General features: G+C 39.8%; 10 protein-coding genes, 2 long non-coding RNA genes and 2 pseudogenes across 14 annotated transcripts in view; 10 read left to right on the forward strand and 4 right to left on the reverse strand.

Annotated features, from left to right (window-relative positions):
* Positions 1 to 9,593: 9,593 nt before the first annotated feature.
* On the reverse strand, positions 9,594 to 11,087 carry LOC145484683 (uncharacterized). Its single transcript, XR_014049057.1, has 3 exons — positions 11,080 to 11,087; positions 10,912 to 10,952; positions 9,594 to 10,335 (listed from the first exon to the last, which is right to left on the reverse strand). It is a non-coding gene; the product is annotated as an uncharacterized LOC145484683 (long non-coding RNA).
* On the reverse strand, positions 11,027 to 18,190 carry LOC145484684 (replication factor C subunit 1-like; annotated as a pseudogene). Its single transcript, XR_014049058.1, has 11 exons — positions 18,161 to 18,190; positions 17,627 to 17,702; positions 16,469 to 16,559; positions 16,036 to 16,147; positions 15,211 to 15,414; positions 14,435 to 14,617; positions 13,948 to 14,190; positions 13,509 to 13,654; positions 12,783 to 12,998; positions 12,340 to 12,425; positions 11,027 to 11,542 (listed from the first exon to the last, which is right to left on the reverse strand). The product of XR_014049058.1 is annotated as a replication factor C subunit 1-like (transcript).
* A 14,745-nt stretch (positions 18,191 to 32,935) lies between these two features.
* Positions 32,936 to 34,486, reverse strand: LOC145484301 (uncharacterized). Its single transcript, XR_014048999.1, has 2 exons — positions 33,861 to 34,486; positions 32,936 to 33,439 (listed from the first exon to the last, which is right to left on the reverse strand). It is a non-coding gene; the product is annotated as an uncharacterized LOC145484301 (long non-coding RNA).
* A 2,722-nt stretch (positions 34,487 to 37,208) lies between these two features.
* LOC145484305 (glycogen phosphorylase, muscle form-like) lies at positions 37,209 to 54,450 on the forward strand. Its single transcript, XM_081462946.1, has 21 exons — positions 37,209 to 37,594; positions 39,508 to 39,609; positions 40,148 to 40,333; positions 40,899 to 41,148; positions 41,529 to 41,611; positions 41,714 to 41,857; positions 42,147 to 42,239; positions 44,089 to 44,235; positions 44,412 to 44,575; positions 45,118 to 45,232; positions 45,743 to 45,844; positions 45,979 to 46,126; positions 46,263 to 46,321; positions 47,437 to 47,497; positions 48,284 to 48,364; positions 49,218 to 49,246; positions 50,014 to 50,064; positions 50,472 to 50,599; positions 51,001 to 51,135; positions 51,739 to 51,805; positions 52,377 to 54,450. Exons 1-21 carry the CDS (start codon positions 37,349 to 37,351, stop codon positions 52,524 to 52,526), a joined length of 2,541 nt encoding a protein of 846 aa, XP_081319072.1. The 5' UTR covers positions 37,209 to 37,348; the 3' UTR covers positions 52,527 to 54,450.
* A 1,989-nt stretch (positions 54,451 to 56,439) lies between these two features.
* LOC145484317 (putative skeletal organic matrix protein 5) lies at positions 56,440 to 60,258 on the forward strand. Its single transcript, XM_081462954.1, has 4 exons — positions 56,440 to 58,072; positions 58,154 to 58,196; positions 59,164 to 59,290; positions 59,448 to 60,258. The coding sequence occupies exons 1-4, from the start codon at positions 57,847 to 57,849 to the stop codon at positions 59,964 to 59,966; spliced, it is 915 nt and encodes a 304-aa protein (XP_081319080.1). The 5' UTR covers positions 56,440 to 57,846; the 3' UTR covers positions 59,967 to 60,258.
* Positions 60,259 to 60,388: 130 nt separating this feature from the next.
* Positions 60,389 to 62,573, reverse strand: LOC145484222 (inositol-pentakisphosphate 2-kinase-like). Its single transcript, XM_081462858.1, has one exon. It carries the CDS (start codon positions 62,486 to 62,488, stop codon positions 60,779 to 60,781), a length of 1,710 nt encoding a protein of 569 aa, XP_081318984.1. The 5' UTR covers positions 62,489 to 62,573; the 3' UTR covers positions 60,389 to 60,778.
* LOC145484206 (CCAAT/enhancer-binding protein zeta-like) lies at positions 62,561 to 91,483 on the forward strand. The gene is made up of 34 exons (XM_081462843.1): positions 62,561 to 62,688; positions 62,801 to 62,890; positions 63,094 to 63,161; positions 63,853 to 64,102; positions 67,862 to 67,970; positions 68,365 to 68,465; positions 68,839 to 68,926; positions 69,289 to 69,356; positions 69,913 to 70,044; positions 70,881 to 70,926; positions 71,100 to 71,143; positions 71,839 to 71,923; positions 72,690 to 72,774; positions 74,342 to 74,438; positions 74,704 to 74,788; positions 75,472 to 75,551; positions 76,192 to 76,226; positions 76,324 to 76,402; positions 77,390 to 77,452; positions 78,236 to 78,316; positions 78,726 to 78,773; positions 83,524 to 83,820; positions 84,511 to 84,563; positions 85,003 to 85,049; positions 85,157 to 85,216; positions 85,572 to 85,638; positions 86,429 to 86,520; positions 86,616 to 86,661; positions 86,850 to 87,004; positions 87,531 to 87,581; positions 87,713 to 87,771; positions 88,830 to 88,921; positions 89,027 to 89,063; positions 89,526 to 91,483. Exons 1-34 carry the CDS (start codon positions 62,593 to 62,595, stop codon positions 89,763 to 89,765), a joined length of 3,126 nt encoding a protein of 1,041 aa, XP_081318969.1. The 5' UTR covers positions 62,561 to 62,592; the 3' UTR covers positions 89,766 to 91,483.
* Positions 79,205 to 83,533, forward strand: LOC145484211 (extracellular calcium-sensing receptor-like). Its single transcript, XM_081462847.1, has one exon. It carries the CDS (start codon positions 79,590 to 79,592, stop codon positions 82,242 to 82,244), a length of 2,655 nt encoding a protein of 884 aa, XP_081318973.1. The 5' UTR covers positions 79,205 to 79,589; the 3' UTR covers positions 82,245 to 83,533.
* Positions 91,484 to 94,386: 2,903 nt separating the features above from the next.
* On the forward strand, positions 94,387 to 97,894 carry LOC145484210 (extracellular calcium-sensing receptor-like). The gene has a single exon (XM_081462846.1). The coding sequence runs from the start codon at positions 95,153 to 95,155 to the stop codon at positions 97,805 to 97,807; it is 2,655 nt and encodes an 884-aa protein (XP_081318972.1). The 5' UTR covers positions 94,387 to 95,152; the 3' UTR covers positions 97,808 to 97,894.
* Positions 97,895 to 103,383: 5,489 nt separating this feature from the next.
* Positions 103,384 to 107,208, forward strand: LOC145484297 (uncharacterized). 2 transcript variants are annotated; one of them, XM_081462940.1, is made up of 6 exons: positions 103,384 to 104,685; positions 105,195 to 105,245; positions 105,378 to 105,436; positions 105,877 to 105,968; positions 106,088 to 106,124; positions 106,588 to 107,208. In XM_081462940.1, the coding sequence occupies exons 2-6, from the start codon at positions 105,212 to 105,214 to the stop codon at positions 106,759 to 106,761; spliced, it is 396 nt and encodes a 131-aa protein (XP_081319066.1). In that variant the 5' UTR covers positions 103,384 to 104,685; positions 105,195 to 105,211; the 3' UTR covers positions 106,762 to 107,208. The 2 variants fall into 2 exon arrangements, with proteins under 2 accessions (XP_081319066.1, XP_081319067.1); XM_081462941.1 differs by lacking the exon at positions 103,384 to 104,685 and having other exon boundaries at positions 104,886 to 105,245.
* A 5,314-nt stretch (positions 107,209 to 112,522) lies between these two features.
* LOC145484212 (extracellular calcium-sensing receptor-like) lies at positions 112,523 to 116,968 on the forward strand (annotated as a pseudogene).
* A 3,764-nt stretch (positions 116,969 to 120,732) lies between these two features.
* The window catches only part of LOC145485450 (uncharacterized), a 21,092-nt gene continuing 44 nt past the window's right edge, over positions 120,733 to 141,780 (forward strand). The window contains exons 1-7 of the mRNA XM_081464117.1: positions 120,733 to 120,782; positions 121,224 to 121,315; positions 121,411 to 121,456; positions 121,675 to 121,829; positions 122,351 to 122,401; positions 122,534 to 122,592; positions 141,599 to 141,780. The exon at positions 141,599 to 141,780 is cut by the window's right edge and continues 44 nt beyond it. Coding sequence (XP_081320243.1) covers positions 120,733 to 120,782; positions 121,224 to 121,315; positions 121,411 to 121,456; positions 121,675 to 121,829; positions 122,351 to 122,401; positions 122,534 to 122,592; positions 141,599 to 141,664 — 519 coding nt within the window. The 3' untranslated portion in view covers positions 141,665 to 141,780. The remainder of the gene's footprint in view (positions 120,783 to 121,223; positions 121,316 to 121,410; positions 121,457 to 121,674; positions 121,830 to 122,350; positions 122,402 to 122,533; positions 122,593 to 141,598) is intronic.
* Positions 122,774 to 123,981, forward strand: LOC145484360 (uncharacterized). Its single transcript, XM_081462981.1, has 4 exons — positions 122,774 to 122,917; positions 123,033 to 123,124; positions 123,240 to 123,276; positions 123,736 to 123,981. Exons 1-4 carry the CDS (start codon positions 122,774 to 122,776, stop codon positions 123,907 to 123,909), a joined length of 447 nt encoding a protein of 148 aa, XP_081319107.1. The 3' UTR covers positions 123,910 to 123,981.
* On the forward strand, positions 132,535 to 136,013 carry LOC145484209 (extracellular calcium-sensing receptor-like). The gene has a single exon (XM_081462845.1). The coding sequence runs from the start codon at positions 132,861 to 132,863 to the stop codon at positions 135,513 to 135,515; it is 2,655 nt and encodes an 884-aa protein (XP_081318971.1). The 5' UTR covers positions 132,535 to 132,860; the 3' UTR covers positions 135,516 to 136,013.

The raw sequence follows: 141,780 nt of genomic DNA on the forward strand, positions 1-141,780 counted from the left end.
AAGAAGGAGGAGGAGGGTGACAGTGACAGTAACAGTAACAATAGTAATAGTAATAGCAATAGCAATAGCAATAGCAATAGCAATAGCAATAGCAATAGCAATAGCAATAGCAATAGCAATAGCAATAGCAATAGCAATAGTAATAGTAATAGTGATAGTAATAGTAATAGTAATAGTAATAGTAATAGTAATAATAATAGTAATAGTAATAGGAATAGTAATAGGAATAGTAATAGATAATGGTAATAGGACTGAGTGGAGTCCAATTCGGTCTGTAATCATACTAGTGATTAACAAGGATTACAGACTGAATTGGACGACACGATGTCCTGTTACCAATTAATCAAAACTATGACAAAATTCGAGAAACGAACAAACCATCGATTGATCGCTGAACGATTAAACGTCGTTATGAATGCTGAAAAACAGCAGTTTACTCAACAAAGTGCACCGCAACAGCGCGCGCAAAATGACGCGTACTGTCCAATTACAAGCAAGACGCGTACACTGTCCAATTAATGCTCAAATCGGGCTGCTGATAGCCAATCAAATTCGAGAATTTTGTTATAGTTTTGATTATAATAGTAATAGTAATAGTAATGTAGTAATGTAGTAATATAGTCATGTAGTCATGTAGTCATGTAGTCATGTAGTCATGTAGTCATGTAGTCATGTAGTCATGTAGTCATGTAGTCATGTAGTCATGTAGTCATGTAGTCATGTAGTCATGTAGTCATGTAGTCATGTAGTCATGTAGTCATGTAGTCATGTAGTCATGTAGTCATGTAGTCATGTAGTCATGTAGTCATGTAGTCATGTAGTCATGTAGTCATGTAGTCATGTAGTCATGTAGTCATGTAGTCATGTAGTCATGTAGTCATGTAGTCATGTAGTCATGTAGTCATGTAGTCATGTAGTCATGTAGTCATGTAGTCATGTAGTCATGTAGTCATGTAGTCATGTAGTCATGTAGTCATGTAGTCATGTAGTCATGTAGTCATGTAGTAATGTAGTAATGTAGTAATGTAGTAATAGTAATAATAATAATATTAGATTTATATAGCGCTAAAATCTCGGAAGAAACTTTCAAGCATAAATATATAGTTTAAGGATTGGAAAAATAAACACTCTAGGCAGTTTTAATTGTCGTTATATTCCATATTACATGAAAATGTCAGTTAGCTGATAGCTTTAAACACACCTATTTGAGTTTTTACTCACTGCGCCTTTCAAAAACATGCGGACTCTAAAATTCAAAGCTCAACCGACAAATGCGTTTTTCGCCACCATCAATCAAATGTTCGGCGGCTACTCCCAGCTTCCGACTACTGCCGAGCGCGTGGTAATCAAATTGTTGAGCCAGGGTGTCGTTGAGCCGAGACGTCTCGTGATACGAAACAGTGCTCGGCAGTAGTCGGAAGCTGGGACGAGCCGCCGAACATTTGATTGACGGTGGCGAAAAACGCATTTGTCGGTTGAGCTTTGAATTTTAGAGTCCGCATGTTATTGAAAGGTGTAGTAAATACGTTCTCGGATGACTTGTTGGCGACGTAGTTATTACGTAGTTACTTCAATTAGATTTTGTTCACGTGACCTTCTGCCGTCAGGAATAGACTGGTGCTGATCAAGGGAGAAGGAAAACTAGAAGCAAATTGTCAAAATGGCTGCCGAACAGTAGGAAACAGCAGCTTTTTGTCAATTATTCATCTTTCTGTTTCTCTCACCCTTGGAGGATTGGGTATTTCCGCCATCATCATCATTGCTCTTTTACTGCGCCAGTAGGAATATAAAGGACAAGTCATCGACCAAGTTTCAAGAACTAAATTAACTGCCTGTGTGCTCTTAGATACGAGCAAAGTTTTTGATAACGTGGACCACCAAATACTGTCTCGTAATATGTTTCCATTAGGCATGTTCGTTGATTGATCAAATTTGGAATGAACCCTGCTATTTTCTAATTCCCATAAGAAGACCACATTATGAGAAAGTGAAACTAATAAAGAGAGATTTACGTTGGCTTGCCTAACGTTACCTGTACTACCCGGCAGCTAGTTAGAATGTGGGTGACAATTGTTGTTTATTTGCATAGTGCATTATGAAAGTATTTCTAAACCTCTTTGTTTTTACATTCGAGATTGAAAACATGTGCCTAGTCCTGAAATTATATCTCTCACTGTCATTGCGCGCGGTCAGCAGGTCAGCTAGTTTATGCTGGTGAATCCCCCATATAGGCCTTCTGCCCAAGGTAATCCCTCTAAAGTTGTTTTTAGACATGGTATCCAGTTCTTCCGATCAAGGATGTTACTCGCACGATGCGTGGACAGCCCAAACGACTTTCTCGAAAGTACTTGAGACGAAATGGCGGGAAACGTGGTGAAAAGCCATTTTATATGTTTTGATTTTCAAAAGACGTTTCATAGCGGAGCTATTTTCTGCACTCAGCCGTCTTTTTTGTTCGGATGGGCTTTCGTTCGAATTTATGCTCGTTTGACAGGTCATTATTTTGCCATTTATTTGGTTGTAGGGAGTTTAAAGGGGCTAGGTCACGCAATTTTAGGCAATTTCAGCACTGATCGAATGGTAATAGAATTAACTAAAATATCACAAAAACGGCTTAAAACTATAGATCTCAAGCAAAACACACTTTTTTCTATTATTTCTTATTTGTAAATAATTTTTTATTTTTTTTAATTTTTTATTTTTCGTTCTTAAAAGTTACCAAGGACCTTTGCCTGTATTTAAAATATCAAAGAAGACATCTCCACAGCATTGGAGGTTTTCCTTCGCTTTGAAACGAAACGAAACATAAAATGATCCTCCACGAAAACATCCACGCAACTCTAATGGGTTAAATTTGTCCTGCGGTAGTTTTTTGAACAATTTTAAAGATTAGCATAAATTAACAACTTTTCAGTGACGCAACGTCAAAATTGTTCCAGTGAAAACAAAACCTCAGTTGTATAATAAAACAATAATACACATATCAGACTTGCCAAGACGATAGACGACTTGGAATTTTAGCGAAAAAAACAACAAAAGATGAAACTCAAGGTTTTCCTCTCTTCATTTGCGTCATATATGAATCTCAGTTAAGGCACTGAAGAGCGAATGAAACTTGCAATGTAACGCAACACCCTAACATCGGTTAAAACATTTTTGTTCTCTTGAGATAGGACAGTTAAAGCAGATTAATGTCATTAACGTTTGAAAGGCTTCAAAATTTGTATTTCATTGCAGCTACGGTCATACCGCTCATACAGCGTACCCGGCGTATCCAATCGAACGTTCAGTAATCGAACCCAATCGAACGATTGGTGTACGATTGGGTTCGGTAATCGAATTCAAAAATATTAACACTGATAAAAAACAAAGAAATGTAAAAGAAAATGTCTAAATGTTACAACTGTACATTTTGCGGAAATTTTGTACTTTGAACAGTCCTCCGGAATCCTTTGTTAGCGATTTGATTGGACGATTGTCACATCTGCATAATACCCCATAATAACCACGTGGCGGGGGAAATTGCTACTAAAGGTCGATTTCAGTTAACCCGCAAAAAAAATGTCGAGAGCGTTTCATTTAGTCAAGTAACTCAAAACAAAAGCTAATCGATAAAGTCACCCACACAAGATCAAGATTGAATATAACTCGGCCAGTCGGTGCATAATAACAGTGAAGTGGTGCATGCGCAGGAAACTTCAAAAGGAAACTCACAAGCAAGCGTCGGTAATTCCGCTTTGATTGATTTCAAGAACCACGACTCGGGCAGGCAAACAACGTTCTTATCCAAAACTCAAGTTCATTTTGAAGAAGAGATCTACAGATCAAACCAAAGGCGAAGCTTTAAACAACACCAAGCAAAGGAACTTCCAGACTTGACAACTGGTGAAACAGTATGGATCAGAGACCAGGATCGCCTAGGGAAGATACAAGGGTGCATGCACTAAGCATCATCGCTCCTTTCTCGTTGAAACAGAGAAGGGTACAGTACGACGTAACAGATCTGCTCTTGTCAAAGCAGAGTTACAGTCCCCTTTAAAGGCAGACAAGCCAGCTACTTTCACTAGCACTGCGAGCTACTATGCTGGTCAAGGTCACATGGTCCCCGGTACCATGACTGAAGCTCCAATGCAGACTGTCCGCAGTCAAACAACTCCATTACAAACACGTTCAGGGAGAGTTGTTAGGCCGCCCGATCGATTGGACCTCTAAACTAATGTTTGACTTTATCAGGGCAGTCTGAGACAGTTATTACATTTATGCACTTCAGAGACTGTGCTATGCACTATCACATAGGTGATAGTCAAAATGTTAAGTAACAGTTTATGTTTACCATCAAATAAAGCTTAAGGAGGGAACAATGCTTCCAGACATGATTATCTTCGTTAATCGGTTTACTGGAAAGGAGTTGTATGGTTATGCCCATATATGTATTTGTTATGTATGTTCTTTGCTTGCAATACAAGCTGGGACTTCATGCTTTCAAGGGTCGCCATGTTGATTAAACATGTGTTGTGTTGAGTTGTCACGAGTTCATTCTACAGAATCTACAAACAGTATCTTATTGATTGGTTGGTGGTAAACATTACCCTTATTGTTCAGTTGCTGGTAAAGATTAGCCTTATTGATTGCTTGGTGGTAAAGGCTACTTTTATTCATTCGTTGGTGATAAAGATTACCCTTACTGATCAGTGGGAGGTAAAGATTACCCTTATTCATCGGTTACTGATAAAAACAAAAACACACTTATGGGTGGTGGTAAAGATTACCGTTATTGATTGGTTGGTGGTAAAGAATATGCTTATTAATTGAGTGGTGTTAAAGATTACCCTTATTGATTGGTTGGTGGTAAAGAATAGGCTTATTAATTGGCTGTTGGTAAAGATTACCCTTACTAATTGGTTGGTGATAAGCATTACCCTTATTGATCAGTTGGTGGTAAAGATTACCCTTATTGATCAGTTGGTGATAAAGATTACCCTTATTAATTGGTTGGTGATAAAGATTACATCTATTGATCAGTTGGTGATAAAAATTACCGTTACTGATCAGTTACTGGTAAAGGTTACCCCTATTGATCGGTTGGTGATAAAGATTACCCTTATTGATTGGTTGGTGATAAAGATTACATTTATTGATCAGTTGGTGGTAAAGATTACCCTTATTGATCAGTTGGTGGTAAAGATTAACACTACTGATTAATTCATGGTAAAGATTACCCTTATTGATCGGTTGGTAATAAAGATTACCCTTATTGATCAGTTGGTGGTAAAGATTACCCTTATTAATCAGCCAGTGATAGAGATTACCCTTATTGATCGGTTGGTGCTAAAGATTACCCTTACTGATTGGTTGGTGGTAAAGAATATGCTTATTGATTGGCTGGTGGTAAAGATTACCCTTATTTATCAGTTGGTGACAAAGAGTACCCTTATCGATCAGCTGGTGATAAAGATTACCCTTACTGATTGGTTGGTGGTAAAGATTACCCTTATTGATTGGTTGGTAGTAAAGATTACCCTTACTGATTGGTTGGTGGTAAAGATTACCCTTATTGATTGGCTGGTGGTGAAAATTACCCTTATTGATCAGTTGGTGGTAAGGATTACCTTTATTGATTGGTTGGTGATAAAAATTACGCTTATTGATGGACTGGTGATAAAAATTACCCTTACTGATTGGTTGATAATAAAGATTACCCTTCTTCATCGGTTGGTAGTAAAGATTACCCTTATTGATCGGTTGGTGATAAAGATTACCTTTATTGATCAGTTGCTTGTAAAGATTACCCTTATTGATCAGCTGGTGATAAAGATTACCCTTATTCATCAGTTGGTGATAATAATTACCCTTATTGATCAGTTGCTGGTAAAGATTACATTTATTGATCAGTTGGTGGTAAATATTACCCTTACTGATCGGTTTGTAATAAAGATTACCCTTATTGATCGGTTGGTGGTAAAGAATACTCTTATTGATTGGCTGGTGGTAAAGTTTGCCCTTATTGATCAGTTGGTGGTAAAGATTACCCTTATTGATCTGCTGGTCAGAAAGATTACCTTTATTCTTCAGTTGGTGATAAAGATTACCCTTATCGATTGGTTGGTAATAAAGATTACCCTCATTGATCAGTTGGTGGTAAAGATTACCCTTATTAATTGGCTGGTGATAAAGATTACCCTTGTTAATCAGTTGGTGATAAAAATTACCCTTGTTGATCAGTTGCTGGTAAAGATTACCCCCCTATTGATCAGTTGGTGATAAAGATTACCCCTATTGATTACTTGGATTGCATTTATTGATCAGTTGGCAGTAAAGATTACCCTTACTGATTGGTTGGTGGTAAAGATTACCCTCATTGATCGGTTGGTAATAAAGATTACCCTTATTGATCGGTTGGTGGTAAAGAATACGCTTATTGATTGGCTGGTGGTAAAGTTTACCCTTATTGATCAGTTGGTGGTAAACATTACCCTTATTGATTGGCTGGTGATAAAGATTACCCTTATTGCTCAGTTGGTGACAAAGATTACCATCATTGATCAGTTGGTGTTAAGGATTACCCTTATTAATCGGCTGGTGATAAAGATCACCCTTATTGATCGGTTGGTGATAAAGATTACCCTCATTGATCAGTTGGTGTTAAGGATTACCCTTATTAATCGGCTGGTGATAAAGATCACCCTTATTGATCGGTTGGTGATAAAGATTACCCTCATTGATCAGTTGGTGTTAAGGATTACCCTTATTAATCGGCTGGTGATAAAGATCACCCTTATTGATCGGTTGGTGATAAAGATTACCCTTATTGACCAGTTGGTGGTAAAGATTAACCTTATTGATCGGTTGGTGGTAAAGAATATGCTTCTTGATTGGCTGTTGGTAAAGTTTACCCTTATTGATCAGTTGGTGGTAAACATTACCCTTATTGATTGGCTGGTGATAAAGATTACCCTTATTGCTCAGTTGGTGATAAAGATTACCCTCATTGATCAGTTGGTGTTAAGGATTACCCTTATTAATCAGCTGGTGATAAAGATCACCCTTATTGATCGGTTGGTGATAAAGATTACCCTTATTGATTGGTTGGTGATTAAGATTACTCTAATTGATCGGGTGGTGGTAAAGATCACCCTTATTGACCAGTTGGTGGTAAAGATTACCCTTGTTGATCGGTTGGTGGTAAAGATTACCTTTATTGATGGGTAGGGATTAAAGATTACCTTTATTGATCAGTTGGTGGTAATTAAAGATTACCTTTATTGATCGGTTGGTGGTAAAGATTACCTTATTGATCAGTTCGTGGTAATTAAAGATTACCTTTGTTGATTGGTTGGTGGTAAAGATTACCTTATTCATCAGTTGGTGGTAAAGTTACCCTTATTGATCGGTTGGTGATAAAGATTACCTTTATTGATCAGTTGGTGGTAATTAAAGATTACCTTTATTGATCAGTTGGTGGTAATTAAAGATTACCTTTATTGATCAGTTGGTGGTAATTAAAGATTACCTTTATTGATCGGTTGGTGGTAAAGATTACCTTATTCATCAGTTGGTGGTAAAGTTACCCTTATTGATCGGTTGGTGATAAAGATTACCTTTATTGATCAGTTGGTGGTAATTAAAGATTACCTTTATTGATCAGTTGGTGGTAATTAAAGATTACCTTTATTGATCGGTTGGTGGTAAAGATTACCTTATTCATCAGTTGGTGGTAAAGTTACCCTTATTGATCGGTTGGTGATAAAGATTACCTTTATTGATCAGTTGGTGATAAAGTTACCCTCGGCTTATTGATCAGTTTGTTGTAAAGATTACCTTTATTCATCGGTTGGTGGTAAAGATTACCTTTATTTATCGGTTTGTGGTAAAGATTACCCTTATTAATCGGCTGGTGATAAAGATTACCCTTGTTGATCAGTTGGTGATAAAAATTTCCTTTATTGATCAGTTGCTGGTACAGATTACCCCTATTGATCGGTTGGTGATAAAGATTACCTTTATTGATTGGTTGGTGGTAAAGTTACCCTTATTGATCGATTGGTGTTGAAGATTACCCTTATTGATCGGTTGGTGGTAAAGATTACCCTTATTGATGGGTAGGGATTAAAGATTACCTTTATTGATCGGTTGGTGGTAATTAAAGATTACCTTTGTTGATCGGTTGGTGGTAAAGATTACCTTTATTGATGGGTAGGGATTAAAGATTACCTTTATTGATCGGTTGGTGGTAATTAAAGATTACCTTTGTTGATTGGTTGGTAGTAAAGATTATGTTATTCATCAGTTGGTGGTAAAGTTACCCTTATTGATCGGTTGGTGGTAATTAAGATTACCTTTATTGATCGGTTTGTGGTAAAGATTATCTTTGTTCACCGGTTGGTGGTAAAGATTACCTTTATTCGACGGTTAGTGTTGACGATTACTGTTATTGATTGGTTGGTGGTAAAGTTACTCTTACTGATTGGTTTATAGTAAAGATTACCTTTTTTGATCGGTTGGTGGTAAAGAGTACCCTTTTTGATCAGTTGGTGGTAAAGATCACCTTTATTGATTGGCTGGTGGTAATGACTACCTTTATTGATCGGTTGGTGGTAAAGATTACCTTCATTTATTAGTTGATGGTAAAGATTACCCAAATTTACTTGTTGGCAGTAAATTATTAATATTATCATTGTAGGCACTACCCATTACCCAAGATTACCCATGTTGATTGGTTCGTGGTAAGAGTTACCCTTACCAATTGGTAAACAGTTAAGGTTACTGTTATTGACTGGTTGATGGTAAAGAATACTCTTATTAATTTGTTAGTGGTAAAGATTACCCTTATTGATGTTACCAGCAGTAAGATTATCCACATTGGTGGAAAAGATTACCCTTTTCGATCTGTTTGTTGAAAAGATTACTCTTTGATCGAGAGTACCCTCATTGATCTGTTACCATTTTTGATTTGTTGTCGGTAATGATATCCCATATTGATAATTTGGCAGGGATAGATTACCCATATTTATAATCTATTTAGGTATATAACAAAAATACCATCATATGTTTTGTTGGCAGTAAATATTTCTGTGGCAGTAAATATTTTGCATATTGATTGTTATGCGAAAATACGTTACCCATAATTATATTTTGGTGTTAAAAATTATTACTTTAATTTACTGATTTGTGCTAGGTAAGGATTAAATTACCCTTACTGATTTGTTGGCCGTATACATTGTATGGCCTCATGTTCCAACAGTCAGGACAAAGAGCGTGATTTGTTGGTGATAAAACTTTTTTTACAACATGTACTTTAAATTGCAGTGTCCTCATTTCTGTATTAGCCACCACACCCAGTTTCCGTAACAACATGAACACAACAGATATCGGAAATAATAACTGTTTGCTGATGTACATGTTATATGTACTACACAATTATTCTCATTTTGCTTCACTACTGACACTAGTGAAAGAATTGTGACCACAGAAACAAACTTTTATAATAATTTGTTTTCCTTGTTTCCTTCACCATATTTATCTTCTTAGTTACTGGTATGTTTCGTCAGAAGTTGTTTTCAGAGCCTTTTTAGTGTCAGCAGACCCGCATGTAAGGTTGGCTGCAAAGTACATCTTTACTGTTTATCAAGTCGCTTGTTGTCAAGACAGAACTGTTTCTATTTGTTAGTTTGATTTGCGGTTTCTGAGATCAAACACATCGGTACATGTACACAGATAGTACGCAACTTGTGTAACAAGGTTACTCTTTTACACAAAACCACTTACATGTAGTATTCAGTGACAGGCAAGATAGGTTATTAAATAAATGGATGGGGTGGAAACATTTCCCCACATGTTCTTTATGGGTTTCTTTGCACACAGTTAACTTATGTTCAATGATTGAGCACTTGTGTAGGAATCACTTGATGGTGGTTGCACAGTGCAAAAAAAAAGAAATAAACAGCCAGTCCACGTCATAAGAACACAAAAAAATGAAATGATTTCCACTCTCCATTATGTCTACTTTCCATTCTGACACATGCTGCCAATGGACTTCAGTTTATTGTCAGTCATATGGCTGCTTCAATGGCAGTGGTTCTTGCAATTATTTTCATTCATTTCCGATTTTTTTTCCTTTCACTTTTCCCTTAGCTGTGGGCACTTCTGTTGAGGTACCGGTACCTTCCTTTGCTTTTCCTCCTCTTCCCCTTCTCTCTGTTACCTTGATCATGGCACTATTTTCAGTATCATCATCTTCAACTTTATCTTCCACCTGCTGTTCTGATTCTTCAAGCACATAGCTCTCTTCCCCCACTGCCTGGCTGTCCTCTACCCCATCCCTCCTTCCTTTCTTTGCTGCTGAATGAATGGCATAAGGTGTGATTGCAACTTTCCTTGCTGTACGTGTAAGTCCACGTAAAAGCTGCTTTAACCTAAAAAAGGTATTTTAGGGGAAATATTTTGAGGGAATCAGACTTCTTTGTGGGATGCAGAGACATTTAGTTGGATCTACATGTATAAGAGTTTACTTTGTTGTTGTTCTTTGTTTGTTGCTGTTGTTTCAGGTGTTTTTCGTTGTTATTTTATTGTTATTGTTAATGTACCTGTTAGGGTCATTTAAAGATTGGACCAAACATAATGTAAAAAAGGACTGTAAAACTGAAAAACCCTTGAGATTTGTCTTCAGTTATCTTGTTTGTTACTGTTGCCCTTGTGGTAGTTCTTGCTGTCGCTATTGTTGTTGTTGTTCCAACTGTCTTAGTTGTTGCTACTGTTTCTGTTTCTACTTCTGCTGTTGTTTTCATTTTTGTTGCAGTTGCAGTTGTAGTTGCTGTCTGTTTCCTATCATTAATTGTTTTCCTTGTCGCTGGTACTTCTGTTCCTGCTGTATAACAAAACACTTAACAACAGGTCACTCAGCAAGCTAGTTACCTGCACATCTGCTCTCGTTTTCCCTAGCATTTCTACATTGACTTCGTTCCAGGAAATATATATTGCATCAGTGTCCTGGAAGAGCAGAACTAGCCATGTTGTGCAGGACCTGTCATTAAGTGTATAGTGTGAGTCTATAGCTCATAAATCATGATTTAATCAATTTACAGTAACATAACACACCAAAGCCTATCCTAGTTTTTGTAGTGCAATGTGTCTAGAAATAAGGTTGATGGAGTGCTAATCCACCTCACATGAATCTCTAGGAAATTTGTCAGTAACCCATTTGTACTCCTGGGTGAAGAGAAGCACTGTGAGGATGTGTCTCACCCAAGACCACAACAAAATGACCCTGACTAAGGCCTTAACCCAAACTGTTGACCCGGAGTTCAACGGCCTGAGCATTAAAGTAGCCCACAGCTGTCTTTTGATGAACCCAAATTTTCCATCAACAAACTTCCCTGAGACCTGCAGGTACAAACCTTTGATGGAATAGAAGCAGCAGGATCTCTCTGTCCTTCAAACTGGCCAGCCTCTATGATAGAATCTCAGTCCTCTTTTGTCAGGTCATACCCAGGGCTCCATCACTTTCACAACCTTATGACACCCCAGAACTGATCTCCCCAAATTCCTGCCAAGATAAAATATTTCAATACCTGTCAACAAAATTGGTCACCCAGAAGCTGATCGATAACTGTGCAACGTTGTCTCAAGTAAGTACAGTTAGCTAGTTGCAGTTGTAGAGGCTACACTGTAATACTGAGCATGTGTAACTTTGACTATAAATAGAATTTAAACATAATATGGGTTGGAGAACAAAGTACTTTAGACTGAGAAAATACAGTGTAAACATTGCAACTTCCCTTTAAATTGCAAAAACTTGATTTCAAGGAACAAATTTAATGCAAAGAACCTCCACCTACAGGTATGCAGTTACTTTTAAGAGAAAAGTGGTGCTCCTCCCCTCCCAGTCACCACCACCATAGGCAGGATACATGTATTTCAACCTTGCTTAAATGCTCTGCACAAACACCACACTCTTAGTCATTAAATTTGTGACGACTAAAACAGTCACTGGAAGTCACTCAAAGTTTGGTTTTTAGAAAGTCTATTATAATGGCTTAAAGTTGCCGTCATGGGAAAGGATTGTTTTCAAATCTTGCACCTTCCTCGGTCCCTCTGCTTTAACAATGACAGTTGCAGAGATTAATTACATTCCTTTATCAAATGTTCCGTTGGCTCAAGAATCAAACTTTGTTTTATAACTTGCTTCAACCTCATAGAGCTTTTTTATAGGTTCTTTCTGGTCTTCTTAATTTCTGTTCTCAAACAAGTCTGTAGTTTTATACCATTGCAAGATTCAAGTTACACCAACATTAAACATGTCAGTGTGATAATCACAACTATTCAACCATAATGTACTGGTACCTGAGTCATGAGGGATCTAGTAAGAACTTCCCTGAAATGGGGAGTGTAATCCAGATTCATAGACAACTTGCTTGAAGATGTGCTGTCTAGAGAAAAAAAAAATGCATTGACACATGTTGTTCGGAAAACAAGCTACTCATTTCCTCATTTGATCTCTCTGAAATTTGAGGCAGTCTTTGGAATGTTTTGGAAATTAATCAGAAAGATCAAATGACCTACAGATAATCCACGCAAAGTTTTGAAGAATCTTCAGAAATCCTCTTAACCTTTGTAAAATTGCATTTTAGTCTTCTTATTCAAAATTATTCAAATCATCAACAAAATAACACATGGTTGCTTGGAAATAATTCATGAAGTTTCTCTTCTCATGTTTAACATTATATCAAATTAACATGCTTGCCCTGTCAACTATACAGTAAAAATAAATGAACATACACTATTACCAGGTAGGAAACCATCCATTGTTTTATTGCTTAATGACTGAGATCTATGTGTCTTCTTGTTTCTTGTATCAGTAGCATTCATTTCAATGTAGCTGAAGCCAAGTTCCTCACACATGAGTGTTGCAGTTGTTGTTTTGTTCGGCTCCCCAAGGGGGGAACTGGACAGGAGAGCTGCCCTCTGAAATAAACCATCCTGATCTTTCTTGAAAAATGAAGCTGTGCAACAAAGAAGAATCATGATCCATCAGATTACATAGTAATATTTATCTTAATTTATATCATTATCTCTTGAACAGTAAATTATGCTACAAATGGTCATCAAACAACTTGTGATCATCATCATCATTGTGGATGCACAAGTTTGTTATCAATACTTGATCACATTGCCATGGCAAAATTTGCATCAGAAATTGGCATTTATCAAAACTGCATGTCTCCTAAAGCCAATGATATGAAACTACAGTGACCATTAGTTAGGCATAAATGTATAGTTGTACTACTTAATAAATGCACTTTATCCCAAGAGTACATAACCTGTAGGTTATTTACAATTTAAATTATCAGAACTGATGTTGTCATGGAAATTACCAACAATGTTATTTAATACAGGCATACATGTATCACTAATATTTTGAGAAATACATGTACATGTACATGTACCGTAAATTAAAAAGACGACAAATAAATCGTTTTGAATTTCACTGCACTATCCACAGGTCCACTTACATTTAGTTGGTGGTTTCTTTCTGTTCTTCTCCCAGTCTCTCAGCTAGTTCATCAGTTTACGCTGTTACTTTTGTCACCTTGCTGGCCAAAAATCTGCTTCACTGAGCAAGGGCGATATTTGTCAACCAACAACAAACTAGACTCTCCTAAACAGTTAAAGACATCAGTGAATAGTTGAATGGCCTCCATGTGTTAGTGTTACATTGCTGATCAAAAATAAGTATCTTGACAGACAGTTGGATGTGATGATCCCTGCAAATGCAATGTGTGGTCCAGAAATTCAAAGGGGAAGGGGTTCTCAAAAGCCAATATTTTTAGAGGAAAGTGCATGACAAAACTAGAATTTCCTGGGAGAATCCAATTGGGGGGGGAGGGGGTCAAATCTAAAAAAATCCTCAGTGGGAGAGGTATAGATATTTTCTGGAACATCACAACTTACCTTTTGACGCAGGTGATAATGTAGGGGTCTGTGTAGCAGAGATGACACAGATCATCCACTAGGAGGCTATGATTCCCCTTTGAGCTTTTCCTTTCCTTGACTCAATTTTTCAACTTCTTCAGTTTTTTCTTTCTTCTTTGACTTCTTTTCCTTGCTGGAAGGTTCATAGCTGATCTTCTTCCTTGCTTTTGTCTTGACTAGTTCATCATCTACAACATAGCTGTGTTGCACCACACTGCTCAGCTTCAAAACAAAAAACAAACAAACAATTTAACAAAATACACTGTACCTGTACAATCTCTCTCCACCATCTACATGTACATGTATCACAAGCAGTTAGTTTCAATGAGGTGATACTTTATCAAATAAGAACTGCTTTGGTTTTGCTTTCGTGTCAGTACACATACTTTTTCTGGCATGGGACTATCTGACTATGTTCAGTAGGTACAATAAAAGGTAAAAGATCCATTTCAAGACTATCCCTTACCTCAGGAAGTTTGCTGTCACCAGCACCCTGTCCCACCACAATATAACTTGTTTTCTTGCTCACTGACTGATCAGTCACCTTGCCACCATACCTCTGAATCAAATCTGCAGTGTCATCTCTCTCAACACTTTCCAGCACTCCAGTAGCAACAAATGTCAGTACCTCTAGGCAGTTTTCTTCTCCCTGTAAATGCAGCCAAATAACATCAATTTTGACCATTACTTGGCCAAAAAAAAGAAATTGACTAAGATTTGTCCAGGACAAAGAAAAGCTCATAATAGCATAGTGCTTGTGTTAATGGAGTGCTTCCAAAGTGTAGCTCTACTGTACATTCACCTCTAATTAAGGTATGTGTATGCAAGCATTGGGTTGTAACTACTGTACAGTTGTAAGTACTTGTAAAGCACACAGTCAGTACATGTAACTGTTGTTATTATAGACAATTTGCCAGACTCACTCAATATTGAATAAAAATGTGTGAAATTGCAAAATAACAAAAATGCAAACAATTGTGAATCTTCATGTCCACTACCTGGATAATATAACATTCTTTTTAAAAACATTTATAATCATTTGAATTTTTATTATTTTGCAATTTCACGCATTTTGATTCACTTTTTTTTATTTTCTTCGCTTCTTGTCATTAACATTTTACCCATCAAAGACTGTAGTTACGGCAGTTGAAAGCTTGTAATTTTTTAATAATTGTCTCAGCCAGAGATCGTTTTTAATTTTTTCCCAAATTAGATCCACAGTTGATGAACAAATTCACAGACCTTCTTCTTTTCAGGATATGTTTTTTGTTTTTTTTTAACTTCAAGTTGTGGGGTAGATGAGTGTATTTTTCCTCTCTTGGATGGCTGTTCTGTTTCTCTCCCATTAAGAGTTTTATTTTCCTTCCGTCTCTTCTCTTTTCCATGTAGTGACTCCTCATCTTCATTTGTAAGTGTTCCCCCATTTTCTTTTGCCTCCTCAGATCTCTATGAGGAGAAATAAAAATAATCTTATATGTTCCTTTCCAGACGACTGATAAGACACCACATGTACACTTTCATGGCCACTGACTTTTGACTTTTCAAAAGGTAAACAGGTGACAACCTAATGTCAGCTTCAAAAAATTGCTCGTGGTAGCCACATCTTATCTCACACTTACACTGTAATTGGACTTCACTCATTCAGTTATTTATCAGAATTTAAGCAAAATGTCACCATCTGTAGCTTAGTCAATTGTTGTGTTCTAAGACAAAGAATTTTGTAGTGAACTACATGTACATGTGTATATGACTAGGTAATATTCATTGTGGTCTTAGTAAGATTTAGTATCTTATATTTCTTGCTCAGAGACATTTTAGCTTAACATAATTAATATTTAGTGATAGAACTCATTAATTCAAATTGAATTTTAATTTGCATGAAGGTTCGAGAAGTAATCAGTTGAAAGTAAATTTTCCCTTTACAACTTAGCAATATACATGTACATCTTTCAAATTGAAATATCATTGCCCCCAAATGGTAGTCAACATACCACCCTGTGAATAGAGTTGCTTTCAATCTTACAATGATCAAAGCGAACTTTGCTTGCAGAGTAGCAGTTTACAAACCTCTTTCCTCTTTGTAGCAACAACCTTTCATGATTCTCTTTCTGCAGAAGTTGAACCAAAGAAGTCAAGAGCAGAGGTCAGTTTCTGTGGAGTTTCTTTAGGCTTTACAGGGCTGGATAGAGAGAAAAACATTCAGAACTTAAAAAAAAAAAAAAAAAAACACTCACACACACATCAGCAAACTAAACTGGGTTGAGTTCAAACTAACCTATAGTTTCAATTGAAACAAACTGACCTACAGTGTACAAGACAAATTGACCTACAACATACATTGTATACATTTAAGATTCCAAGAAAAAATACACAACTTCTCATACAGTGTACGTAGCACAATTTTGAACAAATTTGCTTGTACTTCATACAAATCTCAAGGAAAGCAATACTGAAAGAGAAACCTCAGTAACGGTTCAAAAGAAAACTAATCACATTGTACCTCTCCTTAACATGCACAACCTCCGTGCTCGTTTTTGTTTCCATTTGCTTGGCAGATTTCTTTAGCTTCTGAGGTACAACTTCCTCCTCTTCTGCAGAATACCAACAGATACACTTTTAACCAAGATTAAATAAATACAAACTTCTACAAGACATGTTAATAATATCCAAGAGAAAAGACCAACAATCTTTTTCTTTTTTTCGGAGAGTGAGGGGGGGGGGGGGGATTTAGCAGCCTTAGCTTTTTTTAAAGAGTTGCTTCTTTTAACTAGGGACTTGTTAACATTTTGGCAATAAATTTGCAAAGTATTAAAAAGCAGCAATCTGGATTATTAAGTAACAAATTATATACCAACATACTGTAATGTGCTGCCACTAAAATATTTTGGTAAACAGATTTAATTGCACCGCTCTCAAATTTAACTATGTTTTCCAGGACAGTACAGCTTGAGTATAAGCTGCACATGTAAAGAGTAAATTATACACAATGTACCTAAATGCACCATTTTGGTAATAGGTAAACTTTACAACCTGGACTTAAAATAGCTGACAAATAGTTCGACATAATCCTTTTTCAGGCGCTCTTTCCATTGAGCAAACACAACAAACTGTACACACAGCTTATCTGAGGAAGAACTGTAAGCTAGCTCCAAACAAAATATCAACACATACAATGCAATTTTGTGCAGCTATGTAGTGTCTACAGGTTAATGTTGCTCAGTTTACTTTGAGTGCAAAAAAGCAGAGCAGAGACGCTGGGTGTGAAAGTCTTGGAAGTAAGGAGAGAAGCAAGGACTCTATAATTGTTAAGGGGAAGTTGTTGTGCGTTGTTTTGTTGTTCTTGTTTGTTTGTTTGTTTGTTTGTTTTCTTTCTTCCCTCCCAAATTCTTTTAACTGGGCATCTGCCTGTATGCAAAACTTTCCTTTTTAACGGATCCACGGGTGACCTCTCAATAGCGGGTGGGTGGAAGTGTAATGCAGGTAAGCTCATAAAATAGAACAGACACGAAAATTTCCAAGCTAGAAGAAAATGATACCTACTCTACTTATCAAGACGTAATTACACTCTTTGAATCCCCAACTTATTAATTAACTGAACTTATTCATAGTTGGAATCCATTCAACCGTCTCCACGGACGAGAAAAAAAACAATTCTTACCTTGCTTTTCGCACGGCCCTCGATGCAGACTTCGCACTTGAGTCTTTCCCGCGCTTATCCTCAACCTTTGAGGCCCCTGGTTTTAAAGTTTTTCCTTTGCGACTGAAAAACTACCGATTATCCTGTTGATAAAAAATAATACTCTCGTCAGCAATACACTAAACGAGCTCGTCGACCGAGAAAATTAACGATAACCGAACCATTTCAAGGCGTTCTTCATTTCCGCCATTCCCGCCGTCTTTAAAAAGCTTGTAAACGTGACCAGCGGTTTAAAATCTCTCCTAATGTAACGTAATGTGAAGTGTCTCTTTAAAATTCCCATCTCCCACGCCCTAACTCCCTCGCTTGGCCCAACTTTGTCGAGGCGTACGGGATTGTATAATCTGCCATTTTATAAATTTTTTTTTCATTATTATTCTTTTGGCATCTTTAGCATCTATGTCAGATTTATCTCCTATCAGATGAGTTACAGCTGTATATAGGCTTCTACAATTCGACAACCGATTATAACCTTAGTGAAAGTTTTCAACCCACCCTGAGCATCCTCCCCTTGTCACCTTCCATGTAGTATCCAGTCCTGATCCTTCATCAACCTGAGAGACACTTTCCTTCGCGTCTCTCCAAATAAGATATAAAATTATCAGTGAAGAAAGCTAATTATTGCTGTATTTTTATCATTTCCGCGAAAAGGATAAGGAGTCCCAAAGATAATAGAAGACGTGTCGTAACGCTCAACTGAATTCAGTCTAACTTTAAACCATTGATGTCCCCGTATTCTTAACCAGAGGTACTTTATCTCTTGACTCTTAGGTAATACTCTCTCTCTCTCCCTCCTTCCCTTACAACAAATTTTTAATTAAATCCTTTCATGGCTAAACACTATTGATGTCGCTATCTTTACCACTTATATCCTATCCTTTCTCCATCACTGATATTAAACGTAGATTTCTTTCGCGGTCTAATGTTAAGTGCTATAAGTTATTTAATTTTAAAGATACAACGTGTTTTCGCTCACGCGCGAAAGAGCGCGACAGTATGCAACCCCTGCTTGAAAACAGCCACAATCCTCTGGTTCAGCTGAGTACGAATCATCTGCGATGAGTACTGACCCAGTCAGAATTCATGAACCACATTATTGCGACCCTCTGGACTCATGTTTCCAAAGGATGGACGCATGGTACTCGTGCTACCTGCGTGGCGTGGTTTCCAACAAATGGTACGGAAGCACCGAGTTCATCGACCAACCTTACCTCGGGACGTCAAAGTAAACAAGCACTAAGTGGAGCGCCCGAAACTCTCCACCCAGCTGGGGAATGCATCTTCGAATGGGTTTGAATCCCGTTCAATTTAAGTGGAGCGTGTGAAACTCTAGAATTAACTCGCAAACGCATTGTCGAATGGGTCTGAGTCCCGTTCACGTTAAGTGGAGTCCATGAAACTCTCCACTAACCCAGCTAAAAATTACATCTTGGAATGGGTTTGAATCCCGTTGAATTTATGTTAAGCGTGTGTAACTCTCCACTCAGCTGGCGAATGCATTTGCGAATGGGTTTGAATCCCTTTCATGTTAAGTGGAGCGAATGAAACTCCCCACTGACGCAGCTGAAATTTCGAATGGGTTTGAATCCCGTTCATGTTAAGTGAAGCACGAGAAACTCTCCATTCAGCTACCAAATACATTTTCGAATGGGTTTGAATCCCTTTCATGTTAAGTGGAGCGTGTGAAACTCTCCACTGCCTCAGCGTAAAACTGTTACATCTTCGAATAGGTTTAAATCACCTTCGTGTTAAGAGGAGCGTGTGAAACTCTTAAATTACCTGGCGAATGCATTTTTGAAAGGGTTTGAACCCGTTAATGTCAAGTGGAGCGAATGAAACTCCCCACTGACGCAGCTGAAAATTACATCTTCGAATGGGTTTGAATCCCGTTCGTGTTAAGTGGAGCGCACCAAACTCTCCATTCAGCTGCCAAATAATTCTTCCAACGGGTTTGAATCCCCTTCATGTTACGTGGACCGTGTGAAACTCTCCACTGACCCAGCGTATAAAACTGTTACATCTTTGAATGGGTTTGAATCCCGTTTAATTTAAGTGGAGCGCTATATCCTATCCTTTCTCCATCACTAATATTAAAGGTACATTTCTTTCGCGGTCTAATGTTATATAAGTGCTACAAGTTATTTAATTTTAAAGTTACAACGTGTTTTCGCTCACGCGCGAAAGAGCGCGACAGTATACAACCCCTGCTTGAAAACAGCCACGATCCTCTGGTTCAGCTGAGTACGAATCATCTGCGATGAGTACTGACCCAGTCAGAATTCATGAACCACATTATTGCGACCCTCTGGACTCATGTTTCCAGAGGATGGACGCATGGTACTCGTGCTACCTGCGTGGCGTGGTTTCCAACAAATGGTACGGAAGCACCGAGTTCATCGACCAACCTTACCTCGGGACGTCAAAGTAAACAAGCACTAAGTGGAGCGCGCGAAACTCTCCACCCAGCTGGGGAATGCATCTTCGAATGGGTTTGAATCCCGTTCATGTTAAGTGAAGCGTATGAAAGTCTTTACTAACCCAGCTGAAAATTACATTTTCGAATGGGTTCGAATCCCGTTCATGTTAAGTGAAGCACGAGAAACTCTCCATTCAGCTACCAAATACATTTTCGAATGGGTTTGAATCCTGTTCATGTTAAGTGGAGCGTGCGAAACTCTCCACTACCTCAGCGTAAAACTGTTACATCTTCGAATAGGTTTGAATCCCCTTCATGTCAAGTGGAACGTGTCAAACTCTTCAATTAGCTGGCGAATGTATTTTCGAAAGGGTTTGAATCCCGTTCATGTCAAGTGGAGCGAATGAAACTCCCCACTCACGCAGCTGAAAATTACATCTTCGAATGGGTTTGAATCCCGTTCATGTTAAGTGGAGCGCACCAAACTCTCCATTCAGCTGCCAAATACATTTTCGAATGGGTTTGAATCCCCTTCATGTTTAGTGGAGCGTGTGAAACTGTCCACTGACCCAGCGTATAAAACTGTTACATCTTTCAATGGGTTTGAATCCCGTTCATGTTAAGTGGAGCGTGTGAAACTCTTCAATTAGCTGGCAAACGCATTGTCGAAAGGGTTTGAATCCCGTTCATGTTAAGTGAAGCGTATGAAAGCCTTTACTAACCCAGCTAAAAATTACATTTTCGAATTTGTTTGAATCCTGTTCGTGTTAAGTGAAACACGACAACCTCTCCATTTAGCTACCAAATACATTTTCGAATGGGTTTGAATCCCATCCATGTTAAGTGGAGCGTGTGAAACTCTCCACTTCCTCAGCGTAAAACTCTTACATCTTCGAATAGGTTTGAATCCCCTTCACGTTAAGTGGAGCGTGTCAAACTCTTCAATTAGCTGGCGAATGCATTTTCGAAAGAGTTTGAATCCCGTTCATGTCAAGTGGAGCGAATGAAACTCCCCACTCACGCAGCTGAAAATTACATCTTCGAATGGGTTTGAATCCCGTTCATGTTAAGTGGAGCGCACTAAACTCTCCATTCAGCTGCCAAATACATTTTGGAATGGGTTTGAATCCCCTTCATGTTTAGTGGAGCGTGTGAAACTCTCCACTGACCCAGCGTATAAAACTGTTACATCTTTGAATGGGTTTGAATCCCGTTCAATTTAAGAGGAGGGTATGAAACTCTTCAATTAGCTGGCAAACGCATTGTCGAAAGGGTTTGAATCCCGTTCATGTCAAGCGGAGCGAATAAAACTCCCCACTGCCCCAGCTGAAAATTACATCTTCGAATGGGTTTGAATCCCGTTCATGTTAAGTGGAGCGTGCGAAACTCTCCATTCAGCTGGCGAATGCTTTTTCGAATGGGTTTGAATCCCGTTCATGTTAAGTGAAGCGTATGAAAGTCTTTACTAACCCAGCTAAAAATTACATTTTCGAATTTGTTTGAATCCTGTTCGTGTTAAGTGAAGCACGACAACCTCTCCGTTCAGCTACCAAATACATTTTCGAAAGGGTTTGAATCCCTTTATGTTAAGTGGAGCGAATGAAACTCCCCACTGACGCAGCTGAAAATTACATCTTCGAATGGGTTTGAATCCCGTTCATGTTAAGTGGAGCGCACCAAACTCTCCATTCAGCTGCCAAATACATTTTCGAATGGGTTTGAATCCCCTTCATGTTTAGTGGAGCGTGTGAAACTCTCCACTGACCCAGCGTATAAAACTGTTACATCTTCGAATGGGTTTGAATCCCGTTTAATTTAAGTGGAGCGTGTGAAACTCTTCAATTAGCTGGCCAATGCATGGTCGAAAGGGTTTGAATCCCGTTCATGTCAAGTGGAGTGAATGAAACTCTCCACTGACCCAGCTGAAAATTACATCTTCGAATGGGTTTGAATCCCGTTCATGTTAAGTGGAGCGTGCGAAACTCTTCATTCAGCTGGCGAATGTTTTTTCGAATGGGTTTGAATCCCGCTCATGTTAAGTAGAGCGTGTGAAACTCTCCACTGACCCAGCTGAAAATTACATCTTGGAATGGGTTTAAATCCCGTTCATGTTAAGTGGAGCGTGTGAAACTCTTCTCAGAGCTGGCGGATGCGCATTTTTGAATATTTATATGTTTCTACAATTTGATGACCGATTATATTCTCACCTTCGTGAAAGTTTTCAACTTACCCTCAGATTCCTCTCGTTGTCACCTTTCATGTAGTATCCAGTCCTGATTTTTCATCAACCTGGGAAACACTTTCCTTCGCGTCTCTCGAAAAAAGATATCAAACTGTCAGTGAAAAATGCTATCTATTGCTGTATTTTTATTATTTCCGCGAAATGGATAAGGAGTCCCAAAGCTAATAGAAGACGTGTCGTAACGCTCAACTGAATGCAGTCTAACTGTAAACCATTCATGTCCCCGTCTTTTTAAGCAGAGGTATTTTATCTCTATTTTATCTCTAGGCTCTTAGGTAATACCCTCTTTCTCTCTCTCCCTCCTTCCCTTACAACAAATTTTTAATTAAACCCTTTCATGGCTAAACACTATTGATGCCGTTATCTTTAGCACCTATATCCTATCCTTTCTCCATCACTGATATTAAACGTAGATTTCTTTCGCGGTCTAATGTTCAGTGCTATAAGTTATTTAATTTTAAAGATATAACGTGTTTTCGCTCACGCGCGAAAGAGCGCGACAGTATACAACCCCTGCTTGAAAACAGCCACAATCCTCTGGTTCAGCTGAGTACGAATCATCTGCGATGAGTACTGACCCAGTCAGAATTCATGAACCACATTATTGCGACCCTCTGGACTCATGTTTCCAAAGGATGGACGCATGGTACTCATGCTACCTGCGTGGCGTGGTTTCCAACAAATGGTACGGAAGCACCGAGTTCATCGACCAACCTTACCTCGGGACGTCAAAGTAAACAAGCACTAAGTGGAGCGCGCGAAACTCTCCACCCAGCTGGGGAATGCATCTTCGAATGGGTTTGAATCCCGTTCATGTTAAGTGAAGCGTATCAAAGTCCTTACTACCTACCTGAAAATTACATTTTCGAATGGGTTCGAATCCCGTTCATGTTAAGTGAAGCACGAGAAACTCTCAATTCAGCTACCAAATACATTTTCGAATTGGTTAGAATCCCTTTCATGTTAAGTGGAGCGTGTGAAACTCTCCACTGCCTCAGCGTAAAAATCTTACATCTTCGAATAGGTTTGAATCCCCTTCAAGTCAAGTGGAGCGTGTCAAACTCTTCAATTAGCTGGCGCATGCATTTTCGAAAGGGTTTGAATCCCGTTCATGTCAAGTGGAGCAAATGCAACTCCCCACTGAGGCAGCTGAAATTACATCTTCGAATGGGTTTGAATCCCGTTCATGTTAAGTGGAGCGCACCAAACTCTCCTTTTAGCTGCCAAATACATTTTCGAATGGGTTTGAATCCCATTCACGTTTAGTGGAGCGTGTGAAACTCTCCACTGACCCAGCGTATAAAACTGTTACATCTTTGAATGGGTTTGAATCCCGTTCAATTTAAGTGGAGCGTGTGAAACTCTTCAGTTAGCTGGCAAATGCATTGTCGAAAGGGTTTGAATCCCGTTCATGTCAAGTGGAGCGAATGAAACTCTCCACTAACCCAGCTGAAAATTAAATCTTCGAATGGGTTTGAATCCCGTTCATGTTAAGTGGAGCGTGTGAAACTCTTCATTCAGCTGGCGAATGCTTTTTCGAATGGGTTTGAATCCCCTTCATGTTAAGTAAAGCGTGTGAAACTCTTTACTGACCCAGCTGAAAATTACATTTTCGAATGGGTTTGAATCCCGTTCATGTTAAGTGAAGCGAGCCAAACTTTCCATTCAGCTGCCAAATATATTTTCGAATGGGTTTGAATCCCCTTCATGTTAAGTGGAGCGTGTGAAACTCTCCACTGACCCAGCGTATAAAACTGTTACATCTCTGAATGGGTTTGAATCCCGTTCACTTTAAGTGGAGCGTGTGAAACTCTTCAATTAGCTGACAAATGCATTGTCGAAATGGTTTGAATCCCGTTCATGTCAAGTGGAGCGAATGAAACGTTCCCCTGACCCAGCTGAAAATTACATCTTCGAATGGGTTTGAATCCCGTTCATGTTAAGTGGAGCGTGCGAAACTCTCCATTCAGCTAGCGAATGTTTTTTCGAATGGGTTTGAATCCCCTTCATGTTAAGTAAAGCGTGTGAAACTCTTTACTGACCCAGCTGAAAATTACATTTTCGAATGGGTTTGAATCCCGTTCATGTTAACTGAAGTGTGCCAAACTCTCTATTCAGCTGCCAAATACATTTTCGAATGGGTTTGAATCCCCTAAATGTTAAGCGGAGGGTGTGAAACTCTTCAATTAGCTGGCAAATGCATTGTCGAAGGGGTTTGAATCCCGCTCATGTCCAGTAGAGCGAATAAAACTCTCCACTGACCCAGCTAAAAATTGCATCCTCGAATGGGTTTGAATCCCATTCATGTTAAGTGGAGCGTGCGAAACTCTCCATTCAGCTGGCGAATGCTTTTTCGAATGGGTTTGAATCCCGCTCATGTTAAGTAGAGCGTGTGAAACTCTCCACTGACCCAGCGTATAAAACTGTTACATCTTTGAATGGGTTTGAATTCCGTTCAATTTAAGTGGAGCGTGTGAAACTCTTCAATTAGCTGACAAATGCATTGTCGAAAGGGTTTGAATCCCGTTCATGTCAAGTGGAGCGAATGAAACGTTCCCCTGACCCAGCTGAAAATTACATCTTCGAATGGGTTTGAATCCCGTTCATGTTAAGTGGAGCGTGCGAAACTCTCCATTCAGCTAGCGAATGCTTTTTCGAATGGGTTTGAATCCCCTTTGTGTTAAGTAAAGTGTGTGAAACTCTTTACTGACCCAGCTGAAAATTACATTTTCGAATGGGTTTGAATCCCGTTCATGTTAACTGAAGTGTGCCAAACTCTCTATTCAGCTGCCAAATACATTTTCGAATGGGTTTGAATCCCCTAAATGTTAAGCGAAGGGTGTGAAACTCTTCAATTAGCTGGCAAATGCATTGTCGAAGGGGTTTGAATCCCGCTCATGTCCAGTAGAGCGAATAAAACTCTCCACTGACCCAGCTGAAAATTGCATCCTCGAATGGGTTTGAATCCCATTCATGTTAAGTGGAGCGTGCGAAACTCCCCATTCATTTGGCGAATGCTTTTTCGAATGGGTTTGAATCCCGCTCATGTTAAGTAGAGCGTGTGAAACTCTCCACTGACGCAGCTGAAAATTACATCTTCGAATGGGTTTCAATCCCGTTCATGTTAAGTGGAGCGTGTTAAAGTCTTTTCAGAGGTGGCGGATGCGCATTTTTGAATATGTATATGTTTCTACAAGTTGATGACCGATTATATTCTCACCTTCGTGAAAGTTTTCAACTTACCCTCAGATTCCTCTCGTTGTCACTTTTCATGTAGTATCCAGTCCTGATTTTTCATCAACCTGGGAAACACTTTCCTTCGCGTCTCTCGAAAAAAGATATCAAACTGTCAGTGAAAAATACTATCTATTGCTGTATTTTTATTATTTCCGCGAAAAGGATAAGGAGTCCCAAAGATGATAGAAGACGTGTCGTAACGCTTAACTGAATTCAGTCTAACTTTAAACCATTGATGTCCCCGTCTTTTTAAGCAGAGGTACTTTATCTCTTGACTCTTAGGTAATACTCTCTTTCTCTCTCTCCCTCCTTCCCTTGCAACAAATTTTTAATTAAATCCTTTCATGGCTAAACACTATTGATGCCTCTATCTTTACCAGCTATATCCTATCCTTTCTCCATCACTGATATTAAACGTAGATTTCTTTCGCGGTCTAATGTTAAGTGCTATAGGTTATTTAATTTTAAAGATACAACGTGTTTTCGCTCACGCGCGAAAGAGCGCGACAGTATGCAACCCCTGCTTGAAAACAGCCACAATCCTCTGGTTCAGCTGAGTACGAATCATCTGCGATGAGTACTGACCCAGTCAGAATTCATGAACCACATTATTGCGACCCTCTGGACTCATGTTTCCAAAGGATGGACGCATGGTACTCGTGCTACCTGCGTGGCGTGGTTTCCAACAAATGGTACGGAAGCACCGAGTTCATCGACCAACCTTACCTCGGGACGTCAAAGTAAACAAGCACTAAGTGGAGCGCGCGAAACTCTCCACCCAGCTGGGGAATGCATCTTCGAATGGGTTTGAATCCCGTTCAATTTAAGTGGAGCGTGTGAAACTCTTAAATTTGCTGGCGAACGCATTGTCGAATGGGTTTGAATCCCGTTCACGTTAAGTGGAAAGCATGAAACTCTCCACTAACCCAGCTTTAAATTTCATCTTGGAATGGGTTTGAACCCGGTTGAATTTACGTTGAGCGTGTGAAACTCTCCACTCAGCTGGCAAATGCATTTGCGAATGGGTTTGAATCCCTTTCATGTTAAGTGGAGCGAATGAAACTCCCCACTGACGTAGCTGAAATTTCGAATGGGTTTGAATCCCGTTCATGTTAAGTGAAGCACGAGAAACTCTCCATTCAGCTGCCAAATACATTTTCGAATGGGTTTGAATCCCTTTCATGTTAAGTGGAGCGTGTGAAACTCTCCACTGCCTCAGCGTAAAACTGTTACATTTTCGAATAGCTTTGAATCCCCTTCATGTTAAGTGGAGCGTGTCAAACTCTTCAATTAGCTGGCGAATGCATTTTCAAAAGGGTTTGAATTCCGTTCATGTCAAGTGGAGCGAATGAAACTCCCCACTCACGCAGCTGAAAATTACATCTTCGAATGGGTTTGAATCCCGTTCATCTTAAGCGGAGCGCACCAAGCTCTCCATTCAGCTGCCAAATACATTTTCGAATGGGTTTGAATCCCCTTCATGTTAAGTGGAGCGTGTGAAACTCTCCACTGACCCAGCGTATAAAACTGTTACATCTTTGAATGGATTTGAATCCCGTTCAATTTAAGAGGAGCGTGTGAAACTCTTCAATTAGCTGGCAAACGCATTGTCGAAAGGGTTTGAATCCCGTTCATGTCAAGTGGAGCGAATAAAACTCCCCACTGCCCCAGCTGAACATTACATCTTCGAATGGGTTTGAATCCCGTTCATGTTAAGTGGAGCGTGCGAAACTCTCCATTCAGCTGGCGAATGCTTTTCCAAATGGGTTTGAATCCCGTTCATGTTAAGTGGAGCGTATGAAAGTCTTTACTAACCCAGCTAAAAATTACATTTTCGAATTTGTTTCAACCCTGTTCATGTTAAGTCAAGCATGACAACCGCTCCATTCAGCTACCAAATACATTTTCGAATTGGTTTGAATCCTGTTCATGTTAAGTGGAGCGTGTGAAACTCTCCACTGCCTCAGCGTAAAAATCTTACATCTTCGAATAGGTTTGAATCCCCTTCATGTTAAGTGGAGCGTGTCAAACTCTTCAATTAGCTGGCGAATGCATTTTCGAAAGGGTTTGAATCCTGTTCATGTCAAGCGGAGCGAATGAAACTCACCACTGAGGCAGCTGAAAATTACATCTTCGAATGGGTTTGAATCCCGTTCATGTGAAGTGGAGCGCACTAAACTCTCCATTCAGCTGCCAAATACATTTTCGAATGGGTTTGAATCCCCTTCATGTTTAGTGGAGCGTGTGACACTCTTCACTGACCCAGCGTATAAAACTGTTACATCTTTAAATGGATTTGAATCCCGTTCACTTTAAGTGGAGCGTGTGAAACTCTTCAATTAGCTGGGAAACGCATTGTCGAAAGGGTTTGAATCCCGTTCATGTCAAGTGGAGCGAATAAAACTTCCCACTGACCCAGCTCAAATTACACCTTCGAATGGGTTTGAATCCCGTTCATGTTAAGTGGAGCGTGCGAAACTCTCCATTCAGGTGGCGAATGCTTTTTCGAACGGGTTTGAATCCCGTTCATGTTAAGGGGAGCGTATGAAAGTCTTTACTAACGCAGCTAAAGATTACATTTTTGAATTTGTTTGAATCCTGTTCATGTTAAGTTAAGTACGACAACCTCTCCATTCAGCTACTAAATACATTTTCCAATGGGTTTGAATCCCTTTCATGTTAAGTGGAGCGTGTGAAACTCTCCACTGCCTCAGCGTAAAAATCTTACATCTTCGAATACGTTTGAATCCCCTTCATATTAAGTGGAGCGTGTCAAACTCTTCAATTAGCTGGCGCATGCATTTTCGAAAGGGTTTGAATCCCGTTCATGTCAAGTGGAGCGAATGAAACTCCCCACTCACGCAGCTGAAATTACATCTTCGAATGGGTTTGAATCCCGTTCATGTTAACTGGAGCGCACTAAACTCTCCATTCAGCTGCCAAATACATTTTCGAATGGTTTTGAATCCCCTTCACGTTTAGTGGAGCGTGTGAAACTCTCCACTGACCCAGCGTATAAAACTGTTACATCTTTGAATGGGTTTGAATCCCGTTCAATTTAAGTGGAGCGTGTGAAACTCTTCAGTTAGCTGGCAAATGCATTGTCGAAAGGGTTTGAATCCCGTTCATGTCAAGTGGAGAGAATGACACTCTACACTGACCCAGCTGAAAATTAAATCTTCGAATGGGTTTGAATCCCGTTCATGTTAAGTGGAGCGTGCGAAACTCTCCATTCAGCTAGCGAATGCTTTTTCGAATGGGTTTGAATCCCCTTCATGTTAAGTAAAGCGTGTGAAACTCTTTACTGACCCAGCTGAAAATTACATTTTCGAATGGGTTTGAATCCCGTTCATGTTAAGTGAGGCGAGCCAAACTTTCCATTCAGCTGCCAAATATATTTTCGAATGGGTTTGAATCCCCTTCATGTTAAGTGGAGCGTGTGAAACTCTCCACTGACCCAGCGTATAAAACTGTTACATCTTTGAATGGGTTTGAATTCCGTTCAATTTAAGTGGAGCGTGTGAAACTCTTCAATTAGCTGACAAATGCATTGTCGAAAGGGTTTGAATCCCGTTCATGTCAAGTGGAGCGAATGAAACGTTCCCCTGACCCAGCTGAAAATTACATCTTCGAATGGGTTTGAATCCCGTTCATGTTAAGTGGAGCGTGCGAAACTCTCCATTCAGGTGGCGAATGCTTTTTCGAATGGGTTTGAATCCCCTTCATGTTAAGTAAAGCGTGTGAAACTCTTTACTGACCCAGCTGAAAATTACATTTTCGAATGGGTTTGAATCCCCTAAATGTTAAGCGAAGGGTGTGAAACTCTTCAATTAGCTGGCAAATGCATTGTCGAAGGGGTTTGAATCCCGCTCATGTCCAGTAGAGCGAATAAAACTCTCCACTGACCCAGCTGAAAATTGCATCCTCGAATGGGTTTGAATCCCATTCATGTTAAGTGGAGCGTGCGACACTCTCCATTCAGCTGGCGAATGCTTTTTCGAATGGGTTTGAATCCCGCTCATGTTAAGTAGAGCGTGTGAAACTCTCCACTGACGCAGCTGAAAATTACATCTTCGAATGGGTTTCAATCCCGTTCATGTTAAGAGGAGCGTGTTAAAGTCTTCTCAGAGCTGGCGGATGCGCATTTTTGAATATGTATATGTTTCTACAAGTTGATGACCGATTATATTCTCACCTTCGTGAAAGTTTTCAACTTACCCTCAGATTCCTCTCGTTGTCACTTTTCATGTAGTATCCAGTCCTGATTTTTCATCAACCTGGGAAACACTTTCCTTCGCGTCTCTCGAAAAAAGATATCAAACTGTCAGTGAAAAATACTATCTATTGCTGTATTTTTATTATTTCCGCGAAAAGGATAAGGAGTCCCAAAGATGATAGAAGACGTGTCGTAACGCTCAACTGAATTCAGTCTAACTGTAAACCATTCATGTCCCCGTCTTTTTAAGCAGAGGTATTTTATCTCTAGGCTCTTAGGTAATACTCTCTTTCTCTCTCTCCCTCCTTCCCTTACAACAAATTTTTAATTAAATCCTTTCATGGCTAAACACTATTGATGCCTCTATCTTTACCAGCTATATCCTATCCTTTCTCCATCACTGATATTAAACGTAGATTTCTTTCGCGGTCTAATGTTAAGTGCTATAGGTTATTTAATTTTAAAGATACAACGTGTTTTCGCTCACGCGCGAAAGAGCGCGACAGTATGCAACCCCTGCTTGAAAACAGCCACAATCCTCTGGTTCAGCTGAGTGCGAATCATCTGCGATGAGTACTGACCCAGTCAGAATTCATGAACCACATTATTGCGACCCTCTGGACTCATGTTTCCAAAGGATGGACGCATGGTACTCGTGCTACCTGCGTGGCGTGGTTTCCAACAAATGGTACGGAAGCACCGAGTTCATCGACCAACCTTACCTCGGGACGTCAAAGTAAACAAGCACTAAGTGGAGCGCGCGAAACTCTCCACCCAGCTGGGGAATGCATCTTCGAATGGGTTTGAATCCCGTTCAATTTAAGTGGAGCGTGTGAAACTCTTAAATTTGCTGGCGAACGCATTGTCGAATGGGTTTGAATCCCGTTCACGTTAAGTGGAAAGCATGAAACTCTCCACTAACCCAGCTTTAAATTTCATCTTGGAATGGGTTTGAACCCGGTTGAATTTACGTTGAGCGTGTGAAACTCTCCACTCAGCTGGCAAATGCATTTGCGAATGGGTTTGAATCCCTTTCATGTTAAGTGGAGCGAATGAAACTCCCCACTGACGCAGCTGAAATTTCGAATGGGTTTGAATCCCGTTCATGTTAAGTGAAGCACGAGAAACTCTCCATTCAGCTGCCAAATACATTTTCGAATGGGTTTGAATCCCTTTCATGTTAAGTGGAGCGTGTGAAACTCTCCACTGCCTCAGCGTAAAACTGTTACATTTTCGAATAGCTTTGAATCCCCTTCATGTTAAGTGGAGCGTGTCAAACTCTTCAATTAGCTGGCGAATGCATTTTCAAAAGGGTTTGAATTCCGTTCATGTCAAGTGGAGCGAATGAAACTCCCCACTGACGCAGCTGAAAATTACATCTTCGAATGGGTTTGAATCCCGTTCATCTTAAGCGGAGCGCACCAAGCTCTCCATTCAGCTGCCAAATACATTTTCGAATGGGTTTGAATCCCCTTCATGTTAAGTGGAGCGTGTGAAACTCTCCACTGACCCAGCGTATAAAACTGTTACATCTTTGAATGGATTTGAATCCCGTTCAATTTAAGAGGAGCGTGTGAAACTCTTCAATTAGCTGGCAAACGCATTGTCGAAAGGGTTTGAATCCCGTTCATGTCAAGTGGAGCGAATAAAACTCCCCACTGACCCAGCTCAAATTACACCTTCGAATGGGTTTGAATCCCGTTCATGTTAAGTGGAGCGTGCGAAACTCTCCATTCAGCTGGCGAATGCTTTTTCGAACGGGTTTGAATCCCGTTCATGTTAAGTGAAGCGTAGGAAAGTCTTTACTAACCCAGCTAAGAATTACATTTTCGAATTTGTTTCAACCCTGTTCATGTTAAGTCAAGCATGACAACCGCTCCATTCAGCTACCAAATACATTTTCGAATGGGTTTGAATCCTGTTCATGTTAAGTGGAGCGTGTGAAACTCTCCACTGCCTCAGCGTAAAAATCTTACATCTTCGAATAGGTTTGAATCCCCTTCATGTTAAGTGGAGCGTGTCAAACTCTTCAATTAGCTGGCGAATGCATTTTCGAAAGGGTTTGAATCCCGTTCATGTCAAGTGGAGCGAATGAAACTCCCCACCGAGGCAGCTGAAAATTACATCTTCGAATGGGTTTGAATCCCGTTCATGTTAACTGGAGCGCACTAAACTCTCCATTCAGCTGCCAAATACATTTTCGGATGGGTTTGAATCCCCTTCATGTTTAGTGGAGCGTGTGAAACTCTCCACTGACCCAGCGTATAAAACTGTTACATCTTTGAATGGATTTGAATCCCGTTCAATTTAAGTGGAGCGTGTGAAACTCTTCAATTAGCTGGCAAATGCATTGTCGAAAGGGTTTGAATCCCGTTCATGTCAAGTGGAGCGAATGAAACTCTCCACTGACCCAGCTGAAAATTAAATCTTCGAATGGGTTTGAATCGCGTTGATGTTAAGTAAAGCGTGTGAAACTCTTATTGAGCCAGCTGAAAATTACATTTTTGAATGGGTTTGAATCCCGTTCATGTTAAGTGGAGCGTACGAAACTCTCCATTTAGCTGGCGAATGCATTTTTAAATTTCGTTTTAGTGGCGCGAAGAAAACTCCCCACTGACCCAGCTTTAAATTTCATCTTGGAATGGGTTTGAATCCCGTTCAATTTAGGTGGAGGGTGTTAAACACTCCATTCAGGTGGCAAATACATTTTCGAATGAGTTTGAATCCCGTTCATATTAAGTGGAGCGTGTGAAACTTTCTACTAACCCAGCTGAAAATTACATTTTCGAATGGGTTTGATTCCCGTTTAATTTAAGTGGAGCGTGTTAAACTCTTCCTTTAGCTAGCGAATGCATTTTCGAATAGTTTTGAATCCTGTACATGGTAAGTGGTGTAGGTGAAACTCTCCACTGACCCAGCTGGGAATTGCCTCTTTGAATGGATTTGAATCCCGTTTACAGCAATTCTAATTTTAATATTTGAATGTTTTGTTTTACATAGGTCAAGTATTTATAATAAAAAAATTTTGTTTTGTTTTTATTTGTTAACTTTAACAAATGGTTAAGTTTTAAAATGAAATAGTTGATTCTTTTTTTGTTTGTTTGTTTGTTTGTTTGTTTGTTTGCTTGTTTTTTTTTTTTGGCTGTGTTGTTTTTTTTGATCGTTTGTTTCTTATTTGAAGTTAAGTTATAATCCTAGACCCTTTATTTGATGTGGAAAGACATCGTCTTAGGTACTGGATAACATAATATTGTAAAATCAAATGCTTTTTCTATGGAGTAACATCATACCTTTAGTTGGGTTTTGTTCGATCTAATAATTTTAGTGAAATGCATGACAATTCGTTGATAGTCCCGTCGTAACTAAGGAGAAAGTCACTAATTTTTACCTGAACAGATGCTGTGAATTGATCCAAGTTCACGGTCAGGGTTAAAAAAAAAATGATCCCCTTCTCTAGTTACTGATGGCTTTGTGGAACCTCAATGATCCGTAAATTAATTCTTTCCAATGATTTCTCCAGGAATATCGATGTTTGTATGTCGGTCAAGACTACTGAGCTTCGTTAGTTTTATCTTTTTTTTAACCAGTCTGTTGGCTGGCTGTCCTATTTCCACTCCTACGGTATAATATGTTGTACCAAACTGTAACCAGGGCGTAGCTTTCCTGATATAAAGAAAATAATGTACATGTTAACCGTTAGCAATCAAAGTTGTTAATGAGAACGCACGGAAATGTTTGGATGTCGTTTGGTAGCTTTTCGGAATGATTAGTTTACGGATAAAACATTCGTCTCGTTAGAAAAAAGAATTAAAGAGCGCAAAACTCGCTGTCTGGCATCGAGTGATTGTATGCATTAGAAATCGAGATCAGAGTAAATTATTTATTTTATGTTTTGTCATAGTGGTAGTTGTTCAGGATAGTTTCAGGAAATGATCAAAAAAATTATTACAGGGGAACGTTCCAGTATGGTTGTGTCAATTGCGGAGCACTTTTGCGACCGTAAAAGTACAACATATTTCGTAAAAATGTGAAAAGAAAAATAACGACATTGTGTTCATAAAATAGAATGAAAAGTTCCTGTTACCTCTTTTCAGCAGTTTCCTCCGATTGTTTTTCTTCTAGGTCTCTCGAGTCTATCGCTCGGCAGGTTGATAACTGGGTCCAGAGGTTTTGTGAAGAAAGTAACATCGGCGAAGGAAAATGTATCATTTCAGTTTGCCGGCTGATGGTGAAGACTGGTAAAGTACAATTATGAAATCCTGGAAATTCTGAGAATGGCAGATCCAGCGTGTAATTAATAACTTTGAGATCACGCTGTTTGAATAAACGCCGCCATGATTATCAATCGAAGTTCGATCAACTCTCATGTCAAACTCGTTCGGAGAAGCGAAGGATCTTGCTCAGTGTCCAAGTGAATCTTGTGGTAACAGTATCTATGGAGCATACTCCTTCGTTCTTTAAAACCTCATCGTAGCGGTGAACAGTAAACTTAACTTGACGCGAAGTTGTCCAAACGTTGTTCAAAAGTTGCTCATTTGTTCATTTTTGAGCCGTTCGAGTCCGTTATGAAATTAAATTTGAAAACTTAAGTGTGTTGATGAGCGCATGGTAGAATAAAATAATGTTATCAATTTTGAATTTTAATCAATGCAAATGAGCCACTTTCCCGCGAAGGTGCGTGCTTAAATTCTACTTATTTGCATAGCAGTAAGTGTTACTTCAGGTGCGCTTACACGGAGTGACGGTAATTCATTTCCTAGTCGTTATTTTTACTATAGCGAAAATATTTGTTTACAAACATTGTCTTTGTTATTTAAATGTTAAGAACGTTAAACAAAGAAACTCTTTGTTTCATCACCAAGTAGTTCTTTGGTTGGCATATTTTAAATAACAATAGGTGACGTCACTGATATCTTTACTATATAGTGATATTTGGCAACTTCGTTGTTTCTTTCCCCCAAAAATGGCCACAATGGTCGATAACTGCATGGCGATAATATGCCCTAAGAACATGCAATTAATTCAGATGATTGATTGAAAACAAAGAAACTTTTTCCCGTCTATTTGAAGTAGCGTCATTTTCCAGAATTCGGTGACAAAAAAAAATTACCATATTATGAAGCAAGTCTACATAGATACATACGTTTATTGAAGCTCCCCCATAGTGGCTTTTCAGCCACAATGTAAAAGTAGTTATAGATTAATTATATTAGAAGAGTATACAAAAATCGACAAGGACAAAAAAAGAACTGGTAAAATAAATAAAACTAAAAAATTTATATATGTCAGGATTAATGAAAACAGTGTTAAAGAAATCATGCGTTTTTTTCCTAGCCAGTTACAATCTCCAAAGTAGACGATTTAAAAACTAAAAGGAATGTCAATTTTTTTTCCTCCACTCTCCTATCTTCCTTTTCTTGCTCTCCTCTCTATATTTTTTTTTTCATCGTTCGGAGTGATTTTAAGGCCTTTTGGAGGTGTGAAATCAAAGTACATATGGCTGTTTTGGTGCAAAGTCTTGACACGGTTTTCCTAACTTCGATACAATTGGAAGAAAAAAATCTCAAAGTTCTTTGAAGAGTTTTGTTTAATTCTTTAAAGTTAAAGTTAATAATTAAAGTCGATAATTCTTTTAAAGTTAAATAAAGTTTTTTAAAGTTAAATTCTTTTAAAGTTTGAGATATATCAGAAATTAGTATCACCCAACTAGTGGACTAATGCAAATCCTGCATTTTAATTGGCTACGCTACTGGAGGACTGTTAGTATTAGTCCTCGAGTAGCGAAATTGGCGCAATCGAGCGTGACGCTTTCTTTCGTTTTATTCCCAAATAAATATTTCTTCAACTTGCATTTGCTAACTTTATTACTGCCTTTTCTGTCCGACTAGTTAGGTGATACTATAAAACAATAGACCAATTTCCATATATTAAAATTCAGCCTAAAACAATAGACCTCAGCACGAGGCTTTGGGGAATAAACCCCACAAACTCTGTAGTTATTCCCCAGAGCCTCGTACTGGGGTCTATTGTTTTGGGCTGAATTTTAATATATCGAAATTGGTCTATTAGACCCTTCGCCTTCAAGGGCCACGGGTAGACAATAGCCCACTGTTCGGCTTCGCCTCATCGCCTCATGGGCTATTGCCCCGTAGCCCTGTTGTTAATTAGTTTCAAACTACTTGTGTTCTATCACGAAACTCGTTCTCTGATTGGTTACGTTACTCACCTCGAAAACGCCAAGAAGCGGCCGTCATTTTGTTAACAAGGGCACAGTGCTACGCTTCTCACTATCTATCACAGAATAGATAGTGAGTAGCATAACCAATCAGAGAACAGCATTCGTAATAGAACGCTAGTAGATTTATAGATAGTGAGCAACGTAGCAGTGTACCTTTGTTGACCCTTGCTAACAAAATACGGCCGCTTCTTGGCGTTTTCGAAGTGTCTGTACAGAGGATTTAGATAACGTTTTTGAACGACTCGGTAGATCTATACTAAAAAAAAAAAAGAGATTATTCGCTCTCGATTTCTGTGCGAGATAGTTGACCTCGGGCTGCGCCCTCGTCAACTATCACGCGTTTGAAACCTCGAGCTCATAATCTAATTGCAAGTTTAGTAGATAGTGAGTAGCCTAGCTGTGTGCGGTTAACAAAATGATGCATGAAACTAATGATGAAACTGAAAACCTAAAGTTCATTGACTGAACTGTAGTTTGCTACAATATCAGATGATTTGAAGCACTACTGGTCAGCGTTTTTCCTTACTGAATTTGCATAAATTTTGAGTTTTGTTTTAATTAGAAAAGTATGTCTAAGTATGTCGGGGCTCAGTTCGCTCAGAAAACACAAGGAATAAAAGTAATCACTATATCTTTATTAAGGAAGAATCATTGTATACATTTAAAGTTGAGAACGTTTCACAGCGATCCAAACATATGTGTAACAAGAAGATAAAATTTCGGATTATCGCGAAGTGAAATCTGAACTTTCGGTACGATGACCGTTTTTCATGAATTTCTGCCGTTTTATTGGATATTTCAAAAAACTAACTTGATTTCCTTCAGCTACTTACCTAGGCCTTCAAACTGGTAAAGTGTGAGCAAAATCGATTTCTCGACCCTGGCCACGATTTCTTTGATTTTAAGTGGCAATTACTCTCAATTATTTTAAAGCCTTGGTATATCCGGCTGTACCTGAGAGGAAGCCGAAAATTAAATTAAAACCAATAAACATGCATCTGGTCGAGAAAGGTAATTTCGCAGACTATTAACTCTATGACTTAAGGTTGTCGTTCCTTCGAAAAGAAACTTCTGTCGCAAATGACAGGAAATGGGAAAAGAAAGAAATACGAAATAAAGAAGACCTCAACCCAAGCAAAGGAGAGAGAGCTTGGGAACGAGTTGAGAAGATCGACGTGGAATGTGACGTAAACATCTGGGAAACTTTCCGTTGGAGACTGGAGCCAAGTTAGCATTCTCACTGTTTGCAGAGCAGAAAGCGCCGATTCCAGAAGGTCGAAGGAAGGCGTAATTTAGTGTGTTTGTCGGTTCTTTTGCTCAGTGTTCGCAGCACTATGGGCGAGAAACCGTTGACGGATGCAGAAAGAAAGAGGCAGATCTCTCTTCGACGGCTGCCAATTGTTGAGGACGTGAACAGTCTGAAGGAAGCTTTCAACCGCCATTTGCACTACTCCCTCGTAAAAGACCGCAATGTCGCGACGAAACGAGATTACTACTATTCTCTGGCTCACACAGTGAAAGATCATTTGGTAGGAAAGTGGATTCGATCCCAGCAAGCCTATTATGAGAAGGACCCTAAGGTATTTTGATGTTTCGGTGATGATTCATATGACGATCACGCTTGAAATCAGGCTTTGGTTACGTAAAGGGAAAATTAAAACTAAGCTAGCACTTGTAAACAAACGTTTTAAATTGCGTGAGTTCAGATTTCAATCATATGCCACCCCCGTTGTCCTTTTATTTTCGTCAAAATACTATGAGCCGGCTTATTAATAGGAGCAGTTTCGCTTCAACGGTAAAACGTTTGTAATAAAGCGGACTTTTTATAACCTCTTTCGACGGACCCCACCTGTGGTTTCTGCTGACAGTGTCGTCAAAATCTCGTGCATGAGTTTAGTGATTGTAGCAGCGTCCATGCTGATATTGATCGTGTTTGCGCTCTGGAGGTTTTCAAAAAAATGTAAAATCAGTGAGACTGTTGCATGCATTTGCCGGTAGTTAAGTATCTACAACCGTGAAAGAAAAACCTGAATTTATTTTGCATAAATAATGTTTAACGTTGGCAGCTATTTTGTCTGCAGTCGAGTTCTTCCACCTACAAAAGTCAACATCGGTAAAAGATGGCTAACATTTGAAATCGAAGTTTTATTTTTTGGTTATTATTGGCTAAAATGAAATATTTATTAATGGGTTAAGGAATACTGTAATGAAATTGACCATTTAATTTTCAATACACAAAGAACCGATGTTGAAATGGGCAAAAAACAGGTTGAAAAAGTTTGATTAGGATCTAGGATTGTCAATAGTCAAACAAACAAGGTGACATTCCACGACATCTGGCAGTCATCTTAATGTCTGTTTTGTGACAAGGGAATGAATTTCAACTTTTTATTTTTGTATTTCTTTTGTGGTGGTTTGTTAATTGATTTGTGGCCTATGAGATATTGAAACGAAGAATACAGGAAGACAGACTTTTTTACTGTGGCAAAAGAACCATATGGCAAGCTTATTGAAAAAGCAACATGGTTGTTTGATAGTTGTATTTGTGTTACAAAAAAGAAAAAGACTACGACAACAGATTTTGAGACAGAAATAAATAATATATGGATATCATAATTATTGATGATTAATCTCCAAATCAATTTTGTTAATGGTATTAAATTAAAACATATTACCTGCAAGAATCTAAGGATGATGCATTCCTTTGGGGTGATCTGGATCAGGATCAGTGATCCAAGATCACTCGGATCATGGTACAGTACATCAAAGGAACCGATGAATCCACTCTGGTCACAGATTCATCAGCTCCTTTGTTGCACCATGATCCAAGGGATCTTAGATCACTCATCCTGATCCAAAAAAGAGAGTTGACAATTGATGTGGCATTAGCAGTTGAGGATGACCTCAGCAGAAGCCTCTTGCATACATGGGTGTGCCTGACCTACACCACTTTTGAACATGGGTCTGTATCAATTTTGAAAGTATTAATATTATTAGTGTGAACTCAAGGAAACAATACTGTCGTCAAGTTACATCATTACATCCAATAGTAAAACTAACAAAACCTTTGTAGCTTATCATCTTACAAAAAAGTGTCTTTAAATAGCAGGTTCTTTTAAAAGTGACTGTTAGTGCCAGTAAGTTCTTAATGAGAGTAAAACAAATTAGAAAAAAAAAAAGAGAGAGAGAGAGATTAAAGTTTACAAGTCGTACAACCACAGATAGGTTGACACTACAAGCAATGCACTTACATCAACATGTATGTTCTTGCAGTATGGTAATACTGTAAAATTACAATTTTTAAAAATACAAGTTTGTGGCAAGTAACTGCTTATCTTAAAAATTTTACACTGCAGTTGTCTTCCCTTGTGGAAAGAGGTCCAAAGTTGTGGAGATGGTCGAGATTGATAGGTTGCAAATCTAGTTACATGCACAATGTAGTTGACCAGTTTATTATTTACAGCGTTATTATTTTGCATTGATTTATTGGTAGCGTGTGTACTATCTCTCACTGGAGTACTACATGGGCCGCGCACTGACCAACACTATGATCAACCTAGGGATCCAAGGAGAGTGTGACGAAGTCATGTATCAGGTAAGTGCTACAGTGTACATGTTAATAAAGGATTTCATTAACATTTTCAGCAGGAGGACAACTGGTTTTCACAGCTGGGCAAAACTATAGGATTTGAACTTCTTTTATAAGAAAAACTTTCGGCTAGATGATAAAACCAGGCGGGCAAAATCATCCTTGCAGCCAGTCAGTTGGCCTGGTGCCTGGCCCTTTATGGAGTCCCTTAAGAATAGTTTTGATTGTAATCTTACGTGTAGGTGAATAGGAATAGCCCTGTCAAAATGTTTTGTAGTAGCAGCCAAGATGATAGAAGTAGTGGGCAGTAAAGACCAGAGATGAATTTGCGGCAGTTGCAAGTAAGCATTAGTAGTGAACTCCGTAGCGTGTAGCAGTAATTTTCTTTTGACAGCAAAATGGCCAATTGTCAGCCAATTTTTTGCCAGCACTGATAGAGGATGTGCTACCATGGTTTCTGTTTTAAGAAACTAACTTTCAGACCAGATTGGTACAATTTTATGTGTATGTGTTAAGCGAAATTACTGTCTTGTCTTTTAAACAGGTTGGTCTGGAGATGGAGGAACTTGAGGAAATAGAGGAAGATGCTGGTCTTGGAAATGGAGGTCTTGGACGATTGGCAGCATGTTTCCTGGACTCCTTGGCTACCTTGGGGTATCCTGCCTATGGTTATGGCATCAGATACGAGTATGGAATATTTAAACAAGGAATAGATGACCATGGAAATCAGGTTTCAAATTTGTGCTGTTTTAATAGACTTTGTAAACAGATTTTTGAAATTACATGTAATGTGTATATAAATTTGATGTTGTTTTTCAAGTTCATTCAATGGAATTATACCTTTTGACTTGGAACTTCTAGAATCAGTAGTAGACAATATCATACTTATTGACTGAGTGGGAGAGAAGAACTGGCAGGAGGTATATCTGGCTCAAATCGAGTTATGCCTAGCAAAATGACCAAAAGAAAAATATTTTCCAAAAGGATTAGATTCTAAAGAAACCATATGTTGGGCTCTGTTGATGGCAAGTAAAAGATTTACTTGTTGATTATAAATTAAGTTAAAGATGATAAATTTGGTCAATTAAAAGTCATAACAAATTTGGGAATGGTGGTGTCCTTTGCTATCTAGAAGGAAATGGAAGTTTGTGAGTTACAGGACTGTGTGTTCAAACACTGATAATGGTCAGAAGTTATTTTATTTTTATCACAGAATGCTCAGGGTTCAGTTGTAATGGAGAATGCATGACTGAGTTAATTAGTTATTCAGTCTGACTCACTCATGATTCTTCTAGATTGAGTTGCCCGATGACTGGCTTAAGTTTGGGAACCCCTGGGAGAAAGCCAGACCAGAGTACATGATTCCTGTTCAGTTTTATGGAAGAGTGGAGTCAGATGTTAGTGGAAAAAGCCATCGCTGGGTTGATACAAGCACAGTTTTTGCTATGCCATATGATCAGCCCATTCCAGGCTATGGAAACAATACCTGCAACACAATGAGATTGTGGGCAGCAAAGTCTCCAAAGGGTTTTGATCTCTCATACTGTAAGTTTACATTGAAAATGCCTTTTAAGAAATGAGCAGAAATATTGGCTCCTGATTCTGTTGGATTCATACTGAAATAAATTTGTCTTAGAAGCAGGGTCAAAATAATAAACAGCGCCTTTCTCATTAAATGTCATGTGGTCTTTGACGACCAAAGTCATGTGACAAGATGTCTTAGTACAGGGCTGGAAGTTCAATTTCATGGCCTAAGTGACAAACATTTTACATTCTGAATTCCATCTTGTAACTATGTAAGATGCCTTCTTATGGAGACTTCCATAGAAGTGACAACTCTAACATGGGCAGTAGACTCCTGAAATAAAAAATAAATACGTGTAAATTAAGGCTTTATTTAAGCTCTCTAATTTTTGTATTTCCAGTTAATGATGGAGACTATATAAAGGCAGTCCTGGACAGAAATGTGGCAGAGAACATTTCAAGAGTTTTATATCCAAATGATAATGTAAGATTTATAATTGAAAATTGGCTTAGAAATTGAAATACTTGAAATGTTTTGATTGCTAATTGCTTTGAATCCAATAATTGATTTGAACATTGCTTTCAGTTTTTTGAAGGGAAAGAGTTGCGTCTAAAGCAGCAGTACTTCATGGTCAGTGCTACTCTCCATGACATTGTTAGAAGATATAAAGCTCCCAAATTTGGTTCCAAAGAAGCAGTACGGACAAACTTTGAGAACTTTCCTGACAAAGTAAGTACTTGATGGCTATTTTATTATATACAGTGTTCTTGTACACAATCTAGCATTGAGATAATGTGCTGCCTTTTATGGTTACTCAATGACTTGTGTGTACATGTATGTATTATTGCTGCTATGGCCTTGTTTTGTTTCCACACATTATTGTTTTCTACATGTAAGTGTTCTCTTTTTCAAGCTTCCAAGTGTGGCAAGTTTGTTTAAATTGCAATCTATGTATATCTACATTGTAATATTTTCTAAACTAACAGCCCAATAACTAATTAATTAATTTGGTTGTCAGGTTGCCATTCAATTGAATGACACGCATCCGTCTCTAGCTATTCCAGAGCTTATGAGGGTATTTGTCGATGTTGAGAAACTCAGTTGGGAAAAGGCAAGTAAACAACAACAAACAGATAAACAGACACACTTTATGACAGAGAAATTATATTCCACGTATTGTATGTACTGTAGCTTGTATTGAGGGGGGGGCGGGTGGGGGGGGGGGCAGATTGAGCAGTGGCACTGTGGTAAATGTATTTTTCTTGGGAAAGATACATTTACCACAGTGCCTTTGATGTACTGTATATTTAGTCAGAGGGTTCACGCACTAGAGACGTTAATGGCAGGGGTAATCCTGTGATGGATAGGCATTGTATCCAGGGGTAGTACAGTACCGATCAGAAGAAACCTAACAGGGAACGCGTTTGCGAACGGGAACAGAATGGATACAGAACGGGTACGAGAACACGCACAGAACGGGTACAGAACGGGTATAGAACGGATACAGAACGGATACCGAACGCAAATGGAACGGATACGGAACGGTTACAAATCACAAAAATGGAAAAAAGCGTTCACCAGAACACAAACTATAAGAGAACACGTTCTTCAGAACATGCTAGGAAGTTACGCCATGAGAGTGCTTACCAAGGATTTGGACACGATGTAACTTTAAATACACATTTGTCCAAGTTTTGTCCAGCCCAGCGATCTTGAGAAAATGACAGAGCAAAGCATCTTATGTCTTTTTTTTATATTTCTTTTTACACACAATAAGCAAGCATTTTCACTGCATCTTCTTGTCCATTTCGTGTTCATTGCGGCCATTTTGTTATTGTCTACAAGCTCACCTTATGTCCAAATAAGGAAATGGATGGCAAGTCGAGTTAGACTGGGATTGAAAGGTTTCCTCATGAAGAGAAACAAAACAAAACATCGATGTTTCTGTTAACCCTTATTTACGGTGTTGTTCACCAACTTTGTGGAAGGATTGGTGAGGATAACGTTCAGTCTTAACTAAGTGTTTGCCTGTGAAAATAACATCAGTAAAAAGTATCACAAAATGCTCGCTTCGGCTTTTTGTCAGTACTTTACACCGCTTGCGTCCTCCAGCCAAGTTTCTTCCGCACTCGCCGAACAGTTTTCCGCGATACTTCAATGTTAAATCTCACAAAAAGTATTCATGTAAATATAAGAGCCAAAAGTTCGTCTTTTGCTTGCATTTTTCATCGATGGCGTTAAAAGTGCTTGGCAAGCTGTTTTACTTCTTCCTTTCCTCGGGCAATCACACAGACTACCGGTCGGTCACTTTGTATCGTTTCGGAGAAAGACTTACTATAAACTGGCCTTGAAGTTACAATACCATTTTCCCGTATTTTTCAAGTAACTGGACTCATATTTTCACCCCGAAAATTTAAGTTTACTGTTCGTATTCTCACATAAAGGCGACAGTTTTAACCCATTTCATGGAATGCAAATCTTGAAAACGAGTTCTCGGCCCGGAAACCTTGTTCTTCTGAACGAGTTACAAGGACGCTTACTGATGGAATGCTAACAGAACGGGAACAGAACAGCACAGAACGGATAAAGAATGGATGCAGAACGGGAACGGAACAGATACAGAACGGATACAGAACGGGAACGGGAACGCGTGTGGAACGGAAACAGAACGCATTCAGTCAAGCGTTCCCTGTTAGGTTTCTTCTGATTGGTACTTTAGAACCATGCAGTGAAAAACAGAGATATCTAATGGCCTTTTATACATGCTCAATTACAGAAATTTACATGTATCTATAGCTTGTGGTGCATATGATACAACAGCTATAGATTGCTTGCCTTGTCAGTTCTGACTGGCTGTATTAAGAATGGAATAGTAGATTAGAAACTAATAAACCTGATTAATGTTGTACTCCAGTACTCGCTTACATGCCCACATGACTTGTTGTGCTGTCAATTTGTAGGCATGGGACATCTGCATCAGAACGTTCAGCTACACTAATCACACAGTCCTTCCTGAAGCATTGGAGAGATGGCCTGTACACATGTTGGAGTACATTTTGCCACGACACCTTCAGATCATCTATGAAATCAATGCTTTGTTTCTAAAGGTAAACAGATGTGGACTCTTTGCAGACTTGAAATTATACATGTATTGTCTGGAGAATCTGGTACATGCACTCTTTTAACAAAGTCTACAGTACATGCGGTTTTGAATCCTGACTATACAATACCATCCAACAACGTAATTAGAATGAAATTGGTAATTAAAATGTTATCCTTTCAGAAAGTAACAGAAAAGTGGCCAGGAGACGTAGGCAGAATGCAGCGGATGTCTTTAGTGGAAGAAGGACCTGAGAAGCGCATCAACATGTCACATTTGTGCATTGTTGGTTCTCATGCAATCAACGGAGTGGCTGCTCTACACTCTGAACTTCTCAAAACAACAGTGTGAGTGTGATCTCTGGGTGTTTATTTGTGTAAAACTAAAAAAAAAAATGTAATAAACTTAGGACTCTCAATGTTATGTTTATGGAGTATAAAACTGCCAGTATGTGTACTGTACATGTGTTTGCTTGTGTTCTTCAGAAAATGGTCTACCAGGAAGACTGGGAACTACATTGTAATTTTTTGAACAGGATTTCAATGACCATTAGTTTGAAATCTGTTCTCAAAGATGTAGGTGTCAAGGAATAGATTGTCATTTTAGCCACTGGAAGTAAATCAACCCAGTGAAATGGTGAGGGTCCTTGTCAGGCTTTCACCCAGAATTTGAAAACTGGCTGTCCAAAATACGCTATAGGGCCTGCTCAAATGAGCAATTTACGAGGCAGCATATGAAAAATTAAATACCTTTCAATAGATTGAAAGTGGCCATCCACAGGACACCTGGACACCCATCCTTGTAGTACATGTAGATACACAACTGCATGTAATACTAGTTCGTTGAAGGCAGAAAAGGCCTAACACGAAATGTTTTTGTTTCTTGTCAGATTTAAAGACTTCTATGAAATGTTTCCTGAGAAGTTTCAGAACAAGACTAATGGTGTGACACCACGACGCTGGCTTCTTCTCTGCAACCCTGGGCTATCAGACCTTATTTGTGAGGTAAAAATATGTGAACACTTTGTTAAAGAAGCAAAATAGTTATCAAATGTAGTTTGATACATACAGGTGTACATGTGCCCTGTGAGATGATCACAACAACAACAACAGCAACAACAACAAGACAGAGATTCCCAACAGACTTAGATTCCCTTCCCTCTTGTTTCTCATAGTGCAGAAAGAGAGGGAAATCTCTGTCTTGCAGGGTATACATGTATGACACGTTACTGGAATGGACCTTTACAACGGTGAATAGACCTTTTTCGCTTGGGCGGTTTGTTGTCCCATTACAGACCATGTGATATTCTCTAGAGAATTGTTCTTTTGTCCATCTATATTTAAAAATTATTTATTCATATACACGCAACTATTTGAAAATTTGAAAGGAAGAATTCTCAAGGGTATCATCACATGGTCTGAAATAGAGTAACAAACCGCCCAGTTGAAAAAGGTCAATTCCCTGGACTTGAGACTTATCAAATGATACCTGACACATTTTATTTCTTTTTGTAGAAAATTGGCGAGGGATGGATAGGAGACTTGTCACAGCTGAGAAAGCTTGAAAAGTATGTCAATGACAGGAACTTTAAACATGCTTTCATGAGAAGCAAACAGGTAATAATAAATTAATACTGACATGACTATTTAAAAGTTAAATGACATACATTGTATCCTTTTGTCCTTTTTATACTACTGAGAAGGTGGACTCAGTCTGAGAACTAAAGGCCATTATTTTTCATTGTATCCAGGAAAACAAGATTAGACTTGCAGATTACATCAAGAAAGAGTATGACATTGATGTCAATGTGAACTCTATATTTGATGTCCAAGTGAAGAGAATCCATGAGTACAAGAGACAGCTGATGAACTGCCTCCATGTTATTGTGTTGTACAACCGTAAGCATAATTTACAATAATTTTATCTAACAATTATTAATATTAATAGTTACCTTTATTCCACGATTCTAAGGTATGAATTAAAAAAAAACCATAATTGAAAGTTAAAATAAAACTATACATGACTGATCCGCAGGACTTAAAGCAAATCCGAACATGGACTTTGTGCCCCGCACTGTCATGATTGGAGGAAAGGTACTGGCCACAATGTTTGCTAAAGTTATCTTCTTTGATTGAGTGTGCTTCTCAAAACATGTCATAGTGAGAGAGACTTGTTGCTTTGTTACAGTACATGACAGTTGCACATGACAACCTCAAAGAACTCTGCTGTATGATCTGTTGTTGCTTATTCCTTGTAACATCATACACTCAGACAGTCAACAGGAGATGCATCATTCCTTAAGTCGATCCTTTTTTTGTTGTTGTGAAACTACTCTCTGTGCCAGCTGCCCTGTGTGCCACCCAGTGCTATGGGGATGAGTGAGTGAGTGACTGTGTGAACCTTGGTTACAACGAGTCTTTGAAATATGACTTTGGTCACTTGCTCACCCGCATATTTTATTCACAGTTTCAAGAGCTGATTCTGATAATAAAAGAATCAATTGATTACATGTATTAATTTTACTACAGAACTGGTACTTTCAGAATGAATTTTAATTCATATTCGAACTGCGGTTGTAGATGAAGTGAAGAATGATCATCGCAGTAAATTTTCCAATTTAAGCAATTAGAAAGAAGAAGCCTGAAAAAAAATCAGGGCTTCAGCAGGATTCGAACCCGTGACCTCTGCGATACCGGTGCGATGCTCTACCAACTGAGCTATGAAGCCACACATTGGGAGCAAGGTCAATTAATTGAGTTCATATCTTCCCGTGAGGAGTGAAATGATGTGAAGTATATATGAAATAATTAATATTCAAACTGCGGTTGTAGATGAAAGTGAAGAATGATCATCGCAGTAAATTTTCCAATTTAAGCAATTAGAAAGAAGAAGCCTGAAAAAAAATCAGGGCTTCAACAGGGTTCGAACCCGTGACCTCCGTGATACTGGTGCGATGCTCTATCAACTGAGCTATGAAGCCACACATTGGGAGCGAGGTCAATTAATTGAGTTCATATCTTCCTGTGGGGAGTGAAATGATGTGAAGTATATATGAAATAATTCATATTCGAACTGCGGTTGTAGATGAAAGTGAAGAATGATTGCATCATTTCACATCATTTCAGGCTTCTTCTTTCTAATTGCTTAAATTGGAAAATTTACTGCGATGATCATTCTTTCAAAACTGAACATTTGTGTTTGTTTTCAGGCAGCTCCTGGCTACTACATGGCCAAACTGATCATTAAACTCTTCAACAGCATTGCTAGAGGTGTGTGCATGTAAATCATACACGTGTCATATTTATTGTGTATATGGTATGTTTTGAGTATCAAGCGCAAAAGCATTTTAGTTGGAAACCCTGCTCTCCTTGTACCATTAAAAATTAACCTTCTGTAGTTTCATTCTTGAAGTGGTTTTGCAAATTGGATTTCTTATAATATTTACATGTATATATTTTCATGTAGTACAGCAGCATGAATGTTTCTTTGTGTTCTGCAGCTCGGCACCATATACTGTATACATGCTGAAAGATCTTTTGTTTCAATTTCTTACCTGGAAGACCAGGGACAGTTGAGCATGGAGGCTGGGAGGGCTTAAGAGTCCCCCCTCCCCCCCCCCCCCCCCCCTTCAATTTCAAGCTAAAAATACATAAAATAATAATTTACAAATACATACATGTATCTCCGGGTCCCTACAAGTTAGCGCCTCTGGCACTTGCTTGTAAGCCCGCCCCCCTCTTTAATTAAAAGTACACTCCGCCATCCCTGAAGCCTACATGTATTTTAATGAACATTTTGCATTTCACTCTTGTGTAACGAAAAGATGAATATTTATTACTTTTTACAACCTGTTGAACAGCCTCTTGCATGAAAACTACATGTAACTAAAACAAGGTAACAAAATGAGATTCCACATTATTATCATATTGCTGAGTAGGGTGGCACATTAAACAAGTTATACATTCTATTATAGCTTTAGCGTGTGGTATCACACCCAACAATGTATACCTTAACTTTTTCCTCATTTTAACTTAAAGTTTATCTTACTTTTGCAGTGGTGAACAATGATCCAATCATTGGAGACAAACTCAAACTTGTGTTCCTTGAAAACTACCGGGTCTCACTTGCTGAAAAGGGTATCCTTGAGCACTATAGATATTAATTAATGACACTGCACTGTAACAAACTCAGTTAATTAAAAAAAAAAGTGTTTTGTTTTTCGTATCAGTACATAAAAATTTAGGAAATAATTTGCATGAAGCTGCTTAGCCTTAGAGGGACATTACTCTGGCCAACAACTGCAAAAACGTTTTGCTGGACTTTACAAAGGTTTATTTACTGCTGCAGATTATTTAGAAAGTTCATGTTATGACCACGTGTGGTTTCAGATAGCTAGCATGTAATCAGAGGAAGTTCTGATGTAATTTGTTCACATTTGCAGAACTCCAGTTGAGAATGGATTTCATTATTTTGTGCAAATCTTTGTTGGCATACTCTTGAAATATTTATCATCCCGTCAAACAACAATAAGAGCTTATCCACCTAGAGAAAATACTCCTAGAGGGTTCAGGCCATCATGGTCAAGTCAGTTGCCTAGCAACTTTCAGAACAGTAAACTTTAGGCTCACAGGGTTCGTACGGGTCCTGGAAAACCTGGAAAGTCCTGGAATTTTACTGTGGCATTTTCCAGGACTGGAAAGTGCTGGAAATCTGTTAAACTCAAGTAAAAAATATGAAATGTATGGCAGACAGCAAGGAGAATTAAAATTGAGATCTTGGGAGTTAAAGGGTTAATGTGAATTTTAGAGTCCTGGAAAAATCAATCTGAGTCCTGGAAAAGTCCTGGAAATTTGTTTCTGAAAAAGGGTATGAACCCTGGGCTCAGTCCAGCCTCGCACTTCATCGTCGACTAAGACTTTACCCTGACTGAATCAAGGCTATTCCAATAGTTGAATGAGAAATTTATTTTTCTTGACTGTTAATGTTCAGTTATCCCAGCGTCTGACCTATCTGAGCAGGTATGTGCGGGCAACTGCACTGTAATCACTCAATGGGCAGTGAAAGCTCTGCTGATTTAAGTGTTTACATTTTGGTAGAGCAAGGGATTAAACTATGACTTTGCATAGTGACTTCATTATGTTAAATAGAAACTGACCTGAAGTGTTCACAGATCAGTGACATGGTTAGCTCTTTGCATGTAATTTTCAAGGAAATATTGGTTCAAAAACTGCAGAATAATGTTGGGCAGCAAAGCCATGCAGACACTGTACATGTATTGTAGTGCTTATGCTAAAGAAACATGATATCGATGTAAAAAAAAAATCTTGTGGCTGCTCTCCGCACATTGCTTCATACAGTACTCATCGTGAGGGAACTGCTTTTATTGACTATCAAGGCAGTAATGATCATTTTGGAAATTCTTGTGGCCGGTGTGATGGAGTATGCATTGATGTTACAACTTAGAAATCTGATTTTGGTCACTCTTGAGACTTACATGTATCAGGTTTTAAAATCAGACTGGCTCTGCCCTAATTCCATTCCTCTGCTATAATGGCACAAATGTGATGAAACACTGCCTCGGGTGTTTGATACATCTTCTCAATCAAAACTTTAACTTAGGAGTAAACAAAGAATTTATCATCCTCAAAGTGAACTGGCCTAGCGCCAGTCTAAAATGTAGGCAAATTCCAGGAACGTGTACCTTGAACAGGATTGATCAGCAACTGTTTGAACAGTGACAGAACAATTTTAGCAATTGACAGCGATTTTTAACTTGGTATTTCAGATATCCTTGGCAGGAACTGAAGCCTCTGGAACGGGAAACATGAAATTCATGGTGATTAACAAAATCAGTTACTGACATTTATTTTTCATTGATAAAATGCATAACTAGTGTAACTGTTTTGAAGATGGTATCCTAGTATCAGATTGTTGTTTTTCATTGGTAGTTAGATGAAGAAGACTTCATGTATGTATGTCAATTTAACATTGAGTGGTAGCTTGATCACGTTGTATGTGTTTCTCACGTAAACAATTCTCTGATGTGCTTCGACCTTTGTGTAAGTAACCAAACTAGCCTGAGATCCTTCCCTTGTTTCAAGCATTGGACATCTGTAATCTTGTCTGCAATAACACAGTGTCCTGTCCATCAGTGCTGTATTGTTTGCTGGTCTGCGGTTCAGTTTATAAAAGTATGTTAGTGATTAAACTAACTACTCCTTGTCTTGTTTTTATTCAATGAAGATGAACGGAGCTTTGACTATTGGCACTCTAGATGGAGCCAATGTTGAAATGAGTGAAGAAATGGGAAGTGAGAACATCTTTATTTTTGGCATGACTGTGGACGAAGTGACTGCAATGAGAGCCAAGGGGTAAGCTATAGATACACTGTAAAAATTATCATTTCATAGATTCATTAACACTTTGTTGGTATTAGGAGGGTTTCGTGGCCTCTTTGAGATTGTTTTGGGCTCCACTTTCACACTCCAAACAGATAGCTTGTGTGCAAAGGTTCATATAATTCCCTTGGCTTCACACGCTGAAGTGAAGCAAAGGAAATAACGGATGTCTGCATACAGGCTAGACTTAACAAAGATTACAGAGTCAAATCAAGTGCTGATCCAATTAGCTCCACATGTGTACAGGTACATGTAGACTACAGGAACAGGTACATCAGGTGTACTAAAAGTAACAGAAACTTGTTAACTTGCTCAATGTTATCTTTTCTTTCCTTTTATCCCCTATGATAACTCATCAATTATTCCGTCTGTAGCTACAAGCCAATGGATTACTACGACAATGACACAGAGCTGAGAAAAGCCATCAATCAGATCAGAGACAATTACTTTTCACCAACTGAGCCTGGCACATTCCAGGATATTGTCAATTCCCTGCTGCATCATGACAGGTGGGTTGATAACTTGTGAGGTGTCCATGTGCAGGCTAATCTAGCCTCGATTACCAGCTGCTGTTCAAAAAGAGTCTGCACTCCTCCGCCTGAACGAACTTAGACCCGACTAGAGTTGAGCAGAAATCGAACTAAGGCCAATCTTGATCAGTTGAAAAGCACAGAAAATGAATAAAATAGGATTAGGTGAATGGGAATAGTAGTGATGCATCCACAGAGTAGTTATTTGTCCATCGTCTCCAGAAAGAATTGCAATTTGCAGCAGTGTAGAAGTGTTGGTTTTCTTGAGAAAAGAATACTGGAAATCCGTAAAAAAGGGACGAGAAACAACAACAGACTCAACTCAGATATAACATAGCGCCCGGGATTCGAACCAGGTCTGACACTGGCTCAAGTCATTTCACAATGAATGTGCTATTGGATGGGAGGGTTTACATCATCTTTTCAGATTAATTGGCCTTTGTTTGATGCATAGAATTGCATGAAGTTGCGTAGTGCATATGACGGAACTTATCTCGCAATGTATGTGCTGTTGTAAGTAGTCAAAAAGCTGCACATGTACAGATTTAGTACTGATTACACCTTGTCTGTTTGACATAACAGGTTCCTTCTGATGGCAGATTTTGACGCGTATGTCAAATGCCAAGAACGTGTCAGTGAAGTATTCCAGGTCAGCTTTAAACTAAAGTGTGAACCATTTAACATAAGTTTTTAAAAAACTTATTTTGTGTAACACCACATTATCATTAGCAATTAGTGAGAAACCTGAACGACGGTAGGGGGTTAGAATTCATCTCAGTTCAGTAAAACATGCATTTAGTACATGTAGCTGCTTATAAACAATTATTGAATGAGGTTTTTGTGATATCCGGAATAATCAAGGTCGAGGTAGGGGTTATCAGCCGAAGCCGAAGGGTGAGGCTGATAACCCTTACCGAAACTTGAATTATTCTGGATGTCGCTAAAACCGAGTCTAACAATTGTTTTGTTATACATTGAACGAAAAAAATGGAAGTCATGTTTTTGCTTCTTCACTGACGGCAAGCATCACAAAGCCGGCGAACTTGACATGATTACCGGTGACCTTTAGTATCCTTGACATGATTATTGTAGAATCTGCAGAGATGACGTCACAGGCGCTGATGTCGAAAATTCACTGTACGCTTTTGACCAATCAGAAAAGAGATGGTGAGTTCAATGTATAATAATATTAATAAAAAGTGCGTTCCTTTGGACCATAGGATCCGGAACATTGGTACACCATGGCAATCTTGAATGTGGCATCCTCCGGCAAGTTTTCTAGTGACAGGACGATTAAACAGTATGCAGAGGAAATCTGGAAAGTGAAACCGCTGAGCATGAATGAAGTGAAGACCGTCAGTGGCAAGTGAGCGAGCACCACTCACTGGCTAACAAGGCTGGTCACCACTCACTAGCTAACAAGGCTCGTCACCTAAACTACAGTAATATTCTGTGAAGTGAAACAGTACCTTTGGGTAATAAGTTAAAACTATTGGTTAGGAAGTGGTATTTTCTGCATCAGATCTGCAACTGGCATTGGTAAGATTTACCAGAGTAATCGCAAACTAAAGTAAAAATCTTGAAGGAAATTATTTGATTTTGACAGAGTAAACTTAGATTCTTGGAATTATATCGTTGCGTTAAATCAGAGCTTGTACCTTTAGGTAATACGTTGAAACTATTGGTTAGGAAGTGGTATTTCTGTATCTGCAACTGGCATTAGTAAAATTTCTCATAGTAATTACAAACTTAAGTAAAAATCGTGAAGGAAAGACTGTAATTCTTACCGAGTAAACTTAGAGTCTTGGAATTATCGTTGTGTTAAATCAGAAGTTTTCGGTTTAAAGGGCTCCTTGATCTACATTTAAATTGGAGACTGCCTCAGCCTGTCGAGTCTTGAACGGCTTTATTCTAAAGCTTTGAGGTTATCTTCCTTAGGAATAACAAATTATCATAAGTATTTAGTTATCTTTCAACAAATCGGAATAAAATATAATAGTCGGTGTAACTGTATGATGACTATTCTAATGATACATATATGAAGTGTTTGTACTGATTGTTGTGATTTTAGTTTTGTGCCAATTAAAAATTAAGTGTTATCAATTTAGTTTGTATTATGGCAACAGCTGTGAAAACGAATCTCTTAATGACCCTCAGGGCCCTTTGCTAGTAACAAGCAAACCGAGACACTTGCCTCAGTCATTTTTATTTTCTTTTTTTTTCCTTTTTTTTGTTTTTAATCATCATAAACAACACCCGGGATAAGAATTTAACCATGGTCATTGCCAAGTCCATAGTTCCCATCTTTTGGTATAAATTAAAAACTCGTGTCTCAACTCACCAGCTTAAGGGCGCATATCTAAAACGGAGTCCAAAAAACGGGTGTAAGGTATTTGTTACTGTGTTTTTCACGCGAAAATGCCCAGATGTTCCTTATATTCCAGAACTCCTTGTTTAAACTTGTGATGTCATCTTTTACGAGAATGTTGCAAGTTTGCTAGAAGACCGTTCCCTTCTTGTTTTTCATTTGAATATTGTCTTTCTGAAGTCTTTCTTGTTTATGTTTCAGTAGCTGTTTTATATTGGATTCTGTTTTGAAAAAAACAACATCTATAACAAAGGGAACGAAAGAAGTTCCTTTCTTCTCCGCCCACATTGTGGTTCTTTTCAAGTGAACAGAGCAGATAGCACTAATTTAGTGACAGTACATACAGTGGACACCCGTTAACATGAGCACCGCTGAGCTTTGCCTAAAAGGTGGTCGTTTAATCCGGGTAGTGATGTAGGTATTAAAGGGTATCTTGAGCTTTACTTTGGCTGAAAGAAACGCCATAATAACGAGGTGTTCTTATTAACATCTTTGTAAGACGGGGCTCCACTGTTTGAAGAAGCTGGACCTGTAGCAACATTAAGAAAGCGTGCAGACGTGGGTAATGTAATTCATGTAGCGTTGTTTTCGGCCGTTTAAATCTCCGTAACGATTGTCAACTTATTTCTTCACAAGTGCACTAGAGGAAATTTTTTTTTTTTTTTCAAAACAATGGTTAACCATGATCAAATGTTATTGTATTAATACATCACTAAATTCTCAGAACTGACGCTAAAAATTAGAGAATCTATGGTAGTCAATTAGGAGAATTCGCCTATTGATCTTGAGAGTGTGAGGGTTTTAGAAGCCTTTCCAATTTACATTGTTCTAATTTATTTGCCCAGACTCTAGTTGCAAAGATGTATGTTTTGTGAAAAGATTGACTAATTAACATGAATGCTATTAAAAATTTTATTTGAAAATTTTGGCTCGTTTCGATTGTTTTAACACAATTATGCGTGGATCAGATACCACTTTACTATCATGCACATCTTCCTATTAACACAACAAATAAAAACAAAGACCAAAAAATTTCCCATGGACCCGTTTCTTGTAAAGTTGTCAATTTTATTATAATTTTTTTTTCTGTATACATTTCATTAAGCCTCACTAACATCGTTTGAGAGTAAAAACTCCTTTGAATTAACTTAAAAACGAAGTTAGTAAGGCTAATTTTAATACTTACAAAATAATTATAATTGGCTGCCATTTATTGAAAGGGTCTATGATGGTTACGTTTGTCATTTCTCCCTTTACAGGAGTTTTTTCGTGGTAACTTTCGTTATTTAGAGGAAAGAACGCAAAGCAATCAACAGATGGGAATTAAAATGTAAACGCTTGTTATCCCAAACACGTATTACCCCTTCCGCAGGTTTTTCTAGGCGAGATGAGCTGAGCCTTTCGTCTCCTTCAGTCTCGGCGTTTAGTCACCTGACTGAAACTACGCGGGCTCTGCGCACGAGATTGTACCTTCTCGTCTTTTCATTTTTCCCATTGTCCCCTGTGCGCATTTAGAGAATCCGCACTGCGCTGTGTGCTTGCGTTTGCGATAGACTTGGGAAACGACAGGATGTATTAAAGAGACGTCTCACAGGCTATAGAATTAGTGGACTGCGAGAAACGGTGCGGAGATGTGCTGTTTTAGAAGGACCTTGCGCGCACAGTCGCTCATAGCTCTGTGCTTTGGTCACGGTCCACGAAAATGAAAACTAAAAGTTTAGCCTGAATTTCAGCCGTCATGTCTCTAGCGAGAAGACAAAGGTCACTCGACTCATTTTCTGGATCTTCCCGACGCTTCCCTGCTAACACGTGCACAAACTCAATAACCTCATCCCAGGGTCTCTCTAAATCCCGCCCCCTCCGGTTTCTCTCTACCCTGAGAACAAGGTTGTCTCGATATGGCTCGCTGCTTGGGTGGATACTTAGTTAAAATGAACAAATCAGTCTGGTGAAGAAAGCGAGCGGTCACAATTAATGGGCGAAGCAGACTTCGAAACGTCAGAAACAAAACGTACAGTTCATAAAAAAATATAGGTTGTCGATTTTGTTATAATTACTATTATAGTGCGTTTCAGTTATAAATGGGGTAGAATAGTAAGCTTAACATACACACGACTTTGATATCAAATTCAAAATGCCGAAACTCTACCACACATACCTGTTTTTCAAATTCTATCATCATGTCTTGGAAAAATCACGGAATACTTACTAGAATTTGCTCTCTCTTGATATCTCTATTGATTTGCTGTGGGAGCCTTTTGTGAACTGAGCAAAAGGGATATCTAGCCTAAAACAAGTTTAAGCGCTGATTTGACAAAAACTGCTGTAAATCGCGCTGACAGCGTCCTTTTCAAGGATAGTGTCGGTAAAATGAACTCAGCTTACGGAAAATTTATTCACAAGACTTAAAGATTCTACAAAATATTCCATAATTAATGAATCCATTATTTACTATGTAGGCGAATTCGACAATGACCTTTACTAAAAAGTTGACGGAAAAAGTAACCTCCATTTGTCGATTAATTTTCGTTAACAATCATTTTTGTTCATCAATCTGTCAGAAAGAGAAATCGATGACACTCTGTTAGTTCTCTTTCCAAACAACGTTCCGCAGGTCAGTTCCATTTTGTCACTGAACACAATGCTCGATTGAGAAGAATTGTTCTCTCAAGGTGACCTGTCCATTAGGCTTGTGACAAGAATATCATCATATTTGGTAATAAAACCTTGATGTAACTCTAATTTCTCAAAACTGGTATCAAATGAATTAAAAAAACAATCTGTAAGAGAATCAACACTGAACCGAGAATATTTAGCACATGGAACGTTATAGACTGAGGTAAATAATCTAAGTGACGTTTCATACAATTGTTCGTATTTGTGAAGTTTACTCCGAAGCATGCATCAATGTTCATTTGTAAAACAAAAAGTCCGTTGACCTTTTTTATAATCTATCCAAATCACAGTTGCATTGCCGGGGAAAAAGCCAGTTATAAGTATCGAGTGGAAATGTCTGCGTGGCAGAAGCTCTGTGTCAGAGTTGTTTCAATTATTGTTTAGTCGCTGACCTCTCGATCCCCAGTTATTTAAAACCTTGCTTTCAATTTCTTTTCTCGTCCGCCGACATTCTAAATTCACTCAGCTGCAGTTATCTCTATAAAGCGAGTCCGTGCGCAAAAATTCGAAGCTATGATTTCACCAATGGCTAAAAATGGCAATTATTTGGCCAAAACACCGCACTAAGAACCTTGTTAACTATCTTGTTTCTCCAAACTGCAGCGAACTAAACGCGAAGTTATTATCACGAGATCACGCGGTGAGGAGCGAGATAAGAGTCGCCAATTTCCTTGCCTCGCTCAAATACACACAGCCTAGCTAACTAAATCAGTTCACTTTTAATGTAAGGAAAGCTAAAGGTTTAGACTGCTCTTAGCACGCGTTTTTTGTTTTCTCCCCGCTGTATGATTGAATGGAATAGGCCTTATGAAAGAAAGCAAATACTGACACAAACAAGTGAACAAAATTCAATGCAAGTCCGTTGACTTTTTAGTCTATCCAAATAACAGTTGCATTCAAACTGAAATAAAGTCAAGCGCTTTGCCAGTTACTGGGTATCGCGTGAAAATGTCTACGTGGCGCAAGCTTAGTGCCGAGTTGTTTCAATTTTTACTCAAATACTACTGCCTCATCTACAGTGCCCCTTGCTTTCATTTTCTCGCCCACCCACACTCTTATAGTCAGGATCAATTCTACGATACCCTGCCAGAAAACAAATGGCTTTCATCAATGAAGCGTTTTCTGGGGTCCAGGCACCACGTGGAAAAGATTTTATAAAAGGCTAAGAACAATTTTTCCATCTTGTTTTTCCAAATTGAGCGAACCCAACGCGAAGTTATAGACACGATCGAGCGGTGAGAGACGCCAGTTTCCTTGCCTCGCTCGATTATTCCCAGCCAAGGATAACTAACTCGGCTCAGTTTTTAGCCAACTTAGACCACTCAGAACAGTACAAATTTTTCCTTTTCTTCAAGCTGTGTGAGTGCATAGAACAGGCCGTTTACTGAAAGAAAACACGAGAAAGTAAAAGGCCCCCCACGAAATAAACAGGGCTACGCGCGTGAACATACCAACAAACTTCCGGGTAAACTTGGACCAAGTTTCATTGGACGCGGGCGGCAAGCAAGCAAGAAAAATTTCGGGTTTTTAAACAATACCTCGGTCAGCTTGGACATAAACAAGGCGAAGACTATGCGTCAGTCATAAGGATAAATGATTCGCACAATTCATTTGTGGAGCAAAACGTTATTCTACAAATCGCCAAAATGCGTTTGTCTTTTCAAGCTTGTTTTATCGCAATCTCGATTTTACTGGGCGTGAATGGAGACAAATCTCCCCCATCTTGCACCAAACCATACGACAAGATGATGGCCTGTAACCTGATCTGTAACATGATTCACGATTCGGACGCCAACAATGCCATGAAAATGCTGCAAACAAAAATGGAAAGCCTTACTTCAGTGATCAAGAAACCTTCTTCTCCTCAGCCAGGTAATAAACTTTCTTTTTTGTCAGTATGTTCTTGGATCAGTGAGGCATTTCAAAAATAACTGGAGTTTTATCTTTTTCAAGCTGTTCCCGCTTCTTCGTGCAAGCAGCAGTATGAAAAATACAAGTAAGTTGGCGCACACTGTTTCCTCTGTAATTTGAAGCTCTTGAGATTTTATACCCACCAGTTAAATGTCTAAAACAGTTCGTAAATCCGCCAACTGCTCCTAATATAGAAGGTGGGAATTTTTGTGCCGCAGATTGCGATCATGAAGTAAGTTTTTACGCTCTTTCGCGATCAAACTTTGGGTAAAATTCATACTTTCTCTCCATATTTACTACGGTAGCTCAATATTTTTTACTTCTAATTTTGATGTCAGATTTAGAGTATAGGCACGCAACTCGTCCAAACGGCGACTTCTCTAATTGTTTTTTCCCTGAAATTAAGACTTTCTGCTACTTTGGTACGGAGTTCTGACCTTAACTAACTAAGATGGTGCTTCTAACTCGTGTTTTTGTGTTTTCCATGTCAACTCTGAGCAAATTACCGGTTTGTAATCTTTTTTTTTTTTTTTTTTTTGAGATAGAGTTAAACCTTGATATAACTTAGAGTAAATTTGATGCAAAGAGCCTATTGCTAGTTAGTTTTCATAGGATTTTGAGGATCAAATTATTGTTCTCCCATATTGACCGGGGTCTATTTTAAAATAATTAGTGGATTACTTTTTCCATTTTGTTTTCATCCTGTGAATCTAAATTTGGTGCCGCAACAAGACATCATGTCCCAGTTGATGATTATCTTTATTCTCATCACTAGTCACTAGTGTGCTTGACACTGTATTGATATTGTAATGACAAAATGGAACCCCACCTTACAACCACCCTGTTAATACAGCCACCTCGTTATTATGACCAATTTATTCTAGCTAGAACAAAAGTTCAGTGAGTCATTTTCTTATTTAAAGAGCCCCTTTAATATGACCACCCTGTTAAATATGGCCAGATTTTTGTGGCCCGTTGATGACCGGATTGACGGGCTTCCACTGTAATAAGATGTTGATCAATCTAAACAGGATGATTTTTCTTCTACCCAGGTCAACAAAAAGTCAAGTGTTTCCACTGAAGTTTGGTTCACAAAAGATTCCTGTTTACTGTCACATGGGAAACTTTGGATGTGGAGATGGAGGATGGACGCTGGCAATGAAGATTGACGGCAACAAGGTGAGGAATTATCTCCTCCACATTTCACAACCTCGTTTCCAGGGGTTTCACCTTGAAATCTGGAATAGGGAAAAGGCCTGGAAATGAGGTTGTGTATTTCAATCTTGGCAAATGTAATATATTTAATGTGACATTTTTTCTCAATTTTATATTCCAGAAAACTTTCCACTATGATTCTAAATTTTGGGGCGACAGAAATGCCTATAATCTTGCAGGAGGCAAGACTGGGTTTGACTCACAAGAGACCAAAATGCCGAGCTACTGGAAAACACCCTTCTCCAAGATCTGTCTTGGAATGAAGATCGGCCAACAGATCACTTTTATGGTCATCAACAAGCAGGCCAGCTCGCTGTACTCACTGATCGCTGATGGTAAATACCGTGCTACCTCCATGGGTCGTAAAACGTGGAAGATGCTGATCGGTTCACAGGCCTCCTTACAGCGCAACTGTAACAAGGAAGGGTTTAATGCTATAGGTAGCAATAATCGCGTTGCCAAAGCAAGAATTGGCATTGTTAGTAACCAGGAAAATGACTGTGCCAGTTGTGATTCCAGAATTGGGTTTGGCACAGGAGGGCTCCCTGTGGACTCCAACACGTGTGGAGATGTGGCCAAACACAGCCCAGATAATGGAGACAAAGACATCAAAGCCATGGGTTACATCTTGGTGCAGTGAGAGAAAAACTGACATTGTAGCTCAAGAATATCTCAGAAACACAGGTGTGCTGTTAAAAGATTTGAAAAACAACAGTTGAATGTAAAACAAAAAGAATAATAAAAAATGGTGTTGGGAATTCATGTGGCCTCAAAACTACTTAATTGGTTTTCTACATGCAGGCACCGTGCATCTGTATATGGATTGAGTAGTTTGACTGCAAAGACCCTTGCAGATTATTGCTGTTGCTGTGCTTACCATTCTGCAAAGTATTTAGCATAATAAGGGTGAAGTGATAGTGTAATAATTACGGTTTAAAGTGATCACGTCCAAGGCCAATCTCATACACTTGTTGCCCAGGTTTAAATCTTGAGAAATCTTTGGTGTTGAATATTTTTTTACAAACCCTGCCATGAACAGTTTGCCTCATTAAAAAACTAGTATTTAGAAAAGAGTATTTATTTAATAACCTTGCAACATTAAAAATACACTCCTCCGAGTGACTCGAAACCTGAAATAAAAAAAAAAACCAACCTCCTATGCAGAAAAAAATTCCAAGTAGATTGCAAAAGAATTAAGTGGTCATCTTTCTGGCAGACTTTCCCACCAACTGAAATTGATTAAGAAAAATAATGCAACACAGTGTATCCTGCACTGGCCTACATGTACAGTAGTGAATGTTGGACATCTCATACCAGGTCTAAAGATCAAGTTTTTATATGCTATAAAAGAAAGAAAAAATGTCTTAAAATCTATACCCTTCAAAGTAGAAAGATTTACACGTAAGAGGCCATCCATGCACAATATAGTGTCTAAAAAAATGAACCAGATTATTATTGTTCAAGAAATATCTTGACAGTTTTTATGGTATCCTTGTAGTACTTTCTCACCCTGTCGAATTCTTTAGGGTCCAAGTCAACAAGATCAATGTTGTAGTGATACTTATCACCACAAGCCATTTTAACAGTTGGTAATCTTGTCTCCTTCTTTGAAGTTTTCTGAAAAGCTAACATTACAGAGAAGTCCTTTGCAGTACTTGCAACAGCAAATTTGCAGATTCTCACAACAGCATCATATAAGTTTTTCGGATCATTCAGATCAGCATTCAACATCTGAATGTTGTCTGGGGTTTTCGAGTTATCCCTTCCAAGGGAAGAGGCTACTGTTTTCCAGAGGGGTAAAGTGTAAGGCCCATCAACACCAAGGCTGCTTCTTAGTCCAGGGTTACGCTCAAAGTGATTGATAACATTCCTGTAAAGTGGATAAATCCCCTCCACATCAATGTTGTCTAATTTTTGTACTGACAAAAGCTGTTGTAGAACTCCTCCGTTTCCAAACTGCAAACAGTTCAACTGACTTTGAATACCATTGTTGCAGTCAAGATACTTGCTTTTGTTACACACTGTAGCATTTGATGACATGCCGACTTTATTTTCATGTATTTGGCTTGTTTTTGAGTCACTTATTAGAATTCCAAGCAAAATTCCCAGGAGTTTCTGTGTAAAGGGACCCGCACAGCAACACTTTTGAACTTCTCTGGTCACGCCATCAACATGAATGTCACTCTCTTTAATCACACCATCTTCCTGTTTGTGACCCTCTGTGGTCACACCATCCCCACACTTATGACACTCTGTGGTCATGCCATCTCCACACTTGTGACCTAGTCCAGTCACACAATCTGTAAAGACCTTCATTTCTTGTAGAGTAACCTCAAAATAGTTCTCAGCACAACACGCTCTCCCTTCCTGAATTGCTCTTTGTACTAACTCCTCAGAGAATATTCCACTGCCATCACAAAAAACACGCAAGTTGTTTTGAGGATCAGATACTAGACATTCCAAGGCGTACATGACTCTTCTTGGTTCTCCTGAGAATAAATCCAAGGGGCAATAACTGCTTTCTCTATTATACTTTCCTTCTTTAACTTTCGTTTTCTGAAGCATACAATAAGAGCAGACAGTGTACTTTGCCACTCTTGTCGAGTCGATGAAAGGTGAAGTGGGAAGAAAGCCGCATTTTGGCTTTATCTCGACAGAGAAAGTTGGATTCATCGTTTTCATCCCGTAATTATAATTTTCTTCAGTCGAGTCAGCTTGTGGAAGCGACGGAAGGAAACACAAATCTGGCATGAGCACCCCGGAGTGACAACCCTCATTGATCTCTTTGTCAAGTCTTTGTTCTGGTCGACAGCCTCGGCATATTCCATTCATGGCTGACGCGAAGTCTTCTGGAACAAAAATTGCCTTCCCTAAATGAACGTAGCGGCCTCCCATCAGCGGTAACATAACACTCTTGGCAAAATCTAGATTGCGTAACATTTCTTGTTCATACTGCGTTTGATCTTTCAGTTTCAAAGCCGAAGAGTTTTTTCTCTCGTGCTTTCGTAAACGCAAGACTGTTCTCAGTTTGGTCAGCGATACCACCACAGTCCAGGATCCTTCGCATCGATAAGTCCACTGATGCGGATCTTTAAAATAATCCGAAACATTTGAATATGCTTGGCTAGCTTCAAAGATACCAGTATCTGTGTTGTCCGCCATGTTGGAATACAATGACCTACTTGAACCGCTTGCACATTTGCAGAAGTCACGTTTCGTGATTATTTACACAACCTCTAGATCGAGACACGTGCAGCAGTTTCAATATGGCGGACAAACGTGCTAAGCTCGCAAGTAGAAAAACGAAACAAAATGCCCGTGATTTAACACTGGAGGATGTTCTCGCGGTCGGAGGAGACAAGGTATGTGTCATTTCTCTTCTGTGGTTCGTAAGGTGCGATGTATTGAACTTAATTTCATTATTGCATTATCAGTCTGTCTTTTGATGACCTAAATTTCACGTTTCACTTTCAGGATGACTTTGAAATGATGAAGGATGTGGATATATCGGGCGATTTTGTTTCCAATGAGGAGGATGCGTCAGAAAATATAAAAGAAAAAGAGGTAAAAGAATGGTCAATAAACTTACATTATTTATTTATATTTTCAACAAAGTGTAAATTTAAACAGTGCAAACCTTGCACTTGCTGATTTAAACTCGGTCATGGAACTTTTCACATTGATGTAACGTCTTTATACTCACAAAATCATGTGCTCGAATCAGTGCAGCATCAAGTTTAACTGTCAACCTTTTGCCCGCAAAACAGATAATGTCATATATCAAGGAACTTGGTCTGGACAAAATTAGCTTTAAAGGCAAAGAAATGAAATACAGGTACGTAATTAAACAGTTTTAAAGAGGAGTTCCAGGAGCAATGCTCTTCCTTGTTTGGTTTGCCCTAGCCCGTCCCACTTAGGTAAGTATATTTTTCAGACACTGTCTTTTTACAGTGCTACATGTGACATGAGTCTGGGCTTCACGGTGCATTCTGCAAGACTTCCACACCGAAGATATGCCACTGAGGCTTTTTAAATTCCATGACCATAGAATGCTGTAAAACTGCCACCCCAATTCAAGTCAGGTGGGAAAATATGGACTCAAATGGATCATTTGAGATGCCTGTTTTTGGCCGGGATACAGTATTCAATATGGGTGATAAAGAGAAGTTAAGAGGCCTATGATTATCACGCAGAGTCACCTTACATACATGTAGTTCAGCGTCTATAAGCCAGCACCAGGAAATATAAATGTACATGTACACACTGCTATACGCCAATTCGCCGCCACATTTTTGAAAGCCACGCTCGGTGAAGATCTTTGGTGTAACTTACACTGAATGCACCCTGGACTGGGCTGCCATGGTGACCTCATTACTACAGAGGGGATAGCTGCTCTCCCCTTCTGCTTCCTTTAAAGTACCTACATGTACCCTGCAATAACGTCAATTGGCTTGGAGTTTATTAACTGTCTATTATTCATGACAAAGTAAATGTCTAAATACATTAATTTTGATTGTCTGTGACAGTGAGAGTGCCGCTAAAGCAGGGAACATCAAAGACAGTTTGCCTAAACATGAAGACGTTCAAGAGGGTGGTCAATCAGAAAAAGGAAAGAAAGGGAAGAAAGGAAAGAAACTGAAATCACAAGGTGCTGAAAAAGGAGTGGAGTCAACAGGAGTTGTTACAACTACGCCGGAACCCCAAGTCTTACCAGAAAGAAAAGGAGGACCGTACCAAAAGCTGCTAATTAAGCCTGGTGGGCTCTGGTATGATTTGGTGAGCACTGATACCTGTAGTAATTAAAAGTAAAACAGGTTGAACATTTTTATTAATCTTGTACAGTTTATCCCGGTCAAAATGATGTTTTAAGCTGAGGGTTCTTTCAGATAGCTTAATTTAACAAGAGAAATTCTGTCAGGACCAGATTTACATGCACAAACTCATGAATCCTTCTGTCATTCAATTGCGCACACTCTGCTGATGGTCTTGCTTAGCACTTAATGATGAACAACTTGTATCATGTCTCATGACAGTCTTCATCTAATATCATAAACAAAGGAAAAAAACTGACATTGTTGTGGGTTGCTGACTTATATTTTCAACAGCACATTTCATGAACACGCTACAGGCAATTTTCATTTTTCTTAGTCAGTCTGAGAAGCTTATAAAAGAAGGTGAATTGAATTTTAAATAAATAAATAAATAAATAAATATACATTTATATAGCGCCATTTTCCACTAATTGTCCATGGCGCTTTACAATACTTTAAAATTAAAATCCTAATTCTTTAAAAACCTAAAATCCTAAATCCTAAAAGTTAAAATCCTAAGAATTAAATACGCTATATAATACAATTAGGCTACAAATAAAAAGTAAAAACTACAAATCAAATGCACGCTTAAAAAGATAAGTCTTAAGATTAGCCTTAAAAACTGCCTCTGATGATGAAAGTCTGATCTGGAGGGGTAGTTTATTCCAGAGCCTTGGTGCCGCCACGGAAAAAGCCCTTTCACCATACGTTTTAAGATTTGCTCTAGGCTCATCAAGCAACCTGTTGTTTGAAGATCGTAGTGTCCGACCAGAAATGTTAAATCGCAGTAGGTCTCTAATGTAATCAGGGGCCAGTCCATTCAGAGCTTTGTAAGTTAACAACAATATTTTGAAAATAATCCTAAAATGAACTGGCAACCAATGTAAGCTCCTTAGTATTGGTGTGATGTGTTCCTGCCTTCTAGTCAAGGTAACAAGGTGAGCTGCTGAGTTCTGTACAAGCTGAAGTCTATTAATCAGATACTTTGGGAGATCGTACAGTAGGGCGTTACAATAGTCCAAACGCGATGTTATGTAAGCGTGAACAATGGTCTCAGTAGTACTCTGGGATAGGTATTGCCTAATTTTAGCTATACTACGAATGCGGAAAAATGCGCTCTTGCAAGTTATTTTAACGTGTTCTTTGAAATCCAAACATTGATCGAATGCAACTCCTAAATTCCTGGCCTGTTTACTAGACTTGATTACTTCATCACCAACTCGTATATAGTCGAGGGGTGGTCGTGGACGATATTTAGAACTAATAACCAAAAGTTCAGTCTTATCCCGATTTAACTTAAGTTTGTTGCGCAGCATCCAGTCCCCAATGTCCTTAACACATAATTCTACTGCCATCTTTGAGCTTGATAGATGATTAGGGCAATTGGACGTAAATGACAAGTACAACTGTGTGTCATCTGCATAGAGATGAAACGGTATGCTATGCTTTCTGGCTATGTCACCCAGCGGACTTGTATAAAGGGAATACAACAAGGGTCCCAGTACAGAACCCTGTGGTACCCCGTAGGGTAAATTCTTCTTTGACGATTCAATTCCATTGACAGAAACAAACTGTTCGCGTGAGTGAAGATACGAATGAAACCAATTAAGAGCAGTGTTCCTAATACCAAAGCGATTCTGTAGTCTAGATAACAAAATTGAATGATCGACACTATCAAACGCAGCCGATAAATTGAGCAATAGTAATATAACCGATCTGTTATTGTCAATAGCCTTCAAAATATCATTTTGAACTCTCACAAGCGCAGTCTCTGTACTGTGATGAGATTTATATGCCGACTGAAATTCTTCTAATAAGCCTTCATTATCATTAAGGTGGTCCATTAATTGTGCTGCAACTGCTTTCTCCGTAACTTTGGATAGAAAATATAAATTCGAGACAGGACGAAAGTTCGAAAATAGTTCATGATCAGCTCCACTCTTTTTCAACAACGGCTTCAACATGGCAACCTTGAATCTATCAGGTACTTGGCCACTTGTAAGAGACAAGTTAACTATACGAGTGATCATTGGAAGCAGATAATGACGGCACCCTTTGAACACTGAGGTTGGAATTGGATCAAGTGTACAGGACTTTGAAGACAGGTGATTCACAAAACCAGATACGACCTCCTCAGTGACCAGTTTAAATTCACTTAGCAGCTGACCAGCTAGACAGCTTTCAGACTCAGCATTGCATGAAGTAACTTGACCGTCATTCAGAGTTCCATCAACTTTGTCAAGATCATTGCGGATTTTAACAATTTTGTCACTAAAATATTCAACGAATGATTCGGACAGAGAACAGTTATTAGGCCCAGATGGATAACACTGGACTGGATTGGAGTGCAGAAGCTTCTCTATTGTCTTAAAAAGAAGTCCAGAGTTCCCTGAGTTTTCCTGGATCACTGATGAATAAAATGTGTGCTTCGCGGAGGCAATCATGTCATTAACAACACTGTTCTGAAACACATACCGTTCTCTATCTGCAGGTAATCTTGTACGTTGCCAGTTACGTTCGAGCTTCCTCCTTATGTTCTTTTGAACACTAATGTCAGTTGAATACCAAGGCGCACAAGGACGAAGAACTACCTCACGGGTCCTTTCGGGGGCATAAACATCAAGGGTGGACTTCAAGACCCGATGATAGGAATCAACTAACGAATCCAAATCACGCTGTGATTCGTCAAACAAGGACGAATTCATGATAGTGTCATTGAATTCAGCATAATCAATCGAATGCAGCTTCCGGTGGTGAATAGTTCTTGTTGGAAATTGTGGTTTGTGCAATAATAAATGCATAAAAATAGCGTAATGATCAGAAATCAAAGGGTCACTTGCCCCAACGTCCAGCTGTTTTGGACAGAGTTTACTGATTGGTGGTACAGAAAAAACAATACTGTAATCACGCTCTCTGAAGCACAAATACTTTACGGCATCACAGACACCGTGCCTCTGTGTCTCGGTTTAAACCTCTGTACAATAATTGCAAAATATTATATTTACACCACTTCAAAAAATGAGGAAGATTATTTCTTAGACGCTTTCTTGGCTATCCTTAAAAGCAAAATAGAAATAGAAACTAGCAGAGCAAAGGTGCAAGTTAAACTGTAAATATAGCTAAATATACTGTAAATCGTCGCTTTTTTGTCATTTTTTTTTTTTTTTTTTTTTTTGCAGTTTTCACTAGTTCTAGTAACCATAGTAAAAGTTTGTAGTAATTGTCCGCGATTAAAAAGTAGTGTAACGTAAGCGGTTTAAATAATACTGTTGTTTCGTCAAGCATTGTAATTAGAGCAAGTTGTAATTAGTGTAAGTAGCTGTATTGTTGTAGTTTTATACGTAGTTATTTGTAATTAATAATGTAAGTATGCGTGCTGTAAAAAATAGATAATTAATAATAATAATAAAAAAAAAAAAAAAAAAAAAGAAATCAAAGGGTCATGAACCATAACATTGTCTATAAGTTTACACTGATTTCTAGTAATGATTAAATCCAAGATATGACCACTTGTGTGAGTCGCCGTAGTCACCCATTGTTTAATAATTAATACACAATTTTAAATTATAGTAATTGAACACAATCATGTGAGTATTTTCCATACATGTACAAGTATATGACTGCTTGCTCTTCCATGCTGATGTAGCTTTCTTTTTTTTTTAATCACTGATAATTTTTGTGACATAAACTTTCCATTAAATGTTAAATACATTTTACTCTGTAGGTAATGGAAGAGAAAATTAACTACTCCTCCCCTAGTCAAGCAGATATTGCCAAGCTCTGTAAAGAAGCAGCTGATCTTCTGGAGAATGAAGTCAACATCTATGATAAAAGTAAGTCTTATCAAAAAGTTGACTGGTGTAGTGCATGAGGGTTAAATCTACCAAGTGATGCATTGCCAGCCTGATAACCTTTGGCAGTGATTAATTTCTGCTAGTCAAGTGATACCCAGTGGCAATTTCCCACAGAGGTTAAAAGGCAGCTGCTTAAATTATGAAACAGTAACAGGATATTTACAAATTTTGTGTAATCTAAGGCTCTAGGAGTTTAAAATTTGACTTCATAATTTTCACTTCATTAGGGAATCTCTTTGGGACTGTTTAGCCACAGCAAATGCTGTACCCAACCAACTTTTACACAGTGCTAATCCATGGACCTTACAAGTGCAATGGATTTATGTCTACATTTACCACAGTTATTATCAAAGTTATGCTTTTTCATTCTTAGTGAAGGCAAAAGAGAAGTCATCAGATTCACAGTGGTTGAAATCTGTTGTAAGTTCAGGAACACTGAATGACAAAGTAGCTGCTCTTACTGTTCAAATACAGGTGAGTAAAAAAAAGAATAAAATTATGTTGTAATTGCCCTGAATTTGACGAAAAAAATGTGACAGTTCTAAGCTTTTTTTAAAATTAATTTTGTAACCATCTGAATACAGGCAGGGTTGGTCCAAGTTGAAATAGCTTATGAAACCACCGTCTAGTTAATGATCTCAGCTGGCTTCGATACAGAATTTCTAAGCTAATCATCTGATTTTTTAGAAAACAATGGGCATGACTAAACAGCTGCATAACGTACAGCAAGACTTTGTGACAACTCTGTAAAAAGTCAATCTCAATAATGTTTTACCTCTCCATTGACATAAAAAATAGTTGTAAGTTAAGACTTTTGGTTGTAAATCATTAAATGACCCATCTGCAGGAGTCTGCTGTACATCGGCTGAAAACCTTGGACATTTTAATTAGCATGGCCAAAAAGAAGGGAAGAAGAGAGAGCATTATAGCCGTTGGTAAGTTGTCCAACGTCTCTTGTTAAGTATTACAAATAAATTATTAACAACAAATTATGATAAGTTGTTTTTTTCTCCTCAAAACAACAAGACAAAGATATCAATACAACAACAACAACAACAGCAATAACAACCAAACCAGGCTGTGTGCTGTATGACCAACTGTTGATCATGAGAAAGCTATAAGGCACCTTCTTTAGCAATCAGATTATGAACTTGACCATAGAGCTTTGACTTATGAAAAATATTTTGATACAACTTAAACAATGTAGATCATACATGTTTGAGACTATGTTTTTCAATGTCCACCTGCTCATTGATGATTGTGCTTATAATGAGTCTGTTTCTTTTAAAACTCACAGACATGTTGAAAGAGCTTTGGATGACGTTGTTGCTGCCAAATAATCGCAAGCTGAGAAAGTTTGTCCAGGTCTGAATTTGTGAGGTTCTTTAAAATATGCTTTGCCTTTGTTTAATAACATAAAAGTTGTAAGAGACAGAAAAGCTGACTGTATGTGATTGGCTACTTTCAGTTTAATCACTGTACACGTTATATGTACATAAATATCTAACTTAAGCCTGGTTTACACAACAAAAAGTTTTTGCATGTTTCCAGTATAAATGATGCATACCAAGAAAAGTTCCTCAGCCTGTTTTGTAAATGATTTTCTCATCTTAGCTGAGCCCAAAAAATATTTTTTACCATGCTCAGATTGACCTGCCACCTTATGCGCAACAGAGCGTGAAGAAGATAGGTGAGGTGAGAGGTCAGATTGACCTAATGGATAGGTAGTCAAAGCACAAGACAATAAAGTTAAATTTTGGGCTTAGCAAGGCTGAGGAAATATCGTTTACACAACAAAATTTTTCCGTGTTGTACTGGTTTTTTTGGGTATGTGAACCATTTTTTCTAAGCCATGCCATTTTTTTTTGTTGACAATGTGTAAATCAGCCTTAAATTTGTTCTAATACATTCAAACAAACAGAATCCTTTGACTTCACTGGTAGAAGTTGTTCATAAAGGTGGTGGCTGGGTTGAACGTGACAGACGGCTTATTCTGTGGCACTTTGAGGAGTTACTGAAACAAAGATACAAAGAGTTCATTGAAGTTTTGGAGGTAATAAAGCAGTTTGCCATGACTTTGCAATCATATTGTTATTAAATATCAAATGTTATAATTTGATAATGTTCATCCTGTAGCTTGAACTCATTCCACTGAAATAGAACCTGCACTGAGATTTTTGTGAAACTTTGCCTATTGATTGTTTGTATTAATAGAAACCTAAATTTTGAAATAAAAATGAGGGGTCCCCATGTTTGTTAAGGACCAACTGTAGCAGCACCTTGTTTATACCCAATAGATCCTATAATAGCACCATGATTGTAGTCATGATTGCTTGCTAAATTTACGTTTCCGACGATTGTTTTTTGTTCTACACTGAGAATTGGTCCATATTTATTTTACACAGAGAAACTTATATGTATTACTCAATTCAAAACAATAGAAAAAAATGATAGGTCACCATACGCACCATACTTTGCAAGAAAATGACGATGTACCACTATGGCCAGGTCCAGCCATAAAGAAAAAGCTGCCATTTTTTAATGCGTGCACATTGGTCACGTGTGAAATTATGTGCAGTAGGGATGCGCAATGCAATACTGGGGAATGACCTTAACTGTCTAGTTTTGTATGGGTTTGAATTACTTTCCTTGATGTACATGTACTGAAGTAGCATTCTCAGAATGAACATTATTATAAAATTATGGCCATCTAATAACAGTACTTAACTAATATACATTTACATATGTGTATACATGTTTATTTTTTTACATACACTGTAGTTTACAAGGTAATGTGGTGTACTGAATTGCTACTTTTTAAAATTTATGTTGTGACATGTATTGTTAATTTAATATATATAAGTTCTCTAACTTGTGTTTAATTTGCAGAAACTTCTTCAAGACACTTTGGTTAACATTAGAAGTAAAATGTTAGGTAGGTGTGATATGGAACTAGCTCAGTAGACTGACTTTTAAATGTTTGAAATTTTTTCATTTGCTGCTAAATGTATTAATAAGTACATAATTATATTGTGTAAGCTAACTGTTTAATGCATTCAAATAGCTCTATAAGAAGCTTGTCACTGCAATTGATTAATATTTTTACAGGAACAATATATGATTTATTGTCGGAGAAGCCAGAACAGGAACAAGTGAGTTAAAAGTGTTAAATGAGCATTCAATTTATTTAAAGTTAATCAGTTAGCTGTTAAACACAAAGGTAAACTGTTTACAGTACCAAGGCTTTCACCTTGGTTTATATGGGAGGCACAGTGGCCTCATGGTTAGTGTGCTTGACTCCGGATCGAGCGGTCCTGGTTCAAACCCTGGCTGGGGATATTGTGTTGTGTCCCGTGGGCAAGACACTTTACTCTCATAGTGCCTCTCTCCACCCAGGTGTATAAATAGGTACTGGCGAATTTAATGTTGGGGGTAACCCTGCGATGGACTAGCATCCCATCCAGCGGGGAGTAGAAATATTCAGGACTAGCTGCTTCATGCTACTGAAATCAGGGTGAGCTGTGGCCTGATGAGCCACTTGGCTCATATGCAGACTTTACCTTTATACTGTATGATGTGTACAATCTGGGAAAAATATTTAATCTACTGGAGTGGCACGTATCTGATCATTGTACATGTGGTGTCTGTGGGGGGTCAGGGATGGGAAAAGTGATTCCCGCAGCTGGGACTTTGTGGTAATCAGGCAAATTTGGATTGATTGGATTGTCTAGGACAACAGGAAATAGCTACATAAACTACATGGAAGGTATGGGTTTGCGACTGCAGTGGAGTACATTGTACCCAAAGTGTTAACTAAGTTTTGATGCCATTAATTTTGTTGTTCTAGATTCTTTTGAGTCTTCTTGTCAACAAGATAGGAGATCCAGACAGAAAAGTGGCATCAAAAGCTGTTTATCTGACAAGAAGTTTAGGTAAGGATCCCAGGAGATCAGACTCTCTCACAGTCAAACGTCAAGTTTTTGGCTTTTAGATCTGTGCATAAAATCCTAGTATTACTATTCATAGAGTGCTTTTCAATTGAGTGTCGTAAAATCAAAACCAAACCAATTACTTACCAATATTAGACTACTCAGCCAATCTCAAACCAAAGTAAAACCAAAACCAAAACCAAAGTAATTGTCTGATTACTTTTGACACTCAATTGAAAACCGCTCTAAATGAAAGCTACTGCATGAACTGAGCCCAGAGATATTCTCTGGATGGATGATGACTATGATCTGGTGTAAACAAAAGGTATTCTCTGTGTGGCCGATTGGTCCGTAACAGCAAAACTTTTCTCAGTTTTTAAAGCATAGAGCAACTAGAATTACTTCCCTTTTCCACTGAATGGGATGCTAGTCCATCACAGGGAATAGCCCCAGGATTAAATTTACCGGTACCAATTTATACATGTACAGCTGGGTGGATTGAAAGATGCACTACAGGTGAGAGTAGAGTATTTTACCCAAGAACACAATGCAGTAGCCCTGGCCAGGGCTTGAACCTGGACTGTCTTGCAACTTTCTCTGTGTGACTGTTTAAGTGAAAGTCACTTAGCGTATACTTTCAGAAAGTGTTATTTGAAAAAAAAGACTTGCTAGGTAAGTCAGAGTTTGTTGGGTACTAGTGTGTACATGTATATGGTACATGTACATGCACCTTTTTACATTGTATATATGTATTTTTTTCCTTCTCTAGTCACTAAACACCCAAACATGAAGCTTGTAGTCACCAAGGAGATTGAGAAACTCCTCTATAGACCCAACATCGCCATCAAGGCCCAGTAAGTGAAAGGATATACATGTAACATACAGGCGTGGGTTGTTCGAAAGATGGGTTGCGTTATCCACCGGATAAATCACTATCCAGTGTATAGCGTGGTTTACAAGTTTTGTCAACTTTTATCCCCTGGATAGCAATTTATCCAGTGGATAGCATTATCCAGCCTTCGAACAATTGGGGCCAGATCTACATGGAAGCTCAATCATTTATTTGTGACGTCTACATTTAGGATAAATTTGGCCTTCCAAAGTCTTCGCATATCAACCAAGTGGGGGAATGTCAGCCTTACGTGCTGGCCACTTGTTATTATGGATTGAACACAGCAAGATCCAGATAGAAAGGACAGAAGACTGGTATTCTTTCAGTAGTAACAGTCTCAAACAGGAACAGGCTTGACTGTAGGCTCGATTACCAGCCGCTGTTCGAGAAAAGAGCCCGCGCTCCTCCTCCGAACTCACGGCTGGACTCGTGGACTTGGCGTTGTTAATTTCAACCAATAAGAAATCTGCCTGCCTGAGTCGAGCAGGCTATATAAATTAGCTTTCTCGTAGTAGCAAAGGAGTTGTGCGATATGAAGTGCGAGCGCATTAGTGGGATATTTAACCAAATACCGTCAACTGATGAAATCGTGCCTGATCTAAACCATAGTGGCATATACAACACGCAAAATAGTCAACAGACTTAAGCGTTAGAATCTATATTTGAATCATGTGGTATGTATGAGATAACGAACAAAGTAAACAAAAGAAGGAATAAACGCAAACATCGATTTCAAGAAACAAAACACTCAGTCAAATTGATGTGTACCTTAGTCTTCTTGAAGAGAAGCAACACCAGTCTCTGGCGAAGCCAGACAAAATTAAATTTTTAAATGAGCCAAAGCAAACCGAACTAGCAAAACATAAACATGGTGTCAACATCATGCACACCAACATATGTGTGACCTTTGACATGACAGTTGCTACAGCATAGTCAAACAGCTCTGCTCTACTTTTTTTTTTTTTGTAAAGAAAAACTCTTCTATAGAACACAGCATAAAATGCCCTTCCGCAACGATAATGTGAAACAAAATAGGTTGGAGGGCCAAAGTTAAAAGAAGTGGTGAAAACGCCACAAATTTTACGAGCCCTAGGCGTCATATGGGCCTGCCTATGATTGTCATCAGATGACATTTTCGGCCACCTGAAGCGCCGCAAGAATTACATTATGAAGTTACGTCACAGACATACTTTGCCGCTCACGCGTCCAGCCGTCTCTTCTCGGGGAGGAAAGCGGACCGGACTCGAGAAAGCGGTGGAAATCGAGCCTAGCTTGACTGTTCACAGCCCTCTATTTTCTCAAATTTTTATTTGATCGTTGAATACAAGGATTGAATTGCGAGAGAACTGGACACCAGCTCAAATTGCTTCCCTCACTGCTCTCACCCCCTCATTCTTTCTGCTCACGCTCACTTCAATTGCTTTTCCTTTTGTGTGCATTAAAAATAGAGAGGCTGTGATCAGTCTAGGAACAGGCTTGTAATAGTAATGGAAGTTTCATGATTGTATTAATTTTTTCTTTTTTTGCAGATATTTTGCTGTCTGTTTTCTAAACCAGTTGATCCTCACTAAACAAGATAGTGAACTAGCCACCAGACTTATTTCTATCTATTTTTCCTTCTTTGGTGTAAGTTCATAAAATTAGCATTTGTGATATTGACAAGTTAATTTCAGTTTAGCTCAATCCAAGGCTTGCAAGTTTGTCCATTTCATCATCCCAGAGTGAAAGTAAGAGATCTTGAACCATTTTATACCGGCACAAAGGCTTTTTTTTAAACTTATTTTATTTAAGGTTGTAGCTTGTTTTGTCAAGTTTAAGATGATTTTTTTGACATCTCAAGTGACGATGTATGGCATTTTGCGACTTTGAACCTCTCTGTTTGGGTCAATAGGCATTCTTAAAAAAGGGCGACATGGAGGCCAAAATGTTGAGTGCTCTCCTGACGGGAGTCAACAGAGCTTTTCCTTATGCTAAAGGTATGGAACACTAAAAGAAAATTTTGCAAGTTAACAGTAATTATTACAAATGTTCAGTGTAATCTTGGAGTGGACACGTGGTGGCCTCATGATTTGTGTGCTTGCCTCCTGTTCGAGAGGTCTGGGTTCATGCCCTGGCCAGAGACATTGTGTTGTCTTCTTGGGCAAGACACTTTTCTTGCACAGTGCCTCTCTCCACCCAGGTGTATTAACAGACGTACCATTAAATTTAATGCTGAGGGGTAACTCTGTGATGGACTAGCATCCCATCCAGGGGGGAGTAGAAATACTCCTAGTCGCTTCATGCTACAGAAACCAGGGATAAGCGCCAGCCTGATGGGCTACTTAACTCGTATGCAGACTTTACGATAAAAACCTAGAGACCTAAGGAAATCAGGCGGCTTATTATTGCCTATAGTAAACTCTAGTTACTGTGGCATGAACTGACTAACCTCTTGTGCAGTTCACTCAAAGTTTAATTACTGGTACTCATGCGCCCGAGATGGAGAGAGGATCATTGGAAATGTCAGGGACCCCTGAGAGAGCTGGAACCGACATGTAGACTCCTTGTCAGGACTCCAACACACTAACCATCAAGTTCCTACGCCGTCTATAGTCGATGACTTAATAAGATAGGGTATTACCGTAATCAAGTTATCTGCCATTTGTTTATTTGTTTTTAGAGGAAGATGAGCAGTACAATAATCAAATCAACACGCTGTTTCGTACTGTACATATTGGAACCTTCAATACAAGTGTACAGGTAGGTTCATGCCTAGCCTGTCCACCGGCTCTCCATTTTGTCTTGAGTTCGTCGAGATCGCAAGAAAGTATGTATAACCACATGGGGATTTGCAAAAGCCTGAACGCAAGGGGGTCACCCCGCTTCGCAGCTGCTCTCGGGCTCCGTGCTCGCTCTCAATCTCGCGCCCTCGCATCGCGCGCTCGCTCGATGAAAAATTTCTCATAGCAAAAAATTAACGTCCGTGTACAAACTAGTTCATGCCATCACTGATCCGCTCTTTAAACCAACTGGAAAATTTGAGGAGTGAACTTTGGGGCAAGAGAGGTAATTCAGCCCTCTCTTCTCCAATATTCTTTCCCAAGGCACATTTGTTATCAACGTGTTATTTCTCCTTACAGTATCGATACATTGTCAAGCGGAGTGGTGACGAGAATAAAGCAAATAATCAACTACAGGATACTGCATGCCTTGGTGTGCCAGCAAATGCTCGAAAGCGAACACTAACATAAAAATATATGTATCTATAATTTTTATGGCAATCTGTAATCATCATAGACAGAAAATATATATTAGCTTTAGAATCAGCAAGTCTCTTTGTTTTCTCTGTGAACGCCAAAACCATTTCTTGCAAACAGCTTTCCCTTTGGTTTATCTCTAGGCTCTCATGCTACTGTTTCAAGTCATGGAATCAAGGTATTGATGTTTAGAATGTACATCAATAGATAACATTGTTTGTTGTGTAAAAACGAAACTGTGGTTTGAAACTTAAGCTTGTTTTTCCTTTCCTCAGGCAGTCTGTGTCAGATCGATTTTATCAGGCGCTTTACGCCAAACTGCTTGATCCAAGCTTGAAAACGTCCTCGAAACAGGTGAGTTCTGTATGTCTAGTCTATGAGAGTCATGGATACAAATTGTAATGCATAACCAGCATTTCAGTACTAGGGACACTTGGTGGTCGACCTGCGGAATGTACTCTTGTAGCAGTGAGTAGGCCGATGTGCACGTGCAGAGTTCTCGACGTTACGGAAAGAGAATGTTTGTAATAGCTCTAGATATCAAAAATACATTTTAGAGGTTTATTTACAGATGTAAGGTAATCCGACGTAACTCTGTAGCAAACTAATGCAAGAACAAGAACTGTGGGAGAGCTTGTCAACATTCAGTTGTGGAATTTCTAAGAGCGACTCGACTCACTTCTTCTCATTTTGAGCTTTTGGTTCTGCGTTTCAGATATATATATTAAACCGTTTACGTAGGAAAATTCACCGAAAGTACTCTTCTGAAAACTAGCCAGTCAAGAGAAAGCTTTTTAGCCAGGAAAATAGCTTGTACCAAATCAAAACCAATCTGTTGTACTGCGCACTGTAAGGCGAGCGCAATATGGTTGGTTCAGAACACTCGAGTTATTTGCTGAGTAACCAATCAGATTAAAGATGTGATGTTCTTAGCCATGGAAAATCCAGGGGTGTTTCAACATGTAACATTTCCTGTACTTGCAACCGTTTGCGAGCTTTTCTTTTTGTTTCCATTTATTTCTCGACTCTAGACTAGTTTTGACTGTTTTCTTATACACTTGGGTCATCAAACAACGCGTCTCTCAGCAAGTTGATAAAAGTGTTTCGTGCCAAATAATGAAAGAGGACAACAACAAGTGACTTGACTACGAGTAGTCAGTCTTCGCTTAGTCCGTCGAGCGTGACGTGAAAGAAAACGGCGAGAAAAAAATGGCCGCGCGAACTTTTCTCGCGGTTTTCTTTCGGGTCACGCACGACGGACTAAGCGAAAGAGGGACTACTCGTAGTCTAGAAGTGGCTTCAAATAGTTTGAGGCATCTTTTTCACCCTCTTTCATTTCAGGCAGTTTTCCTGAACGTTTTATACAAGTCGTTAAAAAGTGACCCGTCTCTTCATCGGGTTAAGGTAAGCAATAAACCTGTGGTATCGTTAGTAGTTTGTCTCCACGTTTTAACTGTACTTTGCTTCGCCAGAGTTGTTACAGTTGACTTCCGAGATACAACGTATTTTGAGAAACTTAAAAGTACATTAAGGTGATAGGAAACTCGACACTGATGGTGTGACTTTGAAGAAGTGGGAAAATGATGAACGATTCTAAGACAGATAAAAATGGATTGCTGTATAGATAAACTTTAAAGCCCCTCGCTTGCATTATTGCGACCAGGAATTCCTTTCAAAAAGTGCTGTCTACATGTAATTAGTAATTAACAATTAGATTATGAGCTCGAGATTTCTATGGCGTGATAGTTGACAAGGGCGTAGCTCGAGTCAACTATCACACGTAGAAATCGAGAGCGAATAATCTAATTGTTTTAGTATAAATCTACTAGTCGTTTAAAACTTTATCTAAATCCTTTTTACAGATACTTCGAAAACGTAAAGAAGCGGCTGCCAGTTCGTTATCAAGCGCACACTGCTACGCTACTCACTATCTACAGCAGAATAGACAGTGAGTAGCGTAGCCAATCAGCGAACGGCATTCGTAATAGAACGCTAGTAGATTTATACTAAAACAGAATAGATAGTGAGTAGCGAGGCGAATCAGAGAGCGGCATTCGTGAAAGAACGCTAGTAGATTTATACTAATTTTCAATACAATTCAAAACGTTTTTCTCCATTCATTTTTTGGCTTCTTTTATTTCTTTGATGCAGATTTTGTTTACAAGTGCATATGTTTGTTGTTTTTAGGCGTTTGTTAAACGCATCTTACAAGTTTGCAGTTTCCAACAACCTGCGTTCATCGGTGGAACACTATTTATGATATCCGAGGTAAACATATCAGCGAAATGGTCTGAGTTTCAACTTAGAGAATGTCAAGGCATTTCCTTGTAAATCCTGTTTCGCGTCTCTCTTTCGTTTTCGTGGATGGCATATTTAAATTCTCTCAGAACGTGTAAGTTTCCCTGAGGTCGAGGGGGTGGTGGAGGGAGGGGGGTGGAGAGGGAATTTTTTTTGGGGAGGGGGGAGTAAAGTCTTCTTAACTAGACTACATGTACAAACTGAAAAAGTTTCCCCACAATTTGTAGCTACCTTCTAACAAGTTCATTTGCTCCTCTAGTTCTACTGCTCTTTTAATTTGTAAGTCTTGTTCCCCCCCCCCGTTATCTTAAGTTTTTATTTGTTTATCTAGTTATTTATTTATTTATTTATTTATTTATTTATTATTCCATGGTAATAGCTGACAAAAGTTAAACCAGGAATCAAGAGTCTGACACAGCAGCCAGAGGTAAGTAAAAGCAATCAGACTAGCTTTACTTTCTTTCCTTTCGCAGGACCCCTTTAATCAGACCTTGAAGATTTTCAATTTTGAACTCGTTTAGAGGTTTCTTTTGCCTTTGAACAAAAGCTGGCCAGCAAAGTTTTTTGTTCATCTTATTTGCATCTTTTTATATTTATAACAAAAGTAAAAGTCACTTATTTGTTCCCGTGCGATTTCGTTTTTACCAACCTCAAACAAGTTTGCTTTAAGCAATACGCTAATGCTTATACACCCAGACGTTTGTTTCAGTTTTTTAATCTCTTTGCACTACGCCACATACATAGCTGTTGGCATTAATAGGAAATTGCGCTCTGTCTTGTGTTAAAACCTTTCGTTTGCTGTAGCGATCAAATTGCATTTTCTCATTACAATACCAACACATTATCAAGTAAACAGGTGACGAGAATAAAGATAATCATCAGTTATTTGTAAGTGATATTACTGTCGTGACTTAGCTCCAAATTCTCAGAACTGGCATTGAAAATAAAAACTGATGGCTGTCAATAACAAAAATTGACAATGTAAACTAGGGAAACTGAAATGGTTAAAGTCCCGTAGTTTGTTCTCGCGTTCAGTTTGAAAGCTTAGTACAAGTGGCTCCCTCGAAAATTGATATGAACGTGGGTTTTTCAAGTTGAATTTCCGGTCTGCGAGACTTTTTATCATCATTCCAGTCCGCACTTGACTGTTTATTTACGTGACACGAGACGAGTTACACCTATTTAGCCGTGCGTATAAAGTTTCAAATCGCTTGACCCGCGCCCGGTGGTTTGACGTCTCACGATGTTTGCAAGATTTGTTGCTTGGTGTCTTTGTATTCAACAAGTCAGTTCCCTTAAAGGATTCAAGAGGGCTTTTCAGTCAGGAGACATCATTCTCGGTGGACTGAACGTGTTGCACTACAAGGACCCTCAGGATAAATGCGGAGACTTTTTTCCCGTCGGTCTGGGTCACACAGAAGCTATGATCTTCGTGATCGAACAAATCAACAACGATGCGTCCCTCCTTCCTAACATTACACTCGGCTTTGATATCCGCGACTACTGCGAGACCATCTCTATCGCCGTCAAAGAGACTTACGAGTTTGTGCGAGACACAGATTTGTATCATTCGTGCTCAAGCAGCAATTTCCGCGTCGATAACGAAACAACTTCCTGCTGTTGCTCGAGCAAGAATTCCACCCCCGTTAAACTGATCATTGGACCTTACGACTCAGCCAGTGCCGTCCAGATTGGAAGCCTTCTAAGCGTGGCGAAGATTCCCATTATAAGTTTCGCTGCTACCAGCGATGAGCTAAGCTCGGCGCAATTTCGATACTTTCTCAGAACGGTACCTCCTGATCGGCAACAAGCCCGGGTGCAAGCGGATCTGTTCGAGCACTTCAAGTGGACCTATGTTGGCACCGTAGCTCTGGATGACTCCTACGGACGGTTTGGTGTGTCGGCGATACAGAATGAATCCTACAAGCGGAAAACCTTCTGCATCGCTTTCTCCGAGTTTATTCCACGGCTTCGCGCAGCCCAGAACATGGCGCAGATTGTCTCTCGGATTAAACAGCAGAGCAATGCCAAAGTGATCGTCGTGTGGGTTTTCGGCGGATATGCCAAACAGTTCTTTGCAGAAGCTCACAGACAAAAGTTATCACGGCGAACTTGGATTCTGGGCGACGCAACGAGCACAGAGCGAAGCGAGCTGCTTGGCCCGTACTTTAGTCTACTTGATGGCGCCCTCGGTGTTCAACCGCACAATCGCAGGGACGAAAGGTTTGATAAACACTTAGCTTCTCTAACCCCGAATAAAACTCGTTTCGGCAGGAATCCGTGGTGGGCTGAGTACTGGAAACAATTTAGGAATTGCTCCGTTCAAAGTATCTATGAAACAGATCCGAAATGTTTCGATGTTCCGTTGTCACGCATCGAGGCCAAAGAACTGTTCGATCCTTATCTCGTCTACCTCATAGACGCGCTCTATGCGGCCGCGTATGCTTTGGACAGGAGCATCAGGTGCCGTGAATCAGAAGAAAAACTTCAAGGGGGAGAGTGCCCACCGGCAAAACCATTTAAGACTGGAGAGGTCGACCTTTTGTCATACTTGAAAAATGTCAGCTTTAGAGGTCTCACTGGTGTTGTGGAATTTGACGATCACGGAGATCCAAAAGAATCGTCGTTCGAGATAGTGAACATCCAAGTGCACGGAGCGGGCGAGAAAAACAAATTTATAGTGGGATCTTGGAACAGCAAGGAACAGCAAAGGTTGCGATTAAACGATTCCGCGATCAAGTGGGCAAACGGCAGTGTTTTTACAGAAGTTCCGTCTTCAGTTTGTAGCGAGGTTTGTCTCCCCGGAACTCGGCAGGAAGTAATTGCGCCTTGTTGTTGGAAGTGCGTCAAGTGCCCGGGAGACACAGTCAGCGAGGAACCTGGGTCCACCAACTGCACTGCGTGTCCTCCTAAACAGAAATCGAACGATGCCAAAACGAAATGCGTCACCCTTCCGGTGAAGAACCTGCGTTTAGAGGACACGGCTGGTGTGTTGCTGTCTTGTGTGACAGTTGTAGGATATTGCGTGACCACTGTCGCGTTACTAGTATTTCTGAAGTACCGCGAGACGGCCATTGTGAAAGCTTCAAACAGGCAGCTGAGTTTCGTCCTTCTGCTCACAATCTTCCTCAGTTTCACTCTAGCACTGTTGAGCTTGGCAGAACCGACTGATTTTATTTGTCGCGTTACACAGTTTAGCCGTTATGTCATTTACCCCACGTTCGTGTCAATTCTGTGGTTAAAATCCGTGCGTATATTTGTCTTGTTTCAAGTCGACGCCTCCAGAATACCCTGGCAAAGTTACATTTCTAAAGTCAAGTACCAAGTGGCCTTAGTTGCTCTCGTCAACAGCGTGGATGTTGTGTTACTGATCGCCTGGTTCGCTTCTGATCCACCCTTTCGAAACGAAAAAATCCAACCAACTGAGTACATCTTTTACACCTGTAAACCGTATGGATCTTCAGTCGGAAAAGCGCTGTATTTCATGGTTTGCTCATACGTTCTGCTGCTTTCGCTGCTTTCGTCGTTTTACGCCTTTAAAGTCCGGAAACTGCCAGATAACTTCAACGAGGCGCGGTTCATCGCGTTCTCTCTGTACATCATTCTGTTGTCAGCATTATGTTATTATTCAGTGGAGTTCTCAGTGCAGGAGGGCTGGTACGTCTCGGTTATCGCCTGTACCACTACTCTAGTGGACTCGTTTGGCTTGCTCGGGTGTATGTTTGCGCCTAAAGTATTCAACATTCTGTTCCACCCAGAGAGAAACTCCAAAGAGGTGATAAGGTCGCAGATAACAGCTTATGTCTGGCAGAACACTTGGTTGACAAACCTGAGCGAACATAAACCCACAGCGAGTGTAGGCAGTGAAAGGAATGAAACTGAGCCAAAAGAACCGTAGAAAGAAAAAAACACAGGTTTAACCTAAAAGAACCTGTCTTAGTCGTAGTTGTTTGAGCCCTCGGTGGTTGCTTAGTAACGATAGATGTCGGCAAGCTGACGTGACGTGCTCGGAGTTCCGTGCCATTTTTGATTGGACAATTGTAATCGTCAACTCTTCCGGTACTTCTACGACGGTTGGACGAAATGATACTTCAAACCAAGACTGAGTGTGTTGGTAGATATGTATAAAATATTTTTCTCAGTTTGAATCTCAAAGAATTTTTCAGCTCAGACTGTTGGGTAAAAAACGAGGTTAAAACGGATTGTAGAAGTTGCCCCTACCGGGTTTGTTATAGTTTTGTTTTTCCAACCGAATCTATTGTTTTAGAGTGAGATCATTCAGTGTTCGTGGATATGTAATTTTAAGCGTTAACTTTGTGGAATTTTATTTTATTTTTTTGGAAATTTAGAATAACCTTTTGCCGGGATGGCTATTCGTAAACTGGCAATTTGACTTTTGAGTTTTAGAGCCCTATTGTAGTTAGTCAGTCGTAACTTCGATTACCATATTTATCGATATTTTGATTTTACGTCACTTGTCATTTTACGTTATTGAACTTTTAAGAATTGTCTCTAGTAAATCGAACTTTGCAGAATACACCGGGAAAATCTTGTAATAAAATGTACATATGAAATAAATCACCGAACAATGCCTCAAACGAAAGAGATATCGATTTGTTTTCCAAGTTTTCTCTTTCGGTAACGAATCCTGTAATCTGATTGGTGCTTAGCACGGTCCGGACTTTCCTCTCTCTGCCCTCGGTTACAGTAACGCGCGCGCGATGTGTGTGTGGAAAAGGTCAACAATTATGAAAGTGGTTTGAAAAAGGGAGGAAAAAGATAAACAAGTTATTTACCGGTTATGGTCGTTCCGTTTAGTGAGGAACTGTGACCTCGGGCTTGAAAATGCTGCCTTCGGCACAGTCTTTCACTATACGGACCTTCCAACCGGCAAATAACCGATGACCTATAATAAATGAAAGAAAAGAATTCCTCACTGTAGCGGTGGTTTAAATAGCAGATTTTAATTCTCCGATTTTATGTCTCCGTAAAGTCATTACTTGTAGTTTTTGATTAATAAATTTCCCACGCTTAAAACATTGTTTCATGTCAATTTGCAAACACTTTGAATTTTATCGAAAATAGTCCGCTGTGCGTCAAGTATTGGATTCTCTTCTCGTTAATTGCAAATATCGGCAGCTTATGAGACTGAACTTAAAATTTTCCATGGCGTCTAGGAAGACGACGACGAAGAACATTTCGTTGACATATCCTCGGACGAGGAAAACAACAATTACAATACTCGTCAGGACCAGTCAACCCATGGTGGTGAATCTCAGGCGCACCGTGTTGGCAGACCCAAAGACCCAGCGACTGGGACCAACCTCTGTGGTGCTCAAAGAAACCAAACGTACAAGTCCCATCAGAGAAATCCCTTGTTTAGCGGTGCCGAGAACTCGTGTCTGTGGGAACTGAACAAGCTGTCCAGGCATTATCATCCGTCTGTGTGTCTTTTTGCTCGTACTCTTATGAAGGTAAGCTCGAGTTCGGCTATGTTCTTTTACACCAAGCATGATTGAGCTAACTTCATGTCTCCATACTATTTCTCCTTCGCCTGTCATTTCTTTCTGGTGTATTTTTACCTTATTGGTGTTTTCTACCTAAAAAAAAAAGACTTTTCATTCTACGCTGTTTCTCTTACATTTAATAGTAGTTTCGTACAAAAATATATCGGTAGACGTTGCGTATATCTTGGTATTGAGACATAACTTTTTTAAATCGAGTCAGTCGGTTGGAAGCACCTTTGTGTGGCTTTGCAAAAGGAATTAATCGTGTTTTTATCTTCTGCATATTTTAGTATAATGTGGAGACGATTTGTGAAATGAAGATGTGATCATCGCAGTTGTAATCGCAATTTAAGCAATTACAAATTAAGCCCCTAAAAAGGATTTCAGGGCTTCATCGGGTTTGAACCCGTGACCTCTGCTTTCAGCTATACCTTACCAGCTGAGCTATGAAGACCCATACATTGGGAGCAGAGCAATTTTGCTTTAGGAGAAGATTTGTATTCACCAGTGAACTTTAGCTGCTTACTCTTCAGTCTTTTAGTCATTAGTGTCGTCTTTTCATTTCGGTGGCGAGTTAGGTCGCAAAGCAATATCTCATGAAGTGGATTTCAAAGTCTAAATATATAGCTTTTTCTTTTCGTCCCTTTATTTTACTAGGGTGGGGACATCGAGTACAAGGGAGACCCGTTACGAGATTTCACCCTTATGAGGTACATGTTCTTGTGCAATAAGATTCCTTTAATTCTGCACGAGCTTCCAGATGTAAAGCAGAGCCATTATGAAACAAGTCATTTCCTAAAATATAGACTGTACTAGTTATTGAATTGTTATTTAACTTGTTATTGTTACTGAAAGGGAAAATCATATATCATAATTTTTTTTGCAATCTTCTATGTCCAACTTCGTTTAGACAGAGCACACAACATGGTGGAAGATGTTAATTTATATCAGGTTTTCTTTGTAAAGAGTGTTTAAGAGTTGTCTCTAAACAATGAAACGGCGGCAATTTTAGGCTACGTGAGTGTAAACGCTCAGAAACAGTTGGTTAAGATACACACAAGACGCTGTTTCATTCTTTGTTCGGATGGTGTCTTAATTGTTTATCAGTACCGTGTTTCTGACGTGTGATTGTTAAATGCTTCTTTGCAGGTTTCTGGACAGATTTGTGTATAAAAATCCGAAGAGGAAAGAGCGAGGTAAGTGCCGTACATAGCTACTAAACGTTTGGTTGCTTGTACAATGTCAAACCACATTTTGTAGATTATCGTGTTTTTACTCGCGCAACTTGTTTCTGTTTCCTTAGATCATGGAGGTTCACTTATGCAGCCGAAAACGTCATCAAGTAGGCTGGCCGAGGAGCCTGGTAAGAGCGAAAAAAGGCGGGAAAGTAACGGTTTTCTATCTAAACACTGAGAGTGTAAAAGTTCTTCAATTTAGAACACTATTATCAAGTTTAGTTTTTCCACTGTTTCAAAATTATGCCTTTCACAAGAACATAAGTTTTGACATGCGAGTAAGGCTTATTTTCGTAAGTGTTTTTCGTAAGTAAGTCTTATCTTGAAACTGAGTTAAGAAGAAATGAGGCTCAGAATATTACGTCATCATGACGAATCCCTTTGTTACTTAGCAACAAGTCCTATTAAAACTGCTAGCTCAATCATCTCTTGAAGCACGCTATAAATTATGGCTTTAGTTTATTTTATCCATTCATTTTGCAGTGAATGCTAAAGCATTCCTTTTGAAGAAAGAAGAAGACATAAGAGAAGATGAACTGTTTTTTCACAGGTATTGCTATGAAAGAGGTACTAATCCGTAGTAACATTTTTTAGCACATCAAGAAAGTATCTTCTATTTGATGTGTTGCTCAACTCTCGCCACTTGTCTGCTTAATATTGTGTTGAAACTGTAAGGAGAAATTAGACTTTGATCGTTTTTGGGTAAACGGGTTGAACTAAAAAGTTAACTTTATCAGCTTACAGTTCATGGATATTCCTTTGCTGTATCTTGATCTTAGATTCTTTCCTTGCCAAGTGTGAGTCGTTGGTTTCTTTTTGTTGTTGTTGTTTCATTATAAGCCTGCGTAGCAAGATTTCCCGTACGAAGAGCTTTTCCGCATTCTGGCCGCGCGTAAATTGGAGCGAGAGCAAAAAAATCGACGAAGCAGGGGGTGGTGGGGCAAGGCTTCGTGCTTCGTCGATCATTTTTTTGCTCTCGCTCCAATTTACGCGCGGCCAGAATGCGGAAAAGCTCTTCGTACGGGAACGCTTACTACGCAGGCTTTTTCTTTATAAAAGACGTTTATATTTTTCCTGCGACGTTTATAGCCTACAAGCCACTTTTCTCCATCAGGTCACCCCTCTTTTTAGCAGACTATTGCTTAGGGGAGTCCTCGTTCTTTTTCCCTCGAGAGAGGAAGAGGGAGGTGCTTGGGAGGACCCTGTGAGCTATAGATACTGTATTCATGAATACCCGGGAAAAATCGAGAGCGCAAAAGGAGGTGCCTTTACATATACGGACCTTGGTAGTCAAGGTTCCGCATTTCTCGTTCTTTATAGTTGTTATCATTTCATCTTAGGTATTTCAAGCAGAAAGCAAAAAAAGAAAATAAACGGAAGAAGAAAACTAACGATTCTGTCGATGAAACGTCAGAGATGGCTTCGAATTTTGGTACGGTTTTGTTTTTGTTGCTAGACTCCAGAATGATGCCATTGTCATTACAAGGTTTCTGTGTTTTGACTTCAGTTGATCTGCTCTTTTGACAGACAACATTCAAGAAGAGCGATCCAGCGAGGAGTTCAACTTCGCTAGGTAGGAAATTCTGATATCTGTCGTTTAGAGGGAACCCTATGCAAGAATTCAAATGGTTTCCCATTCTTATTGTCAAATCAAAACTAAAAATCTCCCACCAAAAACTCTAGCTCGTTTGATTCTTAGCTGGGACTACGTAGCAGGGAAAGTAGAATCGTCGGTGATACATTTTTCTGTTTGCTTCCCAGTGAGTTAAAGAGCTCTAAAGAGCGCGGTGCAAGTGAAAACAAACACACAGCTAGTGATGAGGAGGACGAGGGCGATGACGAAGAACAGAGCGAGGACGAGACTGACAGCGAAGGCGAAGACATGGCGGGAAAAGAGCAAAATTCGTCGGAGGAGGGTACAAACTGATTTTATGCGGGTTATAAACTCGAAGTTATAAAGGAAATTTTAGTTAGCGTGACTTGTACCCCGTTCACACCAACATGTTTAACATGTTTAAAAGTGGTTTTACTGGACAAGGTTAAAAAGTAGTTGTTTTTACCGTGCACACCCCACAAGGCGAAAACCTGCATGATTAAAATATGTCAGCAAGGTAGTTTGAAATTTGTCTTCTCAAAATGACTGCAAAGCGTAATGAGTAATCGGCAAATTGGAAAAGTTACCTAAACCTGATTTAGTTAAACTAGTTTAGTTAGTGTGAATGGGGCATTAGACTATGGGCAGAATGGCAATATGATCGGCTCTGTAAGAACATATTGACGACGAGAATTAGGAAAGTCGAGCTCGTGTTTTCTTGAATGGGTGCTATCTATAAAAGTCAAATACCAATACTATTTTAAGCGTTGATTCCTTCCCTCGTGCCTATTTCTCAGTCCTTACTGTGTATCTTTTTATTTACTTTTTTGTATTACTACTCTTGCCAGAGTTTGATTACGAAGCCATGGATTTTTCATCCACCGACGACGAAGAAGCGGGTTTGTAAATTTTTTTTTTAGCAAGTATCAAATTTTACTTATTATTTGCTTGTGATTATTATTTATTTGTGGAAGCAAGATTGATGATTTTCCACCGTAAATATCTCGCACCATCGTTGTCTCGTTTTCAGAGGAACCAGTCACTTCACAAGGCAAAAAAAGAAAACCGACAGAAAGAGATTACGAAAAGGTATGCGTGTAACATCCCGCGGACTGCTACGAACTTTGCCTTTGTTATTTGTGGAAAGAAAGTGTTGTGCTACAGTTATAATAATAATAATAATAATAATAATAATAATAATAATAATAATAGTAATAATAATGATAATAACAAAAATAACAATAATAACAATAACAATAATAGCAATAATAACATTAATAACAATAACAACAATAATAACAATAATAATAATACTAAATGGGCAGTGGGGTAGGACAGAGCTACAGGAGACCGTCCTTCTTGGAACTGCTCACATACTTAGGAGGACTCTATCCATCAAGTAATCCAGCAGACTTATGAACGCCCTAGGCTCACGGATTGAACTCGGTACCATAAGTTAAAAGCGGCAAGACTTTAAGAACTTATAATAATAATAATAAATAATAATAATAGTAATAATCACTTTATTTAAGTGTCGATGTATTTAGCACTAATGTGCTAATTGCGGACACTGTAAATAAATAAACAAATATTTCAAATTTAACTTAACTATTAAGAATCCCAACTGGTGGGAGGCTGACCAATTGGCTATTTACACAACGCGGTCGAGGAGTTGAACTCGGGGTTACCGAGAGCAAATCCAGATAGCGGTAGGGTGGAGGATTTGAACCAGGGACCTCCAGATTTCAAATCCAGAGCCCTAAACCACTCGGCCACGCCGCCTCCCATTAACCGACTGAAGTTAAGTTCGTTCGAAGGAGCTAGTGTAGCAAGCGTTCAGTCCAAAAATTGGAGCGAGAGCAAAAAAGTCGACGGAGTCAGGGATAGTAGGGCGACCGAATCCCCGTCTCCGTCAGATTTTTTTTTCTCTCGCCCCAATTTTCGCGCAACCAGCATACGAGAAATCGTACAGGAACGCTTGCTAAGCAGGTTATTCTAAGCTTTGTTTGCAGTCTCGTGGGTCTTGTCACGAGTGACGCGACTCTAGAGATGTGTGTGACGTGACGCGTCATAAGAATAGCTTGTTAACAGCGCTCTTGGACTATTATTTTTAGTCCAATTCTTGTTTTCATTGCTGTATTTTCCAGGCTTTGCTCGAAAACTTGAGCTCTGATGAATTTTCCGACGACGAAGGAAGTCAGAATCCGAAAAAGAAATCCAAAAAAGGACAAGTGGAAGAGTAAAATTATATTTCATCTCGTTTGTTTGTTTGTTGTTCGCGATTTTGTGATTGAAATCGCTTATTTCCGTAACATATTTTTGTTTCTCTTCTTGGTTTCTTCAGAAGTGACGTGTCATCGATGTTTGCATCGGCTGAAGAGGTACAACATTTTTATTACATTATACTTTTTACCTTATGTATGCTGGCTTCCCCATTGCGTGTCGTGACAATCAAATTTCCTAAGATTTTTACAGCCATTACTAAGCAAAAAATATCGTTCTTACTTTCAAATGCCCTAATGCACATGCGAAAGAAAAGTTTCTGTTTCTGTAACAAATGCTGCTTTCAATTAAAAAACATTCTTGCTTCCGCAACAATCGTTTCTCGTAGTGAGGTAATTACGACTTGATCTCAGTGACACTCGACGATGTGCCGGCGTCCTGGCAAGTTACGCATCTTCCTACCTTTCCGCGCCGCATTCACTGCTTTTAGCGTGTCTTGCTCTGCTTGAAAAACAAAATGTAGGAGCTAATACAATATACCATTGAAAAACAAAAACTTGATAGATTTAGTTGTCTTTTAAATTGCTTTCTTTTAATCTCGCTTGTTTTGAAATTACCAGTTCGCTCATCTGCTGGAAAATTCCAAGGCGTCACGTGGTGGAAGCTATGACGTCAAGAGAGAGGGCGCCAGCGACAAGCAACTGAAATGGGAAGGGAAAAAGGCGGGAAGAAACTGGAATAAAAAGAAGGGAGACTGGGGTCGGGGGAGAGGTAGAAAGATAGGACCTCGTAGAGAAGCCAAGTTTAACCCGAGAAACAAATCCAAATCGCAAGGGAGAGGTGTGAAAAGACAAAGATAGTAATGCGCTGTATGTTATCCGCTCAGGCGATGTTAAAATGACACTTGAAGTATAATTTATTAAATACCAGAAATGAGTCGTTTCACGGTGGAAACCCATAGTTATAAATGGAATATTTCAACTTAAAGGAGCTCAGTCACGGTATTTTGAGTTATTTTGGCCACATACAAAATTACCTTTAAATGGTAGGAAACCTGAAAATAACAGTTTAAGAAGATAAAAAAACACCAAAGAGATAATGATAAACCATAAAGGAACAAGGATGGCTAAGGATGGAGAAGATTGACACGGATTACAAACGACGAATTTGAAAAATTGAGGCTTTACATTTTTTAATATGTGCAAACCGTTACTGAGCTCCCTTAAGAATGATGTTTGATAAAGCATCTATGTTGAACTCTCAAGGGAAATGAAAAATTATTTCAGATAGCAGCGAGTTCGAGATTGGAGGTACACCTACGTTCAACACAACTGAGTGAAAGAAGATTTGACCAAATGCGAGGAAAATGGCTTTTTGTTGCTTACTGTAAATAAATAAAATATCACAGCACCATTGCCTGATGTTTGATGTTATTTAATGACCTTTTTGGCGTCGGAAACACAATGTGAAAAACGGTCTCGCAAATACAACTAGCATATGGCAAAGATTCAATTCCAACTAATTGGAAATCAGCAAATAACCAAAACTGGTTAATCTCTTCTGTGAAATCAAGTGTTAGACTGGTGTTTTGCTAAACGTTTGAAGGTCTTGTGGTACTTCTTGATTCTCGGTGTATCAGATCAGCTCCTCTGGCACATCTGGTATCTGTCGGACACAAAAAAATATCCCAGTCTTTTGTATGACTGTGCACTTTACACTTGTACTATATATGAGCTCGTAGTGACCGGCTTGTAGCCAATTACCGCTCTTCAAAATGTTCAGGAATCTCGGTAGAGAACTCGGAATAAACCTCGATAGAATACTTGGTTGAAAATTCATAGAAAACTCGCAAGAAAACTCGTAGAAATGCTGAAGGAACAGCCGCCAGAAGCTCGTCTTCGAAAGCATTTTCTTTTCCTGTACTCCACTCGTATTTCTATTACTTGATAAAAACACAGAAAATGCTTCCTCTCTATTTTCTTTCCTTAATTAAGTAAAGCAGAGTATCATTTGTTACCGTGGCTGTAATGTCCACAAGATCGTTGGCCAGTTTCTGTCCTCTGTACATCTCCTGCATGTTGTACTTTAGAGAGGCGAGCAGTGTGAAGTATTCGTTGGTCAAGGGCAGGGCCAGTCAGAGGCATTTAGTGCACTCATAGTAATAGAGGGGAATGGTTATGAAACCCGCCAAACATCAAAGGAGCAAACAAAGACGCCAAGAGTTATGTTGAAAGGTCCACGACCGTGCACTTCTTTTGTTTTGCACTCGTACACCATGCATGAATTACGTAACAAAAACGTTTCTATTGGTTAATTCCTCAGAAGTAAACAACTATTGTATTTTTGTCACTGTTTTGTGCACAGACAAGGCCAAAAAAGAGAACAAAAACATAGAACAAAGAACTTTGTTGGGTGTCATAACCATTCCCCTGTATTAACTATGGTGTACTGTACTATGATTTGGAGCACTTCATAAATACTCTTTTTCTTTGGCCATCGTAGCTTTAGTTGTTACTTTTATTCCCAACGGTCACTTCTTAAGATGTATGTGGAAACATACGAATCGAAACGTCAAGTAAATGAACTTTGTTTTTTAACATGCGTTTTATTGCCATGTTTATCACCGCAGTTTGCGTGTTATTGCAGCACTTCATATTCAATAAACACCGAAACTCTTTCATGATTGTACCTTGCCGTGAATTTTTTTCCAGGGTAGTAGTCTTCTACTCTTTTGATAATCCTGATTTCTGTATCTTCTTCGTCTTCATCCTTTGTAGAAAGAAGAATGAACAAACAAACAAACAAATGAAACTTGAGCGTACATGTAAAATAATCTTGATAGTTGTCAACAATGACTTTTCCTTTACTTGAACTTTTGTTGTTCGCCTGTGCGCGAGGGGATGAAGTTGGGCAAGAATGGACAAGAGATGTTTGGTTGATAGCAGATTTGAACGATAGCGTCATTTGACTACTACTCGTTTTTTGTGAAAAGTGAGCTGATCAACATGACACGAGCGTGGGACAAAGAAAAAATCTGAGTGCCCGATAGGAATCGAACCCATGACCTCCCGAACACCGGGCGGGTGCTTTATCCACTGAGCTACGAGAACTCATGGAGAGCAAGGTCATTTAGCTGACTCGGTTTTTCTTTATTATTTAAATTTTGAAGCTCCAGTGTGGTTTTAATAACGATGAACATAAGAAACAGAAAAAGTGAAGTAATACTAGTATCCTGGTAGTTGTAATCAAATCACACCATCATGCAAATCGTATGTTGGGTCAAAAAATAAACTATATATATACATTTTTTAAACATGTATAAAGCAAAAAACTCTATCAAAGCCTTTTTTTTTTTCATTCTTTATTGCTTCCACTATTATGTAACATATCAAACATAAACGACAGTATTTCATCAGGATATCCAAACACCGAGAAGAGAGTTGAAAATACGACGCACAGCGGAGTATTTTTGACGAAATTCGAGGTGTTTGGATATCCGATGAAACACTGTCTCGAGTGTTTGATATATCTTCTCAATCGAAACAGCAAAAACGAAGGAGTAAACGGAGAAGTAAAATCGCGGTCAAAATCTATGTTAATTAAGTATCTATCATTATCGTTTTGTAAGGCAAGCATTTAACCAAAAGTTAAGTAATGACCGCTGAAGGGGGTCGGTTACTTCAAGCATTTCTGCTTTTTTTGTAGACTCCTCATCGCTTTGATTTTAAAGCCTGTTTGTAAGAATATTTATATTGAATATAAAAGTGATGGAAGTAATAAGTTGAATATGTCAAGGGTGTAAGAAAGTAAACTCCAAAATGCACTTGAATAAGTTCTTTTTCTGATCCAGGGGTGTTTCTACATGTGTAACATTTCCTGAACCTGCTGCCGTTTGCGAACTTTTTTGTTTCCATTTTATTTCTCGACTCTAGACTATTTTTGACTGTTCTCTTATACACTTGAGTCGTCAAACAACGCGTCTCTCAGCAAGTCGACAAAAGAGTTTCGTGGCAAATAATGGAAGCGGACAACACCATGCAAGTGGCTTGAATACGAGTAGTCCCTCTTTCGCTTCGTCCGTCGTGCGTGTCGTGAAAGAAAACCACGAGGCTGTTTTCGTGAACGTTTTATACAAGTCTTTAAAAAGTGCCCCCTCTCTTCATCGTGTCAAGGTAAGCAATAATCCTGTTGTATCTTTATTAGTTTGTCTCTACGTTTTAACTGTACAGTTACTTTGCCTCGCCAGGTCATAGGAAACTCGACACTGATGGTGTAATTTTGAAGAAGTGAAAATGATGAACAATTTCAAGACAGACAAAAATGGATTGCTATTTAGATGAACTTTAAAACCCCTTGCTTGCATTATTGCGACCAAGAATTCCTTTCAGAAAGTACTCTCTACTTAACAATTAGATTATGAGCTCGAGATTTCTATCGCGTGATAGTTGACGAGGGCGCAGCTCGAGTCAACTATCACGCATAAAAATCCAGACCAAATAATCTAATTGTTTTAGTATAAATCTACTAGGCGTTCAAAACTTTATCTAAATTCTCTTATTAGACACTTCGAAAACGCAAAGAAGCAGCCGTCATTTTGTTGACAAGCACACACTGCCACGCTACTCACTATGTACAACAGAATAGATAGTGAGTAGCGAGCCTAATCAGAGAGCGGCATTCGTGAAAGAACTCTAGTAGATTTATACTAATTTTCAATACAATTCAAAACGTTTTTCTCTCAGTAATTTTTGGCTTCTTTTATTTCTTTGTTTACAAGTGCATATGTTTGTTGTTTTTAGGCGTTTGTTAAACGCATCTTACAAGGTTGCAGTTTTCAACAACCTGCGTTCATCTGTGATACACTATTTATGATCTCCGAGGTAGATATATCAGCGAAATGATCTGAGTTTCAAATTAGAGAATGTCCAGGCATTTCCTTATCCTGTTTAACGTCTCTGTTTAGTTTTCGTGGATGGCATATTTTAAATTTTCTCAGAAGGCGTAAGTTTCCCGATGGGGTAAGAGGAGTGGGGAGGGAATTTTATTTTAGGCGGGGGAAGTACATGTAAAGTCTTCTTAACTAGACTACGTGTACAAACTGAAAAAGTTTCCCTACAATTTGTAGCTTCCTGTTACAAGTTCATGTGCTCCTCTAGCTCTACTGCTCTTTTAATTTGTAGGTCTTGTTTTTTTCTTTCCTCTTATCTTAAGTGTTTTTTTATTACCATATGAGGAAGTAGCAGATCCCATTAAAATAGTGCTCAATACACATATAGTGTAGAGCTGAGTATATGAGTAATAACGAAGAGGCAAGATTTGCTGTTACTCCGAGTTTCGTGCTTACGCACTCATCAGACAGTATAGTGTGTTTTTTTATTATTTATTTTTTGATCAGTGTTAATAACAGACAAAGGTTAAACCAGGAATCAAGAGTCTGACACAGCAGCCGGAGGTAAGTAAAAGCAATCAGACTAGCTCTGTTTTAATGATTTCCTTTCGCAGGACCGCTTTAATCAGACCTGGAAGATTTTCAATTTTGAACTAGTTTAGCGGGTTTCTTTTACCCTTGAACAAAAGCTGGCCAGCAAAGCTTTTTGTTCGTCTTATTTGTATCTTTTTACATTTCTAACAAAAGTGAAGGTCACTTATTTGTTCCCGTGTGATTTTGTTTTTTCCAACCTGTAAAAAATGTGCTTTAAGCGATATGCTAACGCACGTACACCCAGGCGTTTGTGTTGGTTTTTTTAAATCTCTTTTACATCGCATATATAGTCATTGGCATTAATAGGAAATTGCGCTCTGTCTTGTGTTTAACCTTTCGCTTGCAGTAGCGATAAAACTACATTTTCTCATTCAAATACCAACACATTATCAAGTACACAGGTGACGAGGATAAAGATAATCATCAGTTATTTGAAAGTGATATTGTCGTGACGTCGCTCCAAATTCTCAGAACTGAAGTGATGGCTGTCAGTAAGAAGAACTGACAATCTAAACTACGGGAACTGAAATGGTTAAGAGCAGTTTGATCTCGCGTTCAGTTTGAATGCTTGCTATAAGTGGCTCACTCGGGATGTGATGCGAAGGTTATCCAAGTTGAATTTCTAATAGAATTTTTAGATGAATTTCTAATTCTAATCCGCACTTGACTGTTTATTTCCGTGACATGAGACGAGGTACACCTACCTAGCCGTGCGTATAAAGTTTCAAATTGCTTTATCCGCGACCGGTCGTTTCTCGCCTCACGATGTTTGCAAGACTTGTTGTTTGGTGTCTTTGTATTCAACAAGTCAGTTCCCTTAAAGGATTCAAGAGGGCTTTTCAGTCAGGAGACATCATTCTCGGTGGACTGAATGTGTTGCACCACAAGGACGCTCACGATAGATGTGGAGATTTTTTTGCCGTCGGTCTGGGTTACACGGAAGCTATGATCTTCGTGATCGAGGAAATCAACAACGATACGTCACTCCTTCCTAACATTACACTCGGCTTTGATATCCGCGACTACTGCGAAACCATCTCTATCGCCGTCAAAGAGACTTACGAGTTTGTGCGAGACACAGATTTGTATCATTCGTGCTCAAGCAACAATTCCCGCGTCGATAACGAAACAACTTCCTGCTGTTGCTCGAGCAAGAATTCCAGCCCCGTTAAACTGATCATTGGACCTTACGACTCAGCCAGTGCCGTCCAGATTGGAAGCCTTCTAAGCGTGGCGAAGATTCCCATTATAAGTTTCTCTGCTACGAGTGATGAGCTAAGCTCGGCGCATTTTCGATACTTTCTCAGAACGGTACCTCCTGATGGCCAACAAGCCCGGGTGCAAGCGGATCTGTTCGAGCACTTCAAGTGGACCTATGTTGGCACCGTAGCTCTGGATGACTCCTACGGACGGTTTGGTGTGTCGGCGATACAGAATGAATCCTACAAGCGGAAAACCTTCTGTATCGCTTTCTCCGAGTTTATTCCACGGCTTCGCGCAGCCCAGAGCATAACACAGATTGTCTCTGGAATTAAACAGCAGAGCAATGTCAAAGTGATCGTCGTGTGGGTCTTCGGCGGATATGCTAAACAGTTCTTTGCAGAAGCTCACAGACAAAAGTTATCACAGCGAACTTGGATTCTGGGCGACGCAACGAACACAGAGGGAAGCAACCTACTTGGCCCATACTTTAGTCTTCTTGATGGCGCCCTCGGTATTCAACCGCACAATCGCAGGAACGAAAGGTTTGAAAAACACTTAACTTCTCTAACCCCGAATAAAACTCGCTTCAGTAAAAATCCGTGGTGGGCTGAGTACTGGAAACAATTTAGGAATTGTACCGTTCAAAGTGTCTATGAAACAGACCCGAAATGTTTCGATGTTCCGTTGTCACGCAGCATGGCTAAGGAACTGATTGATCCTTATCTTATCTACCTCATAGACGCCGTCTATGCAGCCGCCTACGCTTTGGACAGGAGCATCAGGTGCCGTGAATCAGAAGAAAAACTTCAAGGGGGAGAGTGCGCACTGACAAAACCACTTAAGACTGGAGGGGTCGACCTTTTGCCATTCTTGAAAAATGTCAGCTTTAGAGGTCTCACTGGTGTTGTGGAATTTGACGATCACGGAGATCCAAAAGAATCGTCGTTCGAGATAGTGAACATCCAAGTGCACGGAGCGGGCGAGAAAAACAAATTTATAGTGGGATCTTGGAACAGCAAGGAACAGCAAAGGTTGCGATTAAACGATTCCGCGATCAAGTGGGCAAACGGCAGTGTTTATACAGAAGTTCCGGCTTCAGTTTGTAGTGAGGTTTGTCTCCCCGGAACTCGGCAGGAAGTAATTGCGCCTTGTTGTTGGAAATGCGTCAAGTGCCCGGGAGACACAGTCAGCAAGGAACCTGGGTCCACCAACTGCACTGCGTGTCCTCCTAAACAGAAATCGAACGATGCCAAAACGAAATGTGTCAGCCTACCAGTGAAGAACCTGCGTTTACAGGACACAGTTGGTGTGTTGCTGTCTTGTGTGACAGTTGTAGGATGTTGCATGACCACTGCCGCGTTACTAGTATTCCTGAAGTACCGCGAGACGGCCATTGTCAAAGCTTCAAACAGACAGCTGAGTTTCGTCCTTCTGCTCACGATCTTCCTCAGTTTCACTCTAGCACTGTTGAGCTTGGCAGAACCGACTGATGTTATTTGCCGCGTTGCACAGTTTTCCCGATATATCATCTACCCCACGTTCGTGTCAATTCTGTGGTTAAAATCCGTGCGTATATTCGTCTTGTTTCAAGTCGACGTTTCCAGAATGCCCTGGCAAAGTTACATTTCTAAAGCCAAGTATCAAGTGGCCTTAGTTGCTCTCGTGAACAGCCTGGATGTTGTGTTACTGACCGCCTGGTTCGCTTCAGACCCACCCTTTCGAAATGAAAAAATCCAACCAACTCAGTACATCTTTTACACGTGTAAACCGTATGGATCTTCAGTCGGAAAAGCGCTGTATTTCATGGTTTGCTCATACGTTCTGCTGCTTTCGCTGCTTTCGTCGTTTTACGCCTTCAAAGTCCGGAAACTGCCAGATAACTTCAACGAGGCGCGGTTCATCGCGTTCTCTCTGTACATCATTCTGTTGTCAGCATTATGTTATTATTTGGTGGAGTTCTCAGTGCAGGAGGGCTGGTACGTCTCGGTAATCGCCTGTACCACTACTCTAGTGGACTCGTTTGGCTTGCTCGGGTGTATGTTTGCGCCTAAAGTATTCAACATTCTGTTCCACCCAGAGAGAAACTCCAAAGAGGTGATAAGGTCGCAGATAACAGCTTATGTCTGGCAGAACGCTGGGTTGACAAACCTGAGCGGAAATACACCCACAGCGAGTGCAAGCAGTGAGAGAAATGAAACTGAGCTAAAAGAACTGTAGAAAGAAAAATAAAGAGAACATTATCCAGAACTTCAACCTAAAAGAACCTGTCCTACTTACGATGTAGTTGTTTGAGCCCTTGGTTCCGGCAAGCTGTCGTGACAAGTTCGGAGTTCCTTGCTATTTTTGATTGGACAATTGTAATCGTCAATCCTTCGGGTGCTTCTTCGACGGTTGGATAAAATCATATTTCAGATCAAATCTGTATTGGTAGATATGTTTAAATCATTTTTCTCAGTTTCAATCCCAAAGAATTCTTCAGCTCAGACTGTTTGGTAAAAAGCGAAGTAAAAAACGGATTGTAGTAGAAGCCGTAAAGGTCGGCACACACGAGGGGACTAATCCCTGCAACCACAGTGAAACCTGAATTAAGCGGACCCTTTTTTAAGTGGACACCAGCTTGAGTCCCAAAATTTTCCCCCTACATTTACTGTAAAGTAAACCTGCATTCAGCGAACACCTCCGTTAAGCAAACGCGGACACCAATAATAAGCCATTTTGTTGCAGAAATCCAGCAGTAAGCGGACACTTCAAGGTCTTTTTACCTCTTAAGGTTTAGCTGAGACTTCTTTAGCATTTTTCAGTTATGTCAATTAAAGCTAAGTAGATTATTTCAGATTGATGCATTGATCGATTGGACATTGTACTATGCTAGTCTTTGACACTGTGTTACAAAAGAGTTAATAATTAACTATTATTGCACAACATATTAGAACGTGTTTTGAGCGGACACCCTGTATTAAGCGGACACTAGTGATGGTCGCAAAGTTGTCCGCTTGATACAGGTTTTACTGTAGTCCCCTGAAGACTTTCCACGAAGGGACTGGTCGCAGGGACTTGTCTCACGAACAGTTCACGCGAAGCGTTTTGAGGAACAAGCCGCGGGGACTTGTCCCAAAATTTCAAACTGGTTTGAATTCGTGGGGCCAGTCGCAGAGACCAAATTTTAGTCCCTGCGACTAGACTTTGCGGCAAAAATGGCTAGTTCACCCGATGGGACTTGTCCCCGCGACTTGTTGCAGGGAATAGTCACCACGTGTGTGACGACATTAACAGCTTACCGACTTTTTGATAGTTTTTTTTTTTTAACCAAATATATTGTTTTTGAGTGAGATCATTCAGTGTTCGTGGATATGTAATTGTAAGCGTTAACTTTCTGTTTTTTTTTTCTCGTTGTTGTTGTTGTTGTTGTAAATTTACAATAACCTTTTGCCGGGATGACTTTGGCAAACTGGCAATTTGATTTTTGAGATTTTGTGCCCTACTGTATTTAGTCAGTTGTAACTGCATTGCCATTTATATCAATCTTTTGATTTTACGTTACTGTGCCATTTTACGTTACTGAACGTCCAAGAATTGTCTCTGGTAAATCGAACTTTGCAGAACACACCAGGAAAATCTTGTAATAAAATGTACATGTGAAATAAATCACCGAACAATGGCACAAACGAAAGAGATATCGGTTTTATTTTTCCAAGAGGGCACGGTAACGAATCCTGTTATCTGATTGCTTGTTAGCACGGTCTGGATTTCCTCTCTCTACCCTCGGTCACCTTAACGCGCTCGATGTGTGTGTGGAAAAGGTCAACAATTATAAAAGTGGTTTGAGGGAAGGAGAAAAACAAAACAAGTTATTTACCTGTTATCGGGCTGTTCCGTACTGTGCAGAACTGTGACCTCGGGCTTGAAAATGCTGCCCTCAGCACAGTTTTTCACTACACGGACCTCCCAACCGGCAAATAACCGATGATCTACAATAAATGAAAGAAAAGAATTCCTCGCTGTAGAGGTGGTTTAAATATCAGATTTTAATTAATTGGTATGGATTACTCCGATTTTATGTCTCCGTAAAGTCCTTACTTGTAGTTTTTGATTAATAAATTCCCAACGCTAAAAGCATTGTTTCAAGTCAATTTGCAAACACTTTGAATTTTATCGAAAATAGTCCGCTGTGCGTCATGTATTGGATTCTCTTCTCGTCATTTGCAAATGTCGGCAGCTTATGAGACTGAACTTGAAATTTTCTTTGGAATCTAGGAAGACGACGACGAAGAACATTTCGTTGACATACCCTCGGACGAGGAAAACAACAATTACACGACGCCACAGGACCTGTCAATCCTTGGTGATGAATCTCAGGCACACCGTGTTGACACACCCAAAGACCCAGCGACTGGGACCAACTTCTGTGGGGCTCAAAGAAACCAAACATACAAGCCCCTGCCCCATCAGAGAAATCCTTTGTTTAGCGTAGCGGAGAACTCGTGTCTGTGGGAGCTGAACAGACTCTCAAGGCATTATCATCAGTCTGTGTGTCTTTTTACTCGTACTCTTTTGAAGGTAAGCTTTGGTTTGGCTAAATTCTGTTACACCAAGCATGATGGAGCTAACTTCATGTCTTCATGCACTATTTCTCCTTCGCCCGTAATCTGTCCCAGTCCGTCCGAGTCCGTCCGAGTCCGTCCTAGTCCTTACCTATCCTAACCCACAGTGTTATTCTTTTCTGGTGCATTGTTACCTTATTGGTGTCTTCTGTTGTTAAAAAGAAAAAAGAAAAGAAAAGAAAAACCTGTTACTCTACGCTGTCTTACTTCGATTTGATAGTAATTTCCTAATAAATAGATAGGTAAGGACGGCGCGTGCATTGTGGTACCGAGTCGTAACTTCTTTAAATTGAGCCAGCTGGTTGGAAGCGTCGTTATGGAGAGGCACGGTGGCCTCATGGTTAGTGCGCTCGTCTCCGGATCGAGCGGTCCGGGTTCGAGCCCAGGCCGAGGACACTACGTTGTGTTCTTGGATAAGACACGTTACTTTCACAGTGCCTGTCTACACCCAGGTGTATAAATGGGTACCGGCGAACTTAACGCTGGGGGTAACCTTGCGATGGACTAGCATCCCATCCAGGGAAGAGAAGAAATACTCCTAGTCGCTTCATGCTACATAAATTAGAATAAGCTCTGACCTTATGGCTACTTGGCTCGTATGCAGACTTTACCCTATGTGGCTCTTATTAGGGGACTTTACCGTGTTTCGATCTTTTGCATATTCTAGTATAACGTGGAGACGATTTGTGAAATGAAGGGGTGATCATCGCAGTTGAAATCGCAATTTACGCAATTGCAAATTAAGCTTCCCAAAAAGATTTCAAGCGTCAGCAGGTTTGAACCCGTGGCCTCTGCGTTTAACGTTGCTGTGATCTTAACCAACTGAGCTATGAGACCCATACATTGGGAGCAGGACAATTGTGCTTTAGAAGATTTGTATTCACCAGTGAACTGTAGTTGCTTGCTCTTCAGTCTTTAAACCATCAGTGTCTTCTTGTCATGTCTGTGGCGGGTTATGTCGCAAAGCAATGATTTCCAAATTCTCTTTTTTTTTCTCTTTTGTTCCTCTATTTTACTAGGGCGAGGACATTGAGTACAAAGGAGACCCTTTGCAAGATTTCACCCTTATTAAGTATACGTTTTTGCGCAATAAAATTCCTTTAATTCTAAACGAGATTCCTGATGTAAAGCAGAACAATTATGCAACAAGTCATTTCTTAAAATATAGACTGGAGTAGTTATTGAATTGTTATTTAACTTGTAATTGTTATTGAAAGGGAAAGTCATATATCATAACAATGTTTTTTTGCAATCTTCTATGTCCAACTTCGTCAAGACAGAGCACATAATATGTTGGAAGACGTTTATATCAGGTTTTCTCTCGTAAAGAATGTTTAAGAGTTGTCCCAAAACAATGCAACGGCGGCAACCATTTTAGGCCTCGTCCACACTACGCCGGGGGAATTTGAAAGCGAAGGTTTCAGTTTGAAAACGCGTCAAATGTTTTCCGTGCACACTACGCTGGGGGAATTTGAAAACGAAGGTTTTACTCTGAAAACGCATCAAATGTTTTCCGTCCACACTACGCTGGGGGAATTTGAAAACGAGGGTTTCACTCTGAAAACGCGTCAAATGTTTTCCGTCGACCCTACGCCGGGGGAATTTAAAAACCAACAATGACAAGCAGTCATTTTGGATTTGTGTTTGACGAAAACTCAGTCGGGGAAATCCCATGATTATCGTGACGTCGTCGTTTTCGAAAAGCTTCGTTTTCAAAATGTTTTCTGCCCACACTGAAACGCAAGCCGGCGTTTTCAAATTCCTCCGGTCTGAAGAGCGTTTTCTTAAAGCTCCACTTTCGTGACGGATTAGTGTGGACGGTAGGCCTAACCGTAGAAATAAAGCTCCGTTTTCAAATTCCTCCGGTTTGAACAGCGTTTTGAAAAGCTCTGTTTTCGCGACGGATTAGTGTGGACGGTAGGCCTAACCGTAGAAATAAAGCTCCGTTTTCAAATTCCTCCGGTTTGAACAGCGTTTTGAAAAGCTCCTTTTTCGTGACGGATTAGTGTGGACGGTAGGCCTAACCGTAGAAATAATGCTCCGTTTTCAAATTCCTCCGGTTTGAACAGCGTTTTGAAAAGCTCCTTTTTCGTGACGGATTAGTGTGGACGGTAGGCCTAACCGTAGAAATAAAGCTCCGTTTTCAAATTCCTCCGGTTTGAACAGCGTTTTGAAAAGCTCCGTTTTCGTGACGGATTAGTGTGGACGGTAGGCCTAACCGTAGAAATAATGCTCCGTTTTCAAATTCCTCCGGTTTGAACAGCGTTTTGAAAAGCTCCTTTTTCGTGACGGATTAGTGTGGACGGTAGGCCCAACCGTAGAAATAATGCTCCGTTTTCAAATTCCTCCGGCGTAGTGTGGACGGAGCCTGAGAGTTGTTCCAAAACAAAAAAACGTGCACGGCTGCTGGGCTACGTGAGAGGAAACGCTCTGAAGCCGTTGGATAAGATAGACACAAGACACTGTTTCATTCTTTGTTCGGATTGTTTATCAGTACCGAGTTTCTGACGTGTGAATATTAAATGCGTCTTTGCAGGTTTCTGGACAGATTTGTGTATAAAAATTCGAAGAGGAACTTGGAGCGAGGTGACTGCCGCTACATAGCTACTAAACTTTTGGTTGTTGGTACAATGTCAAACCAGATTTTTCAGATTATCTTGTTTTTACTCGCATAACTTGTTTCTGCTTCCTTAGATCATGGAGGTTCACTTACGCAGCCGAAAACGTCATCAAGGAGGCTGGCCGAGGAGCCTGGTGAGATCGAAAAAAGGCGGGAAAGTACTCATTTTCTATCTGATCGTTGACCGTCTAAATTTTTTCAATTTAAGATATCATTATCAAATTCGGTGTTGACACTGTTTCCAAATTATGTCTTTCATAAGAACATGAGTTTAAACATGTGAGTAAGGCTTATTTTCGTATGAAGTCCTTACGCCTAGCCTCATCTTGAAACTGAGTTAAAAAGCAATGAGGCTCGAATTGTCAGAATATTACGTCATCATGACGTATCCTTTTGTTACTTAGCAACAAGTCCTATTAAAACTGCTGTCTCAATCATCTCATGAAGTACGCTAAAAATTATGGCTTTTATGCCATGAAATTAGTTGACTTTGTTCATTCACTTTGCAGTGAATACTAAAGCATTGCTGTTGAAGAAGGAAGAAGACATTCGAGAAAATGAACTGTTCTTTCAGTAGTATTAATAGAAAAGAACTAATAATCCGTAGAGACATTTGTTAGTACAACAAGAAAGTATCCTCTATTTAATGTCTTGCTCAACTCTCGCCACTTGTCTGCTTGATATATTACGTTGGAACTGTAAGGAGAAAGTAGACTTTGATCGTTCTTGGGTGAACGGATGAAACTGAAAAGCTAACTTAATCAGCTTACAGCTCATGGATATTCCTTTGCTGTATCTTCATGTTAAATTCTTTCTCTACCAATTGTGAGTTCTTTTTGTTTTGTTATTGTTGTTGTTGTTGTTGTTCTTTTTCATTATTTGCCTGCATAGCAAGCGTTCCCGTACGAAGAGCTTTTCCGCATTCTGGCCGCGCGTAAATTGGAGCGAGAGCAAAAATTCGACCAAGCAGGGGTGGGGCTACCCGGGCTATTTCATCATAAAAGACTTATATTTTCCTGTCAAGTTCATAACCTACAAGCCACTTTGCTCCATCAGGTCATTCCTCTACTTGGGAGACATTATTACTCACGCGAGTCCTCGTTCTTTCTCCTACGAGAGAGGAAGACGGGGAACCCTGGGAACTAATATCCGGGAAAAGTTGAGAGCGGCAAGAAAGGTGTTTTTTGCCTATAATACGGACCTTGGTACCCAGTCAAGGTTCCTCGTTTCTCGTTCTTCATACTTATTATCAATTTAACTCTCAGGTATTTCAAACAGAAAGCAGAAAAAGAAAATAAACGGAAGAAGAAAATTAACGATTCTGTCGATGAAACGTCAGAAATGGCTTCGAATTTTGGTACGATTTTGTTTTTGTCACTAGACTCCAGGATTATGCCATTGTCTTTACAAGACTTCTGTGTTTTGACTTCAGTTGATCTGCTCTTGTGACAGACAACATCCAAGAAGAGCGATCCAGCGTGGGGTTCAACTTCGCTAGGTAGGAAATTCTGATATCTGTTGTTTAGAGGGAACCCTAGGCAAGAATTCAAATGGTTTCCCATTCTTATTGTCCAATCAAAACTAATTACGTCAGCTGTTACGTCACAAAGCTTACAAATCTCCCGCCAAAAACTCTGGCTCGGTCGATTCTTAGCTGGGACTGGGTAGTAGGAAAAGTAGAGTCATCGGTGATACATTTTTCTGTTTGCTTCCCAGTGGGTTAAAGAGCTCTAAAGAGCGTGGTACAAGTAAAAACAAACACACAGCTAGTGATGAAGAGGATGAAGGCGATGACGATCGAAAAACAGAGCGCGGACGAGACTGACAGCGAAGAGAAGACATAGCGGAAAAAGGGCAAAATTGGTCGGAAGAGGGTACGAAGTGATTGTGTGCCGGTTATAAACACTAAGTTATAAATCAAATTTTAGTTAGTATTACTTTTATCCCGTTCACACCGACATGTTAAACATGTTTAAAAGTGGTTTAACTAAACAAGGTTAAAAAGTAGTTGTGCATACCCCACAAGGGAAAACTTGTGTGATTAAAATGTTAGCAAGGTAGTTTGAAATTTGTCTTCTCAAAATGACTGCAAAGCATAATGACTAATCAATAAATTGGAAAAACCTAAACCTGATTTAGTTAAACCAGTTTAGTTAGTTTGAATGGGGCATTAGACTATGGGCAGAATGGCAATATGATCGGCTCTGTAAGAACATATTGACGGCGAGAATTAGGCAAGTCGAGCTCGTGTTTTCTTGAATGGGTGCTATCTATAAAAGTCAAATACCATACTTTTTAGGCCTTGATTCCTTCCCTCGTGCCTAGTTCTTAGTCTTTACTTTGTATCTTTGTATTTACTTTTTTGTATTACTACTCTTGCCAGAGTTTGATTACGAAGCCATGGATCTTTCATCCAACGACGAAGAAGAAACGGGTTTGTAATTTTCTTTTAGCAAGTATCAAATTTTACTTATTATTTACTTGTGATTATTACTGATTTATTGTCGAAGCAAGATTAATGATTTTCCACTGTAAATATATCCCACCATCGTTGTCTCGTTTTCAGAGGAACCAGTCACTTCACAAGGCAAAAAAAGAAAACCGACAGAAAAAGATTACGAAAAGGTATGCGTGTAACATCCCGCGGGCTGCTGCGATCTTTGCCTTTGTTATTTGTGGAAATAAACTGTTGATGCTACTGTTCACCGATTGCAGTTGTTAAGTTCGTTTGAAGGCCGAAACCAGTGAAGCAAGTGTTCGATCTGAAAGTTGGAGCGAGAGCAAAATATCGACGGAGTCAGGGGTAATGGGGCGACCGAATCCGCCTCTCCGTCGATTAGTTGATCTCGTCCCAAATATTCACGCAGCCAGCTTGCGAGAAATCGTACGGGAACGCTTGCTACGCGAGCTATTCAAAGCCTTGCTTGCAGTCTTGTCAGACTTGTCAGGAGTGAGGCGACTCTAGAGATGTGTGTGACGTGACGCGTCACAAGAGCAGCTTGTTAACAGCGCTCTTGGACTATTATTTTTAGTCCAATTCTTGCTTTTATTGCTGTATTTTCCAGGCTTTGCTCGAAAACTTGAGCTCTGATGAATTTTCCGACGACGAAGAAAGCCAGAGAACGAAAAAGAAATCCAAAAAAGGACAAGTGGAAGAGTAAAATATATTTCATCTCGTTTGTTTGTTTGTTTGTTTGTTTGTTTGTTTTGCCATTTTGTGATTCAAATCGTTTATTTCTGTAACATATCTTTGTTTCTCTTCTTGGTTTTCTTCAGAAGTGATGTGTCATCGATGTTTGCATCGGCTGAAGAGGTACAATATTTTTCTTACATTATACTTTTTACCTTATGTATGCTGGCTTCCCCATTGCGTGTCGTGACAATCAAATTTCCTAAGTTTTATGCAGCCATGACTAAACAAAAAATACCGTTTCTTACTTTCAAATACCCTAATCCACATGCGAAAGAAAAGTTTGTGTTTCGGGAACAAATGCTGCTTTCAATTAAAAGAATTATTGCTTCGGTAACAATCGTTTCTCGTAGTGAAGTAACACTATGACTTGATCTCAGTGACCAATGTGCCGGCGTCCTGGTAACGCATCTTCCTACCTTTCCGCGTCGCAATCACAGCGTGTCTTGCTCTGCTTGAAAAGCAAAATGTAGGAGCAAATACAAAAAACCATTGAAGGATGAACACCTAGAAAAACAAAAACTTGATAGATTTAGTTGTCTTTTTAATTGCTCTCTTTTAATCTTGCTTGTTTTGAAATTACCAGTTCGCTCATCTGCTGGAAAATTCCAAGGCGTCACGTGGTGGAAGCTCTGACGTCAAGAGAGAGGGCGCCAGCGACAACCAACTAAAATGGGAAGAGAAAAAGGCAGGAAGAAACTGGAGAAAACAGAGAGGAGACTGGGGTCGGGGAGAGGTGGAAAGAAAGGACCTGGTATAAAAACCAAGTCTAACCCGAGAAACAAATCCAAATCGCGAGGGAGAGGTGTGAAAGGACAAAGATAGGCGATGTTAAAATGACACTTGAAGTATAATTTATTAAATATCGGAAATGAGTCCTTTCACGGTGGAAACCGACAGTTATAAATGGAATATTACAACCTAAGAATGATGTTTGATAGCTAGAATATCTATGTTGAACTCTGATGTTTGATGTTATTTAATAACCTTTTTGGCGTCAGAAACTCAATGTGAAAAACGGCCTTGCAAATACAACTAGCAAATGGCAAAGATTTGACTCCAACTAATTGGAACATCAGCAAATAACCAAAATTGGTTAATCTCTTCTGTGAAATCAAGTGCTAGACTACTGTTTGGCTAAACATTTGAAGGTCTTGTGGTACTTCTTGATTCTCGGTGTATCATATCAGCTCCTCTGGCACATCTGGTATCTATCGGACACAAAAAATATCCCAGTCTTTTGTATGACTGTGCATTTTACTCTTGTACTATATATGAGCTCGTACTGGCTGGCTTGTAGCTGATTACCGCTCGGAAAAAAAGTTCAGGAATCTCGGTAGAAAACTCGGAATAAACCTCGATAGAACACTTGGTTGAAAATTCATAGAAAACTCGCAAGAAAACTTATAGAAATGCTGAAGGAACAGCCGCCAGAAGCTCGTCTTGCGCATTTTCCTTCTTTATACTCCACTCGTGTTTCTATTACTTGATAAAAAACACAGAAAATGCTTCCTCTCTAGTTTTTTTTCCTTAATTAAGTAGAGCAGAGTGTCATTTGTTACCGTGACTGTAATGTCCACACGATCGTTGGCCAGTTTCTGTCCTCTGTACATCTCCTGCATGTTGTACTCTAGAGAGGCGAGCAGCGTGAAGTATTCGTTGATCATCAATCGTTCTCTGGAAGGCCAGTCAGAGGCATTTAGTGCACTCATAGTAATAGAGGGGAATGGTTATGAAACCCGGCAAACATCAAAGGAGCAAACAAAGACGCCAAGATTTATGTTGGAAGGTCCACGACCGTGCACAATCTTTTGTTTTCCACTCTTACACCATGCATGAATTACGCAACCAAAACGTTGCTGTTAGTTAATTCTCAGTCAGAGGTAAACAACTATTGTGTTTTTGTCACTGTTTTGTGCACGGTCAAGGCCAAAAAAGAGAACAAAAACATATAACAAAGAACTTGTTGGTTTTAATAATCATTCCCCTCTATTAACTATGGCGCACTGTGTTATGATTTGAAGCACTTCGTATTTAATAAACACCAAAACTCTTTTATTATTGTACCTGGCAGTGAATTTTTTTTTCAGGGTAGTAGTCCTCTACTCTTTTGACAATCCTGATTTCTGTATCTTTTTCGTCTTCATCCACTATAGAAAGGAGAATGAACAAGCACAAAAAAAAAAACAATGAATTAGTGTACGGGTGAAATAATCTTGATAGCTGTCTACAATGACTTTTCCTTTACTTGAACTATTGTTGTTCGCTTGTACGCGAGGGGATGAAGATGGGCAAGAATGGACAAGAGATGTTTGGTTAATAGCAGATTTGCACGATAGCGTCATTTGACTACTCCTCGTTTTTTGTGAAAAGTGAGCTGATCAACAGGAAACGAGCGTGGGACCAAGAAAAAGTCTGAGTGCCCGACAGGAATCGAACCCATGACCTCCCGAACACCGCGCGGGCGCTCTATCCACTGAGCTACGAGAACTCATGGAGAGCAAGGCCATTTAACTAACTCGTTTTTTCTTTATTATTTAAATTTTGAAGCCCCAGCGCGGTTTTAATAACGATGAACATTAGAAACAGAGAAAGTGAAGTATTACTAGTGTTCTGGTAGTTATCATCAAATCACACCATCATGCAAATCTTATGTTGGGTTAAAAAATAAACTATATATATTCATTTTTTTAAAATGTAAGAAGAAAAAAATTATATCAAAGCAGGGCAATGACAGTAGCGGAAAATAACTCTCCAATAGGCCTTTTTTTCATTCTATATTGCTTTTACAATTATGTATTATATCAAACACGAGAGACAGTATTTCATCGGGATATCCAAACACTGAGAAGAGAGTTGAAAATACGACGCGCAGCGGAGTATTTTAGACGAAATTCGAGGTGTTTGGATATCCGATGAAACACCGTCTGTCTCGAGTGTTTGATGTATCTTCTTAATCGAAACAGCAAAAACTAAGGAGTAAACGGGGAAGTAAAATCGCGGTCAAAATCTATATTAATTAAGACCGGGTATCTGAGCCTCCTTTACGGTTGTGTTCTTTTTTGTTTTAAATAATGAATTATTAATGAGTTTGAGAAGTATCTATCATTATCGTTCTGTAAGGCAAGCATTTAACTTAAAGTTAAGTCATGACCGCTGAAGGGGGTCGCTTACTTCAGGCATTTCTGTTTGTTTATAGACTCGTCATCACTTTGATTTTAAAGCCTGTTTGTAAGAATATTTATTATATGTTGAATATAAAAGTGATGGAAGTAATAAAGTTGAAGTTGAATATCAATGCATGTGTAAGAAAGTAGACTCCAAAATGCACTTGAATAAGTTTTTTTTTTTTTTCTGATCCAGGGGTGTTTCAACTTGTGTAACATTTCCTGTACCTGCTGCCGTTTGCGAACTTTTTTGTTTTCATTTTATTTCTCGACTCTAGACTATTTTTGACTGTTGTCTCATACACTTGAGTCGTCAAACAGCGCGTCTCTCAGCAAGTTGACAAAAGAGTTTCGTGGCAAATAATAGGGACTTTAAGCAAAGACAACGCGGACGGCCACGGGAACGCCATAAGATCAGGGAAAAGCCAAAAGGTCCACTGCGCATGACTGGCGGGAAACAAGTTGACGTTCTGCGTTCGGGCCCGACGTGAGTGAAGCTCATTTCGCGTTGTCTGAAAACGTGAGTTTTCGCTTTCGTTTCCTCTGCTGTGTCAACGCTAAATAACCCGTGTTAGTAATTTCGAGGAACTTTAATGCTTGTTTTCTCTTGTTATGTGAGATATTTCATTTTAAAGAAACGTCGGGAAATCTGAAGCGAACTCAAGCCAGTCGGCGAACATGTGAGTACCGTGAAATATCTTTTTGAAAGCTAATGTAAATATAGACAACTTACATGAATTTCAATCGAAATTTTTCCTTTCGAGGAGTACTCAAATGTCAAATGGCTCATGATGGTGAAATTCTAACACATTTAAAAGGGTAGACACCATTAAAACTTGCGTAGCTGTTTCCATTTTCAGTCGTAAGATCAGTGGTTTACTTAGATCTTTATCAGTAAGCACACTGTTTTGTCGCGCCAGTCTGATTAAACATCTGCTGATAACAAGTTCGTTTACTTCATTGTACAACTCAGCGAGAAGGGGCAAGTTGCGTTTGTGGAAGCGAAATTCAGACCGGCACTCGTCGTCTTCAAACCATCGAAGTTAAAATCAGGAAAGGAATCATAAGGTTGGTCGAGATCATTCGACCGGTTTAAATCGTACAAGAGTAGAAGTTCGTGATCGTTTAACACACCTTCATCGTGGATTATGAAGAGTTGATTGCGAACTTCTTTCAATAAAGTGATCCTAGTTCATCCTGATAAACAGAGGACGAATATCGATAATGTCAATAAGCTTTCAGTGCGGAAACCGCGGTTTCCGACGGTGCTGTTTAATGTTTGTGAATTCCCGCCACAACGGCGTTCTCTCCCCAGCCTTCTCACAGGTTTCGACGTCCCCGTCGCCGTCCGCGTTCTCGCTGCTTAAAGTCCCTAATGGAAGCGGACAACACCAAGTGGCTTGACTACGAGTAGTCCCTCTTTCACTTCGTCCGTCGTGCGTGACGCGAAAGAAAACCGCGAGGCTGTTTTCCTGAACATTTTATACAAGTCTTTAAAAAGTGACCCTTCTCTTCATCGTGAGCAATAATCCTATTGTATCTTTAGTAGTTTGCCTCTACATTTTAACTGTACAGGTAGTTTGCTTCGTCAGGCGGTAGGAAACTCGACACTAATGGTGTGATTTTGAAGAAGTGAAAATGATGAACGATTCCAAGACAGACAAAAATGGATTGCTATTTAGGTGAACTTTAAAACCCCTTGCTTGCATTATTGCGACTAAGAATTCCTTTCAGAAAGTACTCTCTAGTTAACAATTAGATTATGAGCTCGAGATTTCTATCGCGTGATAGTTGACGAGGGCGCAGCTCGAGTCAACTATCACTCATAAAAATCCAGACCGAATAATCTAATTGTTTTAGTATAAATCTACTAGGCGTTCAAAACTTTATCTAAATTCTCTTATTAGACACTTCGAAAACGCAAAGAAGCAGCCGTCATTTTGTTGACAAGCACACACTGCCACGCTACTCACTATGTACAACAGAATAGATAGTGAGTAGCGAGGCGAATAAGAGAGCGGCATTCGTGAAAGAACGCTAGTAGATTTATACTAATTTTCAATACAATTTGAAACGTTTTTCTCTTAGTCATTTTTGGCTTCTTTTATTTCTTTGTTTACAAGTGCATATGTTTGTTGTTTTTAGGCGTTTGTTAAACGCATCTTACAAGGTTGCAGTTTTCAACAACCTGCGTTCATCTGTGGTACACTATTTATGATCTCCGAGGTAATATATCAGCGAAATGATCTGAGTTTCAACTCAGAGAATGTCCAGGCATTTTCTTATCCTGTTTAACGTCTCTGTTTAGTTTTCGTGGATGGCATATTTTAACTTTTCTCAGAAGGCGTAAGTTTCCCGGTGGGGTAAGAGGAGTGGGGAGGGAATTTTATTTTGGGCGGGGGAAGTACATGTAAAGTCTTCTTAACTAGACTACATGTACAAACTGAAAAAGTTTCCCCACAATTTGTAGCTTCCTGTTACAAGTTCATGTGCTCCTCTAGCTCTACTGCTCTTTTAATTTGCAGGTCTTGTTTTTTTTTCCTCTTATCTTAAGTGTTTTTTTATTATTTATTTTTTGATCAGTGTTAATAACAGACAAAGGTGAAACCAGGAATCAAGAGTCTGACACAGCAGCCGGAGGTAAGTAAAAGCAATCAGACTAGCTCTGTTTTAATAATTTCCTTTCGCAGGACCGCTTTAATCAGACCTGGAAGATTTTCAATTTTGTACTCGTTTAGCGGGTTTCTTCTACCCTTGAACAAAAGCTGGCCAGCAAAGTTTTTTGTTCGTCTTATTTGTATCTTTTTACATTTCTAACAAAAGTGAAGGTTACTAATTTGTTCCCGTGTGATTTTCTTTTTTCCAACCTCAAAAAAGTGTGCTTTAAGCGATATGCTAACGCCCGTACACCCAGGCGTTTGTGTTCGTTTTTTTAAATCGATCTCTTTTGCGTCGCATATATAGTCATTGGCATTAATAGGAAATTGCGCTCAGTCTTGTGTTTAACCTTTCGCTTGCAGTAGCGATCAAACTACATTTTCTCATTAAAATACCATCACATTATCAAGTACACAGGTGACGAGAATAAAGATAATCATCAGTTATTTGAAAGTGATATTGTCGTGACGTCGCTCCAAATTCTCAGAACTGAAGTGATGGCTGTCAGTAAGAAGAATTGACAATCTAAACTAGGGGAACTGGAATGATTAAAAGTAGTGTGATCTCGCGTTCAGTTTAAAAGATTAGTGCAAGTGGCTCGCTAAAAAAGTGATGCGAAGGTTTTCAAGATGAATTTCTAATAGAATTTCTACATGAATTTCTAATTCTAATCCGCACTTATGCGGTTTAATTCCCCCTAAAGAGAAGCAAACCGCCAGAAAGTAAAACTCGCCTAAATCAAAACCACCTCCAGGAGCCTAGAGACATCAAAATAACGCAATGCAAACATAAGGTAAGCCATTTTATTCAAATTATTTTCTACACGTAGCATTTAGAGTAATTTTCGAAGCATTCTCGTACATTGTCTTATAGACGGCTAAAATTGTAACGCAATCGCCAACAGCATAATGTCACGTATTAATCGTATTCAACGTCTGGGCCGCCTGTGGTGACACGAGACGAGGTACAAATACCCAGCCATGCGTATAAAGTTTCAAATTGCTTGATCCGCGACCGGTCGTTTCTCGCCTCACGATGTTTGCAAGACTTGTTGTTTGGTGTCTTTGTATTCAACAAGTCAGTTCCCTTGGAGGATTCAAGAAGGCTTTTCAGTCAGGAGACATCATTCTCGGTGGACTGAATGTGTTGCACCACAAGGACGCTCACGATAGATGCGGAGATTTTTTTGCCGTCGGTCTGGGTTACACGGAAGCTATGATCTTCGTGATCGAGCAAATCAACAACGATGCGTCCCTCCTTCCTAACATTACACTCGGCTTTGATATCCGCGACTACTGCGAAACCATCTCTATCGCCGTCAAAGAGACTTACGAGTTTGTGCGAGACAAAGATTTGTATCATTGGTGCTCAAGCAACAATTTCCGCGTTGATAACGAAACAACTCCCTGCTGTTGCTCGAGCAAGAATTCCAGCCCCGTTAAACTGATCATTGGACCTTACGACTCAGCCAGTGCCGTCCAGATTGGAAGCCTTCTAAGCGTGGCGAAGATTCCCATTATAAGTTTCTCTGCTACGAGCGATGAGCTAAGCTCAGCCCAATTTCGATACTTTCTGAGAACGGTACCTCCTGATGGCCAACAAGCCCGGGTGCAAGCGGATCTGTTCGAGCACTTCAAGTGGACCTATGTTGGCACCGTAGCTCTGGATGACTCCTACGGACGGTTTGGTGTGTCGGCGATACAGAATGAATCCTACAGGCGGAAAACCTTCTGCATCGCTTTCTCCGAGTTTATTCCACGGCTTCGGGCAGCCCAGAGCATAACACAGATTGTCTCTCGGATTAAACAGCAGAGCAATGTCAAAGTGGTCGTCGTGTGGATCTTCGGCGGATATGCTAAACAGTTCTTTGCAGAAGCTCTCAGACAAAAGCTATCGCAGCGAACTTGGATTCTGGGCGACGCAACGAGCACAGAGCGAAGCGACCTACTTGGCCCCTACTTTAGTCTTCTTGATGGTGCCCTCGGTGTTCAACCGCACAATCGCAGGAACGAAAGGTTTGAAAAACACTTAGCTTCTCTAACCCCGAATAAAACTCGTTTCGGTAAGAATCCGTGGTGGGCTGAGTACTGGAAACAATTTAGGAATTGCTCCGTTCAAAGTGTCTATGAAACAGACCCGAAATGTTTCGATGTTCCGTTGTCACGCAGCATGGCTAAGGAACTGTTCGATCCTTATCTTGTCTACCTCATAGACGCCCTCTATGCAGCCGCCTACGCTTTGGACAGGAGCATCAGGTGCCGTGACTCAGAAGAAAAACTTCAAGGGGGAGAGTGCGCACTAACAAAACCACTTAAGACTGGAGGGGTCGACCTTTTGCCATTCTTGAAAAATGTCAGCTTTAGAGGTCTCACTGGTGTTGTGGAATTTGACGATCACGGAGATCCAAAAGAATCGTCGTTCGAGATAGTGAACATCCAAGTGCACGGAGCGGGCGAGAAAAACAAGTTTATAGTGGGATCTTGGAACAGCAAGGAACAGCAAAGGTTGCGATTAAACGATTCCGCGATCAAGTGGGCAAACGGCAGTGTTTATACAGAAGTTCCGGCTTCAGTTTGTAGTGAGGTTTGTCTCCCCGGAACTCGGCAGGAAGTAATTGCGCCTTGTTGTTGGAAATGCGTCAAGTGCCCGGGGGACACAGTCAGCAAGGAACCTGGGTCTACCAACTGCACTGCGTGTCCTCCTAAACAGAAATCGAACGATGCCAAAACGAAATGTGTCAGCCTACCGGTGAAGAACTTACGTTTAGAGGACACGGCTGGTGTGTTGCTGTCTTGTGTGACAGTTGTAGGATATTGCCTGACCACTGCCGCGTTACTGGTATTTCTGAAGTACCGCGAGACGGCCATTGTGAAAGCTTCAAACAGGCAGCTGAGTTTCGTCCTTCTGCTCACGATCTTCCTCAGTTTCACTCTAGCACTGTTGAGCTTGGCAGAACCGACTGATTTTATTTGTCGCGTTGCACAGTTTTCCCGGTATATCATTTACTCTACGTTCGTGTCAATTCTGTGGTTAAAATCCGTGCGTATATTCGTCTTGTTTCAATTCGACGTCTCCAGAATGGCCTCGCAAAGTTACATTTCAAAAGCCAAGTATCAAGTGGCCTTAGTTGCTCTCGTCAACAGCGTGGATGTTGTGTTACTGATCGCCTGGTTCGCTTCAGACCCACCCTTTCGAAATGAAAAAATCCAACCAACTCAGTACATCTTCTACACCTGTACACCCTATGGATCTTCAGTCGGAAAAGCACTGTATTTTATGGTTTGCTCATACGTTCTGCTGCTTTCGCTGCTTTCGTCGTTTTACGCCTTCAAAGTCCGGAAACTGCCAGATAACTTCAACGAGGCTCGGTTCATCGCGTTCTCTCTGTACATCATTCTGTTGTGAGCATTATGTTATTATTCAGTGGAGTTCTCAGTGCAGGAGGGCTGGTACGTCTCGGTTATCGCCTGTACCACTACTCTAGTGGACTCGTTTGGCTTGCTCGGGTGTATGTTTGCGCCTAAAGTATTCAACATTCTGTTCCACCCAGAGAGAAACTCCAAAGAGGTGATAGGGTCGCAGATAACAGCTTACGTCTGTCAGAACGCTGGGTTGACAAACCTGAGCGGAAATATACCCACAGCGAGTGCAAGCAGTGAGAGAAATGAAACTGAGCCAAAAGAACTGTAGAAAGAAAAATAAAGAGAACATTATCCAGAACTTCAACCTAAAAGAACCTGTCCTACTTACGATGTAGTTGTTTGAACCCTTGGTTCCAGCAAGGGGGTTGCTTAGTAACGATACAAGTCGGCAAGCTGTCGTGATAAGTTCGGAGTTCCTTGCCATTTTTGATTGGACAATTGTAATCGTCAATCCTTCGGGTGCTTCTTCGACGGTTGGATAAAATCATATTTCAGATCAAATCTCTATTGGTAGATATGGTTAAATTATTTTTCTCAGTTTCAATCTTAAAGAATTCTTCAGCTCAGACTGTTCGGTAAAACACGAGGTAAAAAACGGATTGTAGTAGAAGCCGTAAAGGTCGGCACACACGAGGGGACTAATCCCTGCAACCACAGTGAAACCTGTATTAAGCGGACCCCATATCAAGCGGACACCAGCTTGAGTACCAAAATTTTCTCCCTACATTTACTGTAAAGTAAACCTGCATTCAGCGAACACCTTCGTTAAGCAGAGGCGGAAACCAATATTAAGCCATTCTTTTGCATAAAACCTGCAATAAGCGGACACTTCAAGGGCTTTTTATCTCTAAAGGTTTAGCTGAGACTTCTTTAACATTGTTCAGTGATGTCAATTAAAGCTAAGTAGATTATTTCAGATTGATGCATTGATCGACTGGACATTGTACTATGCTAGTCTTTGATCTTACACTGTGTTACAAAAGAGTTAATAGTTAACTATTTTTGCACAACATATTAGAACCTGTTTTGAGCGGACACCCTGTATTAAACGGACACTAGTAATGTTCCCAAAGGTGTCTGCTTAATACAGGTTTCACTGTAGTCCCCTGAAGACTTTTCACGAAGGGACTGGTCGCAGGGACTTGTCTCACGAACAGTTCACGCGAAGCGTTTTGAGGAACAAGCCGCGGGGACTTGTCCCAAAATTTCAAACTGGTTTGAATTCGTGGGGCCAGTCGCAGAGACCAAATTTTAGTCCCTGCGACTAGACTTTGCGGCAAAAATGGCTAGTTCACCCGATGGGACTTGTCCCCGCGACTTGTTGCAGGGAATAGTCACCACGTGTGTGACGACATTAACAGCTTACCGACTTTTTGATAGTTTTTTTTTTTTAACCAAATATATTGTTTTTGAGTGAGATCATTCAGTGTTCGTGGATATGTAATTTAAAGCGTTAACTTTCTGGTTTTTTTTTTTTCGTTGTTGTTGTTGTTGTTGTGAATTTACAATAACCTTTTGCCGGGATGACTTTGGCAAACTAGCAATTTGATTTTTGAGTTTTAGTGCCCTATTGTATTTAGTCAGTTGTAACTGCATTACCATTTATATCACTAGCTATCCGGCCTATATGAGAAACATGTTCTCGTTCCGTTCTACTTCATACAACATGCGTGGAAACTATATACTGGAAATGCCCAAACCTAAAACTACAACTTTTGTTCTCCACTCCACTGGCAACAAAAAAATGGAGTTCTCTACCCAATTTTATAAGGTTATGTAACTTCTCAGACTTCAAAAAGCACATCAGTAAAACCAATTCATAAAACATGTAAATGACAATTTTATAATTAGTTAACATAAGTCAATTGTAAATATGTAAATAGCAATTTCTATTTTAATTTTTCGTTATCAAATATTTTGTTACTCGGAAATATTAGCTTGTCAAGCTACTCTGAAATTCGAGCTTAAATAAAGTTTATGTCTGTCTGTCTGTCTGTCTGTCTGTATGTAATCTTTTGATTTTACGTTACTGTGCCATTTTACGTTACTGAACTTCCAAGAATTGTCTCTAGGAAATCGAACTTTGCAGAACACACCAGGAAAATCTTGTAATAAAATGTACACGTGAAATAAATCACCGAACAATGGCACAAACGAAAGAGATATCGTTTTTTTTTTTTCCAAGAGGGCGCGGTAACGAATCCTGTTATCTGATTGCTTGTTAGCGCAGTCCGGATTTCCTCTCTCTACCCTCGGTCACATTCACGCGCTCGATGTGTGTGTGGAAAAGGTCAACAATTACAAAAGTGGTTTAAGGAAAGGAGAAAAACAAAACAAGTTATTTACCTGCTATCGGGTTGTTCCGTATTGTGAAGAACTGTGACCTCGGGCTTGAAAATGCTGCCCTCGGCACAGTTTTCACTATACGGACCTCCTAACTGGCAAATAATCGATAATCTACAATAAATGAAAGAAAAGAATTCCTCGCTGTAGCGGTGGTTTAAAGATCAGATTTTAATTAATTGGTATGGATTACTCTAATTTTATGTCTCCGTAAAGTCCTTACTTGTAGTTTTTGATTAATAAATTCCCAACGCTAAGAACATTGTTTCATGTCAATTTGCAAACACTTTGAATTTTATCGAAAATAGTCCGCTGTGCGTCATGTATTGGATTCTCTTCTCGTCATTTGCAAGTGTCGGCAGCTTATGAGACTGAACTTGAAATTTTCTTTGCAATCTACGAAGACGACGACGAAGAGCATTTCGTTGACATACCCTCGGACGAGGAAAACAACAATTACACGACACCACAGGACCTCTCAACCCATGGCGATGAATCTCAGGCACACCGTGTTGAGACACCCAAAGACCGAGCCAGCTGGTTGGAAGCATCGTTATGGAGAGGCACGGTGGCCTCATGGTTAGTGCGCTCGTCTCCGGATCGAGCGGTCCGGGTTCGAGCCCAGGCCGAGGACACTACGTTGTGTTCTTGGACAAGACACGTTACTTTCACAGTGCCTGTCGACAGCCAGGTGTATAAATGGGTACCGGCGAACTTAACGCTGGGGGTAACCTTGTGATGGACTAGCATCCCATCTAGGGAAGAGTAGAAATACTCCTAGTCGCTTCATGCTACATAAATTAGGATAAGCTCTGGCCTTATGGCTACTTGGCTCGCATGGAGACTTTACCCTACGTGGCTCTTATTAAGGGACTTTACCGTGTTTCGATCTTTTGCATATTTTAGTATAACGTGGAGACGATTTGTGAAATGAAGGGGTGATCATCGCAGTTGAAATCGCAATTTACGCAATTGCAAATTAAGCTTCCCAAAAAGATTTCAAGCGTCAGCAGGTTTGAACCCGTGGCCTCTGCGTTTAACGTTGCTGTGATCTTAACCAACTGAGCTATGAGACCCATACATTGGGAGCAGGACAATTGTGCTTTAGAAGATTTGTATTCACCAGTGAGCTGTAGTTGCTTGCTCTTCAGTCTTTAAGCCATCAGTGTCTTCTTGTCATGTCTGTGGCGGGTTATGTCGCAATGCAATGATTTCCAAATTCTCCCCTTTTTTTGCGTTTTGTTCCTCTATTTTACTAGGGTGAGGACATTGAGTACAAAGGAGACCCTTTACAAGATTTCACCCTTAGGAAGTATATGTTTTTGCGCAATAAAATTCCTTTTAATTCTAAACGAGATTCCTGATGTAAAGCAGAACCATTATGAAACAAGTCATTTCTTAAAATATAGACTGGAGTAGTTATTGAATTGTTATTTAACTTGTAATTGTTATTGGAAGGGAAAATCATATATCATAACAATTTTTTTTGCAATCTTCTATGTCCAACTTCGTCCAGACAGAGCACATAACATGTTGGAAGACGTTTATATCAGGTTTTCTTTTGTAAAGAATATTTAAGAGTTGCATTTGTCCCAAAACAATGAAACGGCGGCAATCATTTTAGGCCTTGTCGACACTACGCCGGAGGAATTTGAAAACGGAGGTTTCACTCTCAAAACGCATCAAATGTTTTCCGTCCCCACCACGCCGGAGGAATTTGAAAACGGAGGCTTCACTCTGAAAACGCATTAAATGTTTTCCGTCCACAGTACGCCGGAGGAATTTGAAAACGAAGGCTTCACTCTGAAAACGCGTCAAATGTTTTCCGTCCACACTACGCCGGGGGAATTTAAAAACCAACAATGACAAGCGGTCATTTTGGATTTGTGCTTGAGGAAAACTCAGTCGGGGAAGTCCCATGATTATCGTGACGTCATCCGTTTTCAAAATGTTTTCTGCCCACACTAAAACGCAAGCCGGCGTTTTCAAATTCCTCCGGTCTGAAGAGCGTTTTCTTAAAGCTCCGTTTACGTGACGGATTAGTGTGGACAGTAGGCCCAACCGTAGAAATAATGCTCCGTTTTCAAATTCCTCCGGCGTAGTGTGGACAGGGCCTGAGAGTTGTTCCAAAACAAACAAACTTGCACGGCTGCTGGGCTACGTGAGAGGAAACGCTCTGAAACCGTTGGATAAGATAGACACAAGACACTGTTTCATTCTTTGTTCGGATTGTTTATCAGTACCGAGTTTCTGACGTGTGAATATTAAATGCGTCTTTGCAGGTTTCTGGACAGATTTGTGTATAAAAATCCGAAGAGGAACTTGGAGCGAGGTGACTGCCGCTGCATAGCTACTAAACTTTTGGTTGTTGGTACAATGTCAAACCAGATTTTTCAGATTATCTTGTTTTTACTAGCATAACTTGTTTCTGTTTCCATAGATCATGGAGGTTCACTTACGCAGCCGAAAACGTCATCAAGTGGGCTGGCCGAGGAGCCTGGTAAGATCGAAAAAAGGCGGGAAAGTATTCATTTTCTATCTAATCGTTGACCGTCTAAATTTTTTCAGTTTAAGATATCATTATCAAATTCGGTGTTGACACTGTTTCCAAATTATGTCTCTCATAAGAACATGAGTTTAAACATGTGAGTAAGGCTTATTTTCGTATGAAGTGTTTACGTCTAGCCTCATCTTGAAACTGAGTTAAAAAGCAATGAGGCTCGAATTGTCAGAATATTACGTCATCATGACGTATCCTTTTGTTACTTAGCAACAAGTCCTATTAAAACTGCTGGCTCAATCATCTCATGAAGTACGCTAAAAATTATGGCTTTTATGCTATGAAATTAGTTGATTTTGTTCATTCATTTTGCAGTGAATACTAAAGCATTCCTGTTGAAGAAGGAAGAAGACATTCGAGAAAATGAACTGTTCTTTCAGTAGTATTAATAGAAAAGAACTAATAATCCGTAGAGACATTTGTTAGTACAACAAGAAAGTATCCTCTATTTAATGTCTTGCTCAACTCTCGCCACTTGTCTGCTTGATATATTACGTTGAAACTGTAAGGAGAAAGTAGACTTTGATCGTTCTTGGGTGAACGGATGAAACTGAAAAGCTAACTTAATCAGCTTACAGCTCATGGATATTCCTTTGCTGTATCTTCATGTTAAATTCTTTCTCTACCAATTGTGAGTTCTTTTTGTTTTGTTATTGTTATTGTTGTTGTTGTTGTTTTTTCATTATTTGCCTGCATAGCAAGCGTTCCCGTACGAAGAGCTTTTCCGCATTCTGGCCGCGCGTAAATTGGAGCGAGAGCAAAAATTCGACGAAGCAGGGGTGGGGCTACCCGGGCTATTTCATCATAAAAGACTTATATTTTCCTGTCAAGTTCATAACCTACGAGTCACTTTGCTCCATCAGGTCGTTCCTCTACTTAGGAGACATTATTACTCAGGCGAGTCCTCGTTCTTTCTCCTGCGAGAGAGGAAGACGGGGGACCCTGAGAACTAATATCCGGGAAAAGTAGAGAGCGCGAGGAAAGGTGTTTTTTACCTATAATACGGACCTTGGTACCCAGTCAAGGTTCCTCGTTTCTCGTTCTTTATACTTATTATCAATTTAACTTCCAGGTATTTCAAACAGAAAGCAGAAAAAGAAAATGAATGGAAGAAGAAAACTAACGATTCTGTCGATGAAACGTCAGAAATGGCTTCGAATTTTGGTACGATTTTGTTTTTGTCACTAGACTCCAGGATTATGCCATTGACATTACAAGGCTTCTGTGTTTTGACTTCAGTTGATCTGCTCTTTTGACAGACCACATTCAAGAAGAGCGATCCAGCGTGGGGTTCAACTTCGCTAGGTAGGAAATTCTGATATCTGTTGTGTAGAGGGAACCCTAGGCAAGAATTCAAATGGTTTCCCATTCTTATTGTCCAATCAAAACTAGTTACGTCAGCTGTTACGTCACAATGCTTACAAATCTCCCGCCAAAAACTCTGGCTCGGTCGATTCTTAGCTGAGACTGGGTAGTAGGAAAAGTAGAGTCGTCGGTGATACATTTTTCTGTTTGCTTCCCAGTGAGTTAAAGAGCTCTAAAGAGCGTGGTACAAGTAAAAACAAACACACAGCTAGTGATGAAGAGGATGAAGGCGATGACGAAGAACAGAGCGAGGACGAGACTGACAGCGAAGACGAAGACATGGCGGAAAAAGGGCAAAATTGGTCGGAAGAGGGTACGAAGTGATTGTATGCCGGTTATAAACACTAAGTTATAAATCAAATTTTAGTTAGCATTACTTGTATCCCGTTTACACCAACATGTTAAACATGTTTAAAAGTGGTTTAACTAAACAAGGTTAAAAAGTAGTTGTTTATACTGTGCACACCCAACAAGGCAAAAACCTGTGTGATTAAAATATGTTAGTAAGGTAGTTTGAAATTTGTCTTCTCAAAATGACTGCAAAGCGTAATGACTAATCGATAAATTGGAAAAACGTAAACCTGATTTAGTTAAACTAGTTTAGTTAGTTTGAATGGGGCACTAGACTATGGGCAGAATGGCAATATGATCGGCTCTGTAAGAACATATTGACGACGAGAATTAGGCAAGTCGAGCTCGTGTTTTCTTGAATGGGTGCTATCTATAAAAGTCAAATACCATACTTTTTGGGCTTTGATCCCTTCCCTCGTGCCTAGTTCTTAGTCCTTACTTTGTATCTTTTTATTTACTTTTTTGTATTATTACTCTTGCCAGAGTTTGATTACGAAGCCATGGATCTTTCATCCAACGACGAAGAAGAAACGGGTTTGTAATTTTCTTTTAGCAAGTATCAAATTTAATTATTATTTACTTGTGATTATTACTGATTTATTTGTGGAAGCAAGATTAACGATTTTCCACTGTAAATATATCCCACCATCGTTGTCTCGTTTTCAGAGGAACCAGTCACTTCACAAGGCAAAAAAAGAAAACCGACAGAAAAAGATTACGAAAAGGTATGCGTGTAACATCCCGCGGGCTGCTGCGATCTTTGCCTTTGTTATTTGTGGAAATGAACTGTTGATGCTACCGGTCACCGATTGCAGTTGTTAAGTTCGTTTGAAGGCCGGAACCAGCGTAGCAAGCGTTCGATCTGAAAGTTGGAGCGAGAGCAAAATATCGACGGAGTCAGGGGTAATGGGGCGACCGAATCCGCCTCTCCGTCGATTAGTTGAGCTCGTCCCAAATATTCGCGCAGCCAGCATGCGAGAAATCGTACGGGAAAGCTTGCTACGCGAGCTATTCAAAGCCTTGTTTGTAGTCTCGTCAGACTTGTCAGGAGTGAGGCGACTCTAGAGATGTGTGTGAAGTGACGCGTCACAAGAGCAGCTTATTAACAGCGCTCTTGGACTATTATTTTTAGTCCAATTCTTGCTTTTATTGCTGTATTTTCCAGGCCTTGCTCGAAAACTTGAGCTCTGATGAATTTTCCCACGACGAAGAAAGCCAGAGAACGAAAAAGAAATCCAAAAAAGGACAAGTGGAAGAGTAAAACATATTTCATCTCGTTTGTTTGTTTGTTTGTTTGTTTGTTTTGCCATTTTGTGATTCAAATCGTTTATTTCTGTAACATGTCTTTGTTTCTCTTCTTGGTTTTCTTCAGAAGTGATGTGTCATCGATGTTTGCATCGGCTGAAGAGGTACAATATTTTTCTTACATTATACTTTTTACCTTATGTATGCTGGCTTCCCCATTGCGTGCCGTGACAATCAAATTTCCTAAGTTTTATACAGCCATGACTAAACAAAAAATACCGTTTCTTTCAAATACCCTAATGCACGTGCGAAAGAAAAGTTTCTGTTTCGGAAACAAATGCTGCTTTCAATTAAAAGAATTATTGCTTCGGTAACAATCGTTTCTCGTAGTGAAGTAACACTATGACTTGATCTCAGTGACCAATGTGCCGGCGTCCTGGTAACGCATCTTCCTACCTTTCCGCGTCGCAATCACAGCGTGTCTTGATCTGCTTGAAAAGCAAAATGTAGCAGCAAATACAAAAAACCATTGAAGGATGAACACCTAGAAAAACAAAAACTTGATAGATTTAGTTGTCTTTTTAATTGCTCTCTTTTAATCTTGCTTGTTTTGAAATTACCAGTTCGCTCATCTGCTGGAAAATTCCAAGGCGTCACGTGGTGGAAGCTCTGACGTCAAGAGAGAGGGCGCCAGCGACAACCAACTAAAATGGGAAGAGAAAAAGGCAGGAAGAAACTGGAGAAAACAGAGAGGAGACTGGGGTCGGGGAGAGGTGGAAAGAAAGGACCTGGTATAAAAACCAAGTCTAACCCGAGAAACAAATCCAAATCGCGAGGGAGAGGTGTGAAAGGACAAAGATAGGCGATGTTAAAATGACACTTGAAGGATAATTTATTAAATATCGGAAATGAGTCCTTTCACGGTGGAAACCGACAGTTATAAATGGAATATTACAACCTAAGGGACCGTTCATTTTTTATAAGGTAGGGGGGGCTGGTGGGATTTGGGGGGGGGGCCATGCGAAAAAAAATGGCTTTCGAGGAGGGGCCATCCCCAAAAAATAAGGGAAAAAGGGGGGGTCATGTGAAATATTTTAGTAAAACTTTAAAATGGGATAATGTTTGAATATCAAAAAAATTGCTATAGAATACAAATTTATTACAAACTCTCCTTCTGCTTTAAAAAAACGTTTGGCCACAAAAAGCATTTGTAGCTACTGAAAAGAAGTATTTAACACTTATTTTCGAATGCAACTTTCACTGGCACTCATCTTCATCTTCGCTGTCGTCGAGTTCTTCGTTGCCTCTTGTGCTGCTATGGGAGTCTCTTTCACCAATGCTGCAAGAAGCAGCAATGCTTTCCGTCAGAGTGTACTCTTCAGGGTACATGAAGGTGTAAACATAATCTCTGACTTCCTGCTCAAGGTTTGTGGTGATTCTGCTTCTTGCAGCATTGGTGAAATAATTCCCTTCCAAGAGCTGTGCGATGTATGGCCCATCTCTTCTAAATAACGACGTGGCAACATCCACAACTTTAATACACTCTTCCGGGACGGCCGTTCTAGGAGGGTACACAAGGCATTTTGGAAAATCATTTCCTAGCAGGTTTCCAACACAGATTCCATAAACTCGTTGGACGTTGTTTTCAGTCCGCTTCCTCTTTCTTTCATTTGACTTTGTGCGGTTTTCTTTTTTCCTTCTCCTTTTGTTGATGTGCTGTTTGAGTATGCCCTTGAATATGCTGTTATAATTGCTCTTCTTATTTTCTAGTGCTTCCATGTCCTGCGTGACCTTCGTCAACTTAGCTTCTATACGTTTGATCTGTTTTACATTAAAACTGTGGGCAAATTCTTCGCCCTGCTTCAGAGCAAGCCAATTGGACTGAAAGAGTGTGGAATCGTCTTCCTTTGCATCTTTCAATATGACATTCAATTTTTCCACCATTGCTCTGTGCTCTTTGATGGAGAAGTTCAGTTTTCGTCCATCACTGGACTTCAACTGGTACCCTGGCATGGAAAACTCACTCGCCCTTTCTGAACAGCCATCCGCACTTAGAAAGATTGCTTCTTTTGCTTGTAAGATGTCAAACTGCCTGGATCGTTCAGCTGTAAACCTTTTCTTAAACGACTCGTCGCTTTCGCCATTATTGTGCATTTTGCAATGAGCCTCTTTCATTGTGCTCATGTAGTAATGCACTCTTTTCCCGATTGGAAAAGCCCTTCATGGGTATGTTATGGTTTAAATTTAGTTTTGGCTAAAATTTTCAAACCAATTGGATTTTCATTTCTCTTTGTTCTGAATTATGACAATGAACTTGAGACATTGAAAATTAAGAATTTTAAACCATAGATAAATTTAAACCATAACAAGTATGCTAAAATTTATAAAAGTAATCCACTATTTGCAAGATTTGAGAACACTCATAGCTTTTTGTTCTACCTGCACAGGGCAACATTTATACATGCCTGTCACTAGAGTAGAGGGAAAAACCTTCCAAATAAAGACATCTGTAAATTAAATGTAACAATGTGTTTCACACAACACATCAACAGATTTCCAGTTTTCTCACAACACTTTGTACTTGGTTCAGTATCATAATGCAGGAGCAAGGAGAGACTCTGGTCCAGGCCACTGTTACTTCCGTAAGATTGAGAAGTTTATGAATGAGCACTTATGAGGAGGGGGAGAACTACAGGGAGTTTCTAAAGTTGTCCTGTCAAGAAAAGGAAGGAGAAATTTGTTCTCTTTGTTGTGAATGGACTGGACCACCCATAGAAAGATACCCTAAACCAGTTCCTGACCATTCCTGCCTATCGGAATACCACTACCTCTCCTACCAGAAGACCCCAAAAGAAGGGCGTGATCCAGATGACTGGCAGCTAAGGGTCCAAGCGAAGAATGGGCATGGAAGTGGCAGGCTGGTTTTATCCGACCCAGAGAGTGTTGCTCTGTTTGCAGATAAGTTTATTGTCAAATCAAAGTTTGTGGTGGATTATCTTCAGCATCTTGAAGTGCTGGAATTAAAAAGGAAAAAGAGAGCAGGAGAAAAGGCAAAGTTAAGTAGGGACGCAAAAGATAAATCACAGGAGGATTATCCTTGGACTGAGTTGTGCGAAGATCTAACCAAGCTTAAAAAGCTCCGTGTTCCAGAACAAAACAAGTACTTGAACCACCACGGGCTGAAGCAGCATTTGAAACGCAGCAAGAGTGAGAAAGTAAAGGCAATTGTAAGAAATTCATGCTTGCAGCAGAAGAGTCCTCTCAGAGCTGGCCAACCAACACTGAGAAATGCCAGGACATTGACACAAAATGACAACAAGGCAAGTGCTGACAGCAGTGAAACAGATGGAAGTGACAATGATGAGCATGACAGTGATGCCATTGACTCTGGGGGAGAAGATGACTCAAGTGACGTCATTCTTGCATTCATCAATTCAGATGAGGAAGATGCCAATGAGAGGCCAAATGCCACACGCTCAGGGCGAGCCATAACTAGGAGATCCGAAATTGACTTCTCTTTCTTTTGATTTGTTTTTTAAACAACAGCTCTCTGTAGTATAGGGATTCTAATTTTGTCTTCATAGTGAGCACAATAACTTGAAGTAGGGGGATAATAGAGAAATATTAAAAAAGTTGAAATCTAAATATTGTTTGTTCAATTTTTTTTTTGGGGGGGGTCATCCCAAAAAACTACCGCTATAAGGGGGAGGGGCCATATGAAAAAATTGGTAAGCTGAGGGGGGGTCATGCGATTTTTAAATGGTGCTTCCCAAATCCCACCAGCCCCCCCTCCCTCATAAAAAATGAACGGTCCCTAAGAATGATGTTTGATAGCTAGAATATCTATGTTGAACTCTGATGTTTGATGTTATTTAATAACCTTTTTGGCGTCAGAAACTCAATGTGAAAAACGGCCTTGCAAATACAACTAGCAAATGGCAAAGATTTGACTCTAACTAATTGGAACATCAGCAAATAACCAAAACTGGTTAATCTCTTCTGTGAAATCAAGTGCTAGACTGCTGTTTGGCCAAACATTTGAAGGTCTTGTGGTACTTCTTGATTCTCGGTGTATCATATCAGCTCCTCTGGCACATCTGGTATCTATCGGACACAAAAAATATCCCAGTCTTTTGTATGACTGTGCATTCTACTCTTGTACTATATATGAGCTCGTACTGGCTGGCTTGTAGCTGATTACCGCTCGAAAAAAAAGTTCAGGAATCTCGGTAGAAAACTCGGAATAAACCTCGATAGAACACTTGGTTGAAAATTCATAGAAAACTCGCAAGAAAACTTATAGAAATGCTGAAGGAACAGCCGCCAGAAGCTCGTCTTGCGCATTTTCCTTCTTTATACTCCACTCGTGTTTCCATTACTTGATAAAAAACACAGAAAATGCTTCCTCTCTAGTTTTTTCCCTTAATTAAGTAGAGCAGAGTGTCATTTGTTACCGTGACTGTAATGTCCACAAGATCGTTGGCCAGTTTCTGTCCTCTGTACATCTCCTGCATGTTGTACTCTAGAGAGGCGAGCAGCGTGAAGTATTCGTTGATCATCAATCGTTCTCTGGAAGGCCAGTCAGAGGCATTTAGTGCACTCATAGTAATAGAGGGGAATGGTTATGAAACCCGGCAAATATCAAAGGAGCAAACAAAGACGCCAAGATTTATGTTGGAAGGTCCACGACCGTGCACAATCTTTTGTTTTCCACTCTTACACCATGCATGAATTACGCAACCAAAACGTTGCTGTTAGTTAATTCTCAGTCAGAGGTAAACAACTATTGTGTTTTTGTCACTGTTTTGTGCACGGTCAAGGCCAAAAAAGAGAACAAAAACATATAACAAAGAACTTGTTGGTTTTAATAATCATTCCCCTCTATTAACTATGGTGCACTGTGCTATGATTTGAAGCACTTCGTATTTAATAAACACCAAAACTCTTTCATTATTGTACCTGGCAGTGAATTTTTTTTTCAGGGTAGTAGTCCTTTACTCTTTTGACAATCCTGATTTCTGTATCTTTTTCGGCTTCATCCACTATAGAAAGGAGAATGAACAAGCACAAAAAAAAACAATGAATTAGTGTACGGGTGAAATAATCTTGATAGCTGTCTACAATGACTTTTCCTTTACTTGAACTATTGTTGTTCGCTTGTACGCGAGGGGATGAAGATGGGCAAGAATGGACAAGAGATGTTTGGTTAATAGCAGATTTGCACGATAGCGTCATTTGACTACTACTCGTTTTTTGTGAAAAGTGAGCTGATCAACAGGACACGAGCGTGGGACCAAGAAAAGGTCTGAGTGCCCGATAGGAATCGAACCCATGACCTCCCGAACACCGCGCGGGCGCTCTATCCACTGAGCTACGAGAACTCATGGAGAGCAAGGCCATTTAACTAATTCGTTTTTTCTTTATTATTTAAATTTTGAAGCCCCAGCGCGGTTTTAATAACGATGAACATTAGAAACAGAGAAAGTGAAGTATTACTAGTGTTCTGGTAGTTATCATCAAATCACACCATCATGCAAATCTTATGTTGGGTTAAAAAATAAACTATATATATTCATTTTTTTAAAATGTAAGAAGAAAAAAATTATATCAAAGCAGGGCAATGACAGTAGCGGGAAATAACTCTCCAATAGGCCTTTTTTTCATTCTATATTGCTTTTACAATTATGTATTATATCAAACACGAGAGACAGTATTTCATCGGGATATCCAAACACTGAGAAGAGAGTTGAAAATACGACGCGCAGCGGAGTATTTTAGACGAAATTCGAGGTGTTTGGATATCCGATGAAACACCGTCTGTCTCGAGTGTTTGATATATCTTCTTAATCGAAACAGCAAAAACTAAGGAGTAAACGGAGAAGTAAAATCGCGGTCAAAATCTATATTAATTAAGACCGGGTATCTGAGCCTCCTTTACGGTTGTGTTCTTTTTTGTTTTAAATAATGAATTATTAATGAGTTTGAGAAGTATCTATCATTATCGTTCTGTGAGGCAAGCATTTAACTTAAAGTTAAGTCATGACCGCTGAAGGGGGTCGCTTACTTCAGGCATTTCTGTTTGTTTATAGACTCGTCATCACTTTGATTTTAAAGCCTGTTTGTAAGAATATTTATTATATCTTGAATATAAAAGTGACGGAAGTAATAAAGTTGAAGTTGAATATCAATGCATGTGTAAGAAAGTAGACTCCAAAATGCACTTGAATAAGTTTTTTTTTTTTCTGATCCAGGGGTGTTTCAACTTGTGTAACATTTCCTGTACCTGCTGCCGTTTGCGAACTTTTTTGTTTTCATTTTATTTCTCGACTCTAGACTATTTTTGACTGTTGTCTCATACACTTGAGTCGTCAAACAGCGCGTCTCTCAGCAAGTTGACAAAAGAGTTTCGTGGCAAATAATAGGGACTTTAAGCAAAGACAACGCGGACGGCCACGGGAACGCCATAAGATCAGGGAAAAGCCAAAAGGTCCACTGCGCATGACTGGCGGGAAACAAGTTGACGTTCTGCGTTCGGGCCCGACGTGAGTGAAGCTCATTTCGCGTTGTCTGAAAACGTGAGTTTTCGCTTTCGTTTCCTCTGCTGTGTCAACGCTAAATAACCCGTGTTACTAATTTCGAGGAACTTTAATGCTTGTTTTCTCTTGTTATGTGAGATATTTCATTTTAAAGAAACGTCGGGAAATCTGGAGCGAACTCAAGCCAGTCGGCGAACATGTGAGTACCGTGAAATATCTTTTTGAAAGCTAATGTAAATATAGACAACTTACATGAATTTCAATCGAAATTTTTCCTTTCGAGAAGTACTCAAATGTCAAATGGCTCATGATGGTGAAATTCTAACACATTTAAAAGGGTAGACACCATTAAAACTTGCGTAGCTGTTTCCATTTTCAGTCGTAAGATCAGTGGTTTACTTAGATCTTTATCAGTAAGCACACTGTTTTGTCGCGCCAGTCTGATTAAACATCTGCTGATAACAAGTTCGTTTACTTCATTGTACAACTCAGCGAGAAGGGGCAAGTTGCGTTTGTGGAAGCGAAATTCAGACCGGCACTCGTCGTCTTCAAACCATCGAAGTTAAAATCAGGAAAGGAATCATAAGGTTGGTCGAGATCATTCGACCGGTTTAAATCGTACAAGAGTAGAAGTTCGTGATCGTTTAACATACCTTCATCGTGGATTATCAAGAGTTGATTGCGAACTTCTTTCAATAAAGTGATCCTAGTTCATCCTGATAAACAGAGGACGAATATCGATAATGTCAATAAGCTTTCAGTGCGGAAACCGCGGTTTCCGACGGTGCTGCTTAATGTTTGTGAATTCCCGCCACAACGGCGTTCTCTCCCCAGCCTTCTCACAGGTTTCGACGTCCCCGTCGCCGTCCGCGTTCTCGCTGCTTAAAGTCCCTAATGGAAGCGGACAACACCAAGTGGCTTGACTACGAGTAGTCCCTCTTTCACTTCGTCCGTCGTGCGTGACGCGAAAGAAAACCGCGAGGCTGTTTTCCTGAACATTTTATACAAGTCTTTAAAAAGTGACCCTTCTCTTCATCGTGAGCAATAATCCTATTGTATCTTTAGTAGTTTGTCTCTACATTTTAACTGTACAGGTAGTTTGCTTCGTCAGGCGGTAGGAAACTCGACACTAATGGTGTGATTTTGAAGAAGTGAAAATGATGAACGATTCCAAGACAGACAAAAATGGATTGCTATTTAGGTGAACTTTAAAACCCCTTGCTTGCATTATTGCGACTAAGAATTCCTTTCAGAAAGTACTCTCTACTTAACAATTAGATTATGAGCTCGAGATTTCTATCGCGTGATAGTTGACGAGGGCGCAGCTCGAGTCAACTATCACTCATAAAAATCCAGACCGAATAATCTAATTGTTTTAGTATAAATCTACTAGACGTTCAAAACTTTATCTAAATTCTCTTATTAGACACTTCGAAAACGCAAAGAAGCAGCCGTCATTTTGTTGACAAGCACACACTGCCACGCTACTCATTATGTACAACAGAATAGATAGTGAGTAGCGAGGCGAATAGGAGAGCGGCATTCGTGAAAGAACGCTAGTAGATTTATACTAATTTTCAATACAATTTAAAACGTTTTTCTCTTAGTCATTTTTGGCTTCTTTTATTTCTTTGTTTACAAGTGCATATGTTTGTTGTTTTTAGGCGTTTGTTAAACGCATCTTACAAGGTTGCAGTTTTCAACAACCTGCGTTCATCTGTGGTACACTATTTATGATCTCCGAGGTAATATATCAGCGAAATGATCTGAGTTTCAACTTAGAGAATGTCCAGGCATTTTCTTATCCTGTTTAGCGTCTCTGTTTAGTTTTCGTGGATGGCATATTTTAAATTTTCTCAGAAGGCGTAAGTTTCCCGGTGGGGTAAGAGGAGTGGGGAGGGAATTTTATTTTGGGCGGGGGAAGTACATGTAAAGTCTTCTTAACTAGACTACCTGTACAAACTGAAAAAGTTTCCCCAGAATTTGTAGCTTCCTGTTACAAGTTCATGTGCTCCTCTAGCTCTACTGCTCTTTTAATTTGCTGATCTTGTTTTTTTTTCCTCTTATCTTAAGTGTTTTTTTATTATTTATTTTTTGATCAGTGTTAATAACAGACAAAGGTTAAACCAGGAATCAAGAGTCTGACACAGCAGCCGGAGGTAAGTAAAAGCAATCAGACTAGCTCTGTTTTAATAATTTCCTTTCGCAGGACCGCTTTAATCAGACCTGGAAGATTTTCAATTTTGTACTCGTTTAGCGGGTTTCTTCTACCCTTGAACAAAAGCTGGCCAGCAAAGTTTTTTGTTCGTCTTATTTGTATCTTTTTACATTTCTAACAAAAGTGAAGGTTACTAATTTGTTCCCGTGTGATTTTCTTTTTTCCAACCTCAAAAAAGTGTGCTTTAAGCGATATGCTAACGCCCGTACACCCAGGCGTTTGTGTTCGTTTTTTTAAATCGATCTCTTTTGCGTCGCATATATAGTCATTGGCATTAATAGGAAATTGCGCTCAGTCTTGTGTTTAACCTTTCGCTTGCAGTAGCGATCAAACTACATTTTCTCATTAAAATACCATCACATTATCAAGTACACAGGTGACGAGAATAAAGATAATCATCAGTTATTTGAAAGTGATATTGTCGTGACGTCGCTCCAAATTCTCAGAACTGAAGTGATGGCTGTCAGTAAGAAGAATTGACAATCTAAACTAGGGGAACTGGAATGATTAAAAGTAGTGTGATCTCGCGTTCAGTTTAAAAGATTAGTGCAAGTGGCTCGCTAAAAAAGTGATGCGAAGGTTTTCAAGATGAATTTCTAATAGAATTTCTACATGAATTTCTAATTCTAATCCGCACTTATGCGGTTTAATTCCCCCTAAAGAGAAGCAAACCGCCAGAAAGTAAAACTCGCCTAAATCAAAACCACCTCCAGGAGCCTAGAGACATCAAAATAACGCAATGCAAACATAAGGTAAGCCATTTTATTCAAATTATTTTCTACACGTAGCATTTAGAGTAATTTTCGAAGCATTCTCGTACATTGTCTTATAGACGGCTAAAATTGTAACGCAATCGCCAACAGCATAATGTCACGTATTAATCGTATTCAACGTCTGGGCCGCCTGTGGTGACACGAGACGAGGTACAAATACCCAGCCATGCGTATAAAGTTTCAAATTGCTTGATCCGCGACCGGTCGTTTCTCGCCTCACGATGTTTGCAAGACTTGTTGTTTGGTGTCTTTGTATTCAACAAGTCAGTTCCCTTGGAGGATTCAAGAAGGCTTTTCAGTCAGGAGACATCATTCTCGGTGGACTGAATGTGTTGCACCACAAGGACGCTCACGATAGATGCGGAGATTTTTTTGCCGTCGGTCTGGGTTACACGGAAGCTATGATCTTCGTGATCGAGCAAATCAACAACGATGCGTCCCTCCTTCCTAACATTACACTCGGCTTTGATATCCGCGACTACTGCGAAACCATCTCTATCGCCGTCAAAGAGACTTACGAGTTTGTGCGAGACACAGATTTGCATCATTCGTGCTCAAGCAACAATTTCCGCGTCGATAACGAAACAACTTCCTGCTGTTGCTCGAGCAAGAATTCCAGCCCCGTTAAACTGATCATTGGACCTTACGACTCAGCCAGTGCCGTCCAGATTGGAAGCCTTCTAAGCGTGGCGAAGATTCCCATTATAAGTTTCTCTGCTACGAGCGATGAGCTAAGCTCAGCCCAATTTCGATACTTTCTCAGAACGGTACCTCCTGATGGACAACAAGCCCGGGTGCAAGCGGATCTGTTCGAGCACTTCAAGTGGACCTATGTTGGCACCGTAGCTCTGGATGACTCCTACGGACGGTTTGGTGTGTCGGCGATACAGAATGAATCCTACAGGCGGAAAACCTTCTGCATCGCTTTCTCCGAGTTTATTCCACGGCTTCGGGCGGCCCAGAGCATAACACAGATTGTCTCTCGGATTAAACAGCAGAGCAATGTCAAAGTGGTCGTCGTGTGGGTCTTCGGCGGATATGCTAAACAGTTCTTTGCAGAAGCTCTCAGACAAAAGTTATCGCAGCGAACTTGGATTCTGGGCGACGCAACGAGCACAGAGGGAAGCGACCTACTTGGCCCCTACTTTAGTCTTCTTGATGGTGCCCTCGGTGTTCAACCGCACAATCGCAGGAACGAAAGGTTTGAAAAACACTTAACTTCTCTAACCCCGAATAAAACACGTTTCGGTAAGAATCCGTGGTGGGCTGAGTACTGGAAACAATTTAGGAATTGCTCCGTTCAAAGTGTCTATGAAACAGACCCGAAATGTTTCGATGTTCCGTTGTCACGCAGCATGGCTAAGGAACTGTTCGATCCTTATCTTATCTACCTCATAGACGCCGTCTATGCAGCCGCCTACGCTTTGGACAGGAGCATCAGGTGCCGTGACTCAGAAGAAAAACTTCAAGGGGGAGAGTGCCCACTGGCAAAACTACTTAAGACTGGAGGGGTCGACCTTTTGCCATACTTGAAAAATGTCAGCTTTAGAGGTCTCACTGGTGTTGTGGAATTTGACGATCACGGAGATCCAAAAGAATCGTCGTTCGAGATAGTGAACATCCAAGTGCACGGAGCGGGCGAGAAAAACAAGTTTATAGTGGGATCTTGGAACAGCAAGGAACAGCAAAGGTTGCGATTAAACGATTCCGCGATCAAGTGGGCAAACGGCAGTGTTTATACAGAAGTTCCGGCTTCAGTTTGTAGCGAGGTTTGTCTCCCCGGAACTCGGCAGGAAGTAATTGCGCCTTGTTGTTGGAAATGCGTCAAGTGCCCGGGGGACACAGTCAGCAAGGAACCTGGGTCTACCAACTGCACTGCGTGTCCTCCTAAACAGAAATCGAACGATGCCAAAACGACATGTGTCAGCCTACCGGTGAAGAACTTACGTTTAGAGGACACGGCTGGTGTGTTGCTGTCTTGTGTGACAGTTGTAGGATATTGTCTGACCACTGCCGCGTTACTGGTATTTCTGAAGTACCGCGAGACGGCCATTGTGAAAGCTTCAAACAGGCAGCTGAGTTTCGTCCTTCTGCTCACAATCTTCCTCAGTTTCACTCTAGCACTGTTGAGCTTGGCAGAACCGACTGATTTTATTTGTCGCGTTGCACAGTTTTCCCGGTATATCATTTACTCTACGTTCGTGTCAATTCTGTGGTTAAAATCCGTGCGTATATTCGTCTTGTTTCAATTCGACGTCTCCAGAATGGCCTCGCAAAGTTACATTTCAAAAGCCAAGTATCAAGTGGCCTTAGTTGCTCTCGTCAACAGCGTGGATGTTGTGTTACTGATCGCCTGGTTCGCTTCAGACCCACCCTTTCGAAATGAAAAAATCCAACCAACTCAGTACATCTTTTACACCTGTACACCCTATGGATCTTCAGTCGGAAAAGCACTGTATTTTATGGTTTGCTCATACGTTCTGCTGCTTTCGCTGCTTTCGTCGTTTTACGCCTTCAAAGTCCGGAAACTGCCAGATAACTTCAACGAGGCGCGGTTCATCGCGTTCTCTCTGTACATCATTCTGTTGTCAGCATTATGTTATTATTCAGTGGAGTTCTCAGTGCAGGAGGGCTGGTACGTCTCGGTTATCGCCTGTACCACTACTCTAGTGGACTCGTTTGGCTTGCTTGGGTGTATGTTTGCGCCTAAAGTATTCAACATTCTGTTCCACCCAGAGAGAAACTCCAAAGAGGTGATAGGGTCGCAGATAACAGCTTACGTCTGTCAGAACGCTGGGTTGACAAACCTGAGCGGAAATATACCCACAGCGAGTGCAAGCAGTGAGAGAAATGAAACTGAGCCAAAAGAACTGTAGAAAGAAAAATAAAGAGAACATTATCCAGAACTTCAACCTAAAAGAACCTGTCTTAGTCGTAGTTGTTTGAACCCTTGGTTCCAGCAAGGGGGTTGCTTAGTAACGATACAAGTCGGCAAGCTGTCGTGATAAGTTCGGGGTTCCTTGCCATTTTTGATTGGACAATTGTAATCGTCAATCCTTCGGGTGCTTCTTCGACGGTTGGATAAAATCATATTTCAGATCAAATCTCTATTGGTAGATATGGTTAAATTATTTTTCTCAGTTTCAATCTTAAAGAATGCTTCAGCTCAGACTGTTCGGTAAAAAACGAGGTAAAAAACGAATTGTAGTAGAAGCCGTAAAGGTCGGCACACACGAGGGGACTAATCCCTGCAACCACAGTGAGACCTGAATTAAGCGGACCCCATATCAAGCGGACACCAGCTTGAATACCAAAATTTTCCCCCTACATTTACTGTAAAGTAAACCTGCATTCAGCGAACACCTTCGTTAAGCAGAGGCGGAAACCAATATTAAGCCATTCTTTTGCATAAAACCTGCACTAAGCGGACACTTCAAGGGATTTTTACCTCTAAAGGTTTAGCTGAGACTTCTTTAACATTGTTCAGTGATGTCAATTAAAGCTAAGTAGATTATTTCAGATTGATGCATTGATCGACTGGACATTGTAATATGCCAGTCTTTGATCTTACACTGTGTTACAAAAGAGTTAATAGTTAACTATTTTTGCACAACATATTAGAACCTGTTTTGAGCGGACACCCTGTATTAAACGGACACTAGTAATGTTCCCAAACGTGTCTGCTTAATACAGGTTTCACTGTAGTCCCCTGAAGACTTTCCACGAAGGGACTGGTCGCAGGGACTTGTCTCACGAACAGTTCACGCGAAGCGTTTTGAGGAACAAGCCGCGGGGACTTGTCCCAAAATTTCAAACTGGTTTGAATTCGTGGGGCCAGTCGCAGAGACCACATTTTAGTCCCTGCGACTAGACTTTGCGGCAAAAATGGCTAGTTCACCCGATGGGACTTGTCCCCTCGACTTGTTGCAGGGAATAGTCACCACGTGTGTGACGACATTAACAGCTTACCGACTTTTTGATAGTTTTTTTTTTTTTAACCAAATATATTGTTTTTGAGTGAGATCATTCAGTGTTCGTGGATATGTAATTTAAAGCGTTAACTTTCTGGGTTTTTTTTTTCGTTGTTGTTGTTGTTGTTGTTGTGAATTTACAATAACCTTTTGCCGGGATGACTTTGGCAAACTAGCAATTTGATTTTTGAGTTTTAGTGCCCTATTGTATTTAGTCAGTTGTAATTGCATTACCATTTATATCACTAGCTATCCGGCCTATATGAGAAACATGTTCTCGTTCCGTTCTACTTCATACAACATGCGTGGAAACTATATACTGGAAATGCCCAAACCTAAAACTACAACTTTTGTTCTCCACTCCTTTACTTATCTGGCAACAAAAAAATGGAGTTCTCTACCCAATTTTATAAGGTTATGTAACTTCTCAGACTTCAAAAAGCACATCAGTAAAACCAATTCATAAAACATGTAAATGACAATTTTATAATTAGTTAACATAAGTCAATTGTAAATATGTAAATAGCAATTTCTATTTTAATTTTTCGTTATCAAATATTTTGTTGCTCGGAAATATTAGCTTGTCAAGCTACTCTGAAATTCGAGCTTAAATAAAGTTTATGTCTGTCTGTCTGTCTGTCTGTCTGTCTGTCTGTATGTAATCTTTTGATTTTACGTTACTGTGCCATTTTACGTTACTGAACTTCCAAGAATTGTCTCTAGGAAATCGAACTTTGCAGAACACACCAGGAAAATCTTGTAATAAAATGTACACGTGAAATAAATCACCGAACAATGGCACAAACGAAAGAGATATCGTTTTTTTTTTTTCCAAGAGGGCACGGTAACGAATCCTGTTATCTGATTGCTTGTTAGCGCAGTCCGGATTTCCTCTCTCTACCCTCGGTCACATTCACGCGCTCGATGTGTGTGTGGAAAAGGTCAACAATTACAAAAGTGGTTTAAGGAAAGGAGAAAAACAAAACAAGTTATTTACCTGCTATCGGGTTGTTCCGTATTGTGAAGAACTGTGACCTCGGGCTTGAAAATGCTGCCCTCGGCACAGTTTTCACTATACGGACCTCCCAACCGGCAAATAACCGATGATCTACAATAAATGAAAGAAAAGAATTCCTCGCTGTAACGGTGGTTTAAAGATCAGATTTTAATTAATTGGTATGGATTACTCTAATTTTATGTCTCCGTAAAGTCCTTACTTGTAGTTTTTGATTAATAAATTTCCAACGCTAAGAACATTGTTTCATGTCAATTTGCAAACACTTTGAATTTTATCGAAAATAGTCCGCTGTGCGTCATGTATTGGATTCTCTTCTCGTCATTTGCAAGTGTCGGCAGCTTATGAGACTGAACTTGAAATTTTCTTTGCAATCTACGAAGACGACGACGAAGAGCATTTCGTTGACATACCCTCGGACGAGGAAAACAACAATTACACGACACCACAGGACCTCTCAACCCATGGCGATGAATCTCAGGCACACCGTGTTGAGACACCCAAAGACCGAGCCAGCTGGTTGGAAGCATCGTTATGGAGAGGCACGGTGGCCTCATGGTTAGTGCGCTCGTCTCCGGATCGAGCGGTCCGGGTTCGAGCCCAGGCCGAGGACACTACGTTGTGTTCTTGGACGAGACACGTTACTTTCACAGTGCCTGTCTACACCCAGGTGTATAAATGGGTACCGACGAACTTAACGCTGGGGGTAACCTTGTGATGGACTAGCATCCCATCCAGGGAAGAGTAGAAATACTCCTAGTCGCTTCATGCTACATAAATTAGGATAAGCTCTGGCCTTATGGCTACTTGGCTCGTATGGAGACTTTACCTTACGTGGCTCTTATTAAGGGACTTTACCGTGTTTCGATCTTTTGCATATTTTAGTATAACGTGGAGAAGATTTGTGAAATGAAGGGGTGATCATCGCAGTTGAAATCGCAATTTACGCAATTGCAAATTAAGCTTCCCAAAAAGATTTCAAGCGTCAGCAGGTTTGAACCCGTGGCCTCTGCGTTTAACGTTGCTGTGATCTTAACCAACTGAGCTATGAGACCCATACATTGGGAGTAGGACAATTGTGCTTTAGAAGATTTGTATTCACCAGTGAACTGTAGTTGCTTGCTCTTCAGTCTTTAAGCCATCAGTGTCTTCTTGTCATGTCTGTGGAGGGTTATGTCGCAATGCAATGATTTCCAAATTCTCCCCTTTTTTTGCGTTTTGTTCCTCTATTTTACTAGGGTGAGGACATTGAGTACAAAGGAGACCCTTTACAAGATTTCACCCTTAGGAAGTATATGTTTTTGCGCAATAAAATTCCTTTTAATTCTAAACGAGATTCCTGATGTAAAGCAGAACCATTATGAAACAAGTCATTTCTTAAAATATAGACTGGAGTAGTTATTGAATTGTTATTTAACTTGTAATGTTATTGGAAGGGAAAATCATATATCATAACAATTTTTTTTGCAATCTTCTATGTCCAACTTCGTCCAGACAGAGTACATAACAAGTTGGAAGACGTTTATATCAGGTTTTCTTTTGTAAAGAATGTTTAAGAGTTGCATTTGTCCCAAAACAATGAAACGGCGGAAATCATTTTAGGCCTTGTCCACACTACGCCGGAGGAATTTGAAAACGGAGGTTTCACTCTCAAAACGCATCAAATGTTTTCCGTCCCCACCACGCCGGAGGAATTTGAAAACGGAGGCTTCACTCTGAAAACGCATTAAATGTTTTCCGTCCACAGTACGCCGGAGGAATTTGAAAACGAAGGCTTCACTCTGAAAACGCGTCAAATGTTTTCCGTCCCCACCACGCCGGAGGAATTTGAAAACGGAGGTTTCACTCTCAAAACGCATCAAATGTTTCCCGTCCCCACCACGCCGGAGGAATTTGAAAACGGAGGCTTCACTCTGAAAACGCATTAAATGTTTTCCGTCCACAGTACGCCGGAGGAATTTGAAAACGAAGGCTTCACTCTGAAAACGCGTCAAATGTTTTCCGTCCACACTACGCCGGGGGAATTTAAAAACCAACAATGAAAAGCGGTCATTTTGGATTTGTGCTTGAGGAAAACTCAGTCGGGGAAGTCCCATGATTATCGTGACGTCATCCGTTTTCAAAATGTTTTCTGCCCACACTAAAACGCAAGCCGGCGTTTTCAAATTCCTCCGGTCTGAAGAGCGTTTTCTTAAAGCTCCACTTTCGTGACGGATTAGTGTGGACGGTAGGCCCAACCGTAGAAATAATGCTCCGTTTTCAAATTCCTCCGGCGTAGTGTGGACAGGGCCTGAGAGTTGTTCCAAAACAAACAAACTTGCACGGCTGCTGGGCTACGTGAGAGGAAACGCTCTGAAACCGTTGGATAAGATACACACAAGACACTGTTTCATTCTTTGTTCGGATTGTTTATCAGTACCGAGTTTCTGACGTGTGAATATTAAATGCGTCTTTGCAGGTTTCTGGACAGATTTGTGTATAAAACTTCGAAGAGGAACTTGGAGCGAGGTGACTGCCGCTACATAGCTACTAAACTTTTGGTTGTTAGTACAATGTCAAACCAGATTTTTCAGATTATCTTGTTTTTACTCGCATAACTTGTTTCTGTTTCCTTAGATCATGGAGGTTCACTTACGCAGCCGAAAATGTCTTCAAGTAGGCTGGCCGAGGAGCCTGGTAAGATCGAAAAAAGGTGGGAAAGTATTCATTTTCTATCTGATCGTTGACCGTCTAAATTTTTTCAATTTAAGATATCATTATCAAATTCGGTGTTGACACTGTTTCCAAATTATGTCGTCCATAAGAACGTGAGTTTAAACATGTGAGTAAGGCTTATTTTCGTATGAAGTCTTTACACCTAGCCTGATCTTGAAACTGAGTTAAAAAGCAATGAGGCTCGAATTGTCAGAATATTTTGTCATCATGACTTATCCTTTTGTTATTTAGCAACAAGTCCTATTAAAACTGCCGGCTCAATCATCTCATGAAGTACGCTAAAAATTATGGCTTTTATGCCATGAAATTAGTTGATTTTGTTCATTCATTTTGCAGTGAATACTAAAGCATTCCTGTTGAAGAAGGAAGAAGATATTCGAGAAAATGAACTGTTCTTTCAATAGTATTAATAGAAAAGAAGTAATAATCCGTAGAAACATTTGTTAGTACAACAAGAGAGTATCCTCTATTTGATGTCTTGCTCAACTCTCGCCACTTGTCTGCTTGATATATTACGTTGAAACTGTAAGGAGAAAGTAGATTTTGATCGTTCCTGGGTGAACGGATGAAACTGAAAAGCTAACTTAATCAGCTTACAGCTCATGGATATGCCTTTGCTGTATCTTCATGTTAAATTCTTTCTCTACCAATTGTGAGTTCTTTTTGTTTTGTTATTGTTGTTGTTGTTGTTGTTTTTTTTCATTATTTGCCTGCATAGCAAGCGTTCCCGTACGAAGAGCTTTTCCGCATTCTGGCCGCGCGTAAATTGGAGCGAGAGCAAAAATTTGACGAAGCAGGGGTGGGGCTACCCAGGCTATTTTATCATAAAAGACATATTTTCCTGTCAAGTTCATAACCTACGAGCCACTTTGCTCCATCAGGTCTTTCCTCTACTTGGGAGACATTATTACTCAGGGGATTCCTCGTTCTTTCTCCTTCCAGAGAAGAAGACGGGGGACCCTTTGAACTAATATCCGGGAAAAGTTGAGAGCGCGAAGAAAGGTGTTTTTTTACCTATAATACGGACCTTGGTACCCAGTCAAGGTTCCCCATTTCTCGTTCTCTATACTTACTATCAATATAACTCTCAGGTATTTCAAACAGAAAGCAGAAAAAGAAAATAAACGGAAGAAGAAAACTAACGATTCTGTCGATGAAACGTCAGAAATGGCTTCGAATTTTGGTACGATTTTGTTTTTGTCACTAGACTCCAGGATTATGCCATTGTCTTTACAAGGCTTCTGTGTTTTGACTTCAGTTGATCTGCTCTTGTGACAGACAACATTCAAGAAGAGCGATCCAGCGTGGGGTTCAACTTCGCTAGGTAGAAAATTCTGATATCTGTTGTTTAGAGGGAACCCTAGGCAAGAATTCAAATGGCTTCCCATTCTTATTGTCCAATCAAAGCTAATTATGTCAGCTGTTACGTCACAATGCTTA

Source organism: Orbicella franksi, chromosome 4 (genome assembly GCF_964199315.1).
Source record: "Orbicella franksi chromosome 4, jaOrbFran1.1, whole genome shotgun sequence".
NCBI lineage: Eukaryota > Metazoa > Cnidaria > Anthozoa > Scleractinia > Merulinidae > Orbicella > Orbicella franksi.

Coding starts and splice junctions, on each gene's coding strand:
- LOC145484305 (XM_081462946.1), top strand. CDS start 37,349: ATGGGCGAGAAACCGTTGACGGATGCAGAAAGAAAGAGGCAGATCTCT. Junction 37,595..39,507: donor ATTATGAGAAGGACCCTAAG/GTATTTTGATGT, acceptor ATTTATTGGTAG/CGTGTGTACTATCTCTCACT. Junction 46,322..47,436: donor CTGTCATGATTGGAGGAAAG/GTACTGGCCACA, acceptor GTTTGTTTTCAG/GCAGCTCCTGGCTACTACAT.
- LOC145484317 (XM_081462954.1), top strand. CDS start 57,847: ATGCGTTTGTCTTTTCAAGCTTGTTTTATCGCAATCTCGATTTTACTG. Junction 58,073..58,153: donor ACCTTCTTCTCCTCAGCCAG/GTAATAAACTTT, acceptor ATCTTTTTCAAG/CTGTTCCCGCTTCTTCGTGC. Junction 59,291..59,447: donor TGAAGATTGACGGCAACAAG/GTGAGGAATTAT, acceptor TTTATATTCCAG/AAAACTTTCCACTATGATTC.
- LOC145484222 (XM_081462858.1), bottom strand. CDS start 62,488: ATGGCGGACAACACAGATACTGGTATCTTTGAAGCTAGCCAAGCATAT.
- LOC145484206 (XM_081462843.1), top strand. CDS start 62,593: ATGGCGGACAAACGTGCTAAGCTCGCAAGTAGAAAAACGAAACAAAAT. Junction 68,466..68,838: donor CTCTTACTGTTCAAATACAG/GTGAGTAAAAAA, acceptor ACCCATCTGCAG/GAGTCTGCTGTACATCGGCT. Junction 85,217..85,571: donor TAGGCTGGCCGAGGAGCCTG/GTAAGAGCGAAA, acceptor TTCATTTTGCAG/TGAATGCTAAAGCATTCCTT.
- LOC145484211 (XM_081462847.1), top strand. CDS start 79,590: ATGTTTGCAAGATTTGTTGCTTGGTGTCTTTGTATTCAACAAGTCAGT.
- LOC145484210 (XM_081462846.1), top strand. CDS start 95,153: ATGTTTGCAAGACTTGTTGTTTGGTGTCTTTGTATTCAACAAGTCAGT.
- LOC145484297 (XM_081462940.1), top strand. CDS start 105,212: ATGGATCTTTCATCCAACGACGAAGAAGAAACGG. Junction 105,437..105,876: donor CAGAAAAAGATTACGAAAAG/GTATGCGTGTAA, acceptor TGTATTTTCCAG/GCTTTGCTCGAAAACTTGAG. Junction 105,969..106,087: donor AAAAAAGGACAAGTGGAAGA/GTAAAATATATT, acceptor GGTTTTCTTCAG/AAGTGATGTGTCATCGATGT.
- LOC145484360 (XM_081462981.1), top strand. CDS start 122,774: ATGGGGCGACCGAATCCGCCTCTCCGTCGATTAGTTGAGCTCGTCCCA. Junction 122,918..123,032: donor TCTCGTCAGACTTGTCAGGA/GTGAGGCGACTC, acceptor TGTATTTTCCAG/GCCTTGCTCGAAAACTTGAG. Junction 123,125..123,239: donor AAAAAAGGACAAGTGGAAGA/GTAAAACATATT, acceptor GGTTTTCTTCAG/AAGTGATGTGTCATCGATGT.
- LOC145484209 (XM_081462845.1), top strand. CDS start 132,861: ATGTTTGCAAGACTTGTTGTTTGGTGTCTTTGTATTCAACAAGTCAGT.